The 113,187-nt window shown below is 40.2% G+C and overlaps 1 protein-coding gene across 3 annotated transcripts; it reads left to right on the top strand.

Moving 5' to 3' along the window:
• Window positions 1–7,495: 7,495 nt before the first annotated feature.
• On the top strand, window positions 7,496–107,986 carry tp73 (tumor protein p73). 3 transcript variants are annotated; one of them, XM_052039195.1, is made up of 13 exons: window positions 7,496–7,503; window positions 10,846–10,984; window positions 54,488–54,733; window positions 86,385–86,571; window positions 91,095–91,210; window positions 92,253–92,362; window positions 92,981–93,123; window positions 93,729–93,817; window positions 95,906–96,030; window positions 96,947–97,092; window positions 99,200–99,356; window positions 100,166–100,259; window positions 101,328–107,986. In XM_052039195.1, the coding sequence occupies exons 2-13, from the start codon at window positions 10,943–10,945 to the stop codon at window positions 101,628–101,630; spliced, it is 1,758 nt and encodes a 585-aa protein (XP_051895155.1). In that variant the 5' UTR covers window positions 7,496–7,503; window positions 10,846–10,942; the 3' UTR covers window positions 101,631–107,986. The 3 variants fall into 3 exon arrangements, with proteins under 3 accessions (XP_051895155.1, XP_051895153.1, XP_051895154.1); XM_052039193.1 differs by lacking the exons at window positions 7,496–7,503; window positions 10,846–10,984 and adding an exon at window positions 27,180–27,372; XM_052039194.1 differs by lacking the exons at window positions 7,496–7,503; window positions 10,846–10,984 and adding an exon at window positions 28,641–28,657.
• The last annotated feature ends 5,201 nt before the right edge of the window (window positions 107,987–113,187 follow it).

Raw genomic sequence — 113,187 nt, 5'->3', positions numbered from 1 at the left:
AAGAGCTGTTGGGATGGATGTCCAAAGATTTTATGGAACACTTCAAAGGAGGAAGGAAGCAGGGATGCTTATAAAGGGAATTCCAGTGACTAGGCCCAAGCATTTGAAAGCATGGCCACTAGTGGCGGTGTGATTTAAAAATGGAGATTTTTAAATGTAAGAGGCCAGATATGGAGAAGCACAGATTTTATATCATTGGAAGACTGAAAGATTCCTCCTTAAATGGAATTTGACATTTGGAGCTGTAACATTGATGTCTTTCCCAGTCTGTGTGCTCTATGCTTCCCAGTTAATATCACAACGTAGACAGCTGTGGTGGAATGTGTGCTTTTGAAGTTCTAACAGGAAAGTCAAAAGGTGCTTTCCTGAAGTAATTTTTACATAATCCTTCAACATCATAGCTACAATATGCAGCAAATAAAGGTGAACAAGCCACATGCATCTGGTCTAAATGGTCAATTGATGTTGGCTTTTGAACTTGTGTGGTAAATATCTAGTAAAGGGGAACAATTCATTTTATTGAGTACAGGAAGATATTTCTGTGTTTTAGTGATCACATATATACATAAGTATACGTAAAACCATGCATTATGGATTTCAAAAGTAATTCACTGTCATTTAGACCTCCACAATTTATATCTACAGAACTGTTAACGTTGAGATACATACTGGATTGTCCTTGTGGAATTATTATGCAAAGGTAAATGTCATAGAATCAAATTCTGTGACTGATGGTTACTTAGTTACCAAAATGTCAGGTATATGAAGCTGTACTTCAGGACTCATTTAGAAATTTAGGAAATTATATAAATATCAATATAATTCCAAAGACTTGTGATCTTTTACTATTTTTAGAAATATATGCTGGATCATGTATTACAAAAATTTATCAAGGCCTTTTCAATAGCATGTCACAAAACTATGGACCTTTACTTTCCAGAAGGAAAGGGCAGCTGACATATAAGAGCATCAATATCAAGTTTGCATCCAATTTGCATATTGCCCTACCTTGAAGTTATTTTACTGTTCCTTCATTGTCATTAGGTCAAAATTTTGGAACTCTTTATCTTGTATCAATCAATGCTGGGTTTCATATGTCCTCCACAACTTGTGAATGAATGAAAAACAATCTGTCAATATCTATAGAGGGCGAAGGAAAATTAAGTTTAAAATGGAATTTTTCATTGGGTGTGATTTTCTATCTAAAGTATTGGATTGAACCACAAGTCAAAATAGGTAGTTCCTAAATTTGAAAATCATACCCTACTGTACCTCATCCACTACTTGGTCAATGTAATGGGAAAATAATGAATTCCTCTAAACCTCCATAATTAACCATTCTTTTCCCTGTTGGACAAAGATGATTAAATATTTTTCATCTTTATTTAGATTTTCAGTTCCCAAGTCTTTTTGTCTCTGTGAGAAGATTTTGACCATGGATCCTTAATGTTTACATTATACTGGGAATCATAGATCAGGAAATGATGTTGAATGCTCAGTTACTGAAACTTCCCTTAACAAAATTTCAGTCTTGAATGGAGACAATATGTATCAGATGGAACATGGAACATTTGTTCTCCATACACAAATGCAATGAAAATGTTTATGTAAAACAGAACACCATTCAGTAGGATCATAGCTGGTGTGTCCCTGGGCTTCACTAACCAGTATTGATCCATACTAGTTCATTGATACCTTATCTATGAAAATCTTTCAAGTTCAGTCTTGAAAATTTCATTTGATTCAGTATTTGCAGCCTTTTGGAGAAAGAGTTCTTGATTCTTATGTCTAGCAAATATTAAAATTTGTCTTCAACCATGGAGGTAATTTGGCAAGACACCCATCATCAATTTGAATATAAATTTATATCAATTTAAAGTAAATTGAAATGAACTTTCCCATTTTAGAGACTGATCTATTGAAGGGTTTTTAGGGCCAAGGCTCATTGTCCAAGACAGCATTAAAATTAATACAAAGAAGATGTGCAGAACCAGAAAGCCTTGGGCTTAAACACTCAAATTGTCAAAGGAAGTGAAGATTGAAAGAGTGTTCTGAGGTCATCACAAAATTAATTTGTTGAAGTGATTTCCACACAGCAAGTATATTGTGGGAAGGAAGTTGTAGATTGAAACATTTAAGTTTAGAAAGAATGAAAGAGGAAAGTCAGAGGAGGTATATAGTCGAGATGAAATAGAAAGAGATAAAAAAAACCTATTAACAAGAAAGAGATTGAAGAGCAAAAGCAAGGGAAAAATTGTTGGTGAAACCATAGTTCTTATTTTATATTCTCGATTTGTGAAAGGAATATTAGACAATAATTTATTTACCTTAGCTGAAAGTTAGACCCAAAGGATGTCTCTCCTGGCCCAGTAGGAGCCAGTACCACCATTTGTTTATCAACATTTGTAATCATTTTCAATAGATAAATGGAAGACACGATCATACAGCAGAATAGATCCACCTGACATTAATATGGTGAACCATTATTGAAGGATGATTGAAAGAAGCTTCAAAAAGGTTTGACACCAAGTCGAAAGTTGTTGTGAATAGGCTCGATTACGCAAATTTTCCATGAAAATATCCTGCAAACAACAAATGAAATGAATGCCAATTTAGTTTGCATCTCATTGAGGGGGGAATTATAGTCTCGGACTAGAGAAGAACTCCTCTTCATGAGGTATGCCGTATTTATTGCCTTATTTGGAAGTATGATACTACTTGCATACTACTTCAGCACTATGCTGCAGTGTCATCATGGATTATCTGTTTAAAACATTATGAACTTTGGAAATTGAAACAGCAATGGGTCATTCACCCTTCATACCTGCTTTGCCATTCAACAAAATCATGGCTGATCTCTTCCCTCAGCTTGACTTTCTTGTACTAACCCCATACTCCTTGATTACTTTAATAACAAAATTCTTTCCATCTTTATCTTGAATATACTCAATGACTAAGTGTCTAGCTCCTCTTAGGCAGAGAATTCCAAAGATTCATTAAGCTCTGATTGAAGAAATTGCTTCTCATCTCTGAATGGCTGACCCCTCATTTTGAAGCTGTTCTAGATGTCCCACCCTTGGGAAACTTCATCCCTGAATCTACCCTCTCAAAAACCCAGTGAGATCACTTCACATATTTCTAAACTCCAGAGAGCACAGGTCCAGTCTTTTAATCTTTTCTTGAAGGACAACCACCACCTCCCTCCACAACCCTTCCCCTCTCCCCCACCATCCCAGGAATCAATGTAGTGTATCTTTGTTGTACTCCTTGTATTGCATTTTATTTTTTCTTGGGTATGGAAACCAGACCTGCACATAATATTGCAGATAAAATCTTATGAGAGCCTTGTGAGTTAGCAGTAAGACATCTCTATTCTTGTACTCAAATCCTCTTGCAATAAAGGCAAGCTTCTAGTGATTTGTGTACCAGGACATCTTGTTGTTCTAACATCAACACCATTTAATCTGTCACTTTTAAAAACAAAACTCCACTTTTTCATGTTTTTTACCACATTGAATGACCCCACATTTTTCCACACTGTATTCTATTTGCCACTTTATCGCCAATTAACTTATTCTATCCATTTCCCCTGAAACTTTCTGTATCCTCCTTAATGCCACACTTCCATTCAACTTTGTGTTATCAGTAGAGTTGGATATTTTACGCGTGGTTCCCTCATTCAAATCATTAATGTAGATTGTGAACAGCAGAGGCTCCAGTACTGATCTCTGCAGCACCCCATTACTCACAGCCCATCAACTCGAGAACAAAATGACCTGTTCGTTCCTACATTGCTTTCTGTCCATTAATCAGTCCAGTATATTACTCCCAGTCCCATGCACTCTACTTTTGTTAAATGACCTTTTGTGTGGCAACTAATTGAAGGCCTTCTGTAAGTCCAAATGCATCACATCCATTGTTTTCCTCTTCATCTGTTCTGCTAGTTACAATCTCAATAGATTTGTCAAATATGATTTCCCTTTCATTAATCCATGTTAATTCCACCCAACCCTATCATTATTTTCTAAATGCCCTCTTACTAGGTCATCAGGTCTTGTGGCTTTATCAGTTTTCAGTTCCTAATATCTTCACTCCATTGTTCTAATTATGTTAATTTCTTTGATTCATTTTTCTTTACTGTTTTCAGCATTTTTCCTGTATTTTCTTTTGTGAAGACAGACACAAAATATTTGTGTAATTTATGTGGCATTTCCGTACTCTCCAATGTAATTTCTCCTGTCTCAGTCTGTCAGAGGCCCACATTAACGTATGCTAATCATTTTCCTTTAAGATATCCATTGAACCCTTTAAAATCCGTCTTTATGTTTCTCGCTAGCAATTTCTTGTGAGGCATATCAGACCAAAGGCAACAGCCAAAAGAAAATGCAGCAAGTGGGCAAGTCTTGTTTATGAGGCAAGTGGAGGAACTGGCGTCTGTGACACTGTTGCAGTATAAGGGTTAAGGGCTGACCTTGCATTGGTTCCACAGGTTGCAGTGGATTAGTAATGCAAAGAACAATTGAATAGTTTTTTTAGGCAGTTGTAAAGACATTTTTGGCAGGGTGTCTAGTTTTACTCATTCATTTCCAATTGAGCTTTATTGGGGCTCAGGTGTGTAGTAATGTTTCATTCATCTCAGTCCCTGGAGGCTGATGAGAACAGATGGAAGGTGGCAGATCAAAGGTGATACGAACTTTTCAGGCAGGTTTGGGCACGTACATTTTGGCAAAGATTACATTTTCTCTGGATGGCCTGTGTGATTTAATAGTCACACACTGAGGCCCTCTAGTGTCCTATTGGAAATATGCATTGAAACAAGTGGTATGCAGAATAAACACGTGCATTGTGCACACACTCTCGCAGATGAGGATAGTTCATGTGACAAAGCATAACTGAATACTTGTGAGCTTTTCTGGATGGACTGTAAAATTATTCATTATTTCTGTTGATTTTTTGAGCTTTGTTACCTGCACCAATGCAGCATCAAACCATCAATATGTATCGGTTGCTAGCCCTTTTACTGTGAACTTGCAAGTTTAAGCCCCACTTTTGGCCTTGAAGACTTAAATTGGGCTGACTTCCCAATGCATTGGTGATATAATGCAGCATTTTCAGGGTAAATGCCTCTTGGATATAACTTTAAACCTCATCTGTGGTAAAGATTCAACACCACTATTCCAAGAAGAGCATGTAAACCTTCCAGTGTCCTAGTTCCTTTCCTTAAAAAAAATCACTAAAGTTAACGAAAAATGATCATTCGTCTCAATATTATTTGTGGGATTCTGCTGACTCAATACCATATTAGCATTTGTATGAATAATTATTGTCCTTCATCTTGTGACTTGCTAAATGATGCTTCCAAGATATGTTATGATGCTTCTTAAATTGCAGGCCTTTCTTTCTGTTCAAATCTTTGAAGAACGTAAACAGAAATGGCACAAAGGATAAGAACCATTGTAGCCCAGCTCCCTGATTCTCTCTCCCTCTGGAGAAGCAATCTCTATCAACTTTGCATCTCTACAATGATCCAATTGGAGAAATGTAGGTCTTCACCCTCAACCTAGCAACCTAGCATTTGCTTCGACTTCACATATCACCAAACTCCCCTTAATTTATTATGTATATTGTAACACATTACTTTCAACTTAATTCCTGCAATTCTTGGAATCTTCGCCTCATGATCTGCCTATATACAAAACAGGAGGATGATTCTACAATTTTATATTTCCAACAAGAAGGTCACACTTCCAGAAACCACATGTAAAGACAAGCTACAAAATAATAGAGCTGACCGTTTTACTCATGCTTCCTGTGTAAGATTTAGCTTCTGTTCAGAAACAGTGGTTGTTTTTTTTAATGAAGGCACAATCTTGGAGTGGATCCATCCTATTGGCTTGGTCAATGAAGCTAGTATTTTCCTTCCATTTTAATGCTAAGGACTTCTTGTAGTTCTGCACTAGTTAAAATTAGATATATAATTCCTTCGCTCCAGTCTTTTGTTCTTCTTGAAGGCACTGATCCATGTTGCAGTGTAGTTCCAGGAGTACAGATTGCCTTCTGCACTCAATTAATTGGCAAGGCCTCTTTAGTGGGTTTGTACTAATTGGTCAGCTGAGGCAGAGCAGTCATCAAATCCACACCCAATTCTGTCATCCCCCATTATCCACACAAAGGCATTTTCAATAAGGTTACTGAGTTGAAATGAAGAGTTAGAGCCCCTGAATACTGGGACAAACTAATGGATGCTTACTGCCACCCCAAGTGAGATCACTAAGAACCAAACCTGAAATCTTCTGTACTGCATGGAACAACAACAGTGTTTGCTTCTGTGTGCAAACTAACAATTGAGGAAAGAAGTCATTAATATGATTAATAAATGTGTTCTGTTGTTTTTTTCTTATATTTCATACAGTTATTTATCACAATCTTTTTTTATTGATTTAAATCATCATAATTTGTTTGTGCTAAATGAAGAGTAGCGAATACAGCGTCAGTCTTGATGTGCCATGGACAGGCTCACCAACTGTATTTAACACATGTTAAGTTTTAGTTAGGTAGCTGAAAATAATTTGGTGTATTTGCACTGTAAATAAACCAGGAAGGACAGTTTATTTATTTACCATTACCTGTGTTGAACATGTTATACTACTGTTTACAAGAACATGAGAACACCAGCAAAGGATAGGAAAGTTTGGGATGAGGAGATTCTGTTCATAAACCACCTTTTGAATTTGATCCTGTCCATAGCCAAAGTCATGAGAGAGCAACTCAAATGCTTTTTTCTCCCACTGGGACTACCAAAGGAATCTACCAGTAACGATGCAGGTCCAGTCTTAGAGTAGATACCTTATTGCATTGGTATTTGAAGCTCTGTTAACTACCTTTAAAACCCACTGAGTTAGACTTAACATGTCAGTAGCTTAATCCACCTCTTGCCACTAGTGCATCAATATAAGTGGGTAACTCAGGGCATGTCTTAATTATGGCCTTCAGAATTGATATGTGTGTTATGCTGACACTAATGTTGTTGCTCCTTTACTGGTACATGCAGAAGAGCAGTGATTTAGGTTGTTCTCACACGACCTCAGTCAAACTGTTAATTTCTAAAATATAAAATTTAAAGGGCCTGAAAGATCAGTCAACAATGTAGGAATGGAGTGAGCAGTAAAATAAAGTAAGAGAAACGAAGATTATAGAAATGAACATTAAGCTGAACAGGAATATGGAGGGATTTTAAAATGGGAATAAGAATCTTGAACTGGATAAAGCATGAACCGTTGCACCAACTATATTTAACAATTATTAAACTTCATTTAGGTAGCTGAATATAAATGCAATCAAAAATAATCGAAAGCAGTTCCATCAGTCTGTGATTGTGTTTATGACTGCGTGTTTCTTTGGTTGCAGGGTACTTACCCATCACTGGACCATCCTATATCCAAGATGGCTCAGTCTTCTCCAGCAGATGAAGGTCCACGTTTGAACATCTCTCTGGAGTAGTTTGTAAGTGTGCAATTCTTTTTTGCAATTATGAGATAGACTCACCAACAGTAAAGCAGTTGCCCCTCCAGCAATATTAATACTTATCTACTGCAAAATCTCAGCCATCGTTGGAGATGGTTTTGAAGGAAAGCATATTTAAGGACATTAAAGAGGAAAAGGAGATTGAAAATGGATAGTGGTTTGCAAGAATGGAGAGTCAAGAGTTGGCTTCTTCAGGAGAGGAGTACTGAAGGCAAATCAGCCAGAAAGGGGTGCATACCTGGAGGGTGAAAATAGTTCCTAATTTATAGGAGAACCAGAAAGGGCTGTTGGATGATTAGCAGTTTGGAGGGGTTAGGGTCAAGGGAGCAGTAATTGATCCTCATGGACAAGATGAACTCAGGGAGGCCTTTGTCCTAGCAGCACTATGGGAGTACCTTCACCAGAAGGACTGCAGCGGTTCAAGAAGGCAGCTCACCACCACAATAGGAATGGTCAATATACTGGTGATAGCCAGGTTCTGAAAATTAGTATATTAAACATAGAGAAGCTAAGGAAGTAACTGGGGATGAAGCAACTTTAGGTTTTGGACAAGAGGGAAACTGAGGAATTTGACCTGGTGGACTTCTGAAAGGGAGGGAAACAAAATAGGCAGATGATCTCAGACTTAATGGCAGTAAAGTCCATGAGCTTCTTACACTAGTTGGGATGGTAAAAGTATAGGAGCTGGGGAGGTAAGAAAATGGTCTGTAGTAGATAAAAGAAACTAAGAATTGATTTTAGGCATGATTCTGGAATGGTGAGCAGTTTGAGCAGATGAGTGCAGGTACCATTACTGCACTATGTTGTCTAGCCTGATCTGGCATTGAAAGCTGAACCATCTGTTCAACCTATCTATTCAAGTTTGTGTTCCTTGGAATTAATGGAACAGGTTCAACATCCAGGGTTGTGATCAGTAACAGTTTTAATGTTAGGTTGAGCAGATTTGTGACTGAATAAACTGTCTTGGTGAATGAAAGGCCAAAGGCTAGACAGTGGAGGCTTAGAAGTCCTGTTCTAAGTTTGTTTTCCACAGGTGGTCCAGTAGGAAGTAGAGTTGTGAGGCAGAAGACCAATGTGGGTAGAGGTTAACATAAGGGTTTATTATTATGAGACGATGGGAACAGTGAGACCATATGGTATTGGTATTGGTTTATTATTGTCACTTGTACCGAGGTACATTGAAAAGCTTGTCCTACAAACCAATCGAACAGGTCAATTCATTACACAGTGCAGTTACATTGAAATAGTACAGAGAGTTATAGGGTTACAGAGTTGATGGGGGTGACCATGAATGTGAATTGGGTACCTACATGAAGGAAGAATTTAAGAGAAATTTGAGTATTGATTCAGTAACTCACCGAGGGGAAAAAACCACAATTGGTGGATAGGCAAGTTTTGGTTTAAAATAGCAGTAAAAATGAAAACTCTATCAGAGCCAGGGGAACAAACAGAGGCGAGAGAGATATTATGGGAGAAAGAGCAAAGGAAAGCACCCACTGGGCCAAGGAGAGAGGTGTACAATAAACAACTACAATAAGATACTTACTACTTAGGGCCAATCTTCATTAGACAGCAGGGGTGCTCCATTCTGCTGAAATCAGGAATGGTGATGTTGACTGTCAATAGTACTGGAACTGAATGAAATCAGGAATTGGTAAAATAAGCTGCATCAGGAATCAGTATCAGTTAATCAGTGAGGTTAAGAATGAACGTCATTGGTAGTTGGTTCCAAGTGGCCCTGGTCATCTCTGCTGATTACCCCTGGGACTTTACTCTGAACTGCAGCAGTCATTGTGGGAATTGTAGGAGAAGGAGGGGCTGCTCTGAGCTGGTGATGATTGTGGTGGGAAGGGCAGGCTGAGGCACCTTTGGATGACATGGCAGCCAGTTCATACGCTGATGATTAAAATAATGAGTTGCTGTACAATCACAGCTAAAAAGTACCAGTTTAATTCTCAGTAGTGGTGATGTAATATGCTTCAAGAATCTGCCTGAGTTCCAAATGTTGTTTGTGCCCCATCGGCACAATCAGCCTTTCTTTCAAGGGAGCTGCATACAAGGAGACCAATGCTTCAAAATTTCTTATCACAAAGAAGGCCATCAAGGTATGCCACCTCTTGGACCAATCCCCTTCCCCTGTAACCTTTCTTACATGTCATTAATTCTCCTACCACCCACATACACTAATGATAACATACAGTAGCCAGTTAACCTACCAGCATATCCTTGGGATGTGGGAAGAAAGTGGAGCACCCAAAGGAAACCCATGCAGTCATAAGAAGAACATGAAAATTCTACAAAGACAGCAGCAGGAGTCAGGACTGAACCAGGTTACTGGAACTATGAGGTGGCAACTCTACCTGCTGTACCACTGTGTTGTGCCATGAATTATTGTGACTCCAAACATTGTGTCAGGAAAACTAGTCTGATTCAGGAATCTTGACTTTGAGTCAGGAAACCATGACAGTCTCCTTTACGATCAAGGTAATTGTCTGAAATCAGGACTGGGTCAGAGGAATGAACTCGTTAGATGCCAACATTTCTTCCAAAAATAATCTTAGTTTTAAAGTGGAACGCATGATGCATTAGCTGTTAAAATAAAATGCACTGGCTAGAAATTTGCACCTTGTTGCATGTTATGACATAATAGAGTAGGTTATGTATAACATTGACTTTAAAAATCATCTGCTACAATTTAGCACATTTATTTAACTACAGTGTCAACTATCCATAGAAGGGCAAGCTCCTATACAAATACCAAACAGTACCAATATCTTTATTAGTATCACTGTATTCCCCACATGAATTTGTTCATAGTTCAGCACAAACTGATGAAATGTAAGTGACTCCTGCCTAATGTCAGTGGGTGGATATATTTCTGCAGTAGGAAACAAATGATATTATCATTATAAATGGAAATTTCATTCAGGGAAACTGCAACTGGTTGTAGAAAATCATAACTACCACTAGGGTGAAGTGGTAGTGTTCTCAGATTCAGAATAAGACACATTGTGACAGTACAGTAAGGGAAATTTTGATTTGCATGCAACTCATCCTACGTCTGTCCTGGGAGTCCTTGATGTTAACACCAAACACCTGAAACTAAAGACATTGGATTTCCAAGCATCTATATTCCATCATCTGATGAACATAAAATGCCTTGGAAAAGTTTTGTTCTGCAAAAATCTCTTCCATCCTTTCAATTACAACAGCTCGTTGCATACTTCTCACCAAATAATGAAGAATAGGGTTGGCATATCTGAAATTGGGATTTATTTCATTGAATTGCATTTGGTGAGCTGTGGAATTTGTTTGTTTCAGAGAACCAGACAGTACATACTTTGATATTCCACAAACCAACCTCTCCAGCAGCAACGAGGCTGTGCCAAACTTGTCACAGAACCGAACTGAGGTTTGCATGGACGTGTTTCAGATGAGGGATGTGAATGAATCTGTGATGGTGAGTTTGGTCAAAGCGACAGCTTGAATCTTTTGGTTCATTTTGTGTGGATTGGTAATGGAATAATGATCAAGAAAATTTGTATTGTGGAATATCATGACATACCAAAGGCTGATGCTGAAAATTAAACCTTTTAATTTTTCCTCTGTTGTAAAGACTAGATATGGTTAAGCATTTAAACTGTTGTGATGCATTTCAAGAAGAATAAGCAAAATTAACTTTGGATAAATGAATCGACAAATTGGATTGAAATGCCTAAAGTTTGGATGGTGTACAGGAACAAACACAAAATACAAAGGAGAATTGATTAAGAAGAACAATTAATTGATTATGAAGAATAAGGTTGTCCACTGTCACCTATTTTGTTCAACTTTTAGAAAAAATGCTTCAGATGATATCCTAAAAGATAATCTCGCGGAACATATTTGAAGTCTTAAAGGACTGTGGAAGGATTTTTTGCCAGATGATATTTTGCCATAGGTGAAGCCTTCTGAAGATCTTTTGTGCTATACTCTCCATCAGATGAATGAATTATTAGCCAGATGGTAGGCTGGCCAGGGAGACATGGTGAAAATTGCTCCAGGTCTGTTATTATTGGCACTATAAAGCTTAGGAAAGGAATCTCAAGGGTACACATGGAAGATAAAGGAGCCTATCTGTCCTAACTGTTCATTAATATCAGTATTGATGGATCCTAATAGATGCTATCTTTGGCCTAAATACAACCAAGAAGTTATAAAAGATTCTTTAGATTTTATCATCTTTCTTCAATAACGTAAGACTCTCAGTGCAGATGAAGTTTGTGATGCATAAAATATATGATCAAAGAGTTCTCATGATTCTTAACTCCCAAGCACACACCTAATGGACATTCCCCGGCCTATATTTAATGTCCAATAATCATTCAGCTATGGGATCTGCATACTTGAGACTTGCTGTGTATACTTCCTCTGCTGCAATTTCAGTGAGAATTTGTCTGATCTCCTGATGTAACAATGTGGTATGGTGACCCAACACTTAGTGCTGCTGGGTACACTGGTAGATTAATTGGCAATAGCAAATTACCCCTTACCCTTTATTGTAGAAGAGTGACAGAAGAATCAAAAGTGGAGTCAATGAGCAAGTGAGAGGCAAGGGAGATGATGGAAATAAGCAGAATTAGAATAGGACTGACAGTTCTCTGTTGGAAGTTAGCACGGACTTGATGGGCGAAAGGGCCTCTTTCTGTATTGTAGTAAATAATGGCCAGAAGGTAAACAGAAAACTCCAAAGAAATTACACCAAACTGTCTTTCAAATAATTTCTCCAAGTATTTTTGACAATCTTCCACCAAAGTTATGTTTGGTTTATCAAAAAGCCCTTGTCAAAAATATATCCCTGCTGTATATCTCTGCTTATTGATACCAATATTTCTGAGAGCCAGATAATTTCAATAGTTAAAATATTCATCACTATTCCTGGATAAATAACTCTGGTTTGATGGCTGAAAGTTTGTATTATTGTCTCCAATTTAGCTTACAGGTTCAATCCCCATCATAGAATTGAAACTACAGTCTAAGAAGATGTTCAGTGATATTCTGAAAGAGTTCAACTTAATCAGAAGTGTCATGGTTTACATAAGACATCAAGACAAAGCCCCAATTGTCTATGTTCTCATGGGTATTACTCTGACCTAGAAATTCACTGCACGTTGCCTGTTTTACAAATGTTCCTAAACCACGTACTTCCTGCACACCATATATCAAGATCAAAGAGGCCGGTGTGTTGTGGTACAACAGAATGGTGTGCGGTTTCTATATTGAATAAAGTGGACATGACAGCAGATTCTCACATCAACACCCCCTTCATTCCCCCCCACCTCTCCAGCATCTGATCACCATACAAACAACAAGACTGATGGAGTGCCACCAATACCAGCAAGTCCCTGATGCAATGCACATCACCCACCCTTATGTCCCCCCATTGTGGCCTAACCTCCCTAGTTTGGGAGAGGAGGTCTGTCTAGCATATTTTTGGATTTGAAGATATTTAAGGTCCCATCTTTTATGACCAAAACCTTGGGACTGGGTGGCAGCTGAATTTTTATGCAGTTAGACCATGTTCCAAATAATCATTGCTCCCATCATATCTATGCCATTCAGAATCAGACTCGGGTTTATTATCACTGACATATGTCATGAAATATGTTTTGCGGCAGCAGTACAGTGCAAGACATAAAAATTACTATAAGTTACAAGAATAAATGGGTTAAAAATCCTATATCTGAATGCACGGAGTGTCAGGAATAAGGTAGGCGAGCTTGAAGCTCAGATACGAATGGGTAAGTATGATGTTGTTGGGATAACGGAGACATGGCTGCAGGGAGATCAGACATGGGAAATGAATTTTCAAGGGTATACATGCTATCGTAAGGACAGGAAGGTGGGCAGAGGGGGTGGGGTGGCCCTGTTGGTGAGGAATGAGATTCAGTCCCTTGCAAGGGGGGACATTGAATCAGGAGAAGTAGAGTCACTGTGGATAGAACTGAGGAACTGTAAGGGCAAAAAGACCCTAATGGCTGTTATCTACAGGCCTCCGAACAGTGGCATGGATATAGGGTGCAAGCTGAATAGTGAGTTAATGTTGGCATGTGGCAAGGGTAATGTCACAGTAGTTATGGGGGATTTCAAGATGCAAGTGGACTGGGAAAATCAGGCTGGTACTGGACCCCAGGAAAGGGAGTTTATAGAGTGCCTCCGGGATGCATTCTTGGAGCAGCTGGTACGAGAGCCGACCAGGAAGAGGGCTATTCTGGATTTAGTGCTGTGTAATGAGCAGGATTTGATAAGAGAACTCGAAGTAAAGGAGCCATTGGGAGGTAGTGATAAGTTTTTATCTGCAATTGGAGAGGGAAAAGGGCAAATCAGAAGGGTCAATTTTGCAGTTGAACAAAGGAGACTATGGAGCCATGAGGGAGGAGCTGGCTCAAGTTGACTGGGCGGGCATCCTAGCAGAATTGTCAGTGGAACAGCAATGGCAGGTATTCTTGGGAATAATGCACAAGGTGCAGGATCAGTTTATTCCCCAGAGAAGGAAAGACTCAAAGAGGGGAAAGGGGCCACCGTGGCTGACAAAGGAAGTCAGAGATAGCATTGTGTTAAAAAGGAAGAAGTATGGCAGAGCCAAGCTGAGTGGGAAGATAGAAGATTGGGAAATTTTTAAGGTGCAGCAGAATTTAACTAAAAAGGTAATTCGGGAAGAAAAAATGAGGTACGAAGGCAAGCTAGCCAGGAATATTAAGGAGGATAGCAAAAGCTTTTTTAGGTATGTGAAGGGAAAGAAGTTAGTTAGGAACAATGTTGGGCCCTTGAAGACCGAATCAGGTGAAATTATTACGGGAAACAGGGAGATGGCAGTCGAATTTAATAAGTACTTTGGATCTGTCTTCACGGGGGAAGACGTAAGAAATCTCCCAGAGGTAAGGATGGACAAAAGGCAGAGGGTGACAGAGGAACTGAAGTGGATTGACATTAGGAAAGAAATGGTGATGGGTAGACTAATGGGGCTGAAGACTGACAAATCCCCAGGCCCAGATGGTCTGCATCCCAGGGTACTAAAGGAGGTGGCTCTAGAAATTGTGGATGCATTGGTGATCATTTTCCGATGTTCCTTAGATTCAGGGTCAGTTCCTGAGGATTGGAGAATGGCTAATGTTATCCCACTTTTTAAGAAAGGAGGGAGGGAGAAAACTGGGAACTATCGTCCAGTTAGCCTAACATCTGTGGTGGGGAAGATGCTAGAGTCCATTATTAAGGATGAAATAGCGGCATATTTGGATAGCAATGATAGGATTGGGTCGAGTCAACGTGGATTTACCAAGGGCAAATCATGCTTGACTAATCTACTGGAGTTTTTTGAGGATGTAACCAGGAAAATAGACGAGGGAGATTCAGTGGATGTTGTATACCTCGACTTTCAGAAGGCATTTGATAAAGTGCCGCGCAGGAGATTGGTGGGTAAAATTAGGGCTCATGGAATTGGGGGGTGGGTATTAACATGGATAGAAAACTGGTTGGCAGATAAGAAACAAAGGGTAGGGGTGAATGGATGTTTCTCAGAATGGCAGGCTGTGACTAGTGGGGTGCCACAGGGCTCGGTGCTGGGACCGCAGCTGTTTACGATCTATGTTGATGATTTAGATGAAGGCATTGTGAATAACATTAGCAAGTTTGCTGATGATACAAAGTTGGGTGGCAGTGCGACATGTGTAGAGGAAGTTAGGAGAATTCAAGGTAATTTGGATAGGTTGGGTAAGTGGGCAGATACTTGGCAGATGAAGTTTAATGTGGATAAGTGTGAGGTTATCCACTTTGGGAGCAGGAACAGGAAGGTGGATTATTATCTGAATGGTGTGGAGTTAGGTAAGGGGGAAATACAAAGGGATCTAGGAGTCCTTGTGCATCAGTCACTGAAAGTGAATGAGCAAGTGCAGCAGGCAGTGATGAAGGCTAATGGAATGTTGGCCTGTATTACAAGGGGAATTGAGTCCAAAAGCAAAGAGATTCTTTTGCATTTGTACAGAGCCCTGGTGAGACCACTCCTGGAGTATTGTGTACAGTTTTGGTCTCCAGGGTTAAGGAAGGATATCCTGGCTATAGAGGCCGTGCAGCGTAGGTTTACGAGGTTAATTCCGGGGATGTCGGGACTGTCTTATGCTGAGAGGTTGGAGAGAGTGGGATTGTACACGCTGGAATTGAGAAGATTGAGAGGGGATCTGATTGAAACATACAGGATTATTAAGGGATTGGACAAGATAGAGACAGGAAATATGTTCCAGATGTTGGGGAAGTCCAGGACCAGGGGGCATGATTTAAGAATAAGGGCTAGGCCATTTAGGACAGAGGTGAGGAAGAACAACTTCTCCCACAGGGTTGTGAATTTGTGGAATGCACTGCCTCAGAGGGCAGTGGAGGCCAATTCTCTGGTCACTTTCAAGAAGGAGCTAGATAGGTTTCCTGTAGATAGGGGAATCAAGGGATATGGGGACAAGGCAGGAACAGGATATTGATTGTTGAGGATCAGCCATGATCTCAAAATGGCGGTGCAGACTCGAAGGGCCGAATGGTCTACTTCTGCTCCTATTGTCTATTGTCTAAATAAGGACTGCAAAAGAGGAATAACGAGGTAGTGTTCATGGGTTCATGGACCGCTCAGAAATCTGATGGCGGGGGGGAAGCTGTTCCTAAAACGTTGAGTGTGGGTCTTCAGCCTCCTATATCTCCTCCCCAACGGTAGTAACATGAAGAGGGCATGTCCCGGATAGTGAGGGTCCTTAATGATGGATGCCAAATTCTTGAGGCACTGCCTCCTGCAGATGACCTCGATGGTGGGGAGGGTTATGCCCGTGATGGAGCTGGCTGAGTCTACAACCCCCTGCAGTCTCTTTTGATCCTGCGCATTGGAGCCTTCATACCAGGCAGTGATGCAACCAGTCAGAATGCTCTCCACCGTACATCTGTAGAAATTTGCAAGAGTCTTTGGTGACGTACCAAATCTCCTCTACCTTCTAATGAAGTAGAGCCGCTGACATGCCTTCTTCCTGATTGCATCAGTGTATTAGGCCCAAGATAGATCCTCTGAGATGTTGACCCCCAGGAACCTGAAGCTGCTCACCCTTTTCACCGCTGACCCCTCAATGAGGACTGGTGCGTGTTCTCCCAACTTCCCCTTCCTGAAGTCCACAATCAATTCCTCATTCTTGCCGATATTGATTGCGAGATTGTTGTTGAGATACCACTCAACCAGCCAATCTATCTCACTCTTGTATGTCTCTCATCGCCATCTAAGATTCTGCCAACAACAGTAATGTCATCGGTGAATTTATAGATGGCATTTGAGCTGTGCCTAGCCACACAGTCATGAGTGTAGAGAGAGTAGAGCAGTGGGCGAAGCACGCATCCTTGAGGTGTGCCTGTGTTGATTGTCAGCGAGGAGGAGATGTTATTACTGATCTGCACTAACTGTGGTCTTCCAATAAGGAAGTCAAGGATCCAGTTGCAGAGGGAGGTACAGAGGCTCAGGTTTTGAAGCTTGTTGATTAGTACTGAGGGGATGATGGTGTTGAACACTGAGCTGTAATCAATAAACAGCAGCCACTCTTTCCAGTGCACAAGGAATTCTAGTCAGTAATCTCCATATCACTGGCCACCTAATTTATGTAGTTACTTTGGTAGCCTCCATGATATTCTGGGCATTACAGGATTTGAGTAGCTCTCTGTAATTTGAATTATCAATTTTCTTTCTGTCGTATTTTCTTTGAAATATTTGTGGCTAGGTGTCTGTGGAAGGTATAAATGCTACTTCATCCCGCTTATTATTTTATATACTTCTATGAAGCTTCCACTGTGATAACAATTTTAATGACTGAAAAGTATTAGCTTGTGAAGTGACATATTAGGGATTTTTCCTGAGAGTTTGACTGATTGGTTAGTGGGTTTTTTTTTTGCCAACCTTTGAGGAAATGTTTGTCAGTGATGCCTTTTGTTTTGCAGTATGAGTTGTGGACCAGTAACACCACTTGAGAAGCATACAATGAAAGCCATTTCTTTCTTTTAACCAAACTCCTAAATATTCCCTCCTAAATATGAATTTTTCCCTCCACAGATGTCTTGTTCCCACCAAAAGCTCCTTTAATGGAGGGAAGCTGTGTGCGTCCAATAGCCTTGGCCTAGGGGTGGGTAGAATGACGAACGAGACAAAAGCAAAGCATCTTTTGATTCACTAATTATGTACCAAGCCAAGCCTGACAGCTAAGAGATCTGTTACACCATATGCAGCACAAGCTAAGGCAGCCGAATATTGAATGAGCGCTATTATTACTGAATAAAGAAGTTAAACTGCTCCTGGCCTGTTCTTTAAAAATACTGGATTTTAAAATGCAGAAGTCTTTGACCTTAAGACTTAATTTGTTTTGTTTTTGCTTTAATTAGTTGAGTTCTGTACAAACTAAAGATTATCAAATCGTGCAACCAGCCCAGCCATTTTACTTGAATGAAATTTTCTAGAAACTGTGTGGATGAAAACATTTGATCCAACAGCAGGGACTCCACAATTGGCACTAAACAACCCTGGGCCAGGCAAGAGAAATTCAGCAACAACAGACTAAGCTTTTCCACTTAAAGACTAGGGGTCATACTGGTGTTATGTATTGTCTGTCTGTTATTTATAACTTGATGTGAATGTATATCTCATGGTCCACAAAGCTGGATGACATAAGAAAATGACAAAACAAAACAGGAGTAAGTCTTTTGGGCCCTCTTGCCTGCTCAGCCATTCAATAAGATGTGCTGATGACTGCAATGACTCCAGGTGCGGGATACTCAACTATCATTTGAAGAATGAAGGTACTCCATTCATACTCATAAAAATAAATGGTTGTGCCACTTTCCTGCAATTCCCTATATCCCTTGATTCCTTTAATGTTTAAAAATCTATCAATATCCATCAAACTCCCAATCCCACAAATGAATCTGTTGTATTCCCTCAATCGTAAGTATATCCTTCCTTGGGTAGGGAGACTAGACCCGTACACAATATTCTCACTAGAACCCTATATAACTGGAGCAAGACATCTCTACTCTTATACTCAAATCCTCTTACAACCTTCCTAGTCGTTTGATGTATCTGCTCCTAATGCCCTCTTCACTTTACTACCATTGGGGAGGAGGTACAGGAGCCTGATAACCCACACTCAACATTTCAGGAACAGCTTCTTCCCCTCTGCCATCAGATTTCTGAACGGTTCATGAACCCATGAACACTACCTCGTTATTCCTCTTTTGCACTATTTGTTTATTTTTGTAACTTATAGTAATTTTTATGACTTTGTTTTGCGCTGTACTGCTGCCGCAAAACAACAAATTTCACGACATGATAGTAAACCTGATTCTGATTAACTTGAAATACTTGTACAAGGGCATTCATGTTTCTTTGAACACCAATATCTTTCACCTAACCATTTAAAAATCCACTACCTTTCAATTTTTTTCTACCTAACTGATGACCTCATATTTTTCCATATTATATTCTATCTGCCTCTCTAATCAATTTACCCTGTCTGAATCCCCATGTGCTAGGGATGGTTGTGGAGGCAAATACTATAGAGACATTCAAGAGGCTTTTAGATAGGCCCATGAATATGCAGGAACTGGAGGGATATGCACATTGTGTAGGCAGAAGGGATTAGTTTAGTTGGGCACTTGATTACTAATTAGTTTGGTGCAACATTGTGGGCTGAAGGGCCTGTTCATGTGCTGTACTGTTCTATGTTCTTTGTTCTATTAAGTTATAACTTCAAAAAACTCAACAGATTTGTCATTTTCGCTTTTGTATATTAATGTTGACTGTGTCCAATTCTATTAGTATTTTTGCCATTTCCAGCATTCCCTACTACTGATGTCAGTTTAACTAATGTATGGTTCCCAGCTTTTGCCCTCCGTCCTTTCATAAATAGTAGAGTTACATTTGCCTCCTTCAAATCTGTGGGGACTATTACGAAATTTTGGAAATTGACAACTACTGCAGCTGCCATCTCTGTAGTCACCGCCCTCAGAATCCTAGGATTCAGGGCATCAGGGTTTGTATATTTATCGCCTTCCAGTTTCAGTAATTTTTCAGTACTCCATTTTTATTTAAACTTATGGTAATTTCTTTCAGCTCTGCTTTACATTTGGGCTTTAGTTTTCCACTAGCCCTAAGTGATTTTCTGTGCATTCTTCTGTGAATATAGACACTAAATAAAGTTTAATTTCTCTGGAGTTTCCTTAGTCTGTAAGAGATTTCCATCAACTTAAGCTAATCATTTTTTTTACCTAGCTATAGAAACTCTTACAGACCATTCTTATGTTTTATTCTATTCTTCTTTCTCATTCCTCATCAATACTTTGGCCCTCCTTTGCTGAATTCTGAATTTTTCCTAATCCTTAGATTTACTGCTTTTTGGTAATATTATAAGCCTTTTCCTTTGATTTAATAATACCTTTATCTTCTTGATAGTCAGGGCTGGACTACGTTTCCTGTTTCTTTTTGCCCTATGGGTTTATATATTACTTGCAAACTATGTATTAGCTCTTTATTTATATATATATATATTTATATATATATAGTTTTCCAATTTATAGTAGTCAAGTTGTGCATCATGCCTTCATAGTTTGCTTTATTCAGACTTAAGACTCAGCCAGCACTTCATCCTATTGTATTACATTAAATTCCAAATCTTCGTCATCATCTACTGAACCTTCCATGGTTTTATGATGCCCTTCATTTGCAACTTCCTTGTACTGTACTCTGACCATATGAGGCTTACCTCCTGTACATCCATTTCTTTTTCCGTTACACCATCTATTGGAAGGACTTTAGATGCCTTATCCCTAATTTCTGCCATTCCTTGCTGGCATCCCTTCTCTTAATATCCTATTTAAACTGCTTGAAATCTTTCCTTTCAACTATGCATTTAATCAGCTCTTCTAAATTTTCCACTGCCACTGCTGTTTTTTTTAGAGAAAGAGTATTAAGTTATGGGCTTTCAATTACTCAGATAGGAGTCGCTCCTGCACGTCAGGATGAGGCACAATGTGATATTTCTTGCATCTCATTGGGAGATGATACCTATTTGACTTATGTATGGTAGGTTAGCAGAGGAAAACAAAATATTTGTTCGGAACATAGTGTCCATCTTAATGAATATAATATAGATTCCATCTTTAGCCTAATTAGTTATTCCTGTTATATTTTCCCTCTGTGTCACTAGAGGGCACCATTGAGTGTAATTTTTAGATCAACCACCTGCCAAAAAAACGCAACTTTAAATTTCAGGACAAATGATCAATCAACTTTCATGGGTGATCTCCAGAAGTGCCAAAAGTTGGGAAATAAAAACAGAATTTGATTTGCTATCAGTATAAGTATCATTACAATCCATCTTTATTTTGGACTCTGTCTACACTTCTCGCTGCCTCGATAAAGCAGCCAACATAATCAAAGACCCCACCCATCCCGGACTCTCTCTCAACAATAAACCAATTTACCATTTTATTTTCCAGTTTTATTTCTTGCAGCCCTCATTTCTCACCATAATTGGTGGTCCCAGTATGGGGATGTTCAGCCTCTTGTAACAATTCCTTTCTGACCGAAGGAAAGACTGATTGGTATATAATAATTGGTATATTTGATTGGATTTTAGTGATGCTGACTTGGAAGGGATTGTATTGCCTCTGAGCACAGTCTTGGCTGGGTCATGTCACAAATAAATCACAACAAACCAGGGTGCATGGGGACATTAGAAACTGCAGATGCTGGAATCTGGGGCAAAAAACAAGCTGCTGGAAGAACTCAGTGGGTCAGGAAGCATCTGTGGAGGAAAATGGATAATCGATATTTCAGGTCGAGACCCATCCTCAGGCCAAATTGGATATTGATTGGTCAAGGTGCAGAACTAATGCAGAGAGCTTTCATAAAATAATGAAGGGTCAATTGCAGTTGTTAGACTGGTTAGCCAGCGTGTGAATTAAATCATAAAACAAAACTTTGTTTAGTTTTAAGTTGACAAATCTTTGGTTTAATACCAGTCACCCAGTAACAAAGGGAAGTTACCATAAAGGTCAACCTACCGTAGGATTAGAATGAGCAACCTTGCACCCAGCACATTCTCAGTAATGCAAAAAGACGCAGTTCACTGTGTATTTCGATGTACATGTGACTAATAAATAAGCGTCTTATTCAGTGGGTTCCACTTATAACATTAGCACCTTCTTCAGTCATTAAGGCCAATCTATTGCATATACTCAAAGGATATTATTTTGTCAAAAAGTTTCTTTATGTTCCTCCTTTTATGTCAGAATAAGATATTAAATTGATTCTCTATCCAGAACAATCGAATTCATATATTTTTCTGACATGGAAGGAAGACATTCATGTCATTGAGCGTAATCTCAGAGTATTCTCATCAGTTGCATTCCCTCACTTATTATCCTGTAAATTATTCTCTCTCACAAACCCATCAATTTCCACCTATTCCCTTCTTCTGCCACCAACCTACACTAGGGGCAATTTACAGTTATCAGCACGTCTTTGGGACGTGGGAGGAAAGTGGAGCATCTGGATGAACCCATGCATTCACAAGGGGAATATACAAGCTCCACACAAACAGCACTAGAGCTCAGGACCAAACCCAGACACATCGGAGTTATACCACAGCAGAACTAACTACTGTGCCACTGTTCTGCCACTTACACTGTGTCTCATTGTAGGTTCCAACATTTCCCCAACTTCCTAACCTCCCTGAAATTTCAAGCTGCTGTAACTGGGTACAATAGCATTGTGGTTAAGTTATTGGATTCATTTCCACAGGATGGGCCATTGATCTGAAGATGGCCTTTTTTCCATGCACTATGAGTCCATGACTTTATGACATGTATTTGAATGCTAACAACAGGCAAGAAACTACTGAACTGTTGCAAAAATTTGTCTAGTTAACTAATGCCCTTCCAAAGAAGGAAATCTGCCACCAATGTGGCGGACTCATAATTTCCTTCTCAGTTCAAGAACAATGGATATTAAGTGCAAGGGGTGCTAATGTTCATGAATAAGTATTTAAGAATATTCCCAACCCTCTTTGTTTTACATCATACAGACTCCCCATTCTTCTCTGTCTAGCCTTGCTTGATTCATAGTTGTCTGAACACACGTTTACAGCAAGACTGACATGTTCTTTTACCGACTCATCAATCACATCTTTTAAATTCAGTCTGTGAATGCATCTTGCAACACATATTGCAGGTGTGAAAAGCTAAGGCCAATACTGTAGATGTGAAGCAAATGTACTGAACCTTTATTACCTACTACAATAGCAGTGCAACTTCCTATCCTGTGCTCTCCCAGTATTCCAGAGAATAATGCAAATTGATAAATAGCATGTACATATCCTGGATACTGGTGCGAAGGCAATTATTATTATTCTATATAGTATTTTCTTATGTTGTGTCATCAAGCCTATCTGTCATATTTTCCTGTTTGGTTAAGTGCTTGTAGAAGAAAGCCATCATCCCTTGCATTGTGCAGAAACTCACCAGAACAGGCGGGAGTGCCGATGGAGGTGTATGTTCCATAACAGCTTTGATACTGGTCTACTTATTGGCCAAATGTCAGGCACCTGCCTGGGCTCTAAGCATTCATTCTAAATATCTGGGTGCCCAGCTGAATTCTGCAATGTCTGATGTCACTAGAACCATGAAATTTATAGTTTTAGTGCTGTCTAATATTGTTATCACAGTCATTTGCCACAATACAACCTCATGTAGAGTTATTGATGGCATCAGAAATAACCCATAATTCTTCCACCTCACTACTCGCTTTCCTTGAAACATTTTTGGATTACTCAAGTAGGGCATACAGTATAGTGACCTAGATGGCAGAAAGAAAAATCAGGAAAGCATCTGATTTCCAAACCAGCAGTGAAGCCACCTGTTCATGATTATACTGCGGAAAATATGGAAGGCTCTGAACAGGACATGTTCACTGTGGCCTTTTGCACAAGTGGTCTATGAGGAGTCCAGCAGGATATGACTGTGGCAACCTGATTTAGCTGTCCATAACACTGTGCTCCATGTAAGCTTGCAGTGATGTAACTAAGATAAACTCCCTTTCCTCAAACAGTGGACCTGTCCCCCAAACCAGCCAAGTAAAATGAGATCATGTTGCTGTTTATGGATCGTGCCATCAACAAATTGGCAGCCGTATTTTTTACATCACAGTAGTGACTGTTCTTCAAAAATATTTGGTGGCTATAAAACACTGTGATGTCCTGCAGTGGTCAAATGTACTGTATAAATGCAAATTCATTCTTTGACAATATCTGCCCTCTTTTTTTTTGCTATAAAATATGAATATCATCATCTGGGAATGAATTTGTGAAGCTCTGAGCTTTTTCACCACAGCCCCCTTTAACTGTACCTTTCAGATCCTGAAGGTCTACTGGCTGATTTCTTTTGCAACAAGTTGTAAAGTTTAAACAATATTGTCTAACTGGAAGTTCCAGCAAAATTTTACATTATAAGGTGCCATAACAATGAGATGTGGCCCCTCCCAACCTTGTGGGACAGGAGCTGACAGCAGGGGAACAATTCACTGATGAAATTTCATAGTTTATAATGGAGCAATTAATGCCAAGGGGAATTGGGGTGGGGTTAAAGAATTACTGGTTTCTTAGCATCTTAAATTTTTGGCTATAAAGGCTAAAATTAGGCTCGGCAGATCAAGACTTTGCAAGTGTATTTGTAGTTAGTTCATTGATATGAAATCTCACATGAGCATATTTCTTCACAACATGGCATGAAATGATTTTGAAAATGAAAAAAAATTACAGATGCTAGAATTCTGAAATGAAAACAAAAAATGCTGGAAACATTCAGAAGGTCAGACAGCATCTATGGAAAGAGAAACATACTGCTTGACCTCCTGAGTGTCTCCAGCATTTTCTGTTTTTAAGTGAAATGGTTTTGTTTGTTTAATTTTTATAATCTATTTGCCTGAATGCTCTAGTTTTTGCTGGGTGTAATTCAGTGGCTACAAATTACCTCATCCAAATATTCATCTTGTAACACCCAAAACTATGACTGTCATCAGGTTATTTTGTCTTAAAGAGCTGCGTCAATTGAACTTGGTTCTAAAGGAAATCCACTGATTCACATTTGGGGTGCACAGTGAAACGTGAGCAGAATGTAGTTCGAAATTAGAAAAGTCACTTCTTTAACATGATTTCTTCAAGTACATTATCAAAGAAGTTACCCTTTAATATATGGGGTTGGGGTTCCAGCAGGAATGTAAAAATTCTTCTCACCAGGTTAGTACACTAAGGTAATTCGATTACTCCATAAGCCTTGCAGAAACCTGTTACATTGAGGGAATTTAACTTGGGTCTTCATTATATCATTCCACACTGGGCAGGGAAATACATTGTAGTTGCGGCGATGGCAGTCACAGGAACTGTGAGAATTCTGAGAATGGAATTTCTATGATTGGTTATGAATTTTAGCTTGGCTTAGTTGATAGCGTTTTCTGTCATTTTTGTCACATGTTTGTAGGGCTAATCTCTTTGTGGACATGAGCAAATAATCCAAGGAGAAACAAGTGCAGTTTTCAGAAGCTGCTGCATTGTCAACAATACCATAATTTGGATAAGATCTTAAAATTGGGCTCTGGTTGCCTACTGACATGCATACAAGTAATTCCCTCAGATTTTTCAAAGAAGACTCTATATTTCTCCCAATTCATTCACCATCATTTCTTATCCATTATCACCAAAGTTAGATTAACCATTCATTTATTGTTGGTGCTTGTAACATCTAGTTGTATGTGATCACTTGCTTGCTTTGATAAGAACTATGACCGCACTAAAAAAGTAAACTGTTAGTTGAGATATCACGAAAATGTAAATACCAGTTCTTTCTATCATTTTCTGATATTATTTCTGTTTTTGTACAGCTTGTAGCTTTCCTTAAAAAAAAATGACCCCTGGCTCATTTATGTTCAGAGGCTTTTACCATAATTCTGTTTGCTATTCCACCATCTTATGGGCAGCACTGAAATATCCCCTGGGAGAAGTGGTCTAAATAAACGTATCCCGGTATTTGTATAAGCCTCTGATATTCTGAGCTCAGTCGCGGCAATTGTGACTGCTCAAAACTTCTAGCCCCAATTTGGAACTCACTTGATCTGCTCAGCCATCTTCTTTTCTAAAATACATGGTTTGGGTATTTTGTTGTATCTGTTATAAGGTCAGGTACTTTGAAATGTCACATTTGACTTGAGCAAGATAATATGCTAAAATCTGAGATATGATGGCTTGAGCATGACAGGAAATATATGTGTGCTGCTTGCAGGGACTGCATCTTTTATGTTTTATCTGTTGTCGGTAATGAACTGGAAACTCATCAACCTAAAAGGAATAAAAATGTCGGTAGAGGTTTATAGTAGTAGCTTCCATAAAACAAGTATTTCATTATGTAGTTTCAACAAATCTTTGTTTAATCAAATTGACTACTAGCAGATTCGTAAATCTCCTGTGGTCTATCAGGTAGTATTTTATATTAAGAAGATAGGTAATACGTATGCATGCACATCAACTTTAGTTTGTTGTGGACCCCAGTGAAGCTTTCACTTCAACAAGAACATTTTGCATTCATCAGGTGCTAATAATAGTTAAGAATTATTGCGAGAAGCTTCACAAAGAGCGTAATTGGATGTATGTTCACAGTGAGCCAAAGAGGGAGACAACAGAACAGATTACCAAAGCTTGGTCTAAGAGCAGGAGGTTTTGGGAGGGAATTCAGAACTTCTGGCCTGGGCACCTGAAGGCACAGCTGCTAATGACGGGCAATGGCCAGCAGGCCCAAAGCGGAAAAGTGCAGAAATCTTGAAGAGTTGTAGGGTTGGGAAGTTTACAGAGATAGAGTGGGATGAGACCATGGAAGGATTTAAACAAGAGCATAAGGCAAATGAAACCACCACGTTTGTAGTCACATGCACAGGCATGATGGATGTTCGGCAGTTGATGCAAGTTAGTATTCAGGCAGCAAAGTTCAGAAGAATTTTGTGGAGGCCAGCCAGGAGACTTCTGCAATTGTCAGGTCTGGATACATGAGGTTTCCAGCCACCACTGAAAGGCTAGAAGCAAGCGATATCATGGAGATGAAAGTATTGAGGTTGAGATGACATGTGGCTAAGAGCTCAGCTAACATCTGTGGCTAGTGAATGGTATTTGAGGTGAGGGTTGAACACAATGGCTTTGGTCTTTCCAATATCCAAAATACCTGAAACACAAGCTGAATTTCAAAATGTAGAAATTAGTTGTTGAATCTAGTATTAGTTAAAATTGAATGTTAAAAAGAGAAACATTAATAAGCACTGCAGGTAAACTATTCCCACTTTAATTAATGAAGCCCCTCTGTCACCACATATCTGAAATGGTATAGTCTCAAACATTACTGGGCAAGTCTGGGCCTGCCTTGTGGTTAATTGAATAGTCATGAGGAATAGAGGGGAGGTCCAAGTTTTGTTGTTAGATGCAGTCAGGAGAGAGGATTGAGAGAGAGGCAGAGAAAAAAGGAGATAGGAAGAGATGGAAAAGCGACAAAGGCTGTTCCAATGTGTTTCCCCGTTTCATAGTCCCCAAGCCTTGGTCAGTAAATACGAGTGAGGTCTGTCGTAGACCCTGCATTATATTTGTGTAAGACAGAGAAAAAGATCCCTCCTCTCTCTGATGACACCTGAGGTGGGAACAATCCCAGCTGCACACACAATCCGGGAATACTAAAATGCTTTACATAAGTGACGCAGCCCAGCACTGCACCACGGTAGGTGGCTATAAGTTTACCTCTTTTGGAAATCCTTTTTTTTAAACATATATTTATGTCGAGATCTGTACCTGGTTGCTGATTTGTAGATAAATAGTTTGATGCTGTTTTCAATTTCATTTAGCTTCGTTGCCAGGTAATTAGACAACTCCATGGCTGAGATTAATGTTATTGTTTACTACCATGTTGGCCTATTTTGTCTCCAATCACAGAGATTTGAAGTAATGCTGGTCCAAGTCACTGTTGCCTTTTAGTGCTGCTATGTCCTTGACTAAAGAATCCTATTGGATTCCTAAAAGAACCCATTGTATAATGTGAACTTGAGACACATGGGATCTTATTTCAGTCCATCTCGTACAAGCTGGTCAAATCTGCTGGGTTGACATTAGGGATCCTATAACAGATATGTTCCTATTTGTTTGAAAAGTGTAGTTCCTAGGTGTATCTTCTATCATTTAATCATTGTCTCTGCTTTACCACCACTACTTTTGTTTGCCACTATTCTGACCTACCTTCTCTTGTTCCTTCCAAGCTGCAAATTCAGCACTGCACACACTGCCTCCCTCCTTGCACTCAACTTCATTGAAATCAGGACCTATCATACCATCTCCTCTAATTTACTTTTGCTTGAACTTCAAAACGCAAACCCTTTGCTTGCCAGATTTTCAAGTTATCCCCAAAGACCATTAAGTGAATGGATAGGGTCTGATGTCATAACTTCTGAACAAAATCTTGATACACAAGTGCACTCTTCAATATATGAAATCATTGTGTAATGAGCTCGGTAATAGCACCTACAAGTACAGCTGTTAATCATTGCTATTCAGACAAGTTTTTCATAAATGGACTTCACCTGAAGTTGTGCATTGCAAGTTCAGAAGAATTATAAAAAAAGTTTCAAAGTCACATTTTTTCAACCATACATTTTCTAAAAGTGGTATGTAGGTATATTTGTGTGACACTAGGAACTAACATAACAAAAACTGGAAATTTAATCCAAAACCAACATGCTGAAAATAAACACTATTCTAAAGGAGAAAAGGCAGACAAAAACTGATGCAGGGTTTTAATCCGAAACATCAACAATTCCTTATTCCTTACAGATATTGCTCATCTCACTGAGCTCCTCCAGCAGATTGTTTGTTGCTCCAGACAAAATTTTCATCAGTTTTACTAGTTCCTCTATGTCTCTTGCCTGTCTCGAATCACCTAAAAAGAATCATGCAGCATACCTACATGAGAAGATCAGAGACCATGCGTGAGGGTCCTTTTGTTATAAGTATTTGTGAGTATTTTTCCAGCTTAATTTCATCTTTGTGCAAGGTCATAATAAGTTAGAGGTTCTATATATATATGCTTTAACTACAGGATTTGTTTAAATAAATTCAAAACTTGCTCCATACTACTTATAGTCAGACGTTGTTGCCCTTTAGAGAATGGTTTGTTCTGCATCACATACAAATGACACATTGGGGACTATTCTGAATTAGTGACACAATAGCACGTAATCAGAAATCACAGAAGGAAGCTGATCAGCCTATAATGCCTATTAATGCCAGCTCTTCAGATGGACCATAACAACTCTCATCCCATTTTCATGCCTTTCTCTCATGTCCTTTTATATTCTTCTTTCCTAGCTAATTAACATGTTCCTTAATATATTCTTTACTCAAAAGCCCTTGTACTAAAGCACTCCGTGTTCTAATGACCATTGGATAACTTCAGAAACCAAATTGGATGAATATTGTGACCTTCATGTGCCTTATCTCCGAAGGTTTTACAAGGGGGCAGAGGACAATGTTGAATATTCAAGCCTGAGAATATGCAGAGGAAGGAAACTATTCATATGAAGCCTTGGAAGAATGGGAGAAAAGTAGACTGCGAAATGGTTCAAATTCATATCACAGTAACTTTGTGCAGATGTGATTCATTATATTTTTGGAAGCATCCTGATTGTTTTTTTAGCACTTTGTTTTGAAAAAATTATGTTTGTTTTTAGTGCTTCAAATCACACTGGTAGCTGCTGTTATTCTTATATGATTGCCTCTGGATTTTGAGGATAATTCCTCAGTTCCATACTCCCAGCAGTGAACTTGCACTCACAGGGGATGCCAGTTAGTGATGATTCTATAGCACAGTAGCCTGATTTTCCAACCTGTGCTCCCAATAGGATCAACTAGGAGCATGGGAGTGCCAAGTTACCTCTATTACTCTTTTAAATCAGCTACCTGGTTTGCTGCATTGAACGTCAGATAGAGTCATTTATAGTCTCTAATCTCTGAGCACCTAACCTATGTGCTATGAATTGAATCTTTGAATAAAAACTTTCAGAATCCTTATGGATAAAGAAAGCGGTTGAGCTACTGATTTATATGGACAACACAAGTATTTGTCAAAAAAGCATGAAATGTTGTCTTTCTCCCTATAACCCCATTCTTCCTTAAATGCATTGACATAGACAGATGACTATATTTGAGCATGAGCTCTAGGCCACCAGGCTATCCTGTCAAAGACAACACGGGTAATTTACCAATAAGGCTTACTGGAATCGGGACTAGAAGACCTAGTGCTATTGGCCGAGTTTGGCAAGCTCAGTTCTGCTCTAGGTAACTTATTGGCAATTTTCATCATTGATCCATGTTGCTGGTCTTTCTTACAACCATCGCCCTGCTTCTGCCACCATCCATCCCACCAACTGCACTTGTCATTAAACATATTTGAAGGAGTGAAATTAATGCAGGATAAATACCAGTTAGAAAATAGAGTAGATTCGCTCATTTCATAATGTTTTAAGTAAATGAAAAAGGCTGAATCCTTGTTTAAAACATCGGATTGAAAATAGTACAATATTCAGGTGACACGAAGCAAGTGTTAAGAGGTGGATTGTAAGAGGAAGGTCAGTTAAAAGGGGAAAGGAAACTGCCAATTTTGACATTCTGGTAAAGGAGTTAAAGAGTCTTGAATCTGGAACTCAACATCCACTGGATAAAATTTATAATTGAGGATGTTTGTAACCTTCGAAGAGGAGCTGGGAGGTCCCTTTATTGAGAGGGCAATATTAGTGATTCTTGGGCAAGATGGAAGGGTGCAAATGGCATTTCCTGCATGTTATCCTGTCACGGCCTGATAATAATGGAAATATGATAGATATTAGAAAACATGTTGAATTCATCCTGTACAGTCAATACTCTTACAGTTTGTTGGTGGTGTTGCCACATACAGTCAATTGCACATAGAAGACTGGGGAAGAGGGTATGGAGAAGAGAATATCAAATAAGGAACCATTACTAGGTAACTGATATCAGAACAGTTAGATATGTGGAAGTCATATGTAGAAGACATGGTGATAAGCCTGTTCACATTTTTTTATCACAAATTTGCAAAAGAATGAAGGATTTGTTACTCACTTCTGTATGGAGATGTCAATCTTTCAGGGGAAAAAAAACTCACCCTAGGCACTTGGGCTTAGTTCACTGGAAGCACCTTTCTCAGATTCCAGGGCTCTGCTAGATTACTGGTGCACCTTTCACTTGGAGAAGCAGCAAGAAACATTTAAACCCTCAAATACCACCCCTGCCCCCCCCCCCCCCCCCCCCCCCACCAGCCCAGGTATGGAAACAGATAAGTCCTAGGTTTAGGATTTGTGGGTGGTTTGCTGCTGAGTCACAACAGTTCCTATGCAATAAATCCTTGAAGCCATGATACCTTTGTCTCTTTATAACCTGAGTTTATTAAAAAGTACGTAATGAAATCTTAAAGTCAAATTTACTAACTTCAGCATCAACCAACAATTTCACGCCATGAAACACAGAAACTAATTTGCAAATTCAGTGAAAGGGGCAAAACCAACAAGATATTTGCTGCCTGATGTATTGCCAGATATGAAAATTAGATAGGTGGAAAGTCAGTATTCCAGGTGCATACTGACAATTTACAGTGATCCAGAGTACAGCACCAATGACCCTCATAGATCTTCCCACAGGGGGATGTGATTAAAGCTCAGGTAAATGCCTGTGAAAATAGGGAAGCTGAAAATGAATTACTCTCAGCTCAAAATCTGCCAGCACCAGTTACTTAATAATGGTTGAGCTAAATTTATCTCCTACCCAAAACCAAACCAAGCAAAATATTGCGTGTGCACTCACTCCCTGCAGAGCACTTCAGTGCCCGCACTCCCAGCAGGAGGGGAGTTCCTATTTTCGGATAAAGAAAAACAAATTAAAAAGACTCCTGAAAGCAAGCGCTGGAAATATACAACATGACCATCAGCATCTGAAGGGGAGCTACAGGAGATGTCTTGATCGGAGATTTCCCCTTCAATTAAGCCTGTCTTTACCAAAGCTCACCAACTTAATGTTCATTTCCAATATTATCTGTTCTTCTTAGTCTTTAACAGTAACTGCCAGTCTAAAAACTGCATAAACGTAACTGACTTTTGTGCTTTATAAGAAATAATTTCTATTTTAATTGGTTTAAAAATAAAGTTATCCATGATAATGCACTGGGAGTTGTGTAAAGGAGGTATAACTGCTAGGAATTCCTTTAAACAAAAATCTGTCTTTTTGGAAATCCCTTGGGATTAAGGATGACTTGCATTCACTTCTGTTTTGTGAGCTTTGAGGTGACTCATGAGGCCATTGTGGCGCCACAGATTTGCTGTAATTGGGGCATATAGTATGACAGAGCAGGGGATGTGGTTAGTTTGGGAGGTGGTGTGCTCCTTCTGCTGTTTACACTGGCATCTGTGTGCCCCTGATGAATGTACTCAGGCAGTCAGTGCCATGCTGAATACTATTTCTCCATTTTGAGTAGTCTTTGGTTAGGGATGCCTAAAAGTCAATGAGGGTTTTCAAGGAGGCTTTCAGAATATCTTTGAACTAATTTTCTGTTCACCCAGTAATCTCTGGTGCCAGGATTGCAAACAACGTAGCCTGCCCAGTGTTGTCATATCTTTCCAGTGCTTTGGAGTACCTGAAGTAGATAATCCATGACCTAGAAACAGACAGGCAGGGATCACTGCTACCCAGCAGACCATAAGCTTTGTGCTGTTTATATTTAAAGCATTTTTTCCTCAGATGTTCAAAGCTTATGTTGCTGTACTGAAAGCAACAGTGAATGTCATCATTGATGTTGACTTTTGCTGAGAAATGGCTCTGGAGATACAGGAAGTGGTCCAAATTTTCCAGAGCCTGAGGGAGGTCAATGCTGTACAGTGGGGCAGGTTTGTCCTGCAAAGCCCATTGTATTGCATGCTCCAGTAGTTGAGTAAAATGATGACTTGAGCCCAGCATCCAAACGTGTTTGTGCAAATGTTGGCTATGCACTACATCTTGATGACTGAAGTTGGAGTGGAGTTGGGACAGGTTGAACAATTTTGCAGTTTTCCTGTAGATTAGCTCCACTCTAGCAGAAAGCTTGGTGAGGTGCAGCAAGAAAATCCAAGAAAATTTAGGGCAATGATGCAATTTTGTTTAACACCAGTCTGCAGTGAGATTGGGTCTTTTAGGGACCATTAGTTTAGATCATGATTTGCATACCATCACAGATAATTGATTTTTGTCAGCACCCAAATTTGGAAAGAATACTGCACAGCCCCTCTGGATTGGTGGACTCAATGAATTTTGAGAGATCTGGAACAACCATGCACAGTGCTTGATGCTGCTCCCTGAATTTCTCTTGGAATTATCACAGTGAAAATCATCCCCTGTGTGCCTCTAGGTAAATAAAATCTATACTGTGATTCTGGGAGGAACTCTCTGGCCACAGGGAGGAGGCAGTTGAGGAAGACCCTGCAGATGACTTTTGCTGTGGCAGACAGCAAAGAGTGCAGTTACCACAATCGGATTTGTCCCCCTTCTACATATGGCAAAAATTCCAGCATTACTGAGGTCCCCCTCACATATTCTCCTCTTTCCAGACATGCAAGGTGAGTTGTGAATTTGTCGCTAAAGGTCCTCACTGCCAAGTTGTAGAACTTCAGCAAGAATACCATTTACCTCTGAGGCCTTATTATTTCTCAATTGACAAAGGATATTTTCAGATTCTTGTTGGTTTTGGTTTGTGGTGAGACTGGACCGGATAGCTTGCTGTGGAATGGGAGTCAAGGGTGCTCAGTCAAGAATGGAGTCATGGTTGAGGAACTCAGAAGTTTTCCTTCCAGTGGTGTATGACAGCTTCTCTGCCTTTGTTCCTAGCTCTCAGCAGGGTGGTCCCTTATGTGTTTGCACCATTGATGGCACTATTGCTGCAATCATGATTATAAATAAATTGCTAGACCCCCTGCATTATTTCAACCTAACATCTGTTCTTTAGGTCAGGGGTTTACTGTTGCTTGTAAAGCTGTTTCTATTTACTTGAGGCACATTGGAGTTTCCAGTCTAGGAATGCCTTGCGTTTGTAGTTAATAGCTCCTGGATCTCCCAATAATTCTCATCAAACCAATCCTGGTGTTTTTTGGTAGCTTGCTGTTGACTCAAGTCTCTTTACAGTTACTAATTATTGTGGACTTCAGGACAGTCTAGATGCTATGGATGTTCATCATTTCCCATTGTTTTGGGGCCAGATTGATGGTGATGAGGGAGTGGATTAGGCAGTGGTCAGTCCAGCAGCCATGGATACCTGTCATGGTACAGGTGATGTGGAAACTTTTGCAGTCTGTAGGTCAGACTCTGGCATTGACATCACCAGGAGGATCAGTCTGACTCCCTTTGGGTGCGTGCAAGGGTTTTTTTTCAAGATTGAAGTCCTTTTTGGTCACACCTGTTGCATTCAGGTTTGATGTTAATGCACTATTGACAGAAGCTTGCTGGTTCCATGTTAGAGTGGGCTGGAGAGTCTGGGAAACAAATAAAACTGCGGATGCTGGAATGTGAAGCAAAGACAGAAATGCTGGGGGAGTTCAGTCAGTCAAACAGCATCAGTAGAAGAGAAACCGGCAAACGCTTCGAGTCAATGGCCCTTCCTCAGAACTGCTTGACTGGCTGAGTTCTTCCAGTATTTCTGTTTTTGAGCTGGAGAATGTCTTCTCATAAAGGGGGAGCCACTGAGACATCAGATTAGTTCATTCTTGATGCCAGATTTCACCCTGTGAAGTTGTCATTCCTCTTCCAGTTTGTCCTTCCAGAAGAAGGTGTACTCACCGTGCTGTTCTTTGAGCTAAGTCTCATTCAGGGCAACAGAAGTCATGAATTGTGATAGCAAAGTGACAATTGGGCCTATCGTTATTGGCATGGTATGTGAAGGTCCTGGTGCTCGATGTCAAACTAAGGAGTGGAAGTTGCCTGTGCAGGATGTCTTTTAATGTAGGATAGCTATTGCACAGCCGTCACTGAGTGGCTCTCCCTCACCAGTGGGCTGAGCTGGGCTGGGTTATGGAGCAGTGGGCTTGGGTCGGCTGGTGGACACTGTGGCAAGCCCCATGGTCAGGGGCATTGAGGGGGCCTAGAGAGTGAGGGACAGCCTGGGGGTCCCCCTTCCCTCTCAGCTCTCTTCCACTTCACTTGCCCCCTTCATTTATAGAGTAAGATAGCATGGAAACAGGCCCTTCAGCCTACTGAATCCACACTGACCATCAAGTACCCATCTAATCCTACAGTAATTACATTTTATTCTCCCCACATTCCCATCAACTCTCTCCAGAATTTACCACTCACCCACACACTTGGGACAATTTACAGTGGCCAATTAACCTACCAATTTGCAAGTCTTTGTGTGTGTGGGGAAAACATAGCACCTGGAAAATGCAAACACCACACATACAGCAGGCAAGGTCAGTATTAAACCTGGGTTACTAGAGCTGTGAGGCACCTGCACTACTACCTGTGCCACTGTGTTGCCCAGCTCTCTCCCAATCCCACCTCTGCCACCTTCCAGCAACTGGTCCAGACCCCTGAACCTCTCCCAGAGAAACAATGTGGAGGCAAACCGTCCATATAATGCCATCTGATGTCCACAGCTGGCAGTCTGCAAGACTTATTTACTTACCATGACACAGATGGAGGCAATTCAGTCCATCGACTCAACACTCCAATCCTACCAGTTCCATTCCCCTCTTATTTACCTGGAGCCTTACAATTTATTCTCTCTGTCACATATTGATCAGCTCCCCTTTGAATTTTTAACTTGCAATAGCCAATTAATACACCAGCACATGTTTGGGACCCTGCCAATAAAGGTAGATTCATCCTGCTGGAGCATCTCACTCACCTGTCATTTTGCTTCCCCCCCCCCCCCCCCCCCCCCCCCCATATTGTATCTACCACTCCTGCTTGTTGGAGGTAGAGACACAAGGTCTGTACTTGCTGCAGCTGTTAAAGTTGGTGCTGTGCCAGCTGGATTTTATTATTGGAACAACAAATCCTGTTGTTTGCATCTACCTGGATGATGGAGATAATTAATTTTATTGAGAAAGAATCTGTGATCTGATGTAAGACATTTTCCTTTTGAAAATAGCCTGCTTGTGATCTGATTTGATGACCTTCAGGCAAAGCACTGAAATAGACGTGAAAATAGCTACTTTAGCCATTTTCGGCCTTTTTTTGTCTGTTTTGCCATGGCAATAGAGTTGGATTTGGATGTTGGTGTAGATGTAAAATCCTACCAGGAAATTCTAGGACCAATGCCTGAATAAAATTTATTTACTGTAGTTTTTCATGCTATCTTCACACCTACGTATCTTAAATCAATGTCATAGCTTAAGATAAAACTCCATGGAGCCAGTGCATGCATGTTGCATTAATTCAAGATTCAGATAAAGGACTTTATTAACTCTATCAATGTTATAATAAAGCAGGAAGCTATATAGAGACTTTGTCAGTTAGGTGAATGAAGTTTGAAGGCTAGTATAATCTACTGAATGCAGAGTTGCTTTGAAATATGTGTTTTACCTTTATAATTTAACACTAGATTACCAAAAACCTTAAGAATAACATAAGATTGCAAACCGTTTACACTGCTGTGCTGCAGGAACACTGGTGGCAACATGATAGTGTGTAAGAGATATGTCTAGTACCTTCAAAAGCACTGAGGCCTGGATGTAATGATATTTTATCCTAGTATCTCATGATGCTATGTTAGCATTGAAAAAGCGTCTTCCTTGAGTAACTTGACTCATCTGCACAGTCGTAATAGGATCTTAGACTCAATCACGTGTGTATGTTCCCTAATCATTTACAACGTAATTCAGTTTCCCATGTACACAACTGGTTTCCACAACACCAGTGGCTGAAATGCTGCACCGGCTGTTTGAAAAGGTCTCATTGTGTGAGCAGGATTCATTTGGCAACCCTCACTCTGACTATTGGCTCCATCTAGATTGCCTACAAGTTTGAACAGCCTGTTTCACACGTTCAAAGTATTAATTGTGTCCTTTAAAACCAATCACTACTGCAATTCATTAAAAGAAATTCCAGCAGCTATGTCTCCTTGAGTACCACTTCTGTGGAACTGGAAGCTAATGTGCAGTTAACGTTTTGACATATTTCTAGAACAAGTCCAACTTGTTTTGCAACAGCGGATTCTATGAACTGCCAACCATTTCTCTCCTCTCCTGACGGAGCTGCAGCATGAATCCATGGCCATCCTAAAGTTATTTTACAAAAGCATGAACCTGTCTATGCACCAGATCCATGTGTGCACACAGTTTCCAATAGAAATCATTTGAGCGTAGTAAAGAACAAGCAACTCGGCTGATTTTTCCCAGGGCCCCTTGCCCCTCTCCCCACCCACTCCTGCTATTATAAGGGCAATGCTAATTGATTAAACAAATATAATCGGATTCCTCACCTTCTGGTACACATTGATTTGGTGTTACACAGCCTTGGCCAGCCGAGCAACAGTGACATATCAAGGTTTTGTTACATTACAGGTAAATAACACCAGTTAATTTTTTTAATAGGTCCATCTAAAGGCAATAATTATTGCTGATAGATTTCAAGTGATGTGTCTTCATTTGATCTTTATTAAATTGTGCAGCCACTCAAGGGCACTTGCTGTCAGTTGGTTTAGGTGATAATAGTCCTGACTATGTTGTATGTTGTCTACTTTGTACTTACACCATGATTTGATCTGAAAATCCAGTGTGATACTAAAGCAGCCCTCCAATGTTGGATGTGCTGTCCTTCAAATGAGGGGTTAAACCAAGGTCTTGAATATCTGTGAGTATTAAAGATCATATGACACTCTTGGAAGAGGACCAGAAACCTCTTTATATTTTAGCTACATTCTACCCTAAACGAACACTACCCACAGAAACAGATTAATTGATCATGGGTCTCATTATTTGTGGAATCTTGATCTGCCACAGCTATTAAAGAGAATGCCTTGATGGAAAATGTTCAAAAAATGATCAAGTACAATAAATAGTTGAGAAGTAAATTTATCAATATACTGCAGTACAGCCAGCTAATAAAACTAATTTCAGTTACATCTTGTACTTTCCATCATATGCTTTTTAAAATCTGTAACTGTAATATCTAAGAGTGAAAAAGTAGACTGTAATGTAATATAAAAATTGTCCTATAATCACATACTAGCCTATAGCACAATATACTGACTGTGCTAAACATTACACTAGGTCTTTATTATGAAAACAATTACTGCAACATTACCATTTTCCTCCAGAGTGTCTGTTGATACATTGGAAGGTCTTTGTCATCCAGGACCACATTGCAGATGATTGAGTTAATGTCATGGCTGATAGAAACTTGATTTAGTGCTGGCGACACCTTGCCCGTCATTGAAACCTCCCTACTTGGTTGCACCATCCACCACCTTCTCCACCCAAACTGTTGTGGTGTTGGTATTGCTCTGCCCCCATTCAGAGCTTGATTTCTCCCCACTTCTCTTCTGGCACCTTATGCTCTTTCAAGAATGAGACCTTGTTCTACTCCTCTTACCTCTCCTTTCAAATTCTTGATCCCCACCATCCTGCAGATTCTGAAATTTTCACCAAGATATCCACTTCCCTCAGCCTCAGTATTGAGCATTTACTTTTTGTCTCCATCACTAATTTTAGTCTCCATCTGAACTGATCCTCTACTTTCACAGTTCTCCTGATATTGACAAAGGAGGGTGAGTGGTGGACAAGACTAGTGATGGGCAGAGTAGTTGGAGGAATGCTTTCCAATTTTTCTTGTGTTTCCCTTTTGTATCTATCCAGATTGGGAGGCTGGCTGATGGGCAGGCTATGCTCTGGGCCGAAGTTGGAAATACCAGAGAAGGAGCTCAGAAAGACAGGAATGTTGGGGGAAATTAGAAGAGGAAGAAGAAGATTGGAGGTCACAACCAGGGGCACAGATGGGGACTGGGAACCCAAATTTAATGAGTTGGTAGGGAAGGGAATATCATTACTCAGAAGAGTTGGTTCTTGACCAGTCATGATATACATGTAACAACAGAACTCAGTGGGTCAGCATCTGTGGAAACAAAGAAATGGTCAGCGTTTTGGGGCCAGAAGCAGGGTCCTGACCCAAAAAGTCAACGATTTCTTTGCATCCACAGATGCTGCTTGACCCACTGAGTTCCTCCAGCAGTTTGTTTTTTTGCTCCAGATTCTAGCATCTGTAGTCTCTTGTCTCTCCATGGTTTACGTCAAAGCTTAGGGCAGGGTGAAGCTCTTCTTCCTTCTCATCCACATGAAGTGCTGGAAAAATATGACTTCTGGAATCTTCAGTTCTTGCCTCCTTTTAGCTGACAGAGTATTCTCTTAAAGTTGTGAACAAAAACAGGATATGGGTATCACAAATCAGTGTAATTTGCAGCACCCTACAAAATGTAATCAAAATGAGTATAAAGTCTTTTATGTTAAGGGGATTGAAATTCAAAAAATGGGGAAGTGATACTTCTCTTGTACAAAGCCTCAGTCAGGCCACCATCTGGAACACACCTTCCAATTCTCTGCATCTCAAACTATATTGACTTTGGAGTAGGTACCATTGGAGTCACTAGAAGGAAACCAGGACTTGTAAAGCACTAAATTGCTTCGTGAACATAGCTCAATTTCCCTTGAGTTTAAATTTTTGAAAAGTAGTCTAAATGTCAGATATAAAATTTGTAAGTGATTAATAAGAGTAGAGACAGAGAAACTATTTCCTCAGGTGATAGAGGTTCAGAACAAGATATCCAGTCTTAAATTTAGAGCTAGGCTATTTAAGAGGAAAATCACAAAACACTTTTTCGCACAAAATGTAATGAGAATCTGAAGCAAACGCTGTCAAAAAATTGAGGATGCTGGTATTCAATTGAAATTTTCAGGAGTGAGGTTGATAAATTGTTAGATAAGGGTTTCAAGGGATACAGAGCAAAAGGAGACAAATAACTTGAGAAACAGATCAGCTGCAATTTGATTGCCTTCTCTTTTTTCTATGTTTCTACTTCTGCAGACACCATCATAAATCTATATCTGACCCTCTAACATGAGCAGGCCCATTGATGGAAGAGAGGTAGAGAGGCAAACGAGTGGGCAAAATACAACTCTGTCACACTCACTGTTGACAAGAAGAGGGCGCCCCTTAATCTTTTCCATTAAAGTCTGCAGGTATTTAGTTTGTGAAGTATAAGCAGAGACACTGAATTCAAAAGCATCCAAAAAAACCATAAAGATTGTGAAGCATGATTAATTTTTTCACACTAATGGCAATGCAGCAATTTCCTTAGGCTATTTCAACAGCAACCCCCTTCCACAGACTGCAAGGAACACCACCTTCTGAAAGTTTCCTTCCAAGTCGCATAGTACAATTTTGTTTTGGAAATATGTTCTCAGTCTGTCATTGTCACTGGCTCTAATTGCTGAAACTGCCAACCCAAATAGCACTCTGGAAGTATCTTAAACAGATGGACTGCAGCAGTTCAACGACCACACATTATTGGTCAAAGTTGGTGAATGCATCTTCAGAAGCCAATACCAACCAATGACTCAAACACAGTTTAATTCACCACAACCTCATCACTAATCAACTAACAATCTTTATCATTCAGAACTTGTAGCTAACATTCAAATGATTCATTGCACCTTAATACAATATCCACTGCTGCAGACATCATACCCATAGATCATAGCTTGAAATGTTGCCACTACTTGACCATGTTAACCAGAGTTTGCAAATGGATAACATGACATTTATTGACAAACTTTCTGCTTAATGCCCAATGTCCTCATGCCTAACGCTTAGTGACCTCATGCCTAATTCTTTTCTGCACTTCAGCTTTACCCCACATTCTTCTGATTTATGAGGGTTACATAGTGTAAGCCTGTACATCTTACTACCTCCTCGCCCTCCATGATAATCTTATCTTTGTTCCTTCTTTGTTTTAGATATCCAAAAGCTCCAGCCAGACCCCAGCTCAGATATTGATGCTGTGCATAAGTTAAGTGATAGCATAGAGTTAAGATCTGCATGTGATGAGGCAGTGGTCATAGGCAGCCTGCAGCCTGGGCTGAGAGATGTTGATAGTGCAAATGTTAGCTTACCACAGATCTCTCACAAGTGGTGGCTAGCTTTGTCCAGTCTGTGGGCAGTATTGCAACTTCATTGCAATGCAAGTAGTTGCCATGCAGCATTTGTTTATTTTACATTGACTTTTATTGTTGCATTGAAGTCAATAAGGTATGTGATAGTCAGTAGTAGAGGAAAGATAAGCTGTAGGACTGAGTGGAGAATGGCAGTTGCAATTACTCACACTGCACTTGGGTGTGTTCTTCGTGGACAATTCATGCCAGAAGTTGCTCTTTGGATTGCATCCTCCCAGCCTCTGCCCTTGTCATAATCTTCCTCTTCCACATGCTCTACTCCCCAACTGTTCATCATATAGTTAATGGCAAGAGCCATCTCCTTCTAGCAAGGTTGTACATCAGGCCCTCTCTAGTCTTGATACATGCCCTGCTGAATAGTGCAGGGTCATCAGGAATGATGAATACAGTCGAAGCATTGTTAGTACGTTTCTGGCACAAAGCAATGTGATGTCATGCAGTCAGTAGTATCCTGCACCATAGGAAAGCCTGCAATTGTAGCAAAATCGCATGGAAGAGCAAATGTTGTTTGCTACTTTGAATAGAGAGCCTCTGTGACCTCCGGTAAACAATAATAGGTGTAGTTTGTTAAATGCTACATATATCAGTTTCAGCTTGGAATAACATGGTCACAGTTGCCTTGACATTGTGGTGCAGGTCCTACTCTGAGATTGCAGTAAGTGGCAGATTTTTACAAGAAAATTCTTACAGATATAGAGACTTCTCACATCTGAAGAAGTGTCCTTACACCTGAGTCCTGATGAAGGGTCCTGACCTGAAACGTTGACTGCCTGCTTTTCTCCACGGATGCTGCCTGGCCTGCTGAGTTCCTCCAGCATCATGGTGTTTTTCATCTAGATTCCAGCATCTGCAGTCCTTTGTTTCTATTCTCACACATTAAACCTCTCTGGGGTTTGAGAGAGCACGGAAACAGCCCCTTCGGCCCAACTGGTCCATGCCGACAGTATCTAACTTCAATTGGTAGGAGAATTGAAGCCTGAATACCCTGAGCGTATATGACTCTGAATGCTCTCTCAATGTCCCAGTCATACTCTGTGTCTCCTTAAAAAGCCTTGAAATCAGCAAATAGTCCTACATTTGTCACACCACTCTCCATTGGCTTTTATAGATTGAAAACAGAATCTATGGAAAACATCACATGTTATCAGAATTTTAGCAATAACTAGAAGAAATCAACCAGCAACTAACTTAAGTTTAGATGTCAAATCAGCATTGTGATTTGGCTGGTCTGTATCCTTTCGGTGAAATTATAATGCATATCCCCAAACACTGTCACCAATATAGCATCTGCACAACGCACCCCGCAAATATTTGTGTGCCATCTTGAAACTCCTAAGCTACAAAAACTGGGTCCTAATGATCTGGTTTCTCATCAAGACTGCAAATAGGATACACTAATGACTGAGTGGGGCTGGTGAACTGTGGATGGGATACAAAAGGTAATGAGTTGCTGAAGTACATATACGCCAGTCCTGTTCATCATGCTAAGGATACCCAGTCTACAGCTATTTTTCTGTATGTTGTATCTGCACTAAAATAGTACAAGATAGAAAAAGATTAAAGCTGTAAAATGATCTTAAATGGAATGCTTGGCAAACAGTGTGTAAAATTGAGAATTTGCTGAGAATGGAATAGTGCAGAAGGTGAGGAGGTGCTGCATTTTGCTATCAGTATTTGTGGTGTTCCATGTGAGCTTGAAACAGCAACATTTTGTCCATTGTTTTACTGCTGAGTGCAACTTGTTATGTAAAGAAAGAAAAACTTAGGGCAACCTAAAATGTGGACTTAATATGGTAAAACAAGTCACTTGTCCAGACTGCTGCAGGTGGGGGTTTATAGGCAGTAAGATCATTAAACAAACACGTTTTCAATAAATGTTTCTATCTTGAATCCCTTGACTCAATATTATTCAGCTGGAGTAGTGATAGTTGTAGAGGATGCTAAATTTCGGAGGGTATTTAAAATCCATTATAAGGAGGAGAGAAAGCCTATATAGAACGACATTTACTTGGATCCAGGTTGAGGAACGTTCCATATCAACTTAAAAGGATATTGAAGGTGTGATCCTGTCAGCATAATTCATGCTTAAACCAGTAACATTTGAAAGAGAATGAAAGGGTCCTGTTTGGAAACTTGCTGTTAAATTAATAAAAAGGTCTTCATATTGGATTGTTACCAGAGCCACATGCAAAGTGGCAAAGGAATAAATTTGTGACTGAGAAGTGGTTTGGGAAGCATTTGAATCCACTTCATGGATGCTTTCACACTTAATCTGCACCATTGGGCAGGCCACACCTTTTGCATACAGGTGACACCAGCCCCCCCCCCCCCCCCCCCCACCTTGTCCCCCGTGTTATGGCCATTCAGGTAACACAAGTCCATCCTGCAGAATTCACAAATCACTACCCAAAAATTTGAGATACGGAATAAAATTCACTCTCATGGAAATTATGTGAAAAAAGTAAATAAACATTTTCCTAAACTTGCATTACTCGACGCATGCACAGATGACAGCTTAGTGTGATGGAAAATTGTAATAAAAACTGTTTTCTAAGAATACAACAGCATACACGCGCCCCCCCCCCCCCGTAACACAGGGTTATCTGTACTCAACACCAGGCTCCCAATACAGACATTCTACTCCTGTCACCAAAAGACCTTACAAAGTGAACAGATGCTCACTTCAAAGTGAAAGATTCAAAGATGCTCTCAAAGCCTCCTTGAAAAAATGCAACATGCCCACTGACATCTAGGAATCCTTGACCATGCAGAGGAGGAGAGGACACAGAAAATGTTGAATCCATGCGCTAGAAGCACACAGAAGCCCAGTGTAAATAGTGGAAGGAGTGCACTACCTCTCATCTACCCACTCACCAGTCCCATCTATCCACTCACCCGTCCCATCTGTGGTAAGAGCTCGATATTGGCCTTATCAGTCACTCTGGAACCAAAGTGGAAGCAAGTTATCTTTGATCCTGAGGTTTTGCCTAAAATAAGACTGGGCCAGGAAGAATCTTTATTGTTGGCAGAAAGGATAAATAAGGCAGGTACATGGACTTCAGAAATTAGTAAATGAGGAGGACATGCTCAGTGGGAAAAGGCAATAATAACAGTTCAAGAAAAAATGAAAAGGTAAACAATAGACTAATAGTTTGAAATTTGCTTTGGGTACTACAGGGTAAAAGGGGAAAGCAAAAGATGCAATTAAAACAGAGGGATATGAGAAATATATTAGAGAAGGACAAATTGTGGTGTGTGGCCAACTAAAACTGTGTTTACAAATAACAGATCAAAAGGAGCACATTGAATGAGCTTGAAGGATACATTGTGGTAGTCATTACAAAGACATGGTTGCAAGATGGTCAGGATTAGGAGCAAAATCTACTACATTTATAAAGTCCACAGGAAAGAGACCTTGATAATTAAGTATGAAATCCCTTCAACAATGAGAAAGGATATAGATAAACTTATTAAAGATTTTTAAGGAAGTCTCAACTAAAGTGGATAGTGGGAAAACTTGTAGATGTGTTGTCATTGGTCTTCTGTGAAACGTTCAACTAGGTGCCTCACAAAAGATTAAATGTATATTGATGTGGCTAGAGGATTGGCTAGCAGGCAGAAAGTAGCAAATAGATATAAGGGGGTTTCTTTCAGATTGGGCAGCCTGTGACCAGTCAAGTGCCACAGGGAACAGTACTGGGACTGTTTACAATATACAATTGGAAGTGAATGTACAGGAGTCAAATTTGAAGATGCACAAAGACAGGTGGGAAGGGGAGTTACAAGGAGGATACAGTGTACAGTGAGATAATAGTTCAGTGGGTGTGCAAAAACTTGGTAAATGGACTATAATGTGGGAAAATATGACATTGTTCATTTTAGAAGGAAGAATAAAATAATATTATTTAAATGGGGGAAAATGCAGAGAGCTGAGCACAAAGGTATATGGGATCCTTGTGCATGAAACACAGCAAGCTAGGATGCAAGTACAGCAGATCATAGGGGAGGTTACTGGAATGTTAACCATTATTTCAAGGGGGTTGGAGTATAAAAATAAGGGAGTCTTACTACAAATATGCAAAGCACGTGAGGCCACATATAGAGTACAGTAAAATGTTTTGGTCATCCTATTTGAGGAAAGCCAGTTCACTGGAGGTGGATCAAACAAGGTTCACTAGTATGGAAGGATTATACTGTAAGGAAAGGATAAACATGTTGGGACTCTGCTCGTTGGAGCTTGGAATAATGAGAGGTGATCTCATTGAAGCATGAAACAAAGTTCTTGAGGGGTGATCAGGGTAAATGCTGAGAGGATGGTTCTTCCCATGGGAGAGCCCAGAACCAGAGGGCATTGTCTTAGAATAAGGGGGTGTCCGTTTAAGGCTGAGATGAGGAAGAATTTCTTCTTTGCAGTTTGAGAGTCTTTACAATAGTTTGCCATAGAGATTTCTGGGTGCAGAGTCATAGAATTGTACAGCACACAATTGTACAGAAAATGAGTCATTTGGCCCAACTCGTCCATACCAACCAGTGGGCACCCCATCCCCCAGCACTTGATCCGCTGCCTTCTATGCCTAAGTAATTCAAGTACTCATCTAGAAACTTCTTAAATGCTGTTAGCGACCTAGCTTCAACCACTCTCTCAAGCAATGCATTCCAGGTGCTTACCACTCTTCAGGTGAAGAAGGTTCCCCTCATATTCCTTCTGAATCTCTTCCTCCTTACCTTAAATCTATGTGCCCTAGTTTTCTCTACCTCTGATATGGGGAAATGTTTCCCGCAGTCTACCGTACCTGTATCCCTCATGATCTTATATCCCTCAATCATGTGCCCTTCCAGCCTTTTCTGCTCCAGGGAGAACAGACATGGCTTCTCCAGTCTCTCCTCATAACTGAACTGCACCATCCCAGGCAACATCCTAGTGAATCTCCTTTGCGCCCTCTCCAGCTGTATCACAATCTTCCTTTAGCACAGTAATCAGAATTGTATGCAGTACTCCAGCCAAAGTCTGACCAGAGTTTTATAAAATTGAAATATTAACTCACTACATCTGTATTCAGTGCCCTGACTAATGAAGGCCAGTATCCCAAATACCTTCCTAATCACATTATCTACCTACGTTGTCACCTTCAAGGACTTGTAGTTCAAGATCCCTCTGTTTCTCAATACTCCCTAAGACCTGACCATTCATGGTGCATGTCATTGCCTCATTAGTGCTCCCAAAATGCATCAGCTCACATAAGTCTGGATTAAAGTCCATCTGCCATTTTTCATCAATACATCTATATCTCTCTGCAGCCTAAGACTACCTCCCCATCTCCTCTTTATACTGGTCATCTCCCCTCTGATGCAAGGTTTCAACTTGAAATGTCAAGAATTCCTTTCCCCCACAGATGCTGCTCGACCTCCCCCTAGTTTCTCCAGCAGTTTGTTCATTGCTGCACATTCCAGCTTGTGCAGTCTCTTGTGTCTCCACTACCTTCCACACTTTCAACATCTTTGCTAATCTTTGTGTCATACTGAATGTGCCTTCCACATCCACATCCAAATCACTCACGTACATTTCACACAGCAAGGGTCCCAGCACCGATCCTTCTAGGACACCACAGCCATCCAATGGAAAATCAACCCTCTATTATCACATCTGTCTCCTATTGCCAAACTAATTTTGGATCCAGTTTGCCAACTTGCGCTGGATCCCATGGGCCTTAACCAGTCTCTCCTGTGGGATGTTGTCAAGGGCCTTACTAAAGTCCATGTAAATCGCGCCTACTGCCCTGTTGTCATTGATACACTTTGTTACAGCTTCAAAGAATTCAATCAAATTGGTTAGACAGGATCTGCCCTTGACAAAGCCATGTTGGCTGTCACTGGTTAGTCCCTGCCTTTGCAAGTGATTTAATCCTCTCAGATTTCTTTCCAGTATTTTCACTGCCTCTGATGTTAGGTCCACAGGTCTATAGTTACCAGGCTTTTCTCTGCTGCTTTTCTTGAAAAGGGGAACAACATTTGCTGTCCTTGTGGCTATTTAAGGCTGGGATAGATTTCTAATGAGTGAGAGAATCAAGGGTTATGCGGAAAGGGCAGAAAAGTGGATGTCAGGAATGTTGGATCAGCCATGATACTTTTGAATGACAGAGCAGGCTCAAGAGGCTGGATAGCCTACTCCTACTTCTTGATGTCTTATTCTGGTATAGGCAAGAGAATTTATGGGTGAATTAAGCAAGCTTATGAACTCATAGATGTGCTGTGGTAAGACTGTGGAAGCAGTTGTACATGCAGTGCAGAATTAAACAACCATTAAGCAAAGATATTAATGGTGGACTTCAACTTTAATGTAGGTTGGAATAAGCAGACTTGTCTACATCAGAAAGTTGGTGATTGTCACTAGCATATACAGGATAGGTTTCTGCAAGTGTATGACCAAGAATAAACAAAGGAGCAGACTACATATATTACATGGGTATTTAATGAGCCAGATTTTGTTAACAGTTTAGCAGTGTGTGAATATTTATATAATTGCAATCATAAAATAAAGTGCAATGTGATGTAAAAAGGAGAGAAGTATGAAATAACCAAGTTCTTCGATTTAATAAAACAAAGACTGTCTACTATAAATTAGGATAATATGCTGCTGTTAAAACAGATGATCATTAGATGGTATTCACAAAGGAATGCTCTGTGATCTGGAACCAGTTTATAATTCTAAGGGGCAAATGCTGGGGTTGCCAAAAAAAATCAGTCAAGTATGACCAAAGAGGTAAGTGATATCATGAAGTCAAAAGTAAAAATGTACAAAAAAGCAAAAACTAGCAGAAACCCAGGCAAAGTGAAAGGACAAAAAGTGATAGAACTGGTGATAAAAGCTGCAAAAAGGATAGATGAAAAGAAATTTGCCAGAGATGTCAAAATCAACGCTTAAAAAAAATTACAGTTCCATTAGGAAAACATGGGTGACCATGAGCAATGAGCGTCTTCTCAAAACTCAGGATGGTGGGATTGTAATTGCATTGTTTAACTTTCTGCTATTTGCTCACTATCAATTTCATCCCAACAAAACCAGTACTGAATTGGGAACTGTGACTCACTAATATTAGAATAATCAAAATAATAATGTCAAAAAAAATAGTGGCACTAAAAAGAGTTAATCCTCATGAAAGGTGGCTTCATTGCAGAGTATTAAATGGATCCATTGAGAACATTCTGGATGCCTTTAACCTTACAATATTCTATTAATTCAGGAATTATTCCTTTTGATTTCAGAAAAGTGAGAGAGGAACTTGGAAAATTGTAGAAAAGTTAGCTTTAACATTTATAGAGAGGAAATTGCTGATGTCAATGATTAATGACTGAACACTCTGAAGCATTTTCAGCTGATCTGAGAGAGCCAGCATGGATTTGTAAAGGTGGGGGGGGGGGGGGGGGGGGGGGGGCATGCCTGAATAATCTGATTGAATTTTTTAGAGTGGTCACCATTTATACGGGTGTCCAAAAGGCATCTTACTGCAGTTCCTTGGAGGAAATCGTTAGTTGACATTAAAGCCCACGGAACTGGGAGAAATTATAGACTTTCTTCAGAAGTTGGCTAAATGGAAAGGGATATAGTCGAAATACTAGACAGGTGATCAGACTGACAAGATATGACTAGTGGTGTTCCACAATGATCCGTGTTGGTGGCACAAATCTTCGCCATACATTTAAACAATGGTTATAGGATGCTGCATATCTAAGTTTACCAGTGAAACAAAGGTGGTTGGCTTTGTAAGCAGTGCAGGGGCAAACATTAAATTAATAAATTAATAGATGATGAATAGGAAAAACTGTGACATTATATGTATTAGTTTACATATCAGCTATGATATCATTATGAGGCAAAAAGGGCTCAAGCGGCCAAATGACCCCTCTTGTTTCTGTATTCAAGAGGGGATTCTTTTTCAAATTAATACCATGTTATCTTTTATGTCCACTGGAGAGTATAGATAGGCTGTAATCCAAAAGGCATTATCTCTGACATAGCAGCACTTATTCATTACTGTACTGAAGTGTCAACAAATATTATGTGCTCAAGTCCCTGGAGAGGGAGTTGAACACACGAATCTCAGAAACAAGAATGTTCCAAACTAAACCACAGATGAAAAGGCTGAAGTCATCCAGAAACTAGGGTCTATCCGCTTCACTATTTGGCTACATTTAGTGTCTTCAATGTGGATTGGAAGATCAATGTCCTTGGAGCTTTCCTGCCATTACTTTCCTCCCTCAGGCACATAGATTGTAACTCACCAAGGACCCAGTAATGCTCTTTCCAGTTACATAATGTAAGAACAATTTTACAGTCATTGACTCAATTCACGTTCACTACTTGATTGGTCATCAAGTCAGAAGTAGCAAGCAGCAGGATAGAGGGGACAGGTGAACAACCTCTGGGTTAGAAGATCCATCCCTTGTTGTTCCTTTTTCTATCCCTTGGCTCTTGAATTAAAAACAATGAGAACAGTTCTTTCAACACTACAAAAGCTGGTGAATTCTATAAGTTAGCCCTTTTCTAATGAGTGGGAGAGAAAAGACAATTGGCACTCGCAGTATTTGTGTTCATAGAAAGTTCTGAAGATCAGGGTTGAAGCACAAACTCCCTTCATCAAAAGAACAAAGAAGAATACAGCACAGGAACAGGCCCTTCAGCTCACCATGTCTTTGCTGACAATGATGCTAATTTGAACTAATCCCATCTGCCTGCACATGTCCTATATCCCTCCATTCCCTGTCTATTCAGGTGCCTTTCTAAAGGCCTCTAAATGTTGCTATCATATCTGCTTGCACTACCTCCAAGTGGTAGTGTGTTCAGGCAGCCACCACTCTGTGTTTAAAAAGAAATCATCTTGCAAATCACCTTTAAACTTTCCCCCTCTCACTTTAAACTTTCCCCCTCTCACTTTAAACTATGCCCTTTAGTACTTGACATTTCCACCCTGGGAAAAAGACTCTATATACTTATTTTATATACTTCTACCAGGTTGCCCCTCAGCCTCCAGCGTTCCAGAGAAAACAATCCAAATTCATCCAGTCTCTCCTTATAGCTAATACTCTCCAATCCAGGCAACATCTTGGTGAACCTCCTTTGTACCCTTTCCAAAGCTTCCACATCCTTCCTGTAATGTGGCAATCAGAACTGCGCACAATACTCCAAATGTGGCTTAACCAAAATTTTATACAGTTGCAACATGACTTGCCAACTTTTAAACTCAATGCCTTGATTGATAAAGCATCCTCTACTCAAACACCAGTGGACATAAATTATTCTTAAGTGCTGCTTTTTATGGCATGTGTAAAGACAACCAGTCCAAGTGTGTTCACATTCATCGCCACCACAGCTCTTTCCTGTGCATGTATGTACCTGTGCCTATGTTGTTGTTTGTGTGAAAGTTATACAGTGAAAATTAATCTTAGTTTTTTCTGTGACTTTAAGTATAGTTCATCAGTACTGTTAGCTCAAAGGCAGAATTCCCAAGGAGAAGGGGAAAAGGGAAAAATAAACATTAAAAAAAAGTATAATCTGGCCAAGGAACAAAGTTCCAACCATAGTTATTGCCCACTCACCCCATCTCTCACTTTTTACTACTAGAAACACAAGACTCACTGCTGACCAACTTGTGTTAGTCCAAATCAAAAAAACTGAAGGAAATCTAAGACAAAAACAGAAAATGTTGGAAAAGCTTAGCAGGTCAGAAAGTATCCTTAAAAAGAGAAACGACCCTATTTATTGACTATTTCTTTTTCCACAAATGTGCCTGTCCTGCTGAGTTTCTCCAGCATTTTCTGTATGTGTTAATTCATGCAATAGGCGCACTCTCTTTCTCATCATAAATATGTTTTGTTTCTGGTGACGAATGGAAAGGAAGAACATTGAAAGAGGAAAACGTTGCAAATGTTTGGAACAGTTAACGTATGAAGTATTTCAAATAGCAGCATTCTCATTTACAGGATCTTCTGAAGTGTTTTGTAGCCAGTGACGTAACAATGAAGTGTAGTCACAGCTGCAGTGCGGAAAATGAACCAGTTTGTTCACAGCAACTTCCATGAACTACTATGTGGAAATAACCAGTTTTTTTTATATTGGTTGAGGGATTAAATATAGTTCGTGATTTAGGGTAAAATTATTTTGCTCTTCTTCAATACAATGTAATGGGCAACAAAAACAGAAAAACTCGAAGAACTCAAGACAGATAAGCAAAATCCGTGGAAAGGGGAACCAGTCAACAACCCTTCCTCAGAACTCAACTGGTTTCAGATTCCAACATTTGCAGTTTTATTTGTTTTCCGCTGTACTGGGATCTTTACGTCCACATAAGAAGGCAGATAATGTATGGGTTTAACCTCTCATCCCAAAGGTGATACCTCCAACAATGCAGTACTTCACTGGAATATCATAATGGATTACATTCTCAAATCCTGGAATGGGGCTTAAAACCTTAATATATGAAGACAAATAAATTAACCTTTTTGAGCTAAAGTGAAATTGTTCATAAAGTTATATTTTTCACCAACTTTGCAATTTCAGTTTGCAATCCCACTGCAACTTACCATTTACATCCCTGAAAACACATTATATCGCTTAACACCTGGGCTCCTGTTGCAGCATATAAAAAAATGTTTTACCTTAGTTCAAAGGTAGTGATAGAATTTTAATGTTTGAGAATATTATTTGCATCCTATGTCTGCATCAGACTGTATTCAGTAGTATAAAAACAATTACCTGTAACCCTTTTTCTCTTTAGTCAGCTGAACTTTCACCAAGAAGTGAATACTTTGTATTTTACCATTAGTAATCACTGTGCTCTTCTCATTGGCAATTTCATTCAACTCAAGTTTTAAGTCATGATAGTGAGTAGAGCTGACTGAGGGTAAACTGTAATACTAGTTGGTTACTGTGTCACCTGAGTAGCTTCACTGCTAGTGTGCTGTGCACTGTTCTGGTCAGCATATTACAAAAAGAATAATGCAAAAGCAGTCAATAACCATGATACCAAAACTAAGAGGACAACTATCAGGCAAGACTAACAGACACTAAAAAGCAAAGCGAAGACCAGGAGATGGCCTCATAGAGATCTTCAAGATTATGTACGGGAGGACTAAAATGAACAGTCATAAAGTCTCATCAATTTTCACTGTAAAGCTTTCTCTGCAGGGCTCAACTCAAATAACAAATGCAGCTGAAAACATAATCGCTGAATGTGCTACGTGAGCACTTCCTGTAGGTTCCACGCAATGCAGAACCCAAGAATTCAGCAAAAGAATTGTATAACATAAATGGAAGCCATTGACCCATTGTGCTGTAGAACAATCCAATTAGTCCCACTCCTCTACTTTTTCCTTGTGGCCCTTCAAGTATTGTTCAAATATAAATCCAATTGATCGATAGAACCTGTCACACCTCCTGTATTAGCTGGTAAGATGAAATCCCATTTAGTTGTTAGGGAAAACGACTGGGACTGCAGAGATTGTGTGGTGACAGAATATTTACAGTGCATTCTTGTTTTGGGATTAGAGATACAATGACATTATTTCCATAATGGTTGCATTGCAATGCTGTGGTGAAATGTGATGTAGCACTTTCTGTGCTGACTCGTCATCCTCTTCACTAGTTTATCATCTCCACCTGACAGTTGAGGGACATGTGTACCCTGGTCCCCATCATTGCCACAACATAGCAAGTTGCTAATTTTCCTTATTTTGGGTGGGAGCTAGTGCCCATGATCTTTGCCTATTTGTGACTGGCTAAAATTTTAATTCACTTGGAATGGAGCAATTTTTGTTTTTTTTTATTTTGCAGCTTGAATGGTGCAATAGTGAATTTTTTAAAACAAAAGTATATCTCTATTCTCGCACAAGGGCTCGCAGATGCAATAAATAAGCACACCACAAAATAGGCATTCAGCACTGGACAAATGCACCAGTGCTCCTAAGAGACAATATTTCCCTACCTTGAATATGATCAATATGATCACTCCCCATCTGAAACACCATAACCAGCTTTAAGTGAGACCAGCACCTCAAAGTGGTGAAGTTTCTTCATCAACAGAATGTGTGACCAACAGCATACTCCACCAGTCAACTGTCCCATATCAAAATTGCACACTTCAACAATGTCAAAAGACGTAGATAAATTTTTGAAAGATTTTGGAATTGAGTATTGTGGGGAACTGGCATAGAAAAGGAAACGAGGCCCAAGGCAGATCAGCCATAATCATATTGAATGACAGGAGAGACTTAAGGGCAAGGTAGCCTACTCTTCTTGTGTCCCTTTGTAATGATCTCTATGGGTACTGCGTTACTGTCTATCCAAGAAGGAATTTAGATGCAGTGACTATGATCTGCCAGTAACAGTTAATGAACTATATAGTGTGGAACAATACAGAACAAGATTTAGATGCTCTATGTCACTACAGCAGTTCTGATGCCATCGTTGGCTTCAATACTGCTAGAATGCAAAGGGGATTTCTGCTTTTAATAACTGTCCTGGATGATATATGCAGAGGTCAGATTGACTTTAGCCAGAGGGTGGTGAATTTGTGGAACTCCTTGCCACGTACAGCAGTGGAGGCCAGATCAGTGGGGGCGTTCAAGGAAGAGATAGATAGATATCTAAATAGTAGGGATATCAAGGGATATGGGGATAAGGCCGGAAATTGGGATTAGAATAGGTGTTTTTTTTTCTTCTTCTTCTTCCCCCCCCCCCCCCATTCCCCATTTCTCATTTCTTTTTTTCCCTTTTCTTTGGAGCAGACTCGATGGGCTGAATGGCCTGCTTCTGCTCCCTTGTCTTGTGATCTTGTGACTTCAATGATGATGCACCAAGGTGGCAAAATAGCTTGCTGAAGTGCTGTCACTGTACTGATCACAAGGAATAGCTGCTTTAATTGAGGTGGCAAATGTAAATGATTATTGATATAAGAGCTTCTCATGCTAATACTTTCATGAAAGGAGAAAAATGAGGTGCATGAGGAAATGTGATTTTCTTTGAGGAAATAATAAGAATCTCTTAACAAGCTTATTTGATGCTTTTCTTAGATGTTTTTTTTAACTAAAGACTCTTCTGGGCTTTTCAGCCTGAGACATTTTTTTTTACTTAATACAGACTGGTACTTAGTCATGAAAGAAGGATATTTACATATTGTTTATTTTCATTCACTTTTAGAAGGTCCCGTCCTTACTTGAAATTATGTGAATGAAATACAAAAAAAAGCTGAATTCAGATTTCTGCTGCAATTGGCAAGCAGCTAGAAGTAAACTGAAGCTGAAAACAAAAACTCCAAAAAACCATCAGATCAGAGATCAGCAGTCAGAGAAAAGAACAAGAAACAAAAAGCTACAAGCTGATATTTCTACCCCCATATTTGTCTGAAAAATATATTTATAACTAATTATTTGACAAGTCTTTACATGGGGGCAAGAGGAAAAAAAAGGATTCCAGGAGCTGAACTGTACTGACAGCTGCCTGATGTGTGTTTTCTTAATAGTCTGAAATAAGTGGATGTTGCAAGTCCTTACCTGGTTGTTTCTCTTCTTATCCCCACCCCTTTCCCTCTGTAGTCCCAGTTTAATTTGCTAAACAGCAGCATGGATCAGAGTATCACCAACCGTGCATCTTCCGCCAGCCCTTACAACTCGGAGCACACATCGAATGTCCCAACACCATCTCCCTACTCACAGCCAAGCTCTACGTTTGACACAATGTCGCCTGCTCCAGCTATCCCCTCCAACACAGATTATCCAGGACCACACTTATTTGAAGTCACTTTTCAGCAATCAAGCACTGCAAAATCAGCTACCTGGACTGTAAGTCTGCTCTTTCATATCTTTAATCAAGATACAATGTTAAGTAAAATTTTTACATGAAAAGAATCTGGTGCTTATTAATTTACCAGCAACAATGAAAGGAATGTTTTTAGTCTCAGTCTCTTGTAATATTTTCTTTGTTCCATCCTCCTCTTTCTCTTCTCCAAGCACAAGTTATCTAAATGTGATTTGCAACTGATGTTTTATTGAAGATCAAGTTCATGCAAGTTTTAAACTTGGTGTTCTGTTGAAATGGTATTATTGTTTTTCATGTGGCCCGTGTGCATCTCACTAAATTGCCTGACAGCAAATATCCGTCTTTGTAATAGAAATATTATTTCGGGCTGTATCCTGACCAGAAATGAAATGGAATGGAATGAAAGATTCTCAAACTTTTCCAGCTGAAACATTTGCACTTCCTCCAATGAGAAAAGTCAAAGTGCTTTTAATTGTGAAAATTGGTTTTAGCACTAGTCTGCAGAATCCATGTTTTTTTTACTGCCTTTATATATTTTAAAGATTATGTCTTGCAGCAAGACGTGACTGAACATGCTTGCAATCCAGGCACATGTTGGATGTTGCTTGTGTTATCTCCTGGAGGGAGATGTTCAGACTTGCTGCAGACAAGCAAGCATCCTGTCCAACAGTAGGAGAAGCACGGCTCCCTGTCTGCTGGTAACCGACGGGATAATTAGTGTTTTTCTCAAGTGCAATTTAAAATGTACTGCTCTTCCTTGTCTGTAAAAGAACTCACCGCAATGTAAAGGGCGGGCGGGCAGGCAGGCAGGCTGTTGATTGGGTTGTTGTGAGTGGCAGCAGTTAACTCTAGCAGAAATTGAAGATACTGACTTTTCATTAAAGTTGGAAGGACATCCATAATTTAACTGTTTCAGCTCCTGTCTATTGCATTTACGTTGAGATCAGGCAGAACCCAAGGTTAGTTGGCAGTACCATGTTGTTAGTAGGATATCTGTTCTGAACCACACCTAGGCTTTAGTTGTGATACAGTTAATGCCCCACCCTAGTACACTGTGATTCCCACAGCATCAGCATTGCTTAAGCCATTTCTGCCTGTTAGGTTTTAACCTTCCAGCTGTGGGAGATTCCAAACAGAAAAATAACATTGCAGATCTATACTGAGGAGTTAAGAATTCAGGCATCTTACCCCCACTTCCTCCACTCCAATCTGGAAAAATAGGTGTTGGCTTCCAAGATGTTCATGATTCCTTTGATGGCAGTGATATTCACTTCTTTGGGTGGTTTCTATCGTTGATGTGGATGGCACTAGCACTTAACAAAGTTTCTGCTGCCATGGGGCTACACAGAGGACCAGCCCAAAAGGTGTAAAGACCCCAGGAGAAGGCACAGGAATTGAAGGCTATTTATATGAACCAGATGTGAATCCTATTAACCTTACTCCACCCTATATCCAACATTATACTGGATTTTTTTTTATACTGGCAAATGAAATCATAACATAGCATTTATTCATGAATTTTAAAAAAAACATGACAAAATGGTACCTGCTTCATTAACAAGAGTTAGATGTCATCCGTTGACATTGGTTGGGGAGCAGACCATCTTTGAGCAGGTAATTCTGCCTTGATATTGATATTGACCCTTGATATTGTAATAATTATTTCAATAATTTCAAAGATCATCTCTAACAGCAATTCTGTTTTCCCCCACCTCTGCCACTCCGCCCTGGTTTCACAATGTAAGAACAGACACAAGTCTTCCTCCACTTACTGCTCAGTGTGTCTTGTGGGCAATGCCAAGCATTAGCAGGAGAAAATTAGAAGAATGGCCATACCTGGGCAGTCATGTTATGAAATGGCATCCAGCAAAAAAAGCACTGCAGAGGAATCAGAATTGGAGGACAAAGAAAAGGAGAATTAAAATTGCCAATAAAGCAAGGAAAAGTAGCATGAGGAAAAAAGGATCACACACACACACACACACACACACACACACACACACACACACACACACACACACACACACACACACACACACACACACACAGTGAAAGAATGAAAAGACGAGATCCTCACCCACATCTCACCTCTGCTTCTGAGGAAATAAACAACAGGACTATTAAGTTTTCTGTGGACTTGTCCATCCAATAAACATGTTACAGATGAAAAGAAAACGTTTGGAAAACGGTAGTGGGTCAATTTGCATTGGTAAATAGAAAAATATTTCGTTAGGAGAAAGCCCATTCAACTGGACACCTTGGAAGGGTTCCAGAGGAAATTTTCTAAAATGATACTGGGTATGACGGACTATAGTATGCCCAGTGACTGCAGAAGCTGGAGTTGTTTTCCCAACAGCAAAGAAAGTTAAGGGGAGGTCTAACAGAAGTCATCAAAGGGTTTTGATAAAATAATTAAAAATTGCAGATAGGAGGTTGACCAATAAACAAATAACACATATTAGCGATCAATGATAAAAGAAAACAGAGAGATGAAGAGAATTGTTTCATTGTACAATGAGTGGTTATGATCTGGAAAGCACTATCAGAAAGAAAGGCAGAAGCAGATTCAAGGGTCAATTTTCAAAAGGGTTTTAGCTATATAATTAAGGAATAATTTGCAAAGATGTTAAGAAAGACCTGACCCTTTGGGCCAAACGGATCATTACTCTGTGAACACCTCTGACTAAAGGGCTTTACTTAAAGCAGTAACTGCGCTTTATTCTTCACAGATGCCGACAGACCTTCTGTGTACTACCAGAATTAATTGTCCAACGTTTCTCGTTAAAAGATGTGTACTAAAACATATATTGGAATCCAACAGGGAGACAAGCAAGAGAAAAAAAAACAAAAAAGAAGCTTTTTTTGTTCTTTTTACATCTACAAGATATTAGGAATATAATTAGTAATGGAAAATATAATTCTGGGGGTGACTTTTTTTTAACCTTTAAGACATTCATAAATATTTGCCATTGTGTTGCTGTCAATTTTGTGTGCTTTTGGGAGCCATTTCATTTTAGGAGCCATTTCATTTTAATCAAAAAATGGAGTTTCCCCCAAATTGCACAGAGTATAGGTGTATTATTAGTATTGGTAGTGAGCCCTACAAGCAAGGAAGATGTCAGGATTCATCCCTAATCTGTCCTGAGTTAGCTGGTTGTTGGCAGGTTCCTGGGAAGAAGCTGCAGCTGGTCTTCAGCCCCCGAAGCTACACAGGAGAGGAAAATCAGCTGGTATCACAGGTCCTGATAGATACCCAGTGACATCAGCTGGAGCTTTCCTTGTGAGTATCAGGTGACAAATTACCTGCCGCTGTGTGTCCACTCTGCCTCATGAAGTTTCTGACTGCTGGCAAATTGGATCCACACCTCAGCAGTGGAGAACAAAATGTGCAAAGAAATTGCAAAAGTATACACTTAATGCAATATTATGTTAGTGGTTTTACATTTGCTCATAGGCTTTCCTTCCCAATGGTATGTGGAAATCTTTGCCTACCTTACCCCAGTGGTATGTGCTAACTCTGTCTGCATTTTCTAATATGCGTGTTCCAAGAATGTGAGCAATAATGTTTAAGGAGGATACAGATCAATTAAAGCCGCTTATTACATGTCTTCTGAGATTGCATACACATTTGTAAATTTTACCAATGAGGGAGAGACTTTGTACTTGAAAAAATATCATTTCCTTAAAAAAGCAATACTTGACCCCTTCAAGTAATCCTGTCTCCATCCTTCTCTAGGCTCCAAAGCCCTTGAACATGATCCCAAATTGGTGCCCATCTTTAGTGGAACTCCTTGTTTGAATCCCTTCAATCAGGTTGTCATTCTAGCACAGTAGTGAAATAGCTCTTGTCAGTTTCACTAAAAACATTCTGTGTCAAAGGTAAATTATCCTTTCTTCAACCTGTGATATAGTTGATCACACTGCCTCTGCCAGTACTTTCCACTGTCATCCAGCCGGGTGAGACTGCATTCTTATTTGCCCTGTCACACTTAGAAAATCATCCTTAACCCCTTCCATTTTGCAACAGCAGTATTAACTCGTTACCACTGTTAGGAGGTACAGTAAAATAGTGATAATGTTACTTTATTTATAATCCCAAAACCTGGAGTAATAATTCGGAGGTATGAGTTCAATGGTAGATGATTGATTTAAATTTATTTAATTGAAGAAAGTGCCAACACTAGTAACCATAAAACTACTCAACTGTTTAAAAAAAATCCATCTGATTTACTGATTTCTTTTTGGAAAAGTAACCTGTCTCAGGCCTCGTCTGATCTTTACATGACATCAAATTACAGCAATATGATTGACTCTTGTACATCTATGATGTCGTATCTTATCTTATTGTTGAACTTATTATTTAGCAGCATTCTCGGCACATAGCTTTGGTTCTTGTTTAGCTGCCTGCAGGGACATTGCATTGTCAAAATAAACCACAGGCAGTAAGTTGAAATTTCCAACCCATAATTACAATGCTGGTCCACGTACTTTAGTTAATTGAATAAACTTTATATTCATTTGTTATGAATAATACAAGAAAGAATTTTAATTAATATTCCACAACTGATAATTGCAAAAAGGACTAAAACAATACTTCAATCTGAAAAATCTAATGCACATCTCTCTGGTGTTTGGGCAATATTTTACCCTAAAGTTTTTGAACTATTAATGAATATTTGCAGAATAAAACATTAAATAAAAACTTGGCACTTACGATATCAATTTCCAAACCAGAGGAATTCAGATGTTGATAAAATAGTCAGGAAAGGTGGTTATATTCTGTTGATTGGCACCTCCTGGACAGAGCAGCAATTTTGGCTGCCAGGCTCACTGTGCCTCACATGGTATCATTTTAAATGTTTTGATCTTCTGCAGCTGAGTTACTCTGACCCTGGAGTCGTAAATTCCTATAATCTACCCCTGAGAGGTAAAATGCACCTGATCAGCTGCATCTTTGCCAAGTGTAGCATTAAACAGGGAGCAAACACATAACATTTTGAGGAAGACTGACTCCCATCTTAATATGCAGGTGTAATGGGCAAACATAACCTATATTAGAGAAACAAAGGACTGCAGATGCTGGAATCTAGATGAAATACAATATGATGCTGGAGGAACTCAACAGGCCAGGCAGCATCCGTGGAGAAAAGCAGGCAGTGAACGTTTCGGGTCAGGACCCTTCTTCAGGACCGAAGATAGGAAAGGGGAAGCCCAATACATAGGAGGGAAAAGCAGAGCAGTGATAGGTGGACAAAAGCGGGGAGGCGGGGTGGGCACAAGGTAGCGATAGGTAGATGCAGGTAAGAGATAGTGACAGGCAGGTGCGGGGGAGGAGGGGAGAGCAGAGCAAGGAAGGTCACATGGCTGTGGAACTGAGTGAGCACATGGTCAAGGAGCCGGAGAGCAGAGAAGATCACAGAGGGGGAGCAGTGAGAGAGGAACTCACGAAGTTCCTGTCAAAGAGAGGAAGAAAACTTCTTCAAAGTGGGCATCCTTGAAGAGTCTTCGCAGTGAAGCAGTAGTACTAGAGAAACAATGGACTGCTGATGCTGGAATCTAGATGAAAAACACTATGATGCTGGAGGAACTCAGCGGGCCAGGCAGCATCCGTGGAGAAAAGCAGGCGGTTATCGTTTCTAGTCAGGACCCTTCTTTAGGACTGAAGATAGGAAAGGGGTTATTTGTGCCCATTGCATCACTATCATTATATTGAGATGCCCATATAAAAGGCTGTGGCTTATAGCTCAGGATGTTAATTGGATTGAAAACTTTAAGAGAGAAAACAGGAAGAATTCTATTCTTGATGCTTAACACTAAAATCTTTTAAAAACACTATATCTTTTAGCTAAAAGGCAAGACCAACAGTGGTGAGGTGCTTCATGGCTTTGGGGTCCTGATAAAGAATGAAGTAGATTAAGATACAATGTCATAAGCATTCACACCGTGAGGAACTTATGGGATGATTTATTTGGAGCATGAAAAGAAGAGACAAGCTTAAAGTGAAACACTTCTGAAGACCAACAGAGTTTACTGAGTGTATAGATTTGTAATATGGACCAGGAGGTCCCTATATCAGGTCCACCTTCTGTGGTGAGTTAATTAAAAGCATGAACAATGAGGGGAATGACTGTGTCTTACACACATCCTTTAGTTGAGGAAGAAAAACATGTCCATGGTTCCCATGCAGAATCACTGTCTAATAATGCTAACTGGAAAGGTACATGTGTATACCTTAGAGTGGAGATTTCTCAATTGACATTATTCTAATGGTTTGTTAACATTTAAAATAAGTGAATTAGAACATCAGGAAGATAAGAAATAGGAGCGGGAGTAGGTCATTTGATCCTTTGAGCCTTCTCCACCATTCATCAAGATCATGGCTGATCTTCTACCTCTATGCCACTTAGGTGCACTATCCATATTTCTTGATTTCCTTAACATCTAAAAATTTGTTGATCTCTGTTTTGAATGAACTCAGTGATGGGGCCTCTACTGCCCTCTGGGTAGAGAATTCCAAAGATTGACCGCTTTATGTCTGAAGAAATTTCTCCTCATCTCCATATGAAATGGCCCACTTCTTACTTTGAGACTGCCAGCCTTGGTTCTAGATTCCTCAGCCAGGAAAAACATCCTCCCTGCATCCAGCTTTGAAGTCCTTTCAGAATGTTGTAAGTTTCAATGAAATCTCCTCTCATTCTTCTAAAGTAAGAGAGTACAGGGCTACACTCCTCAATTTCTTCTCATATGGCAAACCAGTGTGGTGAATTTTTGCTGCACTCCCTCCAGGGCAGGTATATTTCTTTTCAGGTAAGAAGACCAGAAATGGACAATAGTCTAAGTGCAGTCTCACCAAGGCCTGATATAATTACAGCAAGGCATCATTACTCCTGAACTCAAATCCTCTTCTTCCTCCTCTCTGCTCACAACCTGATCTATGTTTGCACCATCAGGTCATGACATCTGATCTCCTCAGCCAAATAGTTGATTTAGACTGAGCAACTGGTGCCCATGCACCTATCAGAATGGAACCTCACTAATTGCAGTCTGCCAACTTGGGAAAGATCCGCCTATTCTCCCTTTTGCTTTCTGCCCAGTGACCCATTCGCATTGTCAGTATACCGCCTCCATATCCATGTGCCCCAACCTTGTTGACCAAATTCCCTGCTTGAGACCTTATGGAAAATCTTCTGAAAATCCAAAAGCACCACATCCACTGGCCCCCCCTTATGTATTCTATAAGTCATATTCTCAAAGAACATCAGCAGATTTGTCAAGTATGGTTTTCCTTTAGTAGATCTGTGCTGACTCTGCTCAGTCCTAATATTCTTTTCTGTCTACAGCTAATGATTGCCTCTGAACTGTAGATTCTGAAATTACATATCTAAATTGTGCATAGCAAGCTTGTACAAACAGCAGTCAAGAGAGATGACCAGTTAAACTATTTTGGTGTCACTGGTTGAGGGACGAGTTCTGGTTCTGAAGTAGTGCTACAGCAAATTTTACATCAATCTAGGCAGACAAATGAGGTTTTTGTGTAAGATAGGTACCTGCAGGAGGCAACAATACTTCAAGACTATTCTGTCATTAACACACAATGGTCGACCTGTGACTAAATTCAATATGCCGATCTTTGACTTATAAACCTTAATACCTCATTGTTATGTCTATTAATCTCAGGTTTGAAATTTATAATTTGCAAGAGAGATTTCCAAATTTCTGTCACCTTTTGCATGTAGTAGTGGTTCCTCACTTGACACCTGAAAGGTCTCTAATCTCACTTTTCCTTAAAGAATATTGCCCCCTGATCCTGGACTCTCCACCAAGTAGAAATAGTTTCTCTCCATCTATTCCAACAGTTCCCTTGAATATCTAGAAAATGTCAATCAACTTACTGCCTAACCTTCTAAATTCCAGACAACATAAACCAGAATAGCTCATAATACTCCAGGTGTGTAATGAACAGGGATTCGCATAACTGCAACTTAATGTCTATTGCTTTTGTAGTCCAATCTATATTTAGGCCAGTATTATTTTCTGCACAAATGATCCTTAAATTATCTATAGACTCGCAATTACTTTTGACAATACAGCATACCCTCAGAACAGATGAAGCATTCAAATTCTGGAGTGAGACTCAAATCCATAAATTTTAACTGTGACTAAATTGCTCAAATTGAGTCCAATTGACAATATTATTTAAGAGTCCTCTGACAACCACTCTCTTAGTTCATTCATGAAGGCTGAATACTTGATGAGAGAAGTACCGGGTGACAATAAAACCTTATCCTGGGGCACAGGTAATACAAAAGTAGTTGTTGAACACAATTAGATAAAAGAAGTGGCCAGGTTCAAAGAACAAAATAGAGATTGAAGGCCAAAGTTTAAGAAAGGGTTGCCTGCAAAACAATGGTCTTTCCCTTGCGCTAAATCTTGACATTCAAAGGGCAAGGCTATTCAGATGAACTTTGTGCTCTGCAGATTTGGGTTTTGTGTTCAGTATACACGTGTGAGAAGTGGAACTTCATTTCTGTTAACCTAATATTCTAATAGTATATTTAAAATAACATCACAGCAAAGTGGTTTACAAAAGGTAATGTTTCAGTACAGGAGTTAAATTTGCATGAACCTCCTGAGCCATTTCTGACTGTAGCCAGAATTAATGTAAATCCTGAAAAAGTCTAGGCATGCCAATCTGCAGTCTCAGTATTTTTATTTAACAGCAAGGGCTGGAGCATGGCAGAAACTGGTAAGGTGACTAGGATAGTGTAAAATTAGGCAAAATGCATAAATGTTCTGCAGATGTTGGATTCCATGTAAATGCATCCATGCAAAGGCTATAGATTCCATGTAAAGGCTGTTGATCTTTTGGATAATTGACTCTGCAGAGAGAGAACCTTATGGAAAATGATTTATAAAGGATTAATCCTAAACAGTTGATCCTCGAGACTTAACCCAAATGTTTTAACCTTATAGAGTTAAATCCAGAAAGAATTGACCATCAGTTGGACTATTATCACTGTCCTTAGTGCTGAGATCAGTGCAGCAGATCCACAGGGTCCTGATCAAAATGTTTGTCATAAGGAAGTCTTATTGTGAAGCGCAGTTGTACCTGTAACACTGGGAATTTGTACCTCAATAGTAATGAAGACTTGCACTTCAAAACTGGTCATTTCTCCAGCCAAGCTCTTTCAGTATTGTTACAGTATTGGTATCTACCCAACTATGTGGAAGATTTCCCAGTTACTTCCCATCTAGAAAAGGCAGGACAAATCCAGCTAATTACTGTTCAATCAGTCTATTCACAATCACAGCGATTGAAAGTATCATTGACAACGTTATGAAGTGGCACACACACTGACTTTCTCACTGATACTTAGTTTTGGTTTCACCAGGACCACTTGAACCAAAGATCTTAATTCTAGAGATAAGGTGAGTGTGACTTCCCTTAACATCAAGGCAACATTTAATAGAGTGTGGCATCAGGGAATCCTGGTAAAGCTGAAGTCAATGGCCATCAGCTCCACTGTTTGAAGTTATACTTCTCACAAAGAAGAATGGCTGTGGTTGTTGGAGATCTATCACCCAGCTCCAGGACATTGCCATAGCAATTCCCTATGGCAGTATCCCAGACCCAGATATCTTCAGCTTCTTCACTTATGACTTTCCTCATAAGGTCAGACATGAGTATTTTTGCAAATTGTTAATTCCATTTGCAACGTCTCAGAAAATGAAGCAGTCCATGCCTGAATGCAGCAACACCCAGACAACATTCAGACACGGGCTAATAGACGACATATTCATGCCACACAAGTGCTAGACAATAGTCATCTCCAACAGGAGAAAGTCTAACCTATTGAATTTAACCTGTTTTTGACACTCAATGACATTACCATTGCTTAGTTTCCCCCACCATCAGCATCCAGCAGATTACCATTAACCATAATCTCTGGGAGAGCATTTCAGAGATGGTGACTATAACTCTGAAAGTTTTAAGTTTGTTATGGGAAAGGACAAGAATAAACTTGTAATTAAGGTCCTGCCTTGGAATAGACTGATTTCGGTATGATGACAAGACCTGGGAAAAGTGGACTGGAAGCAGCTACTTGCAGGTAAGTCTACATGCAAGTAGTAAGAGACACTCAGAAATGAAATAATGAAGTTCAGGGCTAACATGCACCCATAATGGTGAAAAGAAAGGCCAATAAGCCCAAAGAGCCCTGGATACCAAGGATTATTGAGAGTTGGATAGAGAAAAAAATAGCTTATTGCAGGTTTAGAGAACTGAAAGCAGAAAAAGCCTCACAGGAATATAGAAAGTGTAGGAGAATACTTAAAAAGTAATTCGGAGGACAAAGAGAGTGCATAAAATAGCACTGGTGAGCAAGATGAAGGAAAATCTCAAAGCACTTTATAAGTATATTAAGGCAAGAGGGTAACCATGGAAAGAATAAGGCCCATTGGAAACCAAATTGGCAAATTGTGAATAGAGCTGAAGGTCATAGGTGAGGTCTTAAATTAATAGTTCTCATCTTTATTCACTATGAAGAAGGACATCATTGTTGGATAATTCAGGGAGGGGTGACAGATCATTTCTAGAGCAGTTTGCACCAACAAGGAGAGGCAATAGATGTCTTAGTGGACTTAAGGGTGAATATATCCACAAGACCTAATGAGATGGACCTTTGACTGCTATGGGAGACAAGGGAGGAGACTGCTCAGGCTCTGAGAGAAATTTTCAAATTTTCCCTGGCCACAGAAGAAGTGCCAAATGACTGGAAGAAAGTGAATGTGGTACTTTATTCAAGAAGGGCAGTGAGGATAAGCCATATAATTACATGCTGGCAAATATAACATCAATAGTAGGGACATTTTTTGAAAAAAAAACAGGATTAATCTGCACCTGGAGAGATGGATAAATCAAGGATACTCAGCATGGCTTTATTAAAGGGAGATCCTCTCTGACTAATTTGATTGAATATTTTGGGGGGCTGACTAATTGTGTCCATGGGGTTAAATGCAGTTATGTGGTCTACGTGAGTTTCAGTGAGGCCTTTGACAAAGTCCCACCTGAGAGGCTGGTCCAAAAGATAAGAGCATATGGGATCCAGGGCAACTTAGTAAATTGGATCCAAAATTGGCTTGGTTCACAGATGACATGAAGATTAGTTTTGTTGTTGGTAATGAGAAGGATTGACTTCAGTTCCAGTATGTTATTAATGAGTTGGTATGATAGGGAAAGAAATAGCAGATGGAATTTAATCCTGAAAAGGGTGAGCTGATGCATCTTGGGAAGACTAGTAAGGCTAGGACATGCAGAATGAATGGTAGGATCCTAGGAAGAACTGAGGAACAGAGGGACCAAAGATTCCTGAAGGCAGCAGCACAGTAGTTAAGGTGGGTTACGAAGGCCTTCATTAGCCAGGGTATAGAGATACCTGGAAATGCACAGCAATAGTGCCCAATGCCTTTAGTGCATGTCTAGATGCCATTTTCATGATTTTCATGCTCCTGTGTATCCATGGGCCAATCATGCAGAAGTGGAATAAGATAGAAACATATGAAACCTTTGTCATAGCTTGAAAGTGGAATCCAGCACTGGGAACCCATCTTATGTAGATCGTCATTAAGCTGAAACCTTAATCATTGGACCTCTATTGATCAATAGCTCCCCACCATCTTGCACAACAGTTTATGGCTTGCAGTCAATATTAGTTCACCCACCATGTACTGCCTGTTTAACATGGCTTTACACGAGGGGTGGTGCAGCTGGTAGAACTGCTGCCTCACAGCTCCAGCGGTCTGGGTTCAATTCTGATCTCCAGTGCTGTCTGTATGCTGTCGGTCCAAGTCCATGGATCCCTCAAAGTTGCTGTGCAAGTTGATAGGGTGGTTGAGAAGACATATGATGTGCTGACCTTCATTAGTCGGGAGACTGAGTTCAAGAGCCGTGAGGTAATGTTGCAGCTCTATAAAACTCTGGTTAGACCACACTTAGAGTATTGTGTTCAATCCTGGTCACCTCATTATAGGAAGGATGTGGAAGCTTTAGAGAGGGTACAAAGGAGATTTACCAGCATGATGCCTGGATTAGAGAACATGTCTTATGAGGAAAGGTTGAGCGAGCTAGTGCTTTTCTCTTTGGAGCGAAGCAGGATGAGGGGCAACTTGAAAGAGGTGTATAAGATTATGAGGGGCATAAATAGAGTGGACAGCCAGCACCTTTTCCCTATGGCAGCAATGGCCAATACCAGAGGACATCAGTTTAAGATCAGAGGAGGAAAGTTTAGAGGAGATGTCAGAGGTAGGTTTTTTACAAGAGAGTGTTGGGTGCCTGGCACGCACTGCCAGGGGTGGTGGTAGATGCCGAATCGATACGGACATTTAAAAGGCTCTTAGATAGGCACATGGATGTAAGAAAAATGGAGGGTTATGGGCTGTGTAGGAGGGAAGGGTTATACTGATCATAGAGTAGGTGTTTATATAGGTCAGCACAACATCGTGGGCCAAAAGACCCATACTGTGCTCTACTATTCTACGTATGGAGTTTGCATGTTCTCCTTGTGATCATGTGGGTTTCCCTCAGCTGCTTGAGTTTCCTCCCACATTCCAAAGATGTGCAGATAGGTAGGTTAATTGGCCACTCTAAATTGCCCCTATTGAGCAGGTGAGTGGTAGAATCTGGGAGGAGTTGGTGGGACTGTTACATGGATTACTCTCTGAGCCAGCATAGAATTGATGGGCTGAAATTACTCCATCTATGTTGTGAGGAATTATGGAATATGGAACTTTATAGGCACCTATAACTTCTAGGCCAATGTGACACCATCTCTCACTGGTAACAAAATTAGTGACTTTTGAGTTTTTACAATGGACAACTACTGAGATGTTAAATTGAGGCCAAACTGTCCTCTCAGGTGGACATAAAAATTTGATGTCAATATTTTGAAGAACATCAGGAGAGTCATCTCCTGTGTTCTTGTCAATAATGAATCCCTAAATCGGCACCGCTAAAACTGGTAATCTGTGCATTGTTTTTACTGGGAGTTTGCTGTGCAGAACTTGACAACACTGGTTACACTTCAAGTGTACTTAATTGGTAGTAAAGCTCACTGAGATGATCTGAGAGATGCTAAACAAACAGAAGTTGTTTGAGCTCCAGCTCATTCCTCCACAGTGGCTCAAAGGTGTGGCTGTTCCTACCTCTCTTGCCTAATCACTGCTTCTCAATTTAAGTCACCTGATCTCCTAATCTCAGAAGTTCACCCAACTACCTTGGGCCCTTAACCTGGGGTTTCTTTACTAAAAAGGATGATGAGGCATTTCCTTCCTCCAAACATAATGGATGGAGAGAAGTGATATGGAGCAAATTTTGTGGTTTAAGTGCATGAGAAATCAGGTTGATTCCCTGATAATCCTCTTGTTCCTGTTTTCCTCATTGTAGTGATCCCACACAGGCAGGTGAAGAAAAGGGACTATTTATCTCTACTAGCCAAATGGGCTGTTCAGAGCAACAAACAATCTGCTGGAGGAACTCAGCAAGTCGAGCAGCATCTGTGGGAGGGAGAGGAATTGTTGACGTTTTAGGTCAAAACCCTTCATCAGGACTATTTAGAGAACTGCTGAGGAGATGATGCATTGAGAGGGTTAAACATTATATATTACTGCTTCGTTTTCTCCATAAAAGCTTGCCTTTGAAGATTGAAGCAGTGAAGGGGCAAAGTAGTTAACGGTATCTATTGTTTGCAAGATGATACTTGCCTAGTGACAAGGGATATAGATCATTACCACTCTCACTACGAGAGCCTGTCCCAACCTGTCCCGGGATGTGAGTCTGCAGCTGTTTAGCCTGTGACTGCTGTCTCCTCCTGGCCAGTAGAACTAGCGGTTTATTAGGAACCGTTGAGCATCTGTCCTGGGCACGTCTTATGCATGCTCTTGAACTCAACAAGGAATGTAGGAGTCAGGAGGCACATGGTCAAATCCTTTCAAAAACAAGGTATGAGATGGATATAATCCCTAGAGAACAAGTCTGAACTTCTCAGAAATGACAGCTGCACTTAAATAAGTTTCATCTGAGATGAATGTTCAGACAAAATTGCAAACGGTGTGGAAATAAAAAAAACTGACTTTTCACATCTACATGATGGCTTTTCTGCACAATAAAGCATTTCATTTCCATGGTACTTTAACCCAAGCAATTTTGGGTAAAATCTTCCAAGAAGCTGTCTGCAACCAACTACTTTTAGAGTCGTCACCTTTGGAGATTCACAGAAAAATTTACAGGTTGGGTTGTTACCACACAAGCTCGTGTTTGAAGTGAATGACTGACCCCGTTTGTGTTGCTTCCAGGCATCGTATTTGCATTAATGTGTGATATTGTGTTTTGACACTTATCAATTATTGTCTTACAATGTAAGGGAGCACAGAAAAGGTCTTCAGAGCCCTTCTAAATTTAGATAAAATCTCTTCTAATTGCCCTTATTCCCCTTCCTCTCAAGCTTGATAGTTGACGGAAGAGAAATGAAGCATGGTAAAGTGGACAGTAAATTTGGGTTACAGAGGTTAGATTATATGGTGATCTGATGGTGAGATTTTGGAACTGACACTTTCTCTCCTTCAGGGTATAGATAGTAACTGAAAATTTGCACCAGGGGGTCAACCAGAAAAGTTGTTATTAAAAAGACTGGTACTGTGAATGTGGAGTGCTCCAGAGGGCATAGATGTGGCATCAATCAAGATGTTAGTTAAAATGGGAGCACATTCTTGAGAAGTAAAGGGAACAAGGGATCAAGACAATGGGCCAGTGTCACAGTTTGAGAAGAGTTGCTCCAGTAAACAAAATAGAAAGCCATATCAATGGCACAAAAGACCCTATTCCTATCTTAATTAAATCAACAACTTCATTGAAAGAGTCCATTGAGGAATTAATGGAATTGTTTTAAAATTTAGTAATACAAAAATTCCATGCTAAGAACTTCAAGGTTGAAAATGGCAGCGTTTATAGTCCAAATACAATTCCTTTGTGAGAGAGGGGGCAGCATTAATAGCTATTGGTTTTCTTTCAGTTGTTTGTTTACTTTTTCTCATACACATCAGAGATAATTTCAATGGTGATAAAGATCTTACTTAAAACGATAAACAAGAGAAGGAAGCTGAGGCATTTGTTGTCCGCAGAGTTAACTAATGTAATCCAGGCAAATTGTTCAACAATGTCTGCTTCCCAATCACCAGCAGTTAAAAAATATGTTATCTGGCCATTATTGCTGTTTGTGGAACCTTGCTGTGTACATTTGACTGTTGCATGTCCTACATTACGACAATAACTGTGCTTCAAAATGTGCTTCTTTGGTTGTAGAGTACTTTGAAGTGATCTGAAGCCGTGGAAGGCACTATATAAATGAAGGGTTCAAGTTCCTGGGGAAAGCAATTGAAAATAAAGATGTTAAAGTGAGAAGGGAAGCCAAAGAAATCCTTTTCACTTGAAGTGCAATAGGAAAACAATACAGGGAAAGATCCACTGAGGCACTCATGGGGGTTTGAGAGATAAATTAGTGGGTTTCTGGAAGCAGCAATGATTGATTCTGTGAAAAAAGGATGGTTTGTTGAACTTAATGCAATCTGAAAAGGATGTGAGCCTGTCATTTTAATTACCTTCACTGTCTCTAAAATTCTCTTCCACCTTTGACCTAAGTATCAGGAACAGCAGATCTCACATTAAACTAATGACTGACATCAGTACAAATAATAAATGGTGCGGGGTGCATAAGAGCATGGACATAAACGAGTTGAATCTGGGTGAAAAACTGCACTGATTTGGAGTTAAATGGCTTGTTTCTGTGCAGTAAGTTTAGCTAAGTTCTGTCTCCTGTAGATTAGGTTGGTCAAACAATCGGGTCACCTTGTGATTGTTTCATGGCCCACACAATGCACCGTCTATCATGTATCCTTACATTCAGATTCCCAATATGAGATTCCATTGCATGAGTGCTTCACCAGGAGTGTCAGATAATAAAATTTGTTTCAAAAAATGTAACTTAAAAGGTTTTATATTTACTAGTATGAATGGAAATAGAAAAAAGTCAGAAAATGGTAGAATAATGAAAAAATGAATTTTTGTTACTTTGGCGTGTGACATTTGAAATCTAGGATTCAGGTATTCAGAACCTCTAAGTTCTGAGTGGATGTAAGTGAACCCAACTATATCCTGAACACTGTTGAACTAAACAAATGAATATATATATTCAGCTTAAAACACATGAATTGTATTAAAAGTGACAATCCACTTGCTGTATTATAATAATGAATTTAAGTCTGTTGTCATGTTAATAGAATCTGATTGCTTCATCAGAATCAGATTTATTATCACTGACTTATCTCGTAAAATTTGTTGTTTTGCAGCAGCAGTACAGTGCAAGATGTAAAAAACTTACTATAAGTTACAAAAATAAATAAATAGTGCAAGAGAGGAATAACGAGGTAGTGCTCATGGGTTCATGGACTGTTCAGAAATCTGATGGCGGAGGGGAAGAAGCTGTTCCTAAAATGTTGGGTGTGGGTCTCATTGGAGCCTCCATACCAGTCGGTGATGCAACCAGTCAGAATGCTCTACACTGTACAGCTGTAGAAATTTGCAAGGGTCTTTGGTGACATACCAAATCTCCTCAAACTCCTAATGAAGTTGAGCTGCCGGTGTGCCTCCATCGTGATTGCATCAATGTGTTGGGCCCATGATATAGTCTCAGAGATGTTACACAGATAATACTTAGAACTACCTCCATAGGGTTTTAACAAATGGCAGATACATCCATAGGGATGAGTTTCTCGAGAGTGATCCTTAGACAAAGCTTCATTGGATCCAATCAAGGGTTAAAAAGCCCTCGTTCTTCTGTCAGTGGTTGCTGATTGCAAGGCATTGAAATGAAATGAACATTTATGTACTGTATATATGCTAAAGTCTTGCTACTTGCATATCCATCGTGTTTCTGTCACTCATGCACAGCACCATGAGCACAGCTGATTAACTCAGATTTTATATTCTCAAAATGACAAGCGCTAACAAGTAAATAGATAAGCAATCTGCCAATGAGCAATTCGCATCTTTAAAACAAGAGTATAAAGAACAAGGATGAAAAAAGACTGTCATTTCCTTCTGATTTCTTCTGACCCTTGTGACTAGATAATTAGGTCCATTGAATTCGACCCCAATGCACGCTAGCAAGAGTCTCCAATTGCAGTTTGGGATGTGTGAAATTACTCCGTTAGAGTTTATTAATGTTTGGCAGATCTCATTGGCTCCATTGACCTCTCCCTGGGAGAAGGAAGTTTTGAGCAACTTTAATTTAGCAAGCAAGCAACAAACATGCTCCAGTAATGGCAATTAAAGAAGGAACTTCCATTTATATAATGCCTTTCATTTCCTCAGAAAATCCCAAAGAGTTTTGCAACCAACAAGTTGCTAAAGAAATAAAATTATTGTTATGTATGCAAACACAGCAACTTTGCTGAGTAGCCAGCTAGTTGTTAACTGACCTCAGAATTAACCTTTGTAGTTTTACAGGGACAGTTGCAATTGTACACTGGATAATATATCTTCTGAACTGAAAGACATGTAAGAAAACAGGGCTATCTCACTTCCTTCTCCTTTTCATCCTCCAAACCCTGAAAGTATGAAGGTCTCAATGTGGGTCTGAAAACCTGGAAAGTGAGATTTTTCAATTGGTAGATTTTTAGGGACAATTTTGATTAAATGAACCCTGAAGGTGCTTCAGGTAAAAGGGAATAAAAGAATATGGGCCAGCCAAAGCTCCTCATGAACCCAATTCCACTCACTAGCTGCCTCTTGTACACTTCTAAGCTTCCACCACCTCTATGCAGATTAAAATTCTCATTCTCCATCATGCCATAATACTCCTTACTCTGTCGAGGTGACATTACCATTCTTGGTGCATGGTGTTCTGCTGAGTTTGATTGAGACAATCCTAACCTTTCATGTCCGTAGGGAGGGCTGACACACAGAAGTGATTCCAAGATAGGCTGCAAAGGTACATACTCTGCCAGCCCACCAGTCTTAAAGTTAATATGTTTGCATATAAATTCATAAAGCATGACTATAGATGTGTGATCACTTGCAGGTAAAATAATTTTTATGGAAGGGAACATGTTGAAACAAAAGCAACCTACTTGTTGCCAATCAGACTTATGTGGGTGCTGTACTTAATTAATGTAAACAGTTCCTACATATGTATTTTATTGAGAATGTTTTAACTTTTTTTTAATTCAGTTGACATTAGGCTGTAAAATGGGTGAATGGGTTGTTGCTAACCAATCCCTTTTAAGGGAAGGTGAAATGACATGTCTGAAGTTGATTTAACTCACTGGAATTGGTTTCAAAATGCAAACGTTTGGGAGATAAGTCTAAAGTGTGGACTTGGTTCTGATGGCTACTAAGGGTACAAAAAGGTTTTAATAATTTAACTGAGATCTCATGGAGAAATAAAGCAAAAAAACAAGCAGATGCAGGGTCTCGACCCAAAACATTGACCATCCCTTTGCCTCCACAGATGCTGCCTGCCACTGAGTTCCCACAGCAATTAGATTTTTTGCTCCAGATCCCAGCATGTGCAGTCTCTTGTGTCCCTCACTGAGAAATGCTGAGTTTTTCCAAAACTTAATCCAAACTCAATGACATGGATTTTTCTTAATGGGAGCTGTTGCCCAGATGTGCTACTTGTATTTCCCATTTGCCTGAACTTAAATCAACACCGTTAAGGGTATTGCCATTAATAGTGTACTGTCCCTTTACATTTATTTCCCAAAATGCAACACTTCACATTTTCTGGGTTAAACTACATCTGCCATTTCGCCGCTCATATCTGCAACTGATCTATATCCTGCTGTATCCTTTGGCAGTCTTCTATGCTATCCACAACACCACCAATCGTATCATCTGCAAACTTACCAACCCATCCATCTACATTTTCATCTGGGTCATTTATACATATCACAAACAGCAGAGGTTCCAATACGGATCACTCCAGAACACCACTAGTCACAGACCTCCAGCCAGAATAGCTCCTATCAACCACTACCTGCTGTCTTCTATGGGCAAGCCAATTCTGAATCCAAACAGCCAATTCACTGTCGATCCCATGCATCTTAATCTTCTGGATGAGCATCCCATGAGGAACCTTGTCAAACGCTTTACTAAAATCCATGTAGACAACATCCTAGCATATTAGCACGCACCACACTGATCTCCCTATCCTCCATGTCCTTCTCCTTGGTAAATACTGATGCAAAGTACTCATTTAGGACCTCTCCCACCTCCAAGCACATATTCCCTCCTTTATCCTTAAGTGGTCCTAACTGCTCTGTAGTTATCCTCTTGTTCTTGATGTATGTATATAATGCCTTGGGAATCTCTTAAATCCTACTTGCCAAGAACCTTTCATGGCCCCTCCTGGCTTTCCTAATTCCCTTCTTGAGTTCTTTTCTGACTTCTTTATAATCCTCAAGGGCTCTGTTTGATATTAGCTTCCTAAACCTTACATACGCTTTCTTAACTGGAATTATTGAATACAAATAATTAAAAACTGTAATTTATTTGAACCCCATTCATTAAAGGGACTCACTAATCCTGCATCAGGCCTAACCTCGACAGTTCTGAAAGCTGATTCCCCAGTGTGAAGGCTGGGGAATCTCAGAAAGTTCTGTTCCCCTCCTAGACTCCAATCAAAGCAGGCATTGAAACTGTATAATGCAGTATTGATCTGAAAGACCTATTTGTCATCAATGCCAGTGGATATACCCATCTTTACCTCAACATCCCTGGAGGCACAGATTCAGGCAGGTGTTTTATTCCCCAGGCATCATCACCCTCTTTCCTCAAAAGGACAATTTTCCTGTGTGAGGGTACATAATGAATGCTTGTTGTCGATTGAATTGTGGAAGATTTAACGTCCAAGCACAGTTTTGTTCTCAACCAGTGCCTGTGCTTTTCATCCAGAGCCATTAGATAATCATGCAGACCAGGGGTCACTTGTTGGTGCTTTGCAAAGGCCAGAGGCATGGAATCAATAGAGTGTTACCTGTTAATCAGAGTTTCATCTTTAGTGCATCTTTTACCACTAAGTAATTCCTGGAAACACCACTAAATTATTCCTGGAAACATCACATCAGCGCTGTTCTATCCTTTTGAGTTTAGGTGATGACAAAAAGAAATTTAGTTTTTGTCATCACCTAATCTCAAAAGGGATAGAACAGCTACAGATTCAGCTGAAATGTTGCCATGAGAATATCATGATCTCTGATGTTCCAAGCTGCTTTGCAGACAATGAGTTGTGCTTACAGGTATATTGTGGGAGAAATGTGATAAACAATTTGTGTTTAGAAATATCCCACAAACTGCAATGAGGTGACGGATTTTCTGTTGTTTGTGTTGGTTGAATATAGATATAGGCCAGAACACCAGAGAACCCTTCTGATCATGTTTGAATGGAGCCATGAGATTTTTACAGCCACCTTAGAAGACAAACACTTCATTGGTTTAACATCTTAATCAAAATGCATCCTCTCTCATATTGCTGCATTCCCGCAGTATTGCACTGAAATGGACAATAATGTTCTCAGCACTGATGCAGTTTCACAATTTAATCGATATTAATTTTCTTACTTGCAATTGGGCAAATAAGAAAATGTGTGACTTGGGTGTTTAAAATACTTAACTGTCTCTGAACCCTACAGGGTATTTGGTTAATTAAGCAGTAAGAAAAAAAATAATTCCAATGTTATATTATATCTTACACGGCTTATTAAGTCCTTAAGGAGTCTGTATTTAAAAGTTCTACATTGTCGTGACTCGTAACTGTATATTATAATACATGCCTCACAGCAATTCAGCTCCTTTTTATCTCAGGTTTATCCATATCATATCATTGATTCAGAGTGAAACTTATGCCCGCAAGCTGTGTGCAATTCTGCCACTCTTTACTCCTCCACTGAAGGTTAGAAAGACATGTTGAGGATTGTTCGGGAAGCAGGCAGACAGTGTGAAGAGATTGTCTGATTTTGAGCAACCGAGCTGTTATAGTTTGGGACAAGATTGGCCAGCTCTAGGTCAGGACATATAGACTAGTTTTCTTGACTGTGAACAAATTTCTAATGAGAAAACTTGATCCAGAAGGCCCATTTCTGCAGAGATTAGTGATTTCAATAAACAGGGCTCCTGATTTATCAGACAGGAGCAGAACCTTATAAAATTTTCCCTTACAAGTCCAAACCACTATCCAGACTTCATACCGTATAGAGTGGTTGAGTTGAAGAGGACTTGAAGGGAGGCTAGATAATTACATGAGTGAGAAAGGAATAAAAGAATCTGCTCATGTGGAGTATAGATACTGGCAAAGATCAGGTTGGCCATATTGCCTGTTTCTGGGCTTTAAGTTTTATATAGTTTATCATCAAAATCTATCTTCCCACATTTCTGGAGTTGACTTGGTACATGTTACAATAATAAACCAATTATCAGATAGATAACCATCAACCAATAGATATTGTTACTATTGTTGCACATATGGATTTTAATCATACCTCTCCCACCACGACTGGATGTATTGAAGTATTCAAAGGATTTTCATCAACAGAACAACAACCGATTAACTCCACCATCATACACTTCTTCCCTTTATTCATCCATCGTTTTTTCACTCGGTTTTGATGACAGCCCCAAACACAAGCTGACAGTGTGGTGTTTAGCCTGGTCAGTCAAGGGCAACAAAATGCTGTTTTTCTGTTGTTGGGGGACTTGTGTTGAAGTAGGAATCCTCTTGACTCTGCATAGTGTACTGTCAGTGGTAATGTTGGCCTGCTATAGACCCAGCAGAGATAGAAGACTATGTTTCTGCAACTGTTAGAACACCAACAATCTCATGAGAGGTTCAGAATTTACAACAGTGTGATGTGCTATGGGCATCTGGATTGTCCTGCTTTGCTACTACAAAGAGAAAGGAGAGAATGACTGATTATAATCAGAGTATTGAGTTTAAATTGGGCAGTTCGAGAGTACAAAGAACTAATGATACAATGAGAAACATTTCTGGTAGACTGTAGTTTCACATCCTTACTCTGTAAATTAGCACCACATTACAGTCCTGGATTCTGAGCTTGCAACATTCATATTAATCTCATCCTTGATTTGAAATAAGTGGGATCAACCGTCACTCCAAGACAAATAATTTCCTCATTGTTTACCTCCTTAGAATGGTGGAATAGATGTGCAATCACCTGTTTGGACAAGGGTTAGTCAAGGTGTGTTCAACTATGTCTGGGCTGTTCTCATAAATAGCTCAGGTACTCCAAAAGTTGCCAATTTCTAGAAGTGCCCACAGGCATGAGAGTATGCAGCCTTGTATAACTTTGTATTTTCTGTTATTTTACATTGAATTACAGAGAGTTATATAAGCCTAGGATTGAATTAAAGAAAAGCAAAAAAAATGTTTATATTTTACTAGCACAAAACATATGATCTTGGACCTATTTTGCTATATTCACACACATTTCCTGGTGAACTCCCACCCATCGGAAATTAAATGAAACACTCCATGGTATGAAACAACATAGAGCCAACGTCAATTCTCTACTGTATTTTGCAATTACATCATCAACCATCTCTAAAACATATTATTTACTTAACAGCAGAAATTGGTCACAAGGTCATGATTCGTTACTAATGCGCTGTTCAACACGTAGCTCTTTAAAGTAACCATCTATTATATAGTTTTTATATGTTGAAAATAATTTCTGTAATTGGGCAGTATATCTCTGGATATGGGATACCAAAAGTTATCCAGGATTCCATTTAACCTGCCATTATAATACAGCCTATTGTTAGTGCACAAATGTGAAATTACCATACCTTGCAGGCTTATATTCCTCTATCTTTGAAAACTGTGTCCCTCACACCATTTTATTGCTTGACTGGAGATTTCAATAATACTGTTGTGGTACCAAGGCGCAACAGAGCCTTGCTTTGATTTTTGTCTCTAAGACTAATTAGTTTTGACACAGAAACCATGCAAGACATTAGTGAGATGACCAGTTCTGGCTCCTATCCTGGAGGCTCTTCAAAGAAGGTTTACCAGAACGAACCCAGTATGGGGGTATCATACTATGAAGAAAGAAATGAATAAACAGTTTGGGGCTGTACTCATTGAAGGATGGAAGAATAAGAGCTGATCTTACTAAAACACAAATGATAATTAGTGGACGGGCAAATCCTGAGAGAGTATTCCTTCTCGTGGGAGAATCACAGAGCATGGACATGTGATAACGGGTCTTCCATTTAAGACTGAGATAAAAAATAATTTCTCCTCTCAGAGGTTTGTGAGTCTTTGGAACTTCTTGCCATAGAGCACTGTGGAGGCAGAGTCCTGAGAGAGTTAGATTTCTAATTACTAAGGGAATCAAGACTTATGGGGAATGGGCAGGGAAGTGGATGTGAGGAATATTGGATCAACCATGATCCTTTTGAATGGTGAAGCAGGCTTGAGAGCCTGAGTGACCTGCTTCTGATCCTGCTTCATGAGGTCTATGATTTTAGAAAGGAAAGAGTAACAACAGAAATGCCACACTGTGCTTCAAAGTTTGGCTGAGCAGGTCTTTGGATAAAACAAAACAAAAGTTTTAAATGGAAAAACTAATTGATAAAGAGAGCACTAAAGTATGGAGATAGAAAGAGAAATAAACACAAATATAAACTCTAAGTTTAGTTCAACTTCATATTAATATCATTAGCTTTTCCCAAAGCCAAGGTTCACATCATCACAATCCAAAGAACTGAGGTTTTTCTGTCAGTTGCAATGTTCAGTGTGACTGTGTATAGGATTCCACTGATGGAATGCAGCCTCGTGCAAGGAGCCAGAACATGTCCAAAATGAGACAGGCACACTTCATCTTGCTCAGAGTGTGTGCGTGTCAGGACCTGGTACAACAGAGTTATTTCTTTCTTGAAAATTAGAGCAAGTCCTAACTTTCCCAAAGCTAGAAGCCAGTGCTTTCTGAGACTAGATCAGAGGAAAAGTATGTTGAAACCTTTCAAGGAACAAGAAGAGCCTTGACAAAGCTAGTCTGGGGGGTCTGGGCTTCAGAGCCTCAAGGATATCCAGGTGTTGAGGGGATTAAAGTCTTTTATAAAAGTCTCAACAACCTAGAAGCATGCCTGCTACTACACAATAAAATTACCTGGCCTTCTTGCAGAGAGACAGAGTCAATGGTTTGTGAATCAAAACCACAAAGATAATGGAAAAGCTGCAAAAACAAGGAGGAGAATTCCTGTCTTTAATGCTTGCCAGCTATACCCCAAAAGAAAGCAGAAACTGTCTGAAAGAAACAAATCCTCACACTGACAAATAAAAGACTGCTGTCTCCAAATACACCACCCTACTGATGCACTTTAGTGAGGATTTGGTGTGTATTTCTGAGTTATTTTGTATCGCTACATTGAGTTACGGACCTTCTCCATTACGCTGCCTTCCTCCCCCTCTTCAGTGGTCTGCTCAAATTTTCTCTTTCCAGCCACAGATCCAGGCAAATTTGCTAAGCTTTTATTTTTCCAGTGATCCAATTTATGTTGCCTATTTTTTTGCATTTTTTAATGTTAAAGTGTATAAATGCATATTTTTGATGTAAGAACATAAATATACAAAATAAGAACAAGAACCCATGCAATCTTTCAAGCATGCTCTGCCATTCAATAAAATATAGCTAACCTGATCTTTGGCCTTAAATCCATTTTGCTGTCTGATCCCTGTACCTCTTGATTGCCCTGTAGTCCAGCCTTTTCCTTCAGTGTATTAATTGACTTGGCATCAGTAGCTCTCTGTCCCCTGGCAAGTTTACCATTTGCTCTGCGTGTTGCGGTATTGCTGCTGCTGTCGCCATCACTGAAGGAAGTCTTCAGGTTGTCGTGTCATAAAATCCTTCAGCACAATAAGAGGCCATGCTTGTGCCACCCCTTTGAAAGAATTATGTAGTCCCACTCCTTAATTTTCCCCATAGCACTACACATTTGTTCCCCTTTCAAGTACATGCCCATTTGCCTTTTGAAATTACTTCTCTATTAATAGGCCTGGCTCTGATTTTCAGATTATATTCTCTTGTCTAAAGCCTCCCCATAGCAGAAATAGTTTCCCTCCATCTATCCTCCCAATTCATCTTAAAATCCTAAAACTTACAATCAAATCATCCTATACTTAGGGAATGGAAGACTAATTGAAAGGCATCTAAAGGAATCTGTGCTGACTCTTTGTTGGAGCAATTCATAACTAATCTCACTGTTATGCTCCCTCCCATAGCCCTGAACCTTCATCTGCTTCAAGTATCTAATTGTCTCTTTAAAGATTGAATGATTTTTAAATCACTACTTCTGTGCCAGAGTATTTTACTCTGCAACAACGTCACATGTTAAGAAATTCCTCATTCTAACATTCTATTAATGACTGTTTTAAATGACCAAAAAAACAGTCATTTCCTATTCATTCTATGAAAACCATAACAAATTAAAACAAAACATCTCTTAAGTTCCTTCTTGGCATTCTGTGCCCCAGTGCAAATGTCTCTGGGTCTCGTGTTTCTCCTCGAAATTATGATTAACCATTCCTGTCAATATTCTGATGACTCTACACCATGTACGCTCCAGGATTTTAATTTTTTTTCTCTGACACAGTGTCCAAACTGTACACATTCTCCTTACCTGTGACCTAACAAAATTCAACTTAGTATCAATTCAACTTTTTTTTCTTGTAATTGATGCTACAAGTTAGACAGCTCAAAATTCTAATAAGCACTTTGATCCCTTTACCTAGTTGGACATTCAAAGAATTATGCATTTGAATCCCACTGTTTTCTATTCAACTACACTGAAGTGACTTTCCTTTTAGTATAATCTCCCATTTTCTGGAGATATATTACTGCACACAAATTCACATTAAACTTGTCAGACTGTTCTGCTAATCCATCAGTCTTTCTGAAGTCTTTGAAAGGTCTCTTCACTGTCTGCCAAATCCTGTACTCTGCCAGTGTAATCCATAGCTGCAGCACATCTCTGGTCCAGGCAATCACCATTTATTTCACCTCTGTGATTTCTATATGTCAATCAACTTTCCAACCATGCTGCAATGAGCCCTTGTGCACCAAATACCCAAATGTTTCAAACAAGCAGCTTCTGAAAATTCAAATAAACTGTAGACACTAAGTTTATTTTCTCTAACCACTTGATAATTTCTTCAACAAACTCAATATCTTTCTTTTTTGGCTTAACTAAATTATGTATTTCAAATACATAATTGTAAAATTATGGGAGCTGATTTTCAATGATCCCCTCCTCCTTCTCTCCCCTCCACCCAAACAAAACTAACAACCGGAAATAACAATTAGTTTTTGCTCTGGATATAAACTCAAATCCTTAGTGTGAAATTGTGGTTTTAATGTTATCTTGCATATTTTTGTATTTGCTACTGATTTTTTGCAGTGTGATTTATTAGAAAATGTTTTTTAAATGATTTCGATTGATTAATATTCCCAATTTTATTCCCAATCTCCCTCCTCTCCTTCCACTTCCTCCAACCTAATCTAATGTTCATCCATTGACACCCCCAGCACTTAGATATGTGTGAAATTTGGAGAGTTTTATAATAAAAATGAAGCATACTCCCACTCTATTCTATTTCCTAGCAGTTCAATATCAACTGCTCTTTGAAAGTCTGGCATACTTGAATGTTTAATAATAAATCTCTCACACCATTGTTCACAGTTACCTGGGATCTGGAGCACTGTCCAGATTTCCAGTGGCTAATTTGGTCTTCGTTGAAAGTAGTTGTTCAAGTGCACCCTGTGGAAAAGCCTATTTCTCATCCCAGTTAGTGATCAGTAATATCTTATAAGTTGCTTGCAAATTTCAGGCTCTGGATGAGGAGAATTTGGCATGAATCAACTGGCTTTTTTTCTCACAATTTTTATAGATTATGATAAAATGTGATGTCTGCAGTGTATTGGACATAAGAAATAGATAGACAGACAGATAAATAGAAAGGCCCACAGCTAGGTGTAGGTTAAATAAAGATTAGGTCCCATTTCTGATAATTAATTGAAACCTCTTTTTTAATTACTTAAAAATAAATAAAATTAATGTAAATTCAGAAATCCCAAGCCAGTTTGCGAGAAAATTTCCCAATTACTTGCAAAGAAATGGAAACAGATCACATGCCCAAGCAGCCCACATTTGCATTTATTCTGTGTGCGAGCAGTAATCCCAAACAGATGTGCCTCTCATATCTATAACCCGTTCATTCAAAGACCTATTTAACCTATCTTTAAATGTTGATGTAGTCCAACTGGATTGGATTAGAGTTTGGTTTGCGTCATACATAAAGATACTGACAGAATATTATTATTCATGGGCAAAAGGGAAAAGTGGTATTCTTGAACATGTTGTGGAAGAGTCCCACATTAGCACAAATAATATGAAAGGATCACTTGTTTAGTATATGTTTGTCAGCACAAGGTATGTCTGTATCTGTGACAAGCTGGTAAAGTATCAAGAGCCAACCTGTCTGATAACATTGTTTGCATTTTCTGGAGTTGGGAAAGGACATGAAATGTTCTGTCAGGCAATTGAGACACCTTAAACCACTTCACACTATAAATCACTGTAGTCAATTTAACCAGTGTACCAGACATTTTGCACCAGTAATGTCCCACAAGCAGAAATGAACTGAATATTGATATTTGTTGAAGAAGCTGAGATGGCGAACATAATACCCAGTTGTCCTTTAAGTTGTGCTGTGGAATATATGACAACTACTTGTTCAAAGAAATAGACAGATTATTAATCTGTCATGCAAGTTAAATGTCTTACAATTGCATCAACACATGAATCAATATAACATTCCAAAAATTTGATCTTGCGTGAACATTAATTGGTTATATTTTCACCACCCACTGATCTACCACACCTTCGCCACAACTGAAATTAGAATTCTGCATCAATCTTCTCTGCTGACAAACAGCATTTGATGGAGGCAAGTTAATCATAGCTCACAATTCTCAAGCCTCCTTTCAGAGGCAATACAATTTAGTCGCTGGCATTATGAGGATGCAATACATTCTCATTGTTGCACTGGAGCATATGCCTAACTTTTGTGTTGAGGTCTCTAGAATAGTGCTTGAACTTTCCGATAAAGTCACATCTGATATTGGTATCATCATGAATTTGGGCAGCACGGCAGTGTAGATAATAGAGCTGCTGCTTTACAGCTCCAACAATTCGGGTTCAACCCTGATCCCTGGTTTTGTCTGAATGGAGTTTAGACATTCTCCCATGTGACCATGTATTTCCTCAGGATGTTCTGATTTGCTCCCACATCCCAAAGACATGCAGGTTGTTAGTTGGCCACTGTAAATTGTCCCTGGTATATTGGTGGTTGTAGTAGTGGTGGCAGGATCAGGGGGATTGATGGGAATATATGGAGAACAAAGCAGGAATAATGTAGGGTTTGTATAAATGGGTGGCAGTTGGTGAGCTTGGACAAGGTGGGCCAGAGGGCCTGTTTCCATGCTGTATGACTCTATAAAATGCTATCTAATTCCCCCTTTCTTTCTGCAATGCCTTAACTTCTACTGGTAAACATTTACAATAATCTACTGGAAGAATTAGTGTTACAAATATGATAAAAGATGAGAGGTGACCTTATTCAGATATATAAGATCCTAAGCAAGCTTGATAGGATAGATGTCGAGATGGTTTCACTAGTGGGATAGTCACAAACAAGGGTCATAGCTACAAAATAAGGGGCCAGTCATTTAAAAATGAGGTGCATAGAAATTTCATCTCCCAGAGGGAAGTGGATCTCTGGAATTCTTTGCCCCAGAGGGTGATGGAGGCTACATCATTAGACGTCTTTAAGGTGGAGATAGGTAAATATTTGAAAGATTGAGGAATCAGCACAGAAGTGGAGTTGAGGCAGGCGTAGATCAGCCATGATCATATTGAATGACAGGGCAGGCTTGAAGGGCCTGGTGGCTTTCTCCTGCTTCTATGTTCTTGTGATGCTATTGAAATGCTGGAAGGACAGTGAGCTGAGTGTTCTTAAACAGATTTTGCCATGCTCTAAAGCACTTTGTCCAGGTGACCACTCAAGCTACATGAACACAGGTCAACTGTTCAAATGTGGGAACCAATGCCTGCCCTGCCTATCTTAGATCTTGGTATGTGCTTTCCACAGGACAGTGATAAGGATTTGGAACATATCTGAACACATCTGCAGCCCGTGACCTGAAGGCTAATTCTAGCACCCCATATTCCTGCTCTTGTTCAAATCCTATGTCTCAGTGCACTAGTATTGGTTTGATCGCAGGATACCCATATTTGGGAAGCTTATGTAATCAGGTCTCTGAATGCCAGTCTGATGGAAAGTCAATCACAATTTACGGCCTTTTAAATACTATCATTTAACTCTATTAATCTACATGTCTGTTTAAATATTAGATGGCGTCAGGAAATTATATGCTCAAGCTGGAGAACTGGGTTCTTCTCGACATGCCAAAACACGTTGGTAATCATGTGGAGACCTCCAGGCACTGAACAGTACTGCCCATGAGTGAAAATAAAATAGGGGAAGTTAATTTCAAAGTGAAGCGTACTGCTTGGATTTCAAAGACCTGTTTCTGGACACAACAAAGTGATTTTCTCCATCTTTGACATGACTAAACATGTCTAACTAAGTTTATAGTTTAAGCAAAATAGATTTGGAACCCTGGCTAAAATGATTTTCATCTTTTTGTATCAAAGCTCAACTTGTATATTAGATTTTCTGGTACACTGCCCTCAGCTAACTTGAAAGCTAGAATCCAAATTCGTTTTGGGCCCCATATCTTAGGAAAGATGTGCTAATGTTGGAGAGGGTTCAGAGGAGATTTACGAGGATGATTCCCGGAATGAAAGGGCTTACGTATGATGAGCGTTTGTCGGCTCTTGGACTGTACTCACTGGAGTACAGAAGAATGAGAGGGGACCACATAGAGACATTTAAAATGTTGAAAGGACTGGACAGAGTAGATGTGGCTAGGCTGTTTCCCTTGGTGGGTGAGTCCAGGACCAGAGGGCACAATCTTACAATTAGAGGGTACAGGTTTAAAACAGAGATGAGGAGAAATTTCTTTCACCAGAGGGTGATAAATTTGTGGAATTCCTTGCCAGGTACAGCAGTGGAGGCCAGATCATTGGAGGCTTTTAAGGAAGAGATAGATAGATATCTAATTAGTCGGGGTGTCAAGGGATATGGGGATAAGGCCGGAAATTGGGGTTAGAATAGTGTGTGTGTTTTTTTTTGTGCCTGCCCCCCACCCCCCATGCCCCCCCCTAATTTCTCATTTCTTTTTCTTTTTTCCTTTTTCCTTGGAGCAGACTTGATGGGCCGTGTGGCCTACTTCTGCTCCCTTGTCTTGTGATCTTGTGAACTCTTTGCAGTGAGAATGATGTGGCGATAAACCATGCAGTGCAGAATTCCTGGATTTGTTTCTTGCTAATCTCAGCCAAATTTGCTACGTGGCCACTACAAAAACAAGAAGGGAGAAAGAGAAGCCACATCACCCAGACTGATCACCAACTAGTGATCAAATTGGAAAGTATACTGTACTTATGTTGATATTGGATAAGGATAGGACTGGGCTAGGCTGAATAGAAAGTTCACTGGTAACTGTCCAGCACTAAGGAACAAGCTCATTTTGTGAGGCATCAGATTCACATACAGGCACCGGATCCCAGCAAATATGAAGGGATATTGAAGGAAAAATAGCCTTGTTACATAAATATTGGGAAGTAACGTAAAAGTAGGCTTTATAGTAAAGGTTTGTGATTTTAGTGTTGCTCTAAACATTAATAAATAAGATCTCTAAATAACTTATGACATAAATGAATAAATAAAAATGTGTAATAAACTTTATTTACTCAGCAGTTTCATAGAAAAGGATTTGAAACAAAAACTTATGTTAAGAAAAGGTTTATTCACTGAATGCCCATTAAAATCACAACGTCTATATTACTGATAAGTGTCTACTAATTTAATACTAAGCAAATGTTACAATGACTTTAAAATACTTTCAGAACTTTTCAAGATACAGTGGAAAATTACAATTGGCCTTTATCTCATAAATTTCTTCACATATTTAGACAAGCTTCTGTTTTGAGTCCACACATCAGTGTGTTAGAACAAAAAAGATAAGTTTACCAATGATATCTCCAGCTGTATTAAATGTTAACAAGCTGAGTGATCTACATGATGCTGAGTTCTTTCAGGAACTCTTTACAGCAAAAGTATCCCAGTCCCAGTTTCTCAGCCTATATTGTAGAGAAACTCCAAGCACTGACCAAAGTTTACTTCACTGCTTCTCAATTTCCGGTAAATTTACCTATTTTATTCACACATTTAGGACTGTATGGATAATTCTAAAATATGTATAGAATTAAATGTGCTTATCCTTGTTGGGTTATCCTCAGTTGTCCAACTCCACTTCATCTGATGACTACATGGAATTACTGTGGAGGAGTGACAAGTAAGGTATGATAAAGACATTCACGTATGTTTTAATGACTGCTTTCCTATATGTTATTTCATTTTCTAGTACTCTCCGTTGCTGAAGAAACTTTACTGTCAGATTGCAAAGACATGTCCCATCCAAGTGAAACTGACTTCGCCACCACCTCCAGGTAGTGTGGTGCGTGCAATGCCCGTCTACAAAAAGGCTGAACATGTGACTGAAGTGGTCAAACGCTGCCCCAATCATGAACTTGGCAGAGACTTCAATGATGGTGAGTGGATGTTCCTGAAATGCAATGCAATTTCTATCTCCTTGTGTCTGTTTAGTACCCTTGGTGCACAAGATTTGGGCGTGTGGATAGTGTTGAGGTGTGGCAGGTAGAATTTTTCTACATACCTTAGTTCCATGGTAACAGCAAGCAGAAAATACAAGTCTTTCTACCTGTCTTTCTTTCCTAAAAGCACTGTCCCACTTTGTTCATGCACAGACGTGAATGATCCCACACTCCATTGGAGAGCCACACATAGAGAGGATGCAGGTTGTAGTGTGTGATGAATGCTCAACCAGAGAGCATAGCATTGCTGAGTTTAGTTTTCTTCTTTAATTTTGTGCTTTTACTTATCCGAACATCTGAAAAGCTTGATTCTTTCATTCAGCCACCTTTGTCTGAAAAATAAATGAGCTGAATCCCTTAAGAGTGTTGGTTGAAAGTCCAGGTGAAATGACGACCCGTACCATGCCACCAGCCAAGAGCAAGCTTCACAACCTTATTCCCAGTGATCAGCACCACCATCCACAATGAATGCCAGGTCTGGCCTTTCACTATTCCAAATCTTTGCCCACCAACTTTGGAGTGAATGATTAGTGGCAATATATTAAATGGAGTAGAACTTGCCTTAGATTGATGCTTGCTTGAGGCCAGGGGGATCTGCTTACTGAGGCCTAGTAATGTTGGCAGCCTTGTAGTAAAAAATGCTGACTGATCTATTAACATGGCTTGATTTATTAGTTGCTTATCGTATCATGTATTTGGTGTTCTAATGAGGATTGGTTGGCCCATGTTAACCAGAAGCTGTAGCTCATTCTCTATAGTCTATTGTTGAAACCCTTCAGCTCTTCATCCCACACTCCATGATACAACACCCAGCCCCTTCCCATACTGCAAATGCCCTGTACTCGTATCACCTCTCTTGCTTACGATATATTTCCCTACTCAACACACAAAGGCTCTCCCTGTTCTACCCAAACCAAATTTACATTTAACTATTTAATTTCCATGTTGCTTTATAAACCACATTTTGCTAAGAAGAAATCAAACTAAAATGAACTTTACAATTTTGGGATGAGGAGCTGAGCTGAAGAATCAGGGATTTGGAATTTTTCTCCCCAGCCTCTTTCATATGTCTTTGCCCAGGTTATCCATCCTCTGCTTAGGGGGCAGTCAGGCAAGAAAGCAAATTGATCAGTAATGTAACCTGGAAATGGCTCTACCTCTGATTTTCCTTACGGAACTGTTGGAAAATACTTGGGTGTTCGTTCACCCTGGCAGTACAGAGAACTCAGCATACGTGGGGTAGTATCTGTGACCACCAACCTCTTCCCCCCCCCCCCCCACCTTCAGGATTGAATGTGACAAAGTGGTCATGAAACAATCGCCAAAGCTTTACAATTCAGTTTTTGACTGTTAACGCACAGAAGCTTTGCAGAAATGATCTAATCAGTTTTTGTGCAGTGCCAAACCTTTAATGAAGAATGGCAATTTGCCATGTGCATCTACGCTCTGAAGAAGAGTGTCAATCAGGTGTGTCTGCCAACTAAAAATATAGCATGCTCCTCCTATCAGCCATCAGTAGATAAGGCTTTGTTACGATTATCATCTGCATTATTTCTGCTAGGCAGGTTGTGCTAAGCTTTATAAGCAGCATAGCACACCTCATTTGTACCACTACTGTTTACTAAGGTCGGTAAGATCTACTTGCCAGTGCTGTTAATGTAGGAAATATCTCCAGTTTTTAGCCTCTTGCTGCCATTAATCAGGAGGTTTTGTAGCTCTGATCCTTTGTCCCTTCTGTCAACACACTGAAATGATGCAAACATTGGTGAAAATTAATCATCCTGATGCCATGCCCTGTTTTGGTAACAAACTTCCTGGGATTCCCTATGTTTGATAATATCAGTGCAAGAGAGATGAGAAAGGTTGTTAGTTCATTCCCCAATCTGCCCTGATCTTAGCCGTGACATTGCTAAGCAGCACTCCAGTTGATCTTTCTATCCTTGGACTGGTGAGGAGAAAAATTAGCCAGCGTCACACTGTGTTTGTAATCCATGAGGATAGGATCACATAGAGGTTTGTCTGTTGACATGAGAAGGCTTTGGCGAGTAGGATTAAGGAAAACACCAAGGCGTTCCACACGTATGCAAAGAATAGGAGGATGACTAGAGTGACAGGAGGACCGATCAAGGATAAAAGAGGAGACATGTGCCTGGAGTTGGAAGAGGTAGGGGAGGTCCTTAATACTTTCCTTCAGTATTCACCAGTGAGGATGGCATACAACAGGCTGATACACAAGGGCATGTCAATGTGAGGAAAGAGAATGTGTTGGAACTTTTGATAAACATTGGGATAGATAAGTCACCAAGGCCAGACAGGATATATCCAAGGTTATTACGGGAAGCGAAGGAAGAGATTGCTGTGCCTTTGGTGATGATCTTTGCGTCCTCACTGGCCACAGGAGTAGTGCCGGGATAACCCTGGGAATTACAGACTGGTGATTCTTAGTTCAGTGGTGGGCAAATTACTGGAGAAGATTCTTAGAAACAGGATTTATGGGCATTTGGAGAAGCATAGGCTGACTAGGGACAGTCAGCATGACTTTGTGAGGGGCAGGTCGTGCCTCACGAGCCTGATTGAATTCTTTGAGGATGTGACAAAGCACATTGATGAAGGTAGAGCAGTGGATGTGGTGTACATGGATTTTAGTAAGGGATTTCATGAAGTTCCTTATGGAAAGCTCATTCAGAAATTCAGGAGGCATGCGATCCAGGGAAACTTGGCTGTGTGGATTCAGAATTGGCTTGCCTATAGAAGACAGAGGGTGGTGATAGATGGAGTGTAGTCTGCCTGGAGGTCAGTGACCAGTGATTTTTATAAATTATTTGGATGAGGATGTGGAAGGATGGGTTAGTAAGTTTGCTGATGATACAAAGGTTGATGGTGCAGTGGATAGTGTAGAAGGTTGCTGTGGATTACAACAGAACATTGATAGAATGCAGAGCTGGGCAGAGAAGTGGCAGATGGAGTTCAACCCGGAAAAGTGTGAAGTGATACACTTTGGGAGATTGAATTTGAAGGCAGAATACAAGGTTAATGGCAGGACTCTTAGGAGTGTGGAGGAACAGAGGGATCTTGGGGTCCATGTCCATAGATCCCTCAAGGTTGCTGTGCAGGTCAATAGGGTTGTTAAGAAGGCATATGTTGTGTTGGCCTTCATTATTCGAGGTATTGAGTTCAAGAGCCACGAGGTAATATTGCAGATCTATAGAACTCTGGTTAGACCACACTTGGAGTATTGTGTTCAGTTCTGGTCTCCTCATAAAGGGAAGGATGTGGAAGCTTTAGAGAGGGTGCAGAGGCTATTTACCAGGATGCTGCACAGATTGGAGAGCATGTCTTATGAAGATAGGTTGAGTGAGCTAGGGCTTTTCTCTTTGGAGAGGAGAGGATGAGAGGTGACTTGATAGAGATGTAGAAGATGATAAGAGGCATAGATCGAGTGGACAGTCAGAGACTTTTTCCCAGGGCAAAAATGGCTAACACAAGGGGACGTAATTTTAAGGTGATTGGAGGAAGATATCAGGGGGATGTCAGAGATAAATTTTTTACACAGAGAGTGGTGGGTGCGTGGAACACACTGCCGGCAGCGGTTGTGGGGACAGAAACATTAGGGACATTTAAGAGACTCTTAGATAGCCACATGAATGATAGAGAAATAGGGGTCTATGTGGGAGGGAAGGGTTAGACAGATATTGGAGCATGATAAAATGTCAACACAACATTGTGGGCCAAAGGTCCTGTACTGTGTTGTAGTGTCCTATGTTGTCAACCTACCATCAATCTCTGTTAGGGGACGAGCACACAGAATTGTATTGGGTGAGACAGATGAAGCCAGGGAGCATTTATGGGTCTGTATTCCAACACGAGGAGAGAAGGGAAACTTTATCTGTCCCTTAACATGAGAAGAGAAAAGTAGAATTTTGGGAGAGTGTAAGAAGGTAATTAGTTGTCTAATAACTTGTCATTGAAAGGAATTAGTTCATTATAACTCGGTCAGGACGGTCAATACCCTCATGCTATTTATTCATATTTTGTTAGCGATAGATATTAAAATGGAGTGTTATTCAAAGTTAAAGTCAGGTTTAATATCATAAGCACAAGTACATGTATGCACGGGTGCAATGAAAAACTTACTTGCAGCAGCATCACAGGCATGTAGCGTTAGAGACACAACATTCACAAGGAAATAATAAACATAAGTTATACAAAATTATAAAAGAACACAGTTAGAACAAAAAAAAGTCCATTGTAATGCAAAGTGGTCATAGTGTTGCCTTACTGAGGTAGTGATTAGGGTTGTGCAGGCTGGTTCAAGAACCAAATGGTTCTTATTCCTAATCATGTAGGATCTACAATTGTGTCATTGTTGGGTCCTTCTTTCTGAAAGAATACTCACTGGACTCTCATTAGTCAGCAAATAGTCACATTTTATAGCCTGTGTGTCACTGCCCTCCTTCCAGGCCAGTCAGCTCCTGCCAGTCACCTGATCAGGGTGGAAGGAAACAACCTCGCTCAGTACGTCGATGATGCTGTCACTGGACGACAGAGTGTCATGGTGCCATTCGAACCCCCACAGGTATGTCGCAATCTTTACACATGTCTTTAATTCTTGAGTTTATCTCCAAGCAAGTAGCATTAGACTGAATCATCGATTCACACTTTGAGATTGAAAGGTATATTTTTGACTAATGTCATCAAGTAGTGAATGAGCTCATCTGAATTCACTAAATAATGTAGGTTGTTCACAAATATTATGAATCCATGAACTACAATGATACAGAAAGACCAGGCCAACCAGTTATATTTTCCAGTAAATGTTCTGTTTGCAATTTACTAATTGGACAAATTCAGTCAACAAAATAGGTTGAATCATAGTGAGACACAGTATTGCTGAAGTATCTGTTTAAGATTAGTGAAGTTACTGTGAGCTGGTTTTAGCTGCATCTTATGTACGAAATCTCCTCAAATGATGAACTGTTAAGATTATACTGACACCTAGTGTCAAGTATGAAATGCTTATGGCTGGAATCTAAGAAACCAGTTAACCAGTCATCACTTAATTTTAGGAAAGAAAGCTAAATGAGCAAAATGTCAACATTCAACAATAGGAGGTATACCAGCTGTATTCTGAGTTATTTTAGTTATAAGTAGTATGTTTAGTATTTGTCAGTATTAAATCCTATGTATTATGGAAGGTGTCAGTTCAGAATAAGGATAGCACTAGAAACACTCAATAAGCAGCTGAACGGAGGAAATAATTTTGTTTAAAAATTCTGTAACATCATTCTGTGTTAAAGTGAGAAACTCTGGTGAAAAGATGATAATGAAGAATACCAGTGAGACTTAGACGAGAGAATGAATTAAATTTAGTAATTGACATCAAGCTTTCTTAGGCAGTCTCTCAGGGTTGAGGATGACTGCAGGAGGTAGGAAGTGGGGGAGGGGGTTCCAGAGCTTTGAGGTTGTGATTATAAAAGAATTAGAATGGAGATCTGAGATGACACTTATTTTCATTAATTTTCACTGCAGATGCTTATACTATGATGCTGATTATTGATTAGCATTGGTTGTGTATTGGTGATTGATTTATTGATTGATGATTCCTCTGGTTTGAGCAGGTTGGAACTGAGTTCACTACAATTCTCTACAACTTCATGTGTAACAGTAGCTGTGTGGGTGGAATGAATCGAAGACCCATCCTCATCATCATTACCTTGGAAACAAGAGAGTGAGTTTTGCTGTTGCCCAATTCTAATCTACGAACTATTCAGGATATAAAAAGGTACAGACTGGCTATAGAGCACAATAGTGGAGTAAATCTATCCACATTTAGAAGTTATCCCAGGCTCTCCCGCTCCATTCTACGTTACATCACAGTATATTGTCATTCTCATCCTTGCTAATATTCACTGTGCCCAAGGATCATTTTTAAACTTTATTTTATCTACAATTGTCTCAGTCGCCTCTCCAGATGGCGCCCCTTCCAAGCCCACCAGTTCTTTCGTCTGCCCCTCTTGTTCAGGTCCCATCCTTTATTCACCTTCAGCTGCCGTTCCCCCATCCTTATGAACTCCCTCCAAAAACTTCCCCACCTCCCTATCCATAATTAACACCCTTGTCAAACCCACCTCTTCAACCAGGCTTTTAATTACCTCTCCTAACCCTGCCATAAAGACTATTTAACAATTATTTTTTGTATTTAAAAATACAAACACTATTTCTCCTTTGTGGAGTGCATTGGGAAATGTTTCTACAGTAAAGACTTGGGTGTCGTTAGGGGCTGATTATAATGCTGACACTTAAGCAAATCGCACACCGAATGAACCCCTTCCATTATCTCTCTCAGTGGTCAGGTTCTTGGACGTCGGTCATTTGAGGGTCGAATCTGCGCCTGCCCAGGAAGAGATCGGAAAGCGGATGAGGATCATTACCGTGAGCAGCAGGCCATCAATGAGAGCGCAGCAAAAAACGGAAATGGTAACAAACGCAGTAAGTCTGCCGGTCTGAGCACAGAAGAGCTAGTTGGGGATGAGATGGTGGCATGTGGATAGCTGGGTGGTGGTTGTGTGGGCTGGGTTATTGTGGTGGGGCTGATGGGTGATCACAGTGTCGTGATCAAATAAATTATATTTGGTGGTTTGGTATCTCCAGATATTGCTGTCTGCTTTTCATCCTATATGGATCTCTCTTCTGTATCTTACATTGGCTGAGAGCTCAATCTGCTCTCAGTTTCACACTGACCAGAGCAGGTGTTTTTTTTCTCTTTATTTGCCTTAGAGTCCCAGCTTCTGCATACTGAGGGGTGCTTGAGGTCTCCAAATCAGAAGTGGGAATTTATGGCGCTGTGATATTCATCAGCTGATGCACACATTCTGTACATTACCATAGCATTACAATATTTTAATCACTTATACAAAACTCTAAGATACTGTCAGCAAAATGCATTATTTCAACTTACTGTGGAATGTAAATCAAATATAGCCTGAGTGTTGGACAACTTGGCCTGGTGTAATCGATGGAATTTGAAATTAAATAATTTAAGAAAGGTTGCAGTTGTGAAAATTGACTGGATGCCCTTATCTGCTGTGTTTCAGCATTCAAACAGACACCACAAGCAGCACAGGGACCCAATGCAGGCATTAAAAAAAGGAGGCATGGAGATGAGGAGTTCTTCTACGTGCCAGTGAGTATTTCCATCATTCCTTTAGCCATCTAATTACTGAGTGATATGTTGCCTTCTGCAACACATTCTTTTTCTCCTTGATTTTCTCTGCTTCCCTTTACAATACTATCAAGTCAATATCATTTCTAATGGCAGTAGAATTTCACATTTAAAGGCAGCATTTCCTAAGCAGGACTTAATTTGCCAGATGGAATATGGCACCAACTGCATCATCAAGGTGCCCATTTCTTCATACGTAGGCAACAAAGCATAGTTGGCAAACTGTAAGTTGAGCTTACATTGCTGAAGCTTGTGACCACTGCATCACCCAGTTGTTGGGTGGCTTGTGTCTGTACAGCAGTGAAAGCTGAACCATCTATCAGACACAGCATGGTAGTTGGGTCTCTGGCTGTTGTAATAAGTTACCCACCACATGAGTGCTGGGCTCATTCTTGCTTCTTGATGTTGCCTGAAAGCTTACTGCTAGACTTACCAGTGCACCAAGCATTCCATTCTCTGCACTCATTATCCTATTGTAGCCTGTGCAATCAAATTGTTCATCTGATCACACTGCTGCAGTTTGGCCTTCAGAGAACTGGTACCTCCTGATCCTTGCGGTCTGATTGACTGCATACAAATCTTGTTAAGCTGCTGTTGTAGTTGAATAGCTGACAATGTGTACAAGTTCTTAAGTGCTTACAACAGTGCAAAGTGGATGAAAGTGAGGTGGACCTATGAAAGTTCGATATGAGATACTGTTTTGCGGTATGTACCAAATTGAGAACTTGCGGGGTCAGTGGTGTAGTTGTTGAGATGTGCATTTGAAGACAAATTCAAAGGCTTTGATCATATAATTTTTGTGCTACTAAACAAATCCTCTGGGCCTGACGTTTGGTACTTTCTGCCAAGGCTAACTTGTTCCATGGTCTTCAGAAAATTTGTCCCCAGGATACAGATCATTCCTTTTAACGAAGGCTTCCAGTTCAGTTTTGGATTAACTTGAAGCACGCTTTCTCCATTGTTGTATCTTTACAGATTTTTCTTAAAATGTGTTCCTCAATTACCTCCCCCAGGTAGAATGCATCTCCCCATCAGTAGGACACGCTGACTTCAAGTGATGTTAGTCTTTCATCATTTTGAACCCCATGCAGAGCTAAGAACTCAACAGTGCAGTTAACATCTATACTCTGCAGTCATAATTAGTAGGCAGGATAAACTTGATGTGCTGTCTACATTAGAGGCAGTACATTGATTCCACATCATGATCCTCAATTCCTTTGTCAGGCGCTCTTGCATTTAGCTTATGCATTGTCAAAGGGACATTTTCCAGTTCCCAGTGTTAGTATCAGGCATTTCTCAGGTCAGGAATAGAATGGATTCATTCTTTAATATGCCTTGTTCCCATTCTCAGAAGAGCATTCCTATTGCAACAGCTTGAAAATTCTGGTCCCCAGACCTTCTATCCTCAAGGCTTTACAAACTGTGATTACTAGTTAAGTGCCAATTAGTGCACCAGTATCAAAGTTGTTTGTGTAATTAGCCCAAGGTTATTACGAGAGAATCACAGATGTCGCCTAGTCATGGAAAAGGATTCAGCAAGTCACATACCTGTCACCTTGGGAAAACAGCATACATATTGTGTCCCTTGCAAATTTTCTGTTCTGGGACTCAGTAACAATATTATAAATCCTATAATTTAGTCCCAGTTCTTAAGCGTTTTTTCAATCTGTAAAAGAATCAAAGTGCTATGATTTTGAAGGTTGCCTATTCTTTTCCAGCTTTCCTTCAGTAGTATGAATTGCATCTACAATTTTAATTCCCTCAGTACAACTAAACTCTGCTGGTTAAATGACTTCAACCTTGGCTGTGGTTAGAGTGGGTGTTGCATTTAGTTTCAGGCAGCCAAGGGGAAACATGAGCCAAGATTTTCTCCTCTTATCCAGTGATTTCCCATTGAAAACCATGCTTGGATGAGGACAGGGATTAATCTGACATTGCTGCCTGGCTAATGGTAGATGGGAGAAAATTGGAGCAAAGTAAACAGAAAATAAAACCTTTTCCTTAGAACTGCAATGGTAATATGTACGATATCTTGATATTTTCTCACAGGTTCGAGGACGAGAGAATTTTGAAATCCTCATGAAGATCAAGGAGAGCCTGGAGCTGATGGAATTGGTACCTCAGCAGCTTGTTGATTCATACCGGCAGCAGCAACAGCAATTGCTGCAGCGCCAGTGAGTACCCACACTCGTAACATTCTTTGCTTACTGTTACTGTGCCATTGATTATAGAGCAAAGCAGCATGGAAACAGGCCCTTCAGTCCATTGAGTCCACACTGCCATCAGGCACCCATTTATACTAATCCTACACCAATCCCATTTTATTCTCTCTACAACATCCCCAGATTCCAGCACTCACTCACACACTAGGGGCAATTTAAAGTGGCTAATCCACACGTATTTGGGATGTGGGAGGAAACTGGAGGAAACCCATGCAGTCACAGGAAGAACGTGCAAACTCCACACAGATCTCAGCAGAGGTGCTTTCTAAAATTTCCCTCCCTCCTTAACTTTCATTCCCAAATCTCCCTCATAACCCTACACTCTCACTTGCTGAAGAAAATCCATTTGAAGGAGGCACCTCCTTGCTAACTTTGATGGTCAGGCAGCAGAATCCATTTTTGTTGTGAGGCACTACCATTTGTCAGTTTTTCCTCACACAAAATAAAAAAAATCCCACGTGGTTGTGAGAGACTGGGTATGATTACTCACTGAATCACTGCCCCACAGTTGTGTGCAATGTAGCCAAACCCAGAATGAGTCATTAGAACAGTCAAGGATGAGAATAAGTGTGTTTAGTTAACACATACCCATCCAAAATGGAATAGCATAATGACAGTTATTATGAATCACCTTCAGGACTGGTAGCTGCTGTGGTTATATGTCTTTTGCTAGTTTGTTATAACATAAAAATTGAACCTGGGACCTTCCCACTCCCTGCAGTCCTCTATCATACTCCGCTTTTTGTACAGGTTTATTGAGCGCATATGTAACAAAAGTCAGATTGCCGTGCCTGTACAATGAATGAAGTGAATTTTCTTTGGTAATACTGCGAACTATTCTAAATTATTCTTATTTTGTTTTGAGCAGACAGCAGGCTTCATCTTCCTATGGCACAGTGATACCCCCCACAAACAAGGTACCCAATATGATGAACAAACTGCCCTCTGTCAACCAGCTGGTAGGACAGCCTTCCCAGCACAGCCCAAGTACCTCAGCCACCCATGGACACATTGGTAAGTTGGCATGAGCACGTCTACTCTGCATCTTGTTTTAATGATCAGCATTTCTTGGGAATGGAATATTTATCCTTTTCCATCCCTTCAGTCCTAGAACTTATCCTGCACAGCCCAACATTGTTCTTCAGCACTGACTCTACACATCAGCCAGCTCAGTGTTCCCAGCATTTACAGTTTGTCAATTTTCATTTTTAGTGTTCTCTGTTTTATCTATATGTTGTCACATTTTGATTCATTTTATTGTGACAACCAAATCACAGAGCAAGCTTTAAAGAGATGAAACAACTTGCATTAAATACGTATTTAGGAGTGTGGAATGACTGAGAAAGTAAGGAGTGTCACAGTTGTGACCTCCATTCAGTTGTCCTTGCAGAGTTACTCTGTTGCTTTGTCTTAATCATGGATGAGATCATCTCTGTCCCATTCCTTATTTCACTCCTTTCCTACATAACCTTATCCCCTTTCAACTCAGCCTACTACTGCATCTGTATCTGGGATAAAACTCTCTCCAAGTCAGTCAGAACTGCACCCAACTAACAGTCAAGCCTTTACTCTTCCATTCAAAGCAGTGCTTCTACATTTTTCGATCTTTTCAACCACTTTATCTCATCCCATCCAACATATTTCATCAGGTCTGGTGTCCATATTCACCAAGTCCACTGTAGCAAATTATATTTGATGCATGGTGGGTTTAGTTATTTATCACTGGATTTGTCACCTCATCACACATCATTAAACCCCACTCTCCTCTGCCAGACTGCCAGCACTCCAGATCATCCTGGAGAGCACTGATGACACTTTGCTTCTTTATTCTGCAACAGATAATCTCCTTACTCAGTTTCCATTCTTGGCCCATTGTCACAATGCCATTCCCACCCTTAGCCACTGTCTCAAATGGAACCAGACAGTCACCAATCTCAGCATCTTATTCAGCTCCAGACTGAACTTCTAGTCCTGCTGCAGAGGCTTGGAGGACCTGAGATATTTGAGGGTTGAATGAAGCAAAAGAGGAAGAACAGAAGTTGTAGTTTTATAGTAAAATTTGGAAAAGGTTACAACAGAGAGTGATAATCATTCAGTGAAGGAGCACCCTTCAAAACTTGGCCTTTTTACTCCGTGTACAATTAGAACCTAGCATTGTGAACTTGACAGTCTCCTTCGTACACAGGAAAGTGATTCCTCAACATGGTGCATTTAACACGTGCACACGAGGGATTTCATAAGATGCAGTTCCTCAGTCACAGGATCACCTCTAACATTTATTCTGCAAGGATATTTAGGTACTTTTATTAAAAATACTGGACTGGAAATTGTAATGCACCATTAGAGGCAAGTGTGCCAACAACCACTGGGGCGTGGCAATCAGAAGATTGGAGCAGGTAGAGGGAGCGGGTGGCAAACACAGATCAGATCTGACTGGAGCAGAAGTGACGGTCAAAGGGTTAGGGCTGGAGGAGGGTGGTAAGTGCTGGGCTGGATGCAACTAAGGATCAGGTAGATGCCGCTGAGATTTGGGGATCTGGGAGCATCAGAGGGTTGGAATGGTTTAGGGACTGAGGTCTTGGCTGTGAGATAGGTGTAGGGATGAGATGGGTGGAGGAGGCATTTGGTAGTATCAAGGTGTGAGCCCAAGGTTAGAACTTCACCTTGGTGGACCACTGTGCAATGGAAACATGATTATTTTGGGAGTGACTGAGAATAGTTAAGCCTTGGACACATGGACTAATTTGAGGTGTTGCACAAGGAATGCTGTCATGATACATCTGACGTTGAAAACATGTCAGGCAGGCAAGTGTATCTTACAGAGGTGAGTGTCTAGTAAAATTTCCAGAGTGATTCAGAATGACAAAATAGTTATTGTTATGTTTTACAATTGTGTAGCAACTGCATTTTCAACACCAAAATAAGCAGCACTACTTAACCACACGTCTAAGCATCAATTTTCTATTTCAGTGTTCTGAAGAGCAGAATGAAGTACCTTTTGCATCTGCAACCTGAACAACTTGCCAGTGTTACCAATTAATACACAGACCAAAGACTATGAAGATGATGATTGAATTTGGACATTGTCCTCAAACTGATGCAACTGTGCTTTCTCATACAGGGCCAACTATAATGAACAACCACCATCATCACCACCATCATCATGTACCAACCAATGGAAACATGAATGGAGGAAATTCCTCTCAGTCAGCAGGCATGGGGCCCGCTTCACACTGCACCCCGCCCCCACCCTACAATGCAGACCCTGCTCTAGTCAGGTAAGTTATCTCCTCTGTCACACCACATATCTCCCATGGTAAACCAGACAATGTCATGTGTACAATTCTTTGCTGAATGGATATCATGTAATGAGCATGTAATCTCAAGTCACCTGGGTTTGCTCAGTGATGTAACCATAGTTTTCTCTTTTCATTTTTCTTGGAAAAACAGATATAGCTCTCGCAGTCACTCAGCATTTTGATCCAATGAGTAGCTCAGCAAGTTAGGCCTTTGGTCCAATACTTGATCTGCTCTGTTAGCCGATCCCAGCCAGTGCAGCAGTGGTGCTGATTTAGATGGCCTTGAGACCTCCCCCATTCAGGAAGGGGAGAGGGCTATTGGGTCTCTCCCTCCTGCTCTTTAATCAATAACTCTTGCTGGAAACAGATCACATGCAGGTGGTGAGTGAGGACACAATCAGTTTTGGCTGTGATGTCCGTAAAGGTCAAGCCCGCCAACATTCACTGTTATGGATTGAAGGTGAATAAAATCACATTGGAAGAGGCATCAGAAGGTGACTGGCAGCAGTGGAAATGTCTGAGTCAACAGGGGTGGTTGGATCAGTAAGAATAACTAATGTGGGTACTGGTTGGGTAGGTATCATCACCTAAGGTGCCCGATCCATTTAGTAGTAATCAGTAATCTGTAATATTTTCAATAAACCCTTATTATTCTCTGCTAAATTAAATTGCATTGTTTCTGGTCAGCCCATTCAACTCAATAAACCTGTAGTTTCCTAGTCAGCCTCTTCCTCTGAGGCCAGTTTTCAATTTTATGACTGTTGTATTTATTGAATTTTCTTTCATAGTTTTTTAACAGGTCTGGGCTGCCCTAACTGTCTGGAATATTTCACCTCACAAGGGCTGCAGACTATGTACCACTTGCAGAACCTTTCCATGGAGGTACTATTTACAAATACTTGTGTGTTATAAATGGAGAGAATGACAGCTGGGGCCCTTCCTTTCTGAAAAGTAATACATTTCACAGTGTAGAGGGTGCTGTGTGGGTTGGGGGGGGATACCATTTTTTCCCCCTCAGAAGGCTCCATGCCTGAGTCTTTAATCCAACCCACACCTGTTTGGTGAAGTATGTTGTCAAGGATTCCTAACACGAGAGAGTAACTCCAAAGTGATTCAATCCTTGTCCAAAATGCACACAGTTCAGCAGAGGAACACTGGACAGCAATCAGGAGCAGGAGTCCCCATTCCTGAAGTTCGTTCTCCCACCACCACCTCTATATTGCTGAGATCAGTTAATCCAACACAGGTTGGTAACCAGATTCAGAGTATTTTGGCTTTTATGGTCAGGTACACACTATGTTTACCACCAAACTGTGAGAGAGCTCTGGTCTCATTAGAACAATTTTTGGCCCATCTATTGTAAATAAGCCATGTTCTACTTCTCCAGATTTTGTGTTTGTGTTTTGTTTTGTCTCCATTTTTCTGTTCCCTTTCCAGTAGTATTCTCCAGAGCAGGACAGTTGTATGGCAATTTGGGAGATATCCCAGAGCACTGTACTAATGACCACCCCCCCCCCCCCCCCCCCCCCCCCCAATATCACCTCCTCGTCAGGTTTTTTTCTGTGAGGATCTGGAAGAAGCCCAATTAGTGAAGCCAGTCTGTCTCTAGCGACATCCCATGTCAGGGGTCAGGTGCATGGATGTCCCTGCTTGACATCCAGCCTCTGGTCGGTTGCTTCATGTGTAGATCTAGGCAGTGAATGTTGGCAGATTACCCAACCACGGTGATATCACTCCATCGGGTCCCATCCTCACCCACACTTTCCAGCAGGAGTCTTCTGTTTCAGCTTGTTCTGTGTCGTGTGAAGGCTCATCATCACCTACTCAGGTCAACTAGGAATGGGCAATAAGTGCCAGCCTTGCCTGTGATACCCAGAAGCTGAGAATGAATTAGAAACATTCTGGTACACTCTATTGTACAGCCTTTTAACATGTCCTCTTCTTCATTAGGATCTTGGAGCATTAAAGATTCCAGACCAGTACAGACTTCTGATTTGGAGAGGGCTTCAGGAGTTCAAACAGGGGCATGACTATAGCTCACAACAGCTGATCAGATCCAGCAACAACACCGCCACAATCAGTGGAGAGCTTCAACGTCAGCGGGTGATGGAGGCTGTCCACTTCCGAGTGCGTCACACCATCACCATCCCAAACCGGGGCGACGACTGGGGAGACTTTGGCTTCGACTTGCCTGACTGCAAGACGCGAAAACCGTCAATCAAAGAGGAGTTTACTGAGAGTGAGCTAAATTAAACACAGGGAAGGGAAAAGCAAGGAGAAAGGAATCTCTGCAGCATCTCATGTTGCTGAAAGCACTGACTGTTGTAAAATAAGCTGAGGGAGGCTGGACTATGTGCTCCAACTGACCATTCCTGCTGTAGTGCTACAAACATTGTCCCTGGTTGCTCCACACCCAGGCAGGTTGAATACTTTGCAGAACAGAGGGGTTTGCTTATCAGTCAAATGTGGGGTCACCTCACAGCTATTCTTCTTGGAGTTAACCTGAATACTAAATGTTTTTTGTTCTTCTTTCACATTGCCCCTCTGTCTTCAGATCACTGTTTCCAGTCAGACAATATTCCCTCACCTATCACCACACTCCATCAATCCATGATTACGGGTCTGCGATGCTTCTTGTTCACTCGGAGCAGAGCATCTGTCACATTCCTCCTCATGCTCTGTCCATCTGTTACTGTGCACAGCTCATACTTTGCTGAACTGCCAAAAATATTTCTGAACATTCAACAGGCCTGTTAGCACACTACTGACTGCAAGAGGGGAGCGGTCTGGCTGCACTCCATACTTCCTGTGTATTTATATATTTGTTGATTTCCACAACTGACAATTTAGTTGCTTCTTGACGTTACAGGAAATCTTTGCTGATGAGAACAAAATGTGTATTGAAATATAATGGCTACTTGAACAGAAAGCCTTTCAGCTACAGTGCAGTTCTCCCCTTCCTCAAGGGGCTCCAGTCTTAATACACATGGAAATAGTCTTAGAGGTACCCCAAAGGTTGACAGATGAGCAAAAAAAAAGGATGGGGTGGGGGGTTAGGCCTTCACTGTGGGTGTACTGTTAAAACTAAGGACTTCTGTTTCATCGAGAGAGGAGTTTGATGGCTCACTAGATTATGGTAACTCTACAACTCTTGCAGTTTTATTTTTAAAAAATGAAAATGCTGTGAATATACAGCAGGTCCATAAGAATTTATGAAGAGAGAGGCCAGATTAATGCTTCATGTAGAAGTAGAAACTGGAATAAAAGGGGCCATTTAAACAGGTTCCAAAGATTTCAATATTTCTCATGAGTATTTGTTGTTTTGCCAAAAAATACATCCATTGTTTCTAATTGGTTTGCATTTCTATATCATTCCATCTGCAAAAATTAAATGTATTATATAAAGTGTTAATCTCAATACAATCCACTTTCTTAAAATGGCTCCCTGATCTTCCAGTTCCTACAGTTTACACCAGAAACGTTAAACTGTCTCTCCTCTCGCCCACTTGAGTTTAGATTGAGCCAGGCTGACAGAGACCAATGTGATGTCTTTGGAGCAGATTGTACCATGTTAGCTCTTGTCCCAATCCAGGGCAGACAGTCAGCGGAGAAGCAAGCTAGGAGGAGTTTAAAATTGCCTGTCAGTTTGCTATTGCTTGTTATTGCTTTAGTCCAAAAGGAATTGCTACTGTTTAGTATTCCATTCAATCCTGAGCTAACCATTAAACACATCAGTCCGTCCTCCAACCTGTCCTTTACCTGTTCAACCTCCTGCTGTGTTCATCACACACACGTTGCTGAAACTTTCATCTGCACCTTTCATACCGTCACATTCGACTCCTCCAGCTCTCTTCACCAGCCTTGCTAAGCTCTGCCCTATTCAAACATCAGACCTCCATCCCAATCCATATTAAATCCTGATCATCCAGAACCCCTGTCCTCTGTAGATGAGAACAGGTTGCTGTCCGTCCAAGCACTATTTCAAAATACCTGCCCTTCAAGGACCATGGGTCCAGACTTGGGAAGCTCATCCTAGATCAATACATCTTGAGCTGAAACTTGTTTCTTTAAACTGATCTTCAAGCCCTTCCCAACCCTACTCTGAAGCCATACTCAGTGTTTAATCTTCCTCCACTCAGTGAATCATGTTTGGATGGTCCATTAAGTTAAATGCATGTGATACTTGTTCTTTAACAATGGAGAGGCAGGGCCTATTTTTAATGTGTAATCAATAGGGACTACTCAGTTTAAAATAATTTATTGATGCAACAGGAAACTACACCCAATAGAAAAAGCACACAAACACCAGCATTCTAACTTGGCTTCACGTGAACCATTACCTGATTCCCACAGCCATTTCATTACGTTGTTCATAGAAATATTACGTATCATTGCAAACGTGACACATAAACTATGCCCTAGAGTAGCTCTTGAATCCCCAAGTTAATTTGTAATTCTAGACTTGGCTAAGACTTCTACCTAATAAAGAAAATCCTCATTTTGAAAGATCTGTAAGCATCACATTTGGGAATCCCTTGAAAGGCAGTACCCACTGTGAAAAAGGTAGCTCTGACATGAGTTAATGGCAGCTCTAGTGTAATCACTGGAGAGACTCCATGATGTATCAGATGGCTGATGGGGAGGAATCATACCTATAAGCAGTCAAGAGGATGCATGCATCTGTAATTTTCTACGGCCAAGTGCACATTAACTTGTATTGATGAAGTTGCATTTCAATTATGTTATGCCCATTGGAACGTGCTTTGGCAGAGGACTGTCATTGCAGAAAAGACATACAAAAAGACCTGAAAAGCAAAAAAACTGTTGTCTCTAGAAAGCTGGAGTTAAAGCAGAAATGCAGGAAATACTCAGCAGGTCAGGCAGCATCTGCAGAGAGAAACAGAGTTAATGTTTCAGGTCAATAAACTTTCATCAGATGAACAGTCATTGATTTGAAAAATTAATTCTTCCTCCACAGTTACTGGCAGACCTGTTAGAAAATCACAAAATATCCAGCATTTTATGCTTTTATACAGAGACTCACTGCACCGTCGACCAGTTACTGACCCCCAGCTCTTTCCTTCCTTCCGCTTTCAGTCCCAGCCTATTTCCAGGTCAAATCATTTCAGGTATTTTAATGCATGTTAATTTCTTTTTAATTGAAATTCTTTAATTGCGAGCTCTTGAGCAAAATTTTACCAAGACTTTCACTGAAAGTGTGTTGTTCCATCTGTTTTTAAACAATGTGTAAATATATATATATATTTTTTCCTTTTGGATGTATTTTGTGATCTACACACCTTGCAGGGCAAGGCAATTCTACCCCAACGAACTAATGGAAGAAAAATTCCTCAAGCCATCTGTAGCAGATGCAGTCGAGTTTATAGCATTTAGTGCTGCGGTGTTGCATTTAGAGCCAGTGGCTATTGCTTCTGTCCTATTGTGGAAAAGACTGAGCTCCTGGAAGCATTATTCATTCTTTCTCAGATGAAAAACAGGGCAAACGAAGGCTGGTACGACCAGAGGGTGCTGAAAGTTCACACTGCAGGGAGACAAATGATCGTCTTTTTTTTGTTTCTTTGAGATGTTGACCAAGTTATTTTCAGAACGGGCAGCCCCATTAGAAGAAAAAGGTTGAGGGGATTGGTGGGGCACGAGGTGGAGAGAACACCTGGCTTCAAGTTCTGGTCTTCACTTTGTCACTGGGTAAAATTCAGAGGATCAGTGCTCCACCTCCATGTAGATAGGTGAAAATTGAGGAGAGGAACATTGGTTCATGTATTTTTTTTTAAATCACACAATCTCGTTTTGGCAGTTAGAAACTTCCTGACTTAATCCCAAACAGTGCAGTCAGTACCAGGTGGTGGCAGGCTGGCTTTAGAGACCTCCACAACTCTGGCTTGACCAGTTGCAAACATAATGTGGAGCACAGAGGCTTTCTTTTCAAAGTGTAATTCAGGTTCTGGTCCACCTTCTGGGTAAAAGTTGACAACGGAGCCACCTCCAACAGCAAGGTGCCCAACCGTATTCCATCAGATGACCAACTGATGTGGCCAATCAGGTAACTTTACCCTCCTCTTTGCTCTCCACACTTCTCTGGTAGTTTTGCAATTAATATAAGTGTTCAAAGAACATTTTTTTAAATGCCTTTTAAAGCCCTGGTTATTATTAATTGAATCACGATGGCAGCCAGGAGATTAATCTTTATTTCACTGATATTCCAGGTTAATTCTAGAGGGTTTAGCAATCCTATTACTCCAGCAGGCACAGTGTCTGGAATTGGCAGAAGATTTAAAAAGGGAAGGGTGGAGGATAAATCACAAAACTAATGAGGTTATCTTTCAACAATAGACAAGCTTGGGACAGAAATTTGGAAACTCTTTATAAAATGTGTGTGAAATCTTACCCATAACCTTATAATGATTTTTTTTAAGACTGCAATGCATCAGAGATAATTAATTTTCCCCTTCCTCATTTAAGAGTCTGTGCTGTTGGAATATTCTGCATCAGATTGATTATGGTGGGCAGCACTGGTATTGTACAGTTACATTGTGGTGACCTTGAGATTCAAGTTCCTCCGTGCACCCTTTATACCCACATGGTTAACAAGTCCCAGTTAAATTTCCACTGCACTATTTCAATGCAGTTAGTGACCCACTTGCTGTGAAAATGTTGCCTGATGCACCACAAGGAACAGATTGAGCCAGTTAATCTGACAGCCATTCACAAGGTCTGTTATTACAAACAAAACCCAAGGAGCTTGTGTTTGCTTCAGCTCAAAGCAACTGGCAAGGCAGAGTTTCAGGAATTAATTTCCCATTCCCATAAAAATATTGTAACAAAAGGAATTTTAATCAGTTTATTATAAGGTGGAATTTTACCTTGGCACACAGCAAATGGATGTGGGTGCAAACGATGGCAGGAATGTTGCCGTTCCATTCCCCTGCCGTCCAACTGACTGATAAGACCAGGTGTTGCAAGGTCTGCTAAACCCTAACACAAAAAGACTTTGCACCCACTTCAGCCCCAGTTTTCCCCTGGACTACCCACCAGAGAATCAAACACACAATTCCCTGTTGAAGACATATCTACCAATGGATGGGTGGCATTGATTTATTCTCAAAGTTGTGAGTAAATACATAGTTTTTAAAAAAAAAATCAGTCACATTCTCACCCTTTTTTTTCCTCCCCATCTGTCTGAAGGGTGCTGACTTCAGGGACCCATTTTTCACCTGTACCTCTGATTCAATAGGTGATCCTCTATTAGATCAGACAGTGAGTGCCAATAAGTCATTCAACTGCAGACTGCATCACCAATGAGCTACTGCTGCTTGGTGATATCTGTATACATGCAGTCTCCAGCTGGGACCACTAAACAGGCAATTCTGGTTGATTTTCTTATCACCAATGACATAAATGGTCCTCAACTGATTACAATTTATCCTGGAGATTACATGGTCCATGTGTTAAGAATTTAAGGCAGGATTAGACCATCTGGTCCCCTCAGGGTAAATTGGTAATTGGTTTATTATTGTCACATGTACCAAGGTACAATGAAAAACTGTTTTGCATGCCATTCAATAATATCTGGCTGCTCTGACCTTGGTACCACTTTCCTGCCTGTTTTCCCATTCGCCTTGATTCACCTCTGGACTCAACATCTCAGCCTTGAATGCATTCAGTAATTCTCTTTGTAGAGAATTCTAAAGATTCATGATCCTTTTTGAGAGAAGAAGATTCTTCATTTTAAATTGGTTGTCCCTTATTCCACAACTACACCCCCTTGTTTGAGATTCTCCCAACAAGAGAAAATTTCCTTTCAATATCTGCCTTGTTCCATTTAGATTACGTTTCGTTCTTCTAAATGCCAAGGCTCCACCTTTTGTCATGCCAGGAATCATCCTCTATCCACCAAAGACACTTCAAGAGGATGCAATCTCTGCCCCAATCAGGAATTGAATAGCTCCCTCTTGGAGATGAAAAGGCTCTGCATCCATCCCACCCAACCCACTGACCAGAACCTGGTTAGGCTCCAGCACTATGACTCACTCTGTGGTCCTCATCTTCAAACTCAATTGCTAAACAACCATCACATTTGGTATTATGAAATTAGCCTCCCCATCATTCATTGTCTGAACTCACACAGAAATAGGCAAGGCACACTGGTGCACTTTTTCCAGCATAGAATTTGGGGAGGGGTGGGGGGAATGAAAAAAATGCCCATTTCTTTCTGGATTTTTTTTAAGACACAGAAATCCAACAGCAATCAGTACCCAGAAATAATATGCAACTTTTTTTTTAGTGATCTCACAATTCTAGGAGCTCTTTCTCAGTCATAATCTGGTGGACACACTGTAAAATTACATTTTGGGCACTTGTGTGACCCCACACCTCTGAATAGTAGCAATTTAAAGCACTTTATTGCTTTAAATGTTAAAGAATTTAAAAAATAGTTTCAATGTCAACTAATGCTTTTTAAGCCAGTATTAATTGTTACCTTATACTCCAAACCAGTTGTAATTGTGTAGTTTTTTTTATTATTTGTAATGTATCCTTTGAAATTATGTCTTAAGATGTTTTGTATCACAATAAAGCACATGGATCCTGTACTTTGTGACACAGTCTATAATTATTCCAGAATTTCTATTCAGTTGCTCGCTCTCCTGGATGACAATTTCAAAGTAATTTTAAATATTCAGTAATTCTAAGAGAATAGATATGTTCTTTGCAGTGACCAACATCAACATCATCACTAAAATAATTTGACTTGTCACATTGCTTGTCGTGGACTTGCTGTGTACGCGGGGGCAATGCCCTACAAGTGACAACCTTCAAAAATACTTCATTGACACCAAGTACATTAGAACAACTGGTGGGTATGAAAGGAGCTCGGTCATATCACATGCTTTACTCACATACTCAAAATAAACACGTGGGTCTTTGAAGATAGATAGATTTCCTATTCAGGCATATTTTAGAGCCAGGTTAGATGCAAATTAACCACCACCCACACCGCCCCCCAATTCTGCCCTAACAGATTTCCAAAACAAAAACAGCTGTATACTGCAACGTTGCTGTAGATTTCATTTTGAACACTGACCACCAGGTGCTTCTATGTCTGCATGAGGTTTTTTTTTAAGTAAGTAACGTGGGCTCATCTTGTGCCAAAATTGTGTAAAACACCTTTCACACAGAATCTGCATATGCAACGGTCTTTCACTCATAGTGGATTAAATCTAGATTTCAGTGTGCCAGTGCTATTTTTAGAAACGTTCAAAATTCAAGACCTCAAACGTCAAGAAAGACATCAAGCTCATAGTCTACCAAGTAACAGTGATCCACACTCATATTGTAAGCACCTCAAAGCATTGGATTACTATCAACACCTCCACATATCTCCTGGTAGGATAAGCAAATCAACATCAGCATACTGTCCCGGGTCAGATTCCCCACCACAGAGGCACTGATTACCAGCTGGAATGGATGGGCCAGATCATTCCGATGCCCAACATCAGACTCCCAAAACAAGCAGTTTAATCTGAGCTACATCATGGCAAGCATTTTCTGGGGCAGAGAAAACTTCAAGACTGATCCACTTCAAAGATGTTCTCAAAACCCAAGAAGAAATATAACGTTTTCAATAGCTCCTGGAACCCCTACCTGAGATTGCTCAAAGTAGCAAAGAGGCATCCAGGAAGGTATTGAACACTTTTGAGTCTCTCCAAAAAGGAACACATGGAAGGCTAACATAAGCAGCTGAAAGAACCTGTGAAAACCCAATCAACCCAGCCACCCGATCGAGGTCCCCGCCTCTCCTGTGCCCGTGTCTACAGATTCTGCACAGAACCCACCAGTCACCCACAAAGTTGGGTGGAAGCAAATTATCTTCAATTTTCAGAGACAAAACATACAGTCCAGAATTTTTCACCCCAAATGCTTTTATTTGTAAAACTAATTTTGCAAAATTTAACAGATAGTTGGCTAAAGTAAAATGATGCACATATTGTTAAATCACACCTGAAAACTATTGGAACATAAAGAAAATGTTTCTCTCTCTCTGTCTCAGAGACATATCTGGGAATGACTAAGCACAAAATATAAAACAAGGAAACTTCTGAAGTGCATAGTTGTTACTGGTCCACACAAGGATCATTGATAATGAATTCAATGACATCATTAATGACTTCATTAAAAGGATCATTGACCTGAAATGACAACCATTTCTTTCTCCACAGATGCTGCCTAAGCTTCTGAATAATTCCAGCACAGCCTTTATTTCAGATTTCCAGCATCTTGTTTTTGCTTCACAGCTTCTGAAGATGTTTTGCAAAAAACAGTTTAAAGATTGTTAAAAAAAAGTGAAATTTTGCTGCTGTATTTAATGACATCAATGGTATGAAACTGCAGGCTTGTTTTTAAGAAAATATGGAGTTATTATACTCATTTGGGAATTACAATCCTCTAAATTTCTTTTGCTTTCTCGTTCCATAAACATTGGTTCATCACTCCTACCGGATGTTCTTCCAAGCTTAATTTTAGATAATGACTAAGAAAATTATTTAATCACATTATGAGCAAGTAGCATTGCAAACAGCCCCAATAATGTCCTTGTCTGTACCATAGCACTCTATACTGGTAGTGACCTGTTTGTGATTGGGGGTTGATTGTGTTAAACCGCCTGAGACTAGTTAACTTGGTACAAACTGAAACTTGAGACAGGACTTGTGTTTGTTTCAATTAACTGATTACACCCATTTACAATATTATTTGGCTTTCTGAAACAGTGTTACCATTCTGAAATCACGTACTTAGGAACCCAACTACAATACAGCATGTATCCCTATCACTTCAGACACTGCCTACCTCAGAGTGTTGCTGTAATTCAGAAGCCTATAGGTGTCAGGGAAGGGGCAAATGAACCACACATCTGCATTATAAGCCCATGAGATGGGAGTGAAGATGTGATCTAAAGCATTAGGATACCAGGTGAAGTGCTACCTAATAAACTTTTCCATCTTTAAAATCCTGGAAAGTTATCTTACCCCTCTGGGCTTCAGGTTAGATACAACACAGACCACTTGATCAGAGCCCTTTTTGACTCCTGGACTGAAATGCATCAGTGTAGGGCAGGTACAGCAAAGAATTGTGTTCAATAGACAGTACGAGTAAAATAACTTTGCTCCCCTGGATGTGAAATAGGACCTTATTTTAACCATGGCTAAGTAATGACATCAGTGGTGCTCTTCCAAACGAGGACAAATGGGACTGACTGCACTTGGGGGACACAAGTGCCACCCTACTGCTCTGTTAAAGTAGACCTACTATAAAATGCATTTTCATAAAATCATAATGTTCCACAGATGAAGAACAGTTAATCCACCATTCCTGTTATCAGTCAAAGTGATCTGTAGAAAGAGGCTGGTGCAAAAATTCTGCATGAAAGCAATGCTTTCATTATAACCAATGCATGACCCACACTGAAGCTTGGGAATATTTGATGCCGAAGGTAGAAAATTGTTTCACTGGATTCAATACTCATCAAAAGCTTTGCCAGGAAGTTACACAAAACATGAACTCCAGTGTCCCAAGGTTCAGCCGACAAGTTCATCAGCACAATGAACAGTAGGCCACGTACTCAGAGCCGTTTGATTTGGATCCTGGCCTTTTCTTACAGTGTGACAGCTGGCACTCCATTCAATGTTGTCAAGGAGGCAGCAGACAGCATGGAAAACAACAAAAAGCTCTCAGAAGACAGCAAAACCTGCTGAAAACACATGGTCAAACATGTAACGTTCTAGGTACCAACATGGGAGGGGTGTATGCGTCTGGTAGGAAAAGGGACTTCTGGCTACAACTTCCAAATCTGCAGATGAATGCAGATGACACCAAACTTGGCAGTGTAGTGGACTGCATGGAAGATATGATAGACTTCAACATATATAGACAGGCTGGTGGAACAACACAGGTGGCAGATGAAAATTCAGAAAATGCTGTACTCAGCAGGTCAGGCAAACCTGTGAAGAGAGAAGCCCATTCAACCTTTCAGGTTAAACAGAGAACAGCACAGGAACAGGCCCTTCAGCCCACAATGCTGTGTCAATCTAATTAAGCTAATGATGCCAAATTAAACTAATGTCTTCTGCCTGCACATTGTCCATATCCCTCCATTCTCTGTGCATTCATAGAGCACTTACAGCACATAAATAGGCCCTTTGGCCCATATAATCCATGTCCACTCTATCCAGGCCTTTCAATATTTGGTTAGTTTCAGAGATCCCCCCCTCATCCTTCTAAACTCCAGTGAGTACAGGCCCAGACCCATCAAACACTCCTCACACATTAACCTTTTCATTCCCGGGATCATTCTTATAAACCTCCTCTGGACCCTCTCCAATGCCAGCACATCCTTCCTTAGATACGGTGCCCAAAACTGCTCACAATACTCTAAATGTGCTCTGACCAATGCATTATAAAGCCTCAGCATTACATCCTTGCTTTTATATTCTAACATTGCATTTGCCTTCCTTACTACTGACTCAACCTGCAAGTTAACCTTTAGGGAATCCTGCACTAGGGCTCCCAAGTCCCTTTGCACCTCCGGTTTCTAAATTCAGCAGGCACGGTAGTGTAGCGCTATTACAGTGCCAGCGACCCGGGTTCAATTGCAGCCACTGTCCGTGAGGAGTCTGTACGTTCTCCCCATGAGTACGTGGGTTTCCTCCGGGTGCTCCAGTTTCCTCCCACATTCCAAAGATGTATGGGTTAGGAAGTTGTGGGCACGCTATGTTGGCACCAGAAGCGTGGCGACACTTGCGGGCTGCCCCCAGAACACTCTACGCAAAAGATGCATTTCACTGTGTGTTTCGATGTACATGTGACTAATAAAGATATCTTATTTAGAAAATAGTCTACACCTTTATTCCTTCTCCCAAAATGCAAGACCATACACTTCCCTACGCTGTATTCCATCTGCCACTTCTTTGCCCATTCTCCCAACCTGTTCAAGTCCTTCTGCAGACTCCCTGCTTCCTCAACAGTACCTGCCCCTCCACCTGTCTTTGTATCATCCACAAACTTGGCCACGAAGCCATCAATTCTGTCATCAAGATCATTACCATATAATGTGAAAAGTAGCGAACCCAACACCGACCCTTGGGTATAAAACCATGAAGGGTACAGAGAGAAACCACTCCTACTGGCAGAGGGCTTCAACAGGAAACATAGAATGAAGGTGTCTGGTAAAAGAACCTAAAGTGACACGAGCTACTTTTTTTAAACTGCAGTGAGTGGTTAGGGTCTCAATTCATTGCCTGAGGTAGTGATGCATGGAGATTAAATTGCAGCATTTTAAATAGTTGGGTAAATATCTTAACAGGAAATAATTCCCAGGGCTATGGGGAGAGAAACAATAAGTGGGGCAAGATGGATTGCTCATACACACAGGGTTCAGACTGAATCACCTTCTTCTATGCTGTAAGCACTGTGATTGGGAGGGGGGGGAGGGAGAGGGAGCGCGCATGCGGGGGGGCGGGCGGCATGCCAAGAGATGGGGGGTGGCACACCGAAATATTGGGAAGGGCCAGTGAGAGAGAGATATACAGCCAGCAAAATGGTTGCGAGACATACAGACAACAAAATGGTTGCATCTAAATTGCTAAATTGGTTCATTATTGTCACATGTACCAAAGCACAGTGAAAAACATTGTTTTGCATGCCACCCATACATGCAAATTATAAAATGGCATGTGGTTTGAATTTCAAACGGTTACTCAGAAATTCTGCTGCTCTTCTGCCTCCATCAACCATTCCC

The sequence above is a fragment of the Pristis pectinata genome, chromosome 26 (assembly GCF_009764475.1).
Source record: "Pristis pectinata isolate sPriPec2 chromosome 26, sPriPec2.1.pri, whole genome shotgun sequence".
Taxonomy (NCBI): Eukaryota; Metazoa; Chordata; class Chondrichthyes; order Rhinopristiformes; family Pristidae; genus Pristis; species Pristis pectinata.
The sequence above is the reverse complement of the archived record's forward strand: the minus strand, read 5'-3'. Positions and strand labels throughout refer to the sequence as shown.

Coding starts and splice junctions, on each gene's coding strand:
- tp73 (XM_052039195.1), top strand. CDS start 10,943: ATGGACGTGTTTCAGATGAGGGATGTGAATGAATCTGTGATG. Junction 86,572..91,094: donor TGGCAGAGACTTCAATGATG/GTGAGTGGATGT, acceptor CCCTCCTTCCAG/GCCAGTCAGCTCCTGCCAGT. Junction 91,211..92,252: donor TGCCATTCGAACCCCCACAG/GTATGTCGCAAT, acceptor TGGTTTGAGCAG/GTTGGAACTGAGTTCACTAC.